General features: G+C 36.9%; 3 protein-coding genes across 11 annotated transcripts in view; 1 reads left to right on the top strand and 2 right to left on the bottom strand.

Moving 5' to 3' along the window:
* The window catches only part of ANKRD34B (ankyrin repeat domain 34B), a 15,912-nt gene extending 1,061 nt beyond the window's left edge, over positions 1-14,851 (top strand). Inside the window, exons 2-4 of one of the 2 annotated variants that reach the window (XM_029218713.1) lie at positions 1-100; positions 1,923-2,008; positions 12,627-14,193. The exon at positions 1-100 is cut by the window's left edge and continues 21 nt beyond it. In XM_029218713.1, the coding sequence (XP_029074546.1) occupies positions 12,649-14,193 (1,545 nt within the window). In that variant the 5' untranslated portion in view covers positions 1-100; positions 1,923-2,008; positions 12,627-12,648. Of the gene's footprint in view, positions 101-1,922; positions 2,009-4,593; positions 4,673-12,626 lie in introns of those variants that run through there. The other variant, XM_029218712.1, reaches the window with a different exon arrangement.
* A 10,687-nt stretch (positions 14,852-25,538) lies between these two features.
* Positions 25,539-59,615, bottom strand: FAM151B (family with sequence similarity 151 member B). Of its 2 annotated transcripts, XR_003792659.1 has the most exons (7): positions 59,396-59,615; positions 51,608-51,733; positions 45,840-46,005; positions 41,231-41,448; positions 38,987-39,122; positions 27,945-28,076; positions 27,396-27,569 (listed from the first exon to the last, which is right to left on the bottom strand). XR_003792659.1 is itself a non-coding variant. In XM_029216550.1 (6 exons), exons 1-6 carry the CDS (start codon positions 59,418-59,420, stop codon positions 27,410-27,412), a joined length of 831 nt encoding a protein of 276 aa, XP_029072383.1. In that variant the 5' UTR covers positions 59,421-59,615; the 3' UTR covers positions 25,539-27,409. The 2 variants fall into 2 exon arrangements, 1 of the variants encoding a protein (XP_029072383.1); XM_029216550.1 differs by lacking the exon at positions 27,945-28,076 and having other exon boundaries at positions 25,539-27,569.
* Positions 59,616-67,530: 7,915 nt separating this feature from the next.
* On the bottom strand, positions 67,531-123,003 carry ZFYVE16 (zinc finger FYVE-type containing 16). 7 transcript variants are annotated; one of them, XM_029216545.1, is made up of 19 exons: positions 122,481-123,003; positions 122,207-122,338; positions 107,117-107,225; positions 104,207-106,479; positions 102,565-102,661; positions 99,660-99,821; positions 97,394-97,536; positions 95,496-95,871; positions 94,148-94,270; positions 92,915-93,070; positions 91,664-91,888; positions 89,365-89,447; positions 88,137-88,241; positions 87,402-87,549; positions 85,664-85,744; positions 74,636-74,798; positions 73,603-73,708; positions 72,481-72,648; positions 67,531-69,290 (listed from the first exon to the last, which is right to left on the bottom strand). In XM_029216545.1, the coding sequence occupies exons 3-19, from the start codon at positions 107,184-107,186 to the stop codon at positions 69,129-69,131; spliced, it is 4,641 nt and encodes a 1,546-aa protein (XP_029072378.1). In that variant the 5' UTR covers positions 107,187-107,225; positions 122,207-122,338; positions 122,481-123,003; the 3' UTR covers positions 67,531-69,128. The 7 variants fall into 7 exon arrangements, 6 of the variants coding, with proteins under 6 accessions (XP_029072378.1, XP_029072379.1, XP_029072377.1 ...); XM_029216546.1 differs by lacking the exon at positions 122,207-122,338; XM_029216544.1 differs by lacking the exon at positions 122,481-123,003 and having other exon boundaries at positions 122,207-122,438.
* Between the last annotated feature and the right edge of the window lie 21,176 nt (positions 123,004-144,179).

Raw genomic sequence — 144,179 nt, 5'->3', positions numbered from 1 at the left:
CCGCTCTCAGGAAAAGCTGAGCCAGTGAGGACTGTGAAGACGCTGCCAGAATCCTCAGCAGGCTAGAAATCCCATCACCTTGGTTCCCTGAGACTTGGAGGTATAGGTTGGCGTGTCTTTATGTGTGTGCGCTGGGAAGGGGGGTGTGTGTCTCAGAGACATGCGGGAGTGCAGCTCCCCCAGGGCCCAGCCCCAGGGCCCTGGGGGACAGCTGAATTAACTAGAAGTAACCAGCCCTTTTGGGTACGTGTGGGAAAGACAGCAAACCTCACCAGCTACTCCTCCCTCTTGGGCAGTTTCTAAATATTTCTTTCAAGCTGGTGCCAGAGAACACTTTTCCTGGCAAGTCACTATGTTTCCTGGGACAGTCTCAGCTGCATCTTTTGTTCTGGCTCTGACCCTTTCCTTGCATGGGGAGAAGACATATATTTTGCTTGTGGCGGGCAGGCTTGCCTCGTTCCAGGTGCAGCTGGCCTCCGCGTCCTGGCCTGGGCTGCCCACTACAACTCTGGACTTTTCTCAGACCCGTCTGGGAAGGGTAGGACAGCAGACCTCCAGTACCTGACCTGTTCTAACTCAAGGCTGTACTCTTCTCTGAGCCTGTGGGCTCCCTTTGCCCCTCTCTAGGCGTGGCAGGCGTCTCTGCCCTTCACTCGTGTGCGGGAGAGTTGAGCATCAGGTGGCCTGGAGGTGATGACGGAGACAGCTTGGTGGGAGCCTGAGGCAGGGATTGATAGCTAATAGGTGGTGGGACTGGAATGAAGAATGAAGAGTTTGTCACAGATTCTTTCCGAGCATGCACGGGAGGCACCCCCTATTGGGAGTGGAGCCTGGAATCTTATTAACAAACTCACCGTGTGATCTTATGCCCACAGAAGGTGGAGAACCTGTTGGTATAGGCACATTAGCCCCCATTCTCAGACCCCATTAGCCCAGAGCATTCACGTTTAGTGATAATATGTTTAGAACCTGACATTGTTGAATTCCTAGCTGGCAAATATATTAGGATCTTCTAAAATCCTCACAGTCATCTTCAGTAAAGTAGGTATTATCCCCACTTTAAGAATGAGGAAACAGAAGCTCAAAGGAACAGCTTCTCAAGAGCTGGTAACTTGGGAGGAGACAGAGCCCCAGGCTTTGATACACAGTCTGCTGCCTCCTCTGGTCCCCTTGTGGGCAGCACAAAGACAGGGCATCCTGGGGCAAAGGTGAGGGGCTGAACTTTGAACTTGAAGCCCATTTGTTGATTTCCACCCCCTTGCTGCCCTGCCCCACCATGGCCAGATAAGTAAGTTTTTGGGAGGGAGCATACATCCTATCTGGAGGTGGAGTAAGAGGCTCAGAGGAAAATAAAATTTCTTTCTGAATGACAGGAAAACTGGGGGTGGCTTGGGGAGAAAAAGTCACAGGAAACACCAAGCCTATCATCTCCAAGATAGCTTTTAAAGCACCTCGGCCCACGTGGCACTGCCGTGTTAGATACCACACAAATTAGGTACTCAGAACAGAATCCTACTTTGTAAGAAGCAAGGAGACATAAGAGAAGGGACACAGGAACGTCTAGCTAAGTCCCGGCAACCAGGTGAGTAAGAGAAAGAGTACCTTTCCCTCCTCAGCCACCTCATCTGCACAGAGTGGGGCAGACCAGGTGAGTGCTGCAGCCTTACCAACCGCAGCAGTCCTTGCAGGGTAGACTTCTTCCTGCACACACACACACACCCCCCCCCACACTGGACTGCCGTGCACAGAATCCACTCCAGACACTTTGCAGAGTCATAATCAGTGAAATATGATTAACTGCACAAACACTGTGGGGATGTCTTTCTCAAGAAGGAATTAAAAAACTAGACTCCAAATGGGAGAGATGTGTGGAACAAATTATAGGTATTTATGTAGCTGTGATTAGCTTTGATTTCCTTCAGTAGGAACTGACAGCTGGCTGACAGAAAACTCGTCCAGGGAGAGAGAAGACATAAGTGAAGTATGAAATTTTGAATAATGTTTTCAGGTAACTTTCTATTTCCATGTAGAGTGGGTGTCTGGAGGGGTGAATGTAGTTATGGTTTGAATTGCTTCATTTATCGACAGATATTTTTAATAGGGTTCCTAATTCTAAGATCCAGTGCTTTTTACTTCTTTTTCCTGCCTTCCAGTCCCGTGGTAGCTAGGAATTTCACCAGTCAGCCTGTAGACTCACTTTCTCTTGTTTTCAGCACACGGCTTCCAAGGTTGGAGCCTACCTGATCCATCTGTTCAGAGAATGAATCTTTGTTTTCTTGCCTAAGAGAGTGGTTGTCTGCTTGGGGTGGGGTAAAGTTCTGGGGGTCCGGTTGTTCTATCCAACCATCCTGTCATGTTCAGCCCCGTGCCTCGTTGCCACTTTCGGTGTCGTTTGGAACCTCCATGTCCTAAGCTTCCAGGGTCCTGTGGGTAAGCTGGCTTCCTTCTCGTGGGGGCCACCTCCCGGGGGCTTTATCTTGTAGCCTCTGCTATGCTAAGGCAGTTTACCACACCACCACCCGCCTCTGTCTCCACAGCTTGCTTGAAATTGGTCATCTGATGATATCTCTCTTCCAGTTTTCTGTGTTCTTCAGAATAGATATCTTTTAAAAAAAATAACTAAACTGTAATTTTAGTGGGGCCTTGGGAGATGGAGAGAGGCACTAAAAGAGTAGAGCAATATGCCATGATGAATTACAAGCAAAGTTAAAGACATTCTAATTTTAAAATCAAAAGCAATTTATCCAGCTGTTTAATAATTAACATCTTATAATAATGCAGAAATTATTGTATTTGGAAATTATAAGGAAAATGCACTTAAAGGATATCTTTTTCCATAGTTCACTTATTAGGTTCCATTTATATTTACAAACCATTATTTACAGATTCTAAAAAAACATTTTAAATATTTTATGTTATTTAAATAGTCTGTGGATTAGAGACATGATAAAACTAAAAGATGGCTAAATTCTGAGATAAAAATTTTAAAAAGAAGGGCTTCCCTGGTGGCACAGTGGTTGAGAGTCCGCCTGCCGATGCAGGGGACACGGGTTCGTGCCCCGGTCCGGGAAGATCCCACATGCCGCGGAGCGGCTGGGCCCGTGAGCCATGACCGCTGAGCCTACGTGTCTGGAGCCTGTGCTCCGCAGCGGGAGAGGCCACAACAGTGAGAGGCCCGCGTACCGTAAAAAAAAAAAGAAAAAAAAAAAATTTAAAAAGAAGAACACAGTGAGTATGAAGGCACAACAGGAAAGTCTTTTTCTAGATGTTGTCTGATTTCATTACCAGCCCCCAAGGGATGAATGTTTCATGATTGTCTTCCACAGATGGGGAACTCAAGACTCAGAGGCTGAGAGATTTGACCAGGGCATACAGCTAGTAATTAGGAGAGTCAGGATGGAAATCTGGGTCTACCTGACTTTCACACTTTCTCCAGTTGAACTGCTCTCTGTCTGGAAGGTGTAACGGAACTGGGGAATCGTTTATAAGCTAGATTATGAGTCTGACTGAATGTTAACACAGTATTAGCACTAGGTGCCCAGTAAGGATGTTTCACAGGAGGACACAGAAGGCGGGCACATTTCTGAACTAGGATCATCGTAGGCTAGAGAGGTGGTTTTCATCCCAGGTGGGGCTTACCTCTATGAAGAGTAAATAAATCAACTTCAATATGGGCATTTTTGACGTGCGAATGGATGAGGTGAGATAAGAGAATGGACTGAAAGAGGGTGAAGGCATGAAGACAAGGGGATTATTCCAATAAAGTACCGATTACAAAATGAGACACCAGGAAACCTAACATGTATACACATGGAAGATAAAGTACCTGATAACGTTTTTTTCTGAAAAATTTAATGCTTAAACAATTCAAAATTGCTCTATTAAATGTGAACAATTTAAAAAGTGAGCCATCCAGTGGACCTTAGGTCTTTATAATGAGCAAAGCACAAGCCTGTGTTGTTTGTGCTTGACAGCCCTGCAGTACTAAGGGGCGAGGTCTGCCTACAGCCTCACGGTAGATATATTCGCTAGTTGCCACTGGCTAGTGGTGTCACTGCCCAGCTTCCCTGAGGCCCTGGAGCCCATAGCACCCTCCCTTTCCACAGGACCAGAGTGGGGCCACTGCCCCCCTCAGGCATCACAGCCAGCCCCCCTTTTTCTCCCAGAACCTCCTGATGCCGAGTGTGGGAGGGAAAGTTATGGCAGGAAGTGGCCGGGTTTAGCACTGTGGAGAAAGATCTTTACATGAGGATAAGTGAAAAGGTTTGAGTGTCTTTCCAAAAGATTCTTTTAAGACTTTTTTTTAAAACAACATTGGCCCGCATACTAGAAGCTATATGAAAGTTTAATATTGAAATCTGGTAACTGGCAACTGGCTCTCATTTGAATATCTGTTTATCAAATGGTACTTTTGGTCAAAGGTGCTTTTACGTGATTGATACTGTTATCTCTTCTTGAATGGCAGTTCTATATTTTATATTATGTTCCAGCTTGTTTCTATAAGTCTCTTTGCTTTATTAAACCTATTTGTATACGAAAAATGCTAAAAGAAGGTTTCTTTTGTGATCACTGTCTCATGTGAGCTCTTTGCAGATGTTTCGCATTCAGAATAAACCTCAGTTGGGACCCAATCTGTCAACCAACCCTAAATTCCTAGGTTGCTGAGTTGCAGGTATGTCTGGCTCTGGAATAGCTTTTTTAGAATGTTGCACGGGGGACAAAAACCATGTATTTCATGTGTTAACTTTTATTATGTTTATGGATGTATATATCTAGTGGTTGTTCTTTGCTTAACATCATGAATGAAACTAAAGTGGAAACGAATAAGTATATTCTTTTGAATACTGCTTATCAGGAGCTGACTAGCTGAAATTCCTTGAAAGTCTAGGCGTAAATACTATTGATAACACCACAAAAAGTGATTTATGTTGTGAAAACTAAGACTTACTATGGCTCTTTATAAATTTTAATTATGAAACATTCTTACATAAATGCTGTGTTCTTTTTTTCTGTACATGTCCCACTTTACAAAAGAGAATAGTAATATCATACAGGTGAGTACATGAAATATATACTCTTTGAAGAAGAAGAATAAAACGGACACCTATATACACACCACCCAGGTTGAGAAACAGAACATTACCTGAACCTTAAAAGCCTCTGTGTGTCCCTCCCAAATTGCATTGTTCTCCTTAACCCTCACCAAGAGGTAACTTAGTCTTGACTATTGTGTAAATCGTTCCTTTGCTTTTTTGTTTTCTGAGTTTCCCGCTTGCATGTGATCCTTAAGTAAATTAATTGTTTATTTTTGGAAAACTGGGTAGAAAGCACAAAATTAGATGAATAAAGAAAGATCAATATTAACAATATATGGCAAAAGTTCTCAGGAGAACGTAAGTTGAACAGTCTCTGGATCTGAGTTCAGCTCAGCATCCCTGAGCATTTACAAGAGCCCCTCTGGGCAAGGTCATGAGTGAGTCCTGGGAAACATGGGGCTTGCCATGATAGGGCTTCTGGCGGGCTGCAGTGTAGAGCAGATAGTGGCTATGCAAAGGCAATGGGTTTTGAGTCTTTCTCCTCCTAAGCTCACCATGACTTATCCCCAGATCTCAGAGCAGGTCAAAGTAGAACATTTGAGTAGGGCTGAAACGAGTGCCAGTGGCTGCCCCAGAAAGCAGGGTATGGAGGGGATAGCAGAGATGTGGTCAGGACAAAGCAAGTCATTTAAAGACCTGAGATCAGGCTTACCTGGGCATTTGGTCCTCAGTTAACAAGATGGTAAAATGGCAGTATGATCTCAGAGAGGATGTCTGTGCACATCCATTATCCTGGCATCTCCTCTCACCATCTTCTTGGGAATTTTCGGTGCCTTTCCTCTATGATGATCTCCAGATCTCGTTTCTTCTTTCTTGTTCCACCATTTCATCTTGATAGAATATATTCTTCAGTAGATTCTTGAGAGTGTATCCCAATTCTTGACGGATGGCTTGGCTAGATAGAGAATTCTAATCTGGGAATCATCTTTCCTTCAGATTTTAAAAAATATTCCTCCGTTGCCTAAATCTTCTCTGTTCTCAGTGTTCTGGAAATTTACAACCATGTGCCATGGTCAGGGTCTGTCTTCATCCATTGTGCTATGTTCTCTTTGGGCCCTTTCAATTTGGGAACTCATGTCCCTCATGTCTAAAAAATTTTCTTGATCTTATTCATCATTTCCTCTCCTGCTCACCCCTTTCTCCACCCCCACTATTGTCTCTTGCAAGAACTTCTATTAGTTGGATCTTGGATTTCCTGATCTAGTCCTCTAATTTTCTTGTTTTTTTTTCTCTTTATTCTTTTTGCTTGACTGTGTTAGAGATTTTTATCAATATTATTCAACCCTTCTATTGAGTTTTGGAGTTTGTATCATGTTTTTATCTTTTGAGAGCTTTTTATGATCTCTGAATATTCTTTTTAATAGACTCTTACCACTGTTTCATGGTTACAACATCTTCTTATCCCTTTGAGGATAATGAGTTTTTGAAGTTTTCATTTTTCGGACTAATATCTGTCTTCTCCAAGTTGATTTTTCTATTCTTCTCTCTGTCTTTAATGTAAGAGGCTTTTTGTTTTCATGCTCATGATTAAAGGGCTTGGATTAAAAACCTAATGTGAAGCTTTTTCACATGAGTGACCTTTTTTTTTTTTTTAATTTTTGGCTGTGTTGGGTCTTCGTTTCTGTGCGAGGGCTTTCTCTAGTTGCGGCAAGCGGGGGCCACTCTTCATCGCAGTGCGCGGGCCTCTCACTATCGCGGCCTCTCTTGTTGCGGAGCACAGGCTCCAGACGCGCAAGCTCAGTAGTTGTGACTCACGGGCCTAGTTGCTTCGTGGCATGTGGGATCTCCCCAGACCAGGGCTTGAACCCATGTCACCTGCATTGGCAGGCAGACTCTCAACCACTGCACCACCAGGGAAGCCCTATGAGTGACCTTTAAGCCACACTGTGGGATGATCTGGGTGGCATGTTGGGGAATCCCTGTGATCAGTACTCTTAAGTATTTTCTCCTTGGTAGGTCAGATTCTTGAGAGAAGAGTGTAGCAGTTTTCTTCTAAAGGATAAAGATATGGCTGCCATCATTCTTGGAGCTGAGTTGGGGTAGAAGGCTGTGAGTCCCTTCACTCAGTGGTCAGTAAACATACCATCACTTATTCTCCTATTTTCTTGTCCTCAAACATGCCTAGTGTTTCTCAGTCCAGAGACTCTCTGTTTCACCATTTCTGAAGAATAAACCACTGGACATCTTTTGAGGTGGGAGAGGGGCAGTCTTCTATCTCCTAGTGGCTTGGAGTGGAGGAGCACTTCTCAAACTTCAATGTGCATGCAAATCACCTGCGGATCTAGTTGAACTGTAGGCTCCGACTCAATAGATCTGGGATGGAGCCTGAGATTTTGCATATTTAACAAGTTTCAGGTGATGCTGCTTCTGCTGGTCCAAGGTAGGACCACGGCACTTCCCGGAGCAAGACGTAGGGATCCAACTGCCTCTCTAACAGCTTTTCTCCTAGCCCTCCTTATTTTTTTTTTTTTATTTTTATTTATTTATTTTTTTTCTAGCCCTCCTTATTTAGCTGTACTCTCCACCCCCTAGTTATAGAGCCTCCTACTGCCGCCTCTTTCAAGGATTTTGTAGCGTACACGGGCTTAGTTCTCAACTCTGCCACCGATGACTCGAGGCACAGCCTTTTCAGGTTGGCTCAGTCAGTTACCACTGGCCTATCTGCTTTCTGGCTTCCAAAATGTTGTTTGTCATCTCCTCTCCTTCTCCTGCTATCTTTGTGAGTTTATGTTTTTTTAAAAAAAAATCTTTACTTTTAGGGGATTTCAGGAAGGGACAAAATTAGATGTACGTGTTCTGCCACAGCACCGTAAGTATGATCACCTGCTAAAATATTTTCCTAAAGTTTGGTTGTGGTATATGGTGTAGAGCCTGATTTATGACAAATAACTGTGCTATTTTAAGCCTCTAGATCTTTGCACAACGAGTGTTCTCTACTTTTCCTTTCCTCCTTTTTCTGCCTGCCAAACTCTTTCGCAGTCTTCAAGGTTTAGCTCAAATGGCTGGCCTCTGTGAAGCCCCTTCCATCCTCAAACCATTAAAGTCTGTGTGTAAACTCATAACCAGCTGCTTATACAGTAACTCTTCCAAACAGCTATGTAACCTCTTCAGGGCTAAGGCCTATACCTTTGTAGCTCAGTGCCCAGCACATATGAGGAGCTTACAGCTGTTTAACAATTGAATTAATTTCTATGTGCATGTCTATCTTTCCCTTTTTTCTTCACTTTCTTTCTGCTCTCTTTATCTCTTCTTTCCTTTAAGAAGTCATTATATTTATTATCTATTCCAGCGGTTCCCAACCTTTTTGGCACCAGGGACCAGTTTCGTGGAAGACAATTTTTCCATGGACCCTGGTAGGTGGGGAATGGTTTCAGGATGATTCAAGTGCATTACATTTATTGTGCACTTTATTTCTATCATTATTACATTGTAATATATAATGAACTAATTATACAACTCACCATAATGCAGAATCAGTGGGAGCCCTGAGCTTGTTTTCCTGCAACTAAATGGTCCCATCCAGGGGTGATGGGAGACAGTGACACCCGAGGTGTGTTGCTTATGTCCAGTCTACTCGGTCATCTCATTTTGGTTGCTGTCACTGCAGAAGACCCTGCTTCACAAAGATAGGATGTTGGAAATGGAAGTGGGCTTTTCAGTGCTTTTGTGGCAATCTCAGGATATTCCTCCTTGACTTTAATCCAGAACGTATGGAGATTTGACATTGTCTCAAGCATACTTTTAAGGCCACCGTCACTTGCGATCTCAAGCAGTTGATCCTCTTGTAGCTTGGACAAAGTCGATTCACCTGGCTTATTGACAGTATGGGTGGCGGATCCATCCCTTCCCAGTTTGGGGGTCTTTTGTAGTTGGGAAGTAATGCTCAAACTCTTTTGAAAGCTGAGATGGGTGATCATGCACCAGCTGGGAGAAAGAAGGCCCTGGCTCAGTCTCTTTCAAAATCTCTGCTAATGTTTGAAACATGTCAAAAATCCTAATGTTCGCTTGTCACCCCCATAATTCCAGTTTGGCTTTGAATGTAGCTACTTTATCTGCCAACTTGAACACAGTTGTCATTCTCCCCTAAAGTGACAGAATGAGTTCGTTGAGCAGGTTGAATACGTCACACAAGTAAGCAAGTTTTTTTTTGTTTTTTTAAAATAAATTTATTTATTTTATTTATTTATTTTTTGGCTGTCTTGGGTCTTCGTTGCTGTGCGTGGGCTTTCTCTAGTCGCAGCGAGCGGGGGCTACTCTTTGTTGCGGTGCGAGGTTTTCTCATCACGGTGGCTTCTCTTTGTTTTGGAGCACGGGCTCTAGGCACGCTGGCTTCAGTAGTTGTGGCACGCGGGCTCAGTAGTTGTGGCACATGGGCTTAGTTGCTCTGCAGCTTGTGGGATTTTCCTGGACCTGGGCTCGAACCCGTGTCCCCTCCACTGGAAGGCAGATTCCCAACCACTGTGCCACTAGGGAAGCCCAAGTAAGCAAGTTTTGTGACCCATTCTGTGTCACTGAAATGTGCTGCCAGCGGTAGCTGTTTTTCTAAAAGAAATCTCCGGAGCGGCTCTCAGAACTCAAAAACTCTGGCCAGTGATCTACCTTTAGAAAGCCATCTCACTTCTGTGTATAAGAGAAGACGTGCGCTCTGCGTCCATCTCCTCATAGAGCTGTGCGAACAGACATATGAGTTAAGGGCATGTACCTTAATGTGGCTGATAATTTTAATCACATCCTGTGAAATGTTGTTAAGTTCAGGTGACATTTTTCGGCTAGCCAGCATTTCTCTAGGGATGACACAGTGCATAGACTCACATTCAGAAGCAACCTCTTTGACCTGAGTAGTGAAATCAGAAAGCCGTCCAGTCATGGCAGCCGCTCTGTCTGTACATATGCCAACACAAAATGACCAGTTCAGTTTTCCTGATATGCAATCATTCAAAGAGTTGAATAGTTCTGCAGCTGTGGTGTTGGTTGGCAAAAAAAGTACACATAACGTATCATGCACATCCTCCTGAAAAATATATCACACAAAAACAAGCATTGTTGCCTTGTTGTCAACATCGGTAGACTTGTCAACCTGGATTGCATACTACGGTGACTTATTAAGCCTAACAATTGTGCCTCAGTATCCTCTGCTATTTCATCAATTCGTCTAGTTATGGTGCTAGCCGAAAGAGGAACACATGCCACCTTTTGAACTGCAGCCTCTCCTAAAAGTTCATGACAAATGTCCTTAGCAGCAGGCAGGATCAACTCTTCCCTAGTAGTAAAGGGCTTCTTAGCTTTAACAATGCCGTTAACCACTAAGAATGACGCTTTCAGTGCAGACAAATTTGATGAAGTGGTGGCCTTCAAATGCTTCTGTTTTTCGTGTTAACGTTTTTTTCTTTTGAAAAGGTCCAAAGGCTTGTCTTCTAATGCAGGGTGCTTGGTCTCCATGTGGCAAAGTGGTTTTGAAGGTTTCATGGCTTCCTTGGATAGCCAGTCACATATTATACAGAGAGGGCTTGAAGAATGCGAATCACCTGTTGCAGTGAACCTGTAATTTAAGTAGGACTCTTGGTATTTTCTTTTAAATGCAGCTTTCTTTTTGTTGGCAGTCTTAAGAGTCTTCTGCTGTCTCATCATTGTGTCTTTTCCCCTCTTCAAAGAAGCTCTCCAGCAACGTTTGTTTTTTACTCAATTTGGCTAGGATTGGCTTGCGGGCTTACCAAAACTGCGACTGAGACAAGTGTGCAGTGCAGGAAAGAGGTGCGGACGGAAGTGGTAAATAAAATAATGGGTGGGCCACACATGGACTGAAATAAGTATCAGATTCTGACTTAAAGCCTGCCACCAGATGCAGCTGTACAATTGAAGTACATCAACTCACTTGCCACTATAAAGCCTGCCACCAGATGCAGCCTAATTGTCACTTGCCACTCACTGATAGGGTTTTGATATGAGTCTGCAAGCAATTGATTTATTATGGTCTCTGTGCAGTCAAACCTCTCTGCTAATGATAATCTGTATTTGCAGCCGCTCCCCTGCACTAGCATCACTGCCTCAGCTCCCCCTCAGATCATCAGGCATTAGATTCTCGTAAGGAGCATGCAACCTAGATCCCTCGCATGCACAGTTCAGAGTAAGGTTCACACTCCTATGAGAATCTAAAGCCGCCGCTCATCTGACAGGAGGCGGAGCTCAGGCGGTAACGTGAGCCATGGGGAGCTGCAGTAAGCATAGATGAAGCTTCGCTTGCTTGCCTGCCGCGCACCTCCTGCTGTGCGACCTGCTTCCTAACAGGCCACAGCACAGACTGGTACTGGTCCGTGGCCCGGGGATTGGGGATCCCTTATCTATTCTACTATACAATAGAAATCCGTGTCCCATATTCTTTATTTTAAAAGTAAATGAGTAGAGTAAATAATACTTCTTGATTTCTCAAAGCTACACAATTCAATGAAATAGATCTAAATGTTATACAAACTTCTATTTGATTTTTCTCCCCAGCTCTAAGGACTGTTACAAGACTAACATTTCCTTGGCTCTCGATAAAGACATAATTCTTATCACCTAATGAAATTATCTGTTGAATAAGTTTAAATCTAAATTTTTATTTATGTATTTATTTATTTATTGGCCATGCCGCATGACTTGTGGGATATTAGTTCCCCGACCAGGGATTGAACCCAGGCCCTCAGCAGTGAGAGCACAGAGCCCTAACCATTGGACTGCCAGGGAAATCCTGAATCTAAATTATTTAAATAAATTAAATATAAATAATTTTCAGTTTTAATGATAAAATGTTTTTAAAGTCTATATGTCTTCACTTGTTTCTAGCCTAGAAAACTTTTTTGGAGCAACTGTCAAAATTTAACTCAATAGTATGTTGCTAACCCCATAACCTAGTCAGTGGACAATTTAAGTAATGGAATCAAGAAAACTACATAATCTCATGCTCACCATTCCTATCTCAGTGTGAATTCCAGACATTATATCAGTTATTTTAACATCTTGTAGTCCAAATATTTTTCATCCTTTGAAAGAAACATCGAAATGCCTCTCAAATTGAAAATTTAGATCTTAATTGCATGATTTAACTGAAAAGCATGTTTACGTAATTAATACTAAGAAGTTTTTTGTACTAAGCTATCGTAAACATGCTCTATTTTAGTTGATTCAGTTGCAGTTACACAGAATTTTGGCTTTTTTGCTTAAATTTGCATTTTAATATTATTTTAAAAATATTTTTCACAGGTGGAAACTAAGTGGATTATTGTTTAATTGATGTGGGATTTAGAGAAGTACTAGGCTAGTGTTATGTCATAAATATTCAATGAAGATTTTGGGAAAGTAAATTTTAGTTCAAGCTTCCCTAAAGGTTGTTACTCTTCTAAATTTTTCAAATTTTTCTCTATATTAATAACACAATCTTATTTATGTCTTCTTTATACATATTTCAGACATTAATTGTGAATAACAACATGAATATAAATTGGGACATTGATTCAGGCTAATCTTTTGTTCTTCATCTTCTTTGCTAACCAGGTATTGATTCTGACTTTTGAAGATGGATGAAGGTATAGAAATTTCCAGTGATGGAAATTCCCTGATCAAAGCAGTCCATCAGAGCCGGCTTCGCCTTACAAGACTCTTGCTGGAAGGCGGAGCCTACATTAATGAGAGCAATGACCGAGGGGAAACACCTTTAATGATTGCTTGTAAGACCAAACATGTTGATCACCAGAGCGTCAGTAAAGCCAAAATGGTTAAATACCTATTAGAAAACAATGCTGATCCCAACATACAGGACAAATCTGGGAAAACTGCTTTGATGCATGCTTGCTTAGAAAAAGCTGGTCCTGAAGTTGTTTCTTTGCTCCTAGAGAGTGGGGCTGACCTCAGCTTGCAAGACCACTCTAGTTACTCGGCCCTTGTTTATGCTGTAAATTCAGAAGACAGAGAGACCCTGAAAGTCCTACTCAGTGCTTGCAAGGCAAAAGGGAAAGAAGTCATTATCATAACGACAGCAAAATCGCCCTGTGGCAGGCACACTACCAAACAGTACTTAAATATGCCTCCTGTGGATATGGATGAGTGTTATTCCCCAGCCACCTGTGCCACTCCTTCAGAAATAGACTTAAAAACAGCCTCATTGCCACGATCACATTCTTCTGAAACTGAAATGACACTTTTTGCCTTTAAAGATCTGGAACCCACAGGAAGCAGTGATGATATGGGGGACCCAAGCTCCCCCTTGAGGAAGCCTTGCGTGGCCCCTAATGGGCCGAAGCTACCTCAAGCTCCACACTGGATCAAGAGTCCCCCCTCATTAATGCACCAGAATAGAGTGGCCTCCTTACAAGAGGAGCTCCAGGATATTACTCCAGAGGAAGAATTATCCTACAAAACCAATGGGCTGGCACTTTCCAAGCGATTCATCACTAGGCACCAAAGTATTGATATAAAAGACACTGCACATTTGTTAAGAGCCTTTGACCAGGCCAGCTCAAGAAAGATGTCATATGAGGAAATAAATTATCAATCATTTTTTTCAGAAGGAAATCAGCAATGCATTGACATCACAGTTGACCGGGACCCAGACTCTAACCAGACAATATTTACTTCCACCTTAAGAAGTATAGTTCAAAAAAGAAACTCAGGAGCAAATCACTATAGCTCTGATTCCCAGCTCTCAGCTGGTCTCATCCCTGCAACTTTAGATGATGGCAAAACACTTACAGGAAAGAAAAAGATCCTCTCACCATCTTCTTCTTTGTTGTCAGGATCCAAAGAATTGTTGGAGAATATCCCACCAGGTCCCCTGAGCAGGAGAAATCATGCCCTTTTAGAAAGGCGTGGTTCGGGAGCTTTCCCTTTAGATCACAGCATTACACAAACCAGACCAGGATTTCTGCCACCCTTAAATGTGAATCCTCACCCTCCCATCTCAGATATCAATGTCAGCAACAAGATTTCCAGCCTTCTTTGTTGTGGTCAAAAAATGCTTATGCCAACAGTTCCTATTTTCCCCAAAGAATTCAAAAGTAAAAAAATGTTGTTAAGGAGACAATCATTGCAAACAGAACAAATTAAGCAATTAGTTAATTTTTAAGAGACGGCTAGAAAATACATTTTGTTCACATGTCTATACCAGAGAAATATGGAACTAGAGAAGAAAATTCAAACGTTCATCCTTTTAAATCTTTTAAGTGGTTAGTCCATAATAGTTAGGGGTATCAAAATGTACTGTGTATCATCATATTAGGCACTGTGGATATACAAATAATAGATAGCTTTTGCTAAGGGAATTCTCTCAAACAAAATTAAAACTTTTTTTCAAAACCTTCAATATTTAACAACCTTCATGTGGTCCAAGTTTTTAATTTAAACAAAAATAAGCAAAGAAAGAAGGTCACATATGTTGGAGATAACTTTAAAAATTTCAGATTTGCCAAATATTTTATTAGGAAACATTGTGTTCAAATCAATTTTTAAAAAGCATTTCATGATTGTAATTTTCTGTGATGCCAACAGCATAAAAGAAAACATAAACAGCTATAAAGTGTTCTATGATCAATAAGCCTAAGCTACAAAGAAAGAATGAACTAATTCTTGAAAAATGTTGACTGCAGGTAGGTGACAACCTAATTAACATTTTAAAAGGTCAGCCATTATAGTAGACGAGGCAGCTATATGTGTTGTCAGCTTAATAAGTGTCAAAAATGGCAGATCTGAGTTTTATAAGCTAGTAATAATCTGTACCAAGTGTTTCTGTGCTGTTTTTTGCTTTTCTTTGTTTTTTAATGTTATTTATGGAATTCTTCCTTCTCCATATCCTTTAATTCCTGTTATTGTTTTTTGAAGCTTATTCATAGGTTCCCAATAACAAGATAATACAAAATTTAAAAAGCATTTCTCATTTTCTTATAATCAAAGTGTTCTTGTCTTTTTAAAGACAACCAAAAAAAAAGTTTGGGATTTATCATAAATAGAAACTAAATGCTTGCTTTGGTTGTAAAAATGAAAAACTGATCATTAGATTATCTTAGGTTAGCTAAAATTAAGAAAGCCAGTAGAAATTTAATTACAAAATGTATTAAATATTCGGTCAATATTAAACAATATATTTTTTTCTGATATATAATTATTAGACATTTATATAATTAGAATAATTAGGATAATTTCCTTGTGTGACATTCCAATCATCTAGTATTTAGGACCTGTGAATAACTTCTAACAAAGTAAATGAATACCATGCTAGAACCAAAAAATATTATAAAATGACTATATTATCTATATGATTTCAAAGCATAGTGTTTATAGAGAGACCTTATTTCAATCTAGCAGTTTTACAACAAAGAATAAATCAAACTGTACAAAACCTGAGTGTATTAATTTGAGATCCTAGCACCTGGCATGATGCTTTTCTTCACAATTTGATATAAGCAAGTTGTTATGTACATAGTAATTATTTAATTTCTTGTGGCTTTTATTTGAAAAAGTAACTGTAAGTTTTCCATTTAATGTTTTGAAAAACATTAATATTAATTGCACTAGAAGTATTTTTTGATTCAGAACTTAGAATCGTACCTGATGTTTATAGGTAACCTTAACCCTTTTCGCAAGTTTTAATATTGAGAAAAGGTCTTGGCTTTACATTGTAAGGGTACAGTTTGGAAGAATATGTAGCTAGATTAGTTCATAAACAAAATGGTATCAATAAAGATTTAAATGCCATTTGGGGTATCAGTGATTTTTACTTACCTCAAATACTAATGATAAATATTTCAACATAATCTGAAGAGAAATTGTGCCACGTATGTTACTTTGAGTAAATAGAAAACTAAGAAAGAATAATATTTGTTGCTATTCTCATCCCAACATGAAAAGAATATTTAATAGGATTAAAACTTTGTTGGCCATATTTGGAAGAATTTTTAGTCTTGTGTCAATCCTAGGAATATTTTAGGGGCTGTGGTTGCTTGAGCCTACTTGTAAAGTCATCCTGTGGGACTCAGTTGAGATTAGACAGCTGACCTTAAGTACTGAAAGGACTGATGACTGACTTAGTCTGACTCCTCCAGATTAAGAAAAACTAGAACCAGAAATTTGAAGTTACAGAAATATTTCAACTCTTTTACCTACCAGAGCTGTCCATCTATGGAAAAGTCTATCCTAGGAAGATAAGAACCACTTTTGGAAATAGGCTGAGGATAGATGTTGATCAGAGATTTAACAAAAGAGATTCTTTTTATTGAATAATCTTTAAAGTCTTCAATTTTGAAGGTTGTTTGAGATAGGCTTTACTTATTAACAATTCTAGATTCATTGGGACAAGTTGAAAACTAATGATTGAAATTACATTTTTTAAAAACATCTTTATTGGAGTGTAATTGCTTTACAATGTTGTGTTAGTTTCTGCTGCATAACAAAGTGAATCAGCTATACATATACATATATCCCCATATCCCCTCCCTCTTGCCCCTCCCTCCCACTCTCCCGATCCCACCCCTCTAGGTGGTCACAAAGCACGGGAGCTGATCTCCTCGTAATATGCAGCTGCTTCCCAGTAGCTATCTGTTTTACATTTGGTATATGTCAATGCTACTCTCTCACTTTGTCCCAGCTTGCTCTTCACCCTCCCTGTGTCCTCAAGTCCATTTTCTACGTCTGCATCTTTATTCCTGTCCTGTCCCTAGGTTCATCAGAATCAATTGTTTTCTTTAGATTCCATATATATGTTAGCATACGGTATTTGTTTTTCTCTTTCTGACTTAACTTCACTCCATATGACAGACTCTAGGTCCACCCACCTCACTATAAATAGTTCAATTTCATTTCTTCTTATAGCTGAGTAATATTCCATTGTATATATATGCCACATGTTCTTTATCCATCCGTCAGTGGACACTTAGGTTGCTTCCGTGTCCTGGCTATTGTAAATAGTGCTGCAGTGAACATTGTGGTACATGTGTCTTTTTGAATTATGGTTTTCTCAGGGTATATGCCCAGCAGTGGGATTGCTAGGTCATATGGTAATTCTATTTTTCGATTTTTAAGGAACTTCCATACTGTTCTCCATAGGGGCTGTATCAATTTACATTCCCACCAACAGTGCAAGAGGGTTCCCTTTTCTCCACACCCTCTCCAACATTTATTGTTTGTAGATTTTTTGATGATGGCCATTCTGACCGGTGTGAGATGATATCTCATTGTAGTTTTGATTTGCATTTCTCTAATGTTTAGTGATGTTGAGCATCCTTTCATGTGTTTGTTGACAATCTGTATATCTTCTTTGGAGAAACGTCTATTCAGGTCTTCTGCCCATTTTTGGATTGGGTTGTTTTTTTGATGTTGAGCTGCATGAGATGCTTGTATATTTTGGAGATTAATCCTTTGTCCATTGCTTCATTTGCAAATATTTTCTCCCATTCTGAGGGTTGTTTTTTTGTCTTGTTTATGGTTTCCTTTGCTGTGCAAAAGGTTTTAAGTTTCATTAGGTCCCATTTGTTTATTTTTGTTTTTATTTCCATTTGTCTAGGAGGTGGGTCAACAAGGATCTTGCTGTGATTTATGTCATAGAGTGTTCTGCCTATGTTTTCCTCTAAGAGTTTTATAGTGTCTGGCCTTACATTTAGGTCTTTAATCCAGTTTGAGTTTATTTTTGTGTATGGTGTTAGGGAGTGTTCTAATTTCATTCTTTTACATGTCGCTGTCCAGTTTTCCCAGCACCACTTATTGAAAAGGCTGTCTTTTCTCCACTGTACATTCCTGCCTCCTTTATCAAAGATAAGGTGACCATATGTGCGTGGGTTTATCTCTGGGCTTTCTATCCTGTTCCATTGATCTATATTCCTGTTTTTGAGCCAGTACCACACTGTCTTGATTACTGTAGCTTTGTAGTATAGTCTGAAGTCAGGGAGCCTGATTCCTCCACCTCCGTTTTTCATTCTCAATATTGCTTTGGCTAGTTGGGGTCTTTTATGTTGCCATACAAATTGTGAAATTTTTTGTTCTAATTCTGTGAACAATGCCCTTGGTAGTTCAATAGGGATTGCACCAAATCTGTAGATTGTTTTGGATAGTATAGTCATTTTCACAACATTGATTTTTCCAATCCAAGAACATGGTATATCTCTCCCATCTGTTTGTATCATCTTTAATTTCTTTCATCAGTGTCTTACAGTTTTCTGAATACAAGTCATTTGTCTCCTTAGGTGGGTTTATTCCTAGGTATTTTATTCTTTTTGTTGCAGTGGTAAATGGGAGTGTTTCCTTAATTTCTCTTTCAGATTTTTCATCATTAGTGTATAGGAATGCAAGAGATTTCTGTGCATTAATTTTGTATCCTGCTACTTTACCAGATTCATTGATTAGCTCTAGTAGTTTTCTGGTAGCATCTTTAGGATTCTCTATGTATAGTATCATGTCATCTGCAAACAGTGACAGTTTTACTTCTTCTTTTCTGATTTGGATTCCTTTTATTTCTTTTTCTTCTCTGATTGCTGTGGCTAAAAATTCCAAAACTATGTTGAATAATAGTGGTGAGAGTGGGCAACCTTGTCTTGTTCCTGATCTTAGAGGAAATGGTTTCAGTTTTTCACCATTGAGAATGATGTTGGCTGTAGGTTTGTCATGTATGGCCTTTATTATTTTGAGGTAAGTTCCCTCGATGCCTACGTTGTGGAGGGTTTTTATCATAAACGGGTGTTGAATTTTGTCAAAAGCTTTTTCTGCATATATTGAGATTATCATATGGTTTTTATCCTTCAATTTGTTAATATGGTGTATCACATTGGAAATTACATTTTTGAATTTCAATCATCCACATGACTTCTTAGCTTTATTTTCACAATTATTAAGTGTTAGTTTTAGTGGTGCAAATTTAAATTTTGATTGTCAGGCAACACATTTCAAAAAGGATCTTCTCCATTTCCAAAAAAAAAAAATTGCTATATTATCCCTGCAGCTGTGGGTCCTATAAATATGAAGAATCTGACATCCAAGGGAAGAACAGTTTCACCAAGGGATTTTATCACTGTCTTCTGAAATGGAAACTGTGATAACCATCTAGTCATCCCAGGCTCCTTCATAAGAGAAAAAGGGGTCATGACGTTCATTGAAATAATTCTCAGTACTACAAATAGGAGCTAGAAGGAATATGGGTGGAATTTGAGTAATTCACTGGGGACTCCCTTGTATTATCATAGTCAGTGGTAAATATAGGTTACCACAATCCCACACAGGCAGAAGCATCAATGCCTCAGAATTCTCAAGAATGAAGAGATGGGAGTACACCACCAGGTACATTCTTGACATTTCTGCCCACAGCTGTTGGAAGGGACAGCCTAAGGTGTCATATGACACCTTAGTGTCCTGGTTCCCTTCCTCCCCAACAGTAAAGTGGACCAAGGATGGACAAGTGACTGAAAGGAACAAACTGGGATGAACCAATGGGGCTTTCTCTCAGTAATCTAAATTTGTTCTGTGGAGCACTGAAGTCCATGACCTCCCACTACTGAGGACCCTGTCTTAGTTCTTGCCTAGGACAGTGGTCTTAGTTCTTAGCCTTCCTGCAGTCTAGATGTTCAGGTTTTCCCTAAATTTTCTGGATATATCTCCTTATGGTAACTTCCTCCCTAGCCTCAGTTATTGGAGTTAATTTGAGTAGGATTCTATTATTGCATCCGAAATGTTTCCGACCAAGACAGTACCTAAAGCAGTATCAGTTGGATCAAAATGGAAAATATGGTCCAGAAATAAGATAATCATTATCAGAACAAGGACTGCATGGCTCACGCAATGAAAGTTCCAACTCATAGGGCAGCTTTGGCACCTAAGGATTCAGCTTTGAAGAGTATCAGGAGACAGTGTCTTCATCAGTGACCATAGCATGTCACATAGGCTCTTTAGAACAACGCCTGGCATATAGTATGCACTCCAAATTTTTGTTGCTTCTTATCATCATAAATATGAGGATAAAGAATTTTGAGAAACTAGAAAACTTTGGTAAATTGGTGAGACAAGGTTATAATTATTCTCTTTCCCCTACAAAGTTCCAAACAGGTCATTTATTTAATACATCCCTTTTAACTCAAAAAACAACTTAAATATACTTTTGTACTGTTTGAATTTTTAAAAACCACCTGCATATATATTTTTTCAATTTAAAGACTAATAGGGAATTCCCTGGCAGTCCAGTGGTTAGGACTCTGAGCTTTCACTGCTGAGGGCCTGGGTTCGATCCCTGGTTAGGGAACTAAGATCCCACAAGCTGTGCAGTGTGTCCAAGATGAAAAAATGTAAAAAAAAAAAGAGACTAATAAAACTTTTTCAATAACTGAATACATAGAGACGCAGAATATATTTAAATGTACTACACACGTTTTATAGCTTAAGCAATGCTAGAATGATTAAAGCAGAAATGGCATTAACCTTTTATCCATACATGCTGAACACCTAAAACATTTTGAGACATTCACACTTTTTGGTCTTAGAACTCCTTACAGTCTTTGGGACTTCCCTGGTGGTACAGTGGTTAAGACTCTGCGCTCCCAATGCAGGGGGCTCAAGTTCGATCTCTGGTAAGGGAACTAAAGATCCTGCATGCCGCAACTAAAGATCCCGCACGCTGCAATGAAGATCCCTGCAACAAAGATCCTGCGTGTGGCAACTAAGGCCCGGCACAGCCAAAAAAAAAAAAATAGTCCTTAACAGTCTTAAAAATCAGGACCTCAAGGGTTTTTGTTGTTGTTTTTTGCTTTTTTAAAAAAATCCAGGTTATGTGTATCAATGTTTACTACATTAAAATTTAAAACTGAGAAATTTTTAAAATATTGTTTTAAAGTGACAAACCCATTACATGTTAGCATAAGTATTTTATGAAAAATAACTACACTTTCCAAAATATATTTAGTGAGAAGAGTGGCAGTGTTTTGTTTTTGCAAATCTCTTTAATGTTTGGCTTAATAGAAAACAGCTGGATTCTCTTCTGTGTTTCTGCTTCAATCTGTTGTAATGTTTAGTTGAAGCATATGAAGAAAATATGGCTTCACACAGATATGCAGTTGAAAAAGGAAGAAATAATTTAATAGGTTTTTCAGATAATTGTAGTTTTCCTTGATACTATACTCAAACTTGGTAAGTGGTAGTTTCTTAGAAGGTTAGTTGTAATGTAGAATCTGAAACCACACCAAGAAACTTCCATTTTCTGTTACACTAAATTTCACTGCCCTGTCTCACACTTTGAATGGATTCCTTACCCAAGCAAGACCTTATAATATTGTGCATGACTCATTTGGAAAATATTGATTCCTTGAGTTATGCAGACCTTCCAAGTGTTGACACATTTCACTATATACCATAAAAAATAGTATTCATTAATATCACCACTGATATCAAAGTCTTTTAAGTATAGGGAATTGTCAAGCTCACAATGATGGATTCAAGTTTAGTCAAATTCTAATTTTTCATGTAAAAACTCAGGTTTCATCATTGGCAGCAGATACTGTCACTTGTTTTCCTTCAAGCGACAAGCTTGCTTTGTTCATTTTTGAGAAAATATCTGCCAAATACCCAAGACTAAGTAACTGGTCTGTCAGTTGTTCTTTCAAGTATAAATATTTTTTCCATGAAAAAAATGGCTAGTTCAGTTTGCAACAAGGACTTTTCTTTAATACAACCACTGAACTTCAGTATACAGCAGAATTGTACTATGCTTAACTCACATTCTGTCACAGGAAATATTAAAAAGATGTGTACTCTGGGTCAAGATTTACTAAAATTAATAGTTTTTGCTGAATCATTGATACTCCTATGTCTTTTTTGTTTTGTTTCTAGTGTGTGGGGCAGTGAAGAATATGATTGATAGTTGATGCCATGAACTTGATTCATACTAAGGCATCCACAATTTAACCTAACATTCTTTTTTCCATCATCACTGCAAGTGTCAACACAGTGAAACAGGCAATTTCACAAGTGGCTTTGACCTCATCCATCTTCTGAAAGCATCTCAGGGGAACTGAGGGGTTTGTGGGCCACACTATAAGAACAACTGGCCTAAGAGAATTATTGAGGTTTTGTGTCATCCATCCATCCATCATTTGTTAAAGGCCTATTCTGACCAGGTATCATAAAAAAATGAGTAATCTCTTCCCCCCAAAACAGCACAGTTGAGGGCAAAATACAAACACGTAAAATAATTATAATCTAGCGGAGGATGTATATCAGGAGAAAGCCCTGCGGAAGTCTTGAAAGACTCTTTATAGGAACCCTGACTTAGGCGCAGAGCTCAACAGGCTCTGTGAAGAGGTCATGCCCTTCAACTTTAATTCAGAATTTTTTGATTAGCTCTTGAATTCACAAAGTGGCAACAGACTCTCACAGCAAATACTTCAATTGAATTTTCTGAATTCTTACTACATTATGTGACCCCAAGAAAGGGATAAAGAAGAAAGGGACAATGACCAGCCTTCATGAAGATTCTTTAGCAACAACCAAACCTGGAACAACTCAGCTGCCAGATTTAGTCAGACTGGTCCCTTTCACAAGCAGAAGCATAGAAACAAAAGAGCCTCCCTAGAGGACAGGAGGTTGGGTGAGCCCCTTTCAAGGCCTGCCTGTTTTCTGTCTACTCTGATGGTTAGACTCGGGGGGTGGGGGTGGGTAGCCTTCATTGTTTAAAATTATGACATAATTAAAAATATGTAGTAAAGTAGCAATTACGGGGGAGGGGGGGCTGTAGTTCTTTAAGAAACTGATAGAATTAAAGAGCATCCTTTCTGAAGTCAGAGTGGGAGGTGAGTTCAGAGGCAGGAAGATGGGGTTTTCATTTTTCTTCCCAAATTGGTATAAAGTAGCAATGTCAACAAATCACTGAGAAATATCGCTATACCTGGCCTCTGTTCTATCCTGTTTGGGTCAGTAGCACCACCTGACGCTCTGTTACCCAAGCCCAAAATATGTATATTAGACTCGTCCTTCTCCCCCATACTTCCCATTCAACTAGTTTACAAACTCTTACAAGCTCTTCCTTCTTAACCTTTCCTCTATTTCTTGAGCCTTCCCATCCCCTTTTGTTACCACCTTAATTCAGGGCGTCATCTCCTTTCACTTCAAGAATTCTAAGGCTCCTTCTCATGCCACTGGAATCACCTTTGTAACACTCAAACCTGGTAACGCTTCCCTGCTTAAAATGGTGGGATGATTCCCACAGCCTGAAAGAAAAGGAGCAAACTTCTTAGCCTGGAAAGTGAATCTGGTCCCTGCCTAAATGTTCAGCTTCGAAATACAGTGCCTCCACAAACTTTTTTGAACAAGTGAGATCAGGCTCTTTCCCACTTAAGAGTTCCTTTGCTCACGTGCCTCTGTCTGAAAGGCCCTTTGCTCTCTCTACCTGGTGAATCTTACTTAACACAACCTAAGTATTCTCTCCCAATTAGAAAATACTGCTGTCTCTCACCACAACCTGGTATATAGTTCCATCACAGGAGTTACAGCAAATATCCAACTTACTGTTAACAAGTCTCTCTCCCCCTACTAGATGGTAAGATCCTTGAGGTAGGAATCATTTCTGAATTATTTGCACAACCTCAGCTTATCAGACATTAATTAGATGTCCCCTTCCCTCCCCCCCAGAGTTCCTATTGAGCCCTGAAGTCCTGTTACATGTCTCCCTCATGAAAGACACAAGTGACTGGACAAATTAAGGTCTTTGGACCAAAGGATGGCAGTCCAAAGGTACGAAGGAGAGAGAGGAGCAATCACAGTGAAGAGTAAGAGTGACACTCATGGGGGACACTGGAACAATGACCCTGAGTTCCTGCTGCTGGGGTGCCAAGAGCTGCTGGATCCCGCCCCACTTCTTCCAAGAGCTGGTTATCAGCTCTTCTTGGTTTCACTAATTCATTATACTCCCATTTTCTAGATTAAAAAGTACTTCAGCGCTACTATTCTCATCTCTCTTTTTAAACACACTATTTTCCTTGCATTGATTCATGAATTTATGATTGTAAGAAGATAGTAAGCTCATATTAGGCAGGCTCCCATCTTAAATTTCAAGATGAGGAATAGAGCATTTTTCTATATAGTCACTAGGTATTTAGTTTTTTAATTTAATTTATTTATTTGGTTGTGTTAGGTCTCCGTTGCTGTGCGCGGGCTCCCTCTAGCTGCGGCGAGCGGGGGCTACTCCTCGCTGTGGTGCGTGGGCCTCCCATTGCGGAGCACGGGCTCCAGGCACACAGGCTTCAGTAGCTGTGGCGCACGGGTTTCAGTAGTTGTGGCTCGCGGGCTCTAGAGCACAGGCTCAGTAGTTGAAGCCCAGTTTTTTTTAATTACAAGGAAAAATCCAAGACCCTAGCTCCAACAAACAAGCAAATAAACAACCTGTTCTGAATAACTTGCAACAGTTTTCAATTGGATAAATGAGTATGTTAGCAATCACATCACTCTTACAGGGCCATAAGCTACTGCACCTTTAAAAGCTCTGATTTTTTGAAAAATTGGATGTTGTACAAAAGTATCTTCTAGGACTAGGATTGCTCTGCAGACTTGGGAGACAGCAGTTGGATGCTGTGGGATTTTAACAGCAATAGATTAGACCTAAGAACCTGGAGAGAAAAAAATAGGTGGTACTAAAACATTTACTTATTTTCTGTCTGTGAACTTCTTCCCAAGTATTTAATAATATCTTACAATTTTATACGTCAATTGTATCTCAATAAAACTGAAATTTAAAAAAGGAAAGAAATAATTGCCTACTCCAAGTCATGAAAACATTCTCCTTTATTCTCTTCTAAATGCTTTATAGTTTTAGAGCTTTCACTTTTAGGCCTAAGATTCAACTGTAATTATTTTTTGTATATGGTGTGAAGCAGGGATCAATGTTTTCCTTTTTCCATAGGGACCAAAATCCATTAAAATTTTACTTTTGGGGACTTCCCTGGTGGTCCAGTGGTTAAGAATCCGCCTTCCAATGCAGGGGACATGGGTTCGATCCCTGGTCGGGGAACTAAGATCCCACGTACCACGGGGCAACTAAGCCCGTGCACTGCAACTACTGAGCCCACGCGCCACAACTAGAGAGCCTGTTTGCCACAACTAATGAGCCTGTGTTCTCTGGAGCCTGCACGCCACAACTAAAGAAGCCTGCGTGCTGCAACAAAGAGCCCACGCACCGTAACGAAAGATCCTGCATGCTGCAATGAAGATTCTGCATGCCGTAACTAAGACCCGGCGCAGCCAAATAAATAAATATTTTTTTAAAAATTTACTTTTCAACAGAATACATTTTATAATTCTCTTATGTAATTTTTATTCCTGAGAACACTTTAAAATATAGCTTTAAATCTTAATCTAAATGACACTTAGTTGATAAATTTCTCAATATAAAGGCATTTTGCCTTAAGACTAATACTTTAAAAAATATTATTAAGGATAAAGTAGTAAAGTTAATCTTCTGGACAAATGAATTTGATTTCAAACTTAATTAAAATGCAATTCATTTATAAATTCAGCTCTCTTTGTAAAAGCAAAGCATGGTCATTTTAGAATATTTATAATGTAAACATTACTTTTTACTATAATTTTAAGAGTTATTTGTTGCAATTATTAACATTTTATAATTATGAAATTGCATCTTTTGCTGTTGGCAAACAATCATAGAAAGTGAAGTTTTAGGTGTTGACAAATAGCACCACATTCAGTTGTAGCTAAAATTTTAAGTGGAAATATGATCATTTTCTTGAAGTATTTATATGTATACAATGTTCATGTTATATGTCTTACTGCTATCTATCTACAATGGATATGATCACATGATAAGTCTAAAAGAAGGGAACTATCTGTTGAGCGCTTGCTATGTGATGAGCATTGAGCTACAAGCTTCCATTGCATGAATCTCGCTTAACCTTCACAACAACCCTACAAGAGAAGCTTCATCCTCTGCGCCCCTCCCCCATTTTATAGATGAAGAAATCAAGACTCAATGAGGTTAAATATTTCCCCAAATCTATGGCTACTAAGGGACAGAGGTGGTGCTGTAAGGGAAGTCTATCTGAATTCAAAACCCAAGCTCTTTTCTCTACATCGCACTACTTTATTCACTGGGAGAAAATGGTTGATAAAAGATAAATTACATATCTTAGGACATTCATTGGTAAATTACTTTCAATAAATCAAAGAAGCAACATGTTTTTCTGAATATCTTGCTCAGGACTACGCCAGGCACTGTAAATACAATTAAGAGTGCTCTCTTACCATAAAGCACTTTATAATCTAGCTGAGGAGACATAACTACTATGTATGACACAACTAGTGAAAAATATTAGTTGAAATTAACTGTTAAAGTAAGATCTGGAGACTACAGATGGTGTAGCTGTTTTTGAAATGAAGGACTGTGTTGATGACACTGAATTAACTTTTAGAGTGGGACCACGTTAGGAAGGGTCTTGCAAGAATAAAATTCAATGAAGTTGAATTTAAGAATCCCCTAGAGATTTTTGATTTGACATAAAGGAAGAGGTGTTTTTTAAAAGATTTTTTTTTTCCAGCAGAAATATTCAGGGTATCTTTGAGAAGAGTATGAGGAATGAAGTCATGAGGAACCAGTTTTTGAAATTCTAGTAGTAGAACAAGGGCCTGAACCAAGGTGATGTTGGTGAGAAACTTGAAGATCAAATGATATATTACCAGGATTAAAATTCTGCTCTCCAATAGTATTTTGCTCACTCTAGATATTATGATCAAAATAAAGAATACAAAAAACATATACGGCTGTCGGCATACTCCCCCAAATATGGAAGTTCTAGATACATCTAATTTTAATCCGTATTGTTTTTGGTAAAGAGACTTGATCTTGTTATAAGAAAGCTGCTCATCCCTGTGAAAGTTAAAAACATTTTTAAAGCCCTCTTACTCTTCTGTAGTCTCTGAATAACTAGTTCTCCAGGAAAAAGGAAAGAGGATGGCATATTTTTATGAAATCTCTATAATGCTAGTGCCAACAAAATGTGATTTAATAGCTGTATGACATGTGGATTCTTTCAATTATCTTCAGTATACCAAAATTTTTTATAAAGAGTTTTAAAGATTCATTTTCCTAAAGTATTGTTATACTAGCCCAATGCAATCTCTTCTTTCCAAATCTTTTAGGTAAGTACAGTATTATAAGGACATAAGCCTAACAGAGTAAGCACTCAGTAAATGTTTTTTGACTGGATAAACTGGAACATAAATCAATCATCATAATTTATATGGTAACCAATTCAGACCAAAGCAAAGAAGGATTATGAAACCAAAACATGAAATAATTTAGCAGAATTTTCATCTTAGAGATTGATTTTGATTCCAATGGCTTGTTTAAATTCATGGTTTTGTGGTTCCAAGATGTCATAGAAAACTCTTTTTTTGTCAAAATGGCCTCTAATAAAAAGTAAATCTTCAGTGGAATAGCTATCGTTTTTTCCAGTCCAAACAGTCAGGCTGTACCTGCATTAAAATAAAACAGAATTATATAGTTAAAAGAGAAAGATAAGAAACAGTGATGAAGAATTCCAATAAGCCTAAAAACAGTTACTCTCATTTGTCTCTAACCCAAATTCACACAGAAGAAAAAATTAATTAGCACTGGTGGAACTATATTTTCCTGTTTCATTCCTTCATCAACATCAAAGGGACTAGAGAGAATAAAATTCACACTACTGTTGCCTAAATTAGGTCCCGCTGTATCTGAATTAATGTTAAATGGCTTTAGAAACCCAGACTGGTAGCACTGGAAATGCGCCCAATTTTGGACAAAAGAACTGAGGAGATTGTGTTGCTGATCAAGGAATCTGTTCCCTACACAAAAACCACAGCTCTAACCTGGTTTCTTCAGTAGCCAGGCCACAGTCGAAAGCACGACTGGAAGGGACAGTGAAGAGACACAAATGTCACTGACGTTCCCAACATTCATATTCACTTATAAGTGGCCCCGCTATCCCTTCCGGGGGTTTTCTGTATGAGATACAAGAATGCCAAGAGATGTCACTAAGAATACCAAACAGAATAAACCTAGATGTATTTCTGGAGTTAAAAAACAATAATAATATATGAAGATTTATTATGGATATAAGAATATGCTCAGAATTGTAATGTTAATTAAATCATATATTTTCATTTCTCCTGTGACATTACTATTACATTACTCTTAGTAGAGTTTAGAGAAATGCGAAGCTGTTAAGTATTTTCATATTTATTTTCCTCATAAACTTGTCAGAATCCAGGGAAAATCTCCAAAGCAGTTCTTCTGCTAATGATAAGAAACAGTCTAAACAATGTATATATTCTTGTTATACTGACACATTACTGTCCTTAAGGAAATTACTTTGGATTTTGTTCCATAGTAGTATTATGTGACAAACTAAAAAGAATTTTAAACTACAGTAGGGAACACAGAAAAAAAAAAGAGAATTACTTTAAAAACATATTTTTGCTAAAATGGCATTTTTATTACTTTATTGAGCACCACGGTGACAAACGTTATAAAAAGACAGATATGAATTTAGGTTAAAAGAAGTTATTCATTTTATTTCCAGTGTTATTTTGCCTCTTTTAATCCTCCCGCTACTGTATTTAAACTAAAAGTAGGAAAAATAAAATTGACTCAGGGTATTTTAAATGCATTCATTCAAATCAATTCTCAGATTTCATTTTTAAAGCTCTTTTCATTGTGATGTAACATGTATAGGAAAAGATGCATAAAACATAAATGTTTTAACAAATTATTATAAAATGAACTCCGGTGTAACAAAACACAAATCAAGAAAAAACACTGCCAGCACCTCAGGAGACACCTGTATATCACTGCCCCATCACAACCTCGCCTTTCCCCCAGAGTCCTCACAACCTTGTCTTTTGGGTTGCCATCTTCTTGCTTTATTTACCACCTGTATATCCATCCTAGACAATACAGTTTAATTTTTGCCTGTTAATGAATTTTACATAAATGGAATCATACAGGATATAATTTTTTTGGTCTTGCTTCTTCTGCTGAATATTGTTTGTGACATTTATCCAACTTAAAACAGGTAGCTGGTTTATGCATTTTCTTTGGGAAACAGTTTAGCAGTATCTACTAAAGCTGAAAGTATGAATATCCTATGACCTAGAAATTCTATTTCTAGAAATTCCTTTCTGATATAACCTTTATAAATGCAGGCACATTTGCACCAGGATGTGTGTGTGTGTGTGTGTTCACATTTATATATATGAATGTTCACAGCAGCAATCTTTGCAATAGCAAAAACCATGAAATAATCCAAATGTCATTCAATGATAGAATAAACTCTGAATGATGTTGAATGTTTTGCCTGTGTTCTCTTCTAGGAGATTTATGGTGTTATGTTTTATATTTAAGTCTTTAAGCCATTTTGAGTTTATTTTTGTGTATGGTGTGAGGGTGTATTCTAAATTCATTGATTTGCATGTGGCTGTCCAACTTTCCCAACACTGCTTGCTGAAGAGACTGTATTTTCCGTATTGTATATTCTTGCTTCCTTTGTCAAGGATTAACTGACCTTAGGCGTGTGGGTTTATTTCTGGGCTCTCTATTCTGTCCCAATGATCTGTATGTCTGTTTTTGTGCTAACACCACACTATTTTGACTACTGTAGCTTTGTAGTATTGTCTGAAGCCTGGGAGTGTTATGCCTCCTGCTTTGTTCTTTTTCCTCAGGATTTCTTTGGCAATTCTGGGTCTTTTAATTGTTCTAGTTCTGTGAAAAAATGCCATGGGTAATTTGATAGGAATTGTATTAAATCTGTAGATTGCTTTGGGTAGTATGGCCATTTTAATAATGTTAGTCCTTCTAATCCAAGAGCATGGGATATCTTTCCATTTCTTTGAATCATCTTCAATTTCCTTGATTAATGGTAAACAACAAAGCTTTAATGTAATATATTACTAGAGAAATTTTCATAACATTGGGGATGGGAAAGAATTCTTAAACAAGACACAAAAATCACTAGCCGTGAAGGATATGTTCGAGTAATTTGAACACATTAAAATTCAGAAATTCCTTCCATCAAAAGACACCATGAACACTCTTGCACTGCTGGTGGGAATGTGAATTGGTTCAGCCACTATGGAGAACAGTATGGAGGTTCCTTAAAAAACTACAAATAGAACTACCATATGACCCAGCAATCCCACTACTGGACATATACCCTGAGAAAACCAAAATTCAAAAAGAGTCATGTACCAAAATGTTCATTGCAGCTCTATTTACAATAGCCCAGAGATGGAAACAACCTAAGTGCCCATCTTCGGATGAATGGATAAAGAAGATGTGGCACATATATACAATGGAATATCACTCAGCCATAAAAGAAACGGAATTGAGCTATTTATGATGAGGTGGATAGACCTAGAGTCTGTCATACAAAGTGAAGTAAGTCAGAAAGAAAAAGACAAATACCGTATGCTAACACATATATATGGAATTTAAGAAGAAAAAAAATGTCATGAAGAACCTAGGGGTAAGACAGGAATAAAGACACAGACCTACTGGAGAACGGACTTGAGGATATGGGGAGGGGGAAGGGTGAGCTGTGACAGGGCGAGAGAGAGTCGTGGACATATACACACTAACAAACGTAAGGTAGATAGCTAGTGGGAAGCAGCCGCATGGCACAGGGACATCGGCTCGGTGCTTTGTGACAGCCTGGAGGGGTGGGATAGGGAGGGTGGGAGGGAGGGAGACGCAAGAGGGAAGAGATATGGGAACATATGTATATGTATAACTGATTCACTTTGTTATAAAGCAGAAACTAACACACCATTGTAAAGCAATTATACCCCAATAAAGATGTTAAAAATAAATTAAAAAAAAAAAAGAAAAAGACACCATGAAGAACATGAACAGGTTAGGCACAGAGTTGTGGAAGATTTTTGTAAATCAAAAGGGCTCTAATACAGAATTTATAATGAACTTACCTATGAAATAGAAACAGACTCACTGATATAGAGAACAGACTTGGCAGTTGCTAAGGGGGAGGGAGCATGGAAGAGGGATGGATTGGGAGTTTGGGATTAGCAGATGCAAACTATTATATACACAATGGATAAACAACAAGGTCCTACTGTATAGCACAGGGAACTATATTCAATCTCCTGTGATAAACCATAATGGAAAAGAATATGAAAAAGAATGTATATATGTGTATGTATGTATATATATATATATGTATAAATGAATCACTTTGCTGTACAGTAGAAATGAACACATTGTAAATCAACTATACTTCAATAAAATTTTTTTAAAAAGCTTTGTTGTTTACCTTTCATATTTAATAAAAGACTCTGAAAGAGATGAAGTTAAGAGAACCCCAAAATTAGGGACAGAGTTCCAAAACAAATCAACAATAACAAAAACAGGACTCCCCCCCCAAAAACAACAACAATAACAACAACAAGCTAGACAGAGAAGTAGAAGAATCCACTTAGTGCAATGCCATGGAGCCAAAGGACAAGGGAGTTTCAAACTGAAAAGGGAGACCAGCAGTACTCAAATGTTGCAGAGATTAAGAATTTGGCTTGAACGAAGTATGATCTTCAAATGAGAAATTTCAGGAGAGTAACTGACTACACAGAAGTGGAGGGTGAGGAAACTGAGGCAGTAAGTAATGAAAGAAATGGGATGACAGGATCATCCTATTTGAACATGGCAGCCTAAAGTCAGCACTGCCTCCTTTTTCTCCTAGAATCACCTTAAAGTAACAAAAAGAACAAAAGAATGAAAATAGAAACCCCATCTCCAATGAGAGCTGAAAGTGCAAATTACAAAACAGGTGAGAAGGTTTCTAACAGCAAGAGAAATTAAGGCCACATGTTAAGGAGGTGGAGAGAGTTTGCTCATGTATGCAGATTACAGAGAAGGCCTAAAAGAGACTCTTCTGGATGAGAGGCATATCCCACGGAAACACTTTGCACAGTGGGAATGGTGTCCTTGAACTACGAGTGGGAGCTTTCCTGGATTAGATTTGGTCTCAAAAAGCAGTGGAGACAAAGAAATAGAACAGGAAAGCCATAGTTGTAGGAATCAGACTGTTCCTGTGAAAACCCAAAAGTTTAAATTTAAGAGACACGTGAAAGATCTTACCTAGAGACACCACAACTGCTTATCTCCATTGACTGGGGAGAAGTTAAAGGCTAAACAAGTCATACGTAAGACTCTCTGGGTCATAAAGAGCATAGTCCTGATCCCTCTCCACTATGAACTTTAGGCAAGTAGCTGGTCTAAAAAACACCTCACTTTCTTTAAAGCAGATAATCAAAATAAATTTGGCAGAGATTTTATACAAAGAAAATATACAAGAAAATATAAGAAAAAACACATGGCAGATGGAGAAATAAAAACCTCATCATTAGAAAAAAACTATCAGATAGCTGAAACAGATATAAAACTACTTAAAAAAAAGGAAGCCACAAAACAGATGAAAGCCATAATCCACACATTTTTTAAATGATGCAGTTGCCTTTTTGAAGAGCACAAAGCAGATATACAAATTCATGGAAGAAGTTTCAAGACAACAGAAAAGAGAAGATAAAATATTAATTGGCAGATCTTAGGAAAGAAGTGGAAAATTAATACTATTACAGAAATATGGTGAAATCTGAAGGTATACTAGACTAGAGAGAACAGACATTGTTGAAAATATTGTAAGGGTCAGAGAAGACAAATTATAAAATACAGTAAAATAAAATGCAAACAAATAAAAAGGAAAGAAAGACTAAAGAGAAAACAATAGATACCAAAGACAGGCAAAGGAGATCTACATATTCATAACTGGAGTTTCTGAAAGAGAAAACATAGTGGTACAAAGGCAACAGAACAAGTATTTAATACAATTCAGAGAAACATTACAGGAAAGAAGAGCATTTAAATCTATATATCGAAAAAAACTCCATATTGCTGAAAAAACTGGTATAGAATGGTCCATACTGAGACATATTCTAGTAAAATTACTAGGCATCAAAGATAAAGAACCCTTTCTACATTCAGTTTCCCGCATTTCCCCCCTCCAAAATCAAGTCGCTTATAAGGGCAAACAAATAATCAGGCTGGCTTCACACTTTGCCACATCAATACTCACATTAGAAAGCAGAAGAGGTGCTTCCCTAGTGGCACAGTGGTTAAGAATCTGCCTGCCAATTCAGGGGACATGGGTTCAAGCCCTAGTCCGGGAAGATCCCACATGCCATGGAGCAACTAAGCCCGTGCGCCACAACTACTGAGCCTGAGCTCTAGAGCCTGCGAGCCACAACTACTGAGCCCACGTGCCACAACTACTGAAGCCTGCTGCCTAGAGCCCATGCTCTGCAACAAGACAAGCCACCGCAATGAGAAGCCCGTGCACCGCAATGAACAGTAGCCCCCACTCGCCACAACTAGAGAAAGCCTGCACACAGCAACGAAGACCCAATGCAGCCAAAAATAAATAAATAAAATAAATAAATAAATAAAAAGAAAGCAGAAGAGCAGGGCTTCCTTGGTGGTGCAGTGGTTAAGAATCCACCTGCCAATGCAGGGGACATGGGTTTGAACCCTGGTCTGGGAAGATCCCACATGCTGTGGAGCAACTAAGCCAGTGCGCCACAACTACTGAGTCTGCACTCTAGAGCCCACGAGCCACAACTACTGAGCTCGTGTGCCACAACTACTGAGCCTGCGTGCCACAACTACTGAAGCCTGCACACCTAGAGGCCGTGCTTCACAACAAGAGAAACCACCGCAATGAGAAGCCCAAGCACCGCAACAAAGAGTAGCCCCCGCTCGCTGCAACTAGAGAAAGCCCACGCACAGCCACGAAGACCCAATGTAGCCAAAAAAATAAATAAATTTATATTAAAAAAAAAAAGAAAGGAGAAGGGCAATGCCCTCAAAATTCAAAAGGCATTGTGAGCCAAGAATTTTACAGCCAGCCAATCTATCATTCAATATGAAGTACAAAGTTGGACATTAAGAGAGTACAGTCAACTCAAATTAGGTGAGAGGGGGGGTGAAGAAATACACTAATTTTATTATTGCTCATGGAAGTTAACGGGCACTTGTAAAGAAGTAAATTAAGCATATTTTATAAAGTAGCAGTAAGAAATAACCAATAGGAAAAAAAAACTAACTTACCAAATATTCAGAATTAAAAATACAAAAGAAAGAAAATAGCTACAGTGAAATGCTTTTTAAAGCTACAGAAATAGCAAATATGTTAGTTTTTCTTTTAAATGACAGAAACAAGACCAAATATATCTGTGTTATAAATAAATGTAAATAAGTTAAACTCTTCTTTTTAAAAGAAAGACTGTTAGATTAGATTAATGAGAGCTAGGTATCTAGGCATCTGATAAGGAATTTAACAACATGGAAAGAAAGAAGGCTAGAAAGAACCCTCAGGGGTTGGGTTGAAATTGGAAATATCAGTATGAACTCATGGGTTGGTTAAACACACACACACACACACACACACACACACACACACACACACAGAGAAATGTTTATGTATGTAAGTCTATATAGGTGTGTTTTTATATACATACATATATACATACACAGACCATAACTACACATATACATGCACATATATTTTCCAGCTCTGTCCACTAAGAGGTCCTGGGAGCACTGACACCCTAGGAGCAATGATTATACTAAAATCCCAGATTTTGCTTTCTAAATACCACCTGCTGCTATAATCAAGCAGGGATCCTTGAAGAAGTGACTGATTTGAGAACTGGGACAAGTACGTGATGAGCTTGCCAAGAATGCAAGACCTGAGGTCTGTCATGAGGAAATATTGAACTGACCGAGACTGTGGACATTTTTCATAATAAAAGGCCTGTAGTCTTGAAGACTGTCATGTGTACGAGAGGAAGGGAAAAACCGAGGAACTAACTATTTTGAAGGAGACTTATGCAAACTAAATGTAATGCACGTTCCTGGAGAGTTTCTTGGACCACAAGAAAATAAGAAGGATTGCTGGAATGGTTGATAAATTTGAATGGGGTCTGCAGACTGCATGGCAGTGTTGCCTCAATGCTGATTTCCTGGTTGGAAGGTTGCATACTAGTAATACAGGAGTGCATCTTTGTGTGGGGAAGTGTACACTGCAGTACTTAAGGATATGAGGCATCATGATAGAAAAAAAAACATAGAAAAAAAGAGAGAAAGAGAGGTGGGGGGAGAGAGAGGGATGGAGGGAGAGAGAATGGTTAAACAATTTGGAAATCTGGGTAAAGGAGATGTAGTAGTTTTATGCAACTTTTCTGTATGTTTAAAATTATTTTTTTAATGACAATAAATCAGCCTTAAAACAGTCAATGAAAAATAAAACTTTATAAATTTATTTTTCAAAGAAAAGATAAAGCAAATTTATTCAAGCCAAACAAAAAGACAATGTGAATTTAGGTAAAAAATATCATTAAACAAGACCAAGAAGGAGAACTTTTAATAATAAGGTATAATTCTTCATGAAGATAATAAAACCTATATGAATATGCCCCAAATAACATATCATGAGCATTTAATAAGCAAAAATTATAAAGGCAGAAGAGGAAGCAGACAAAAACACTTTAATAGTTGGAGACTTTAACTCTCTTAGTCCATAAGAGAGCAAGTAGCCAAAAAATTAAAGATGCCAAATATTTGCACACATGCAAAATGGCACACTCATAAGGTTATTCATTATAGCATTGTTTGTAATATCAAAGATTAAAAACATCCTTTATGTTCATCAATAGGGAGGCTGGTTAGATAAATTATAGTACATACATAAATACAATGCACCTAGAAAAGGAAAATGAGGAACTTTGAAAAAAGCTCCAAGATGTATTGCTAAGTTAAAAAAAAAAAAGCAAAGAACAGAACAGAAGCAAGGTATATAATATGATACCTTTTGTTTTAAAAAGGAGGGGAAAATAAGAATCTATACTTGTATTCACTTTTATATGCATAAAGAAACTACTAATGCGGTTGAACAAGAAACTGACAACTGTGCTTAGTGAGGCTGGGCAGGACTGGGTGAATGGGAGAAAGGCTTTTCACAGTATAACTCTGTTCATTGGTTTTTAAACCTTGTGATTATATTACTTATTCAAAGAATTACATTAAAAATATTTTTAAAAGCAAAGAGTAAGGCATGAAAGACTTAAATAACGTAACTAATAATGTATGTTATTAACCTGTCACAGTAGTTTTATTCTAATATCCAGTCTCCTTTCTGTCTTATAGCAATCCCCTGAATTCTAACTAGGCAAAAGACTGTACAGAATAATAGCTACATGTCCCAGCTTCCCCTGCAGCTAGGTATAGGCATACGACTAAGTTAAAGCCAATGAGTGTGTCCAGTGCCCTTGAAGAACAGACACAGGCCCTGAGCCTCTTTTTCCCTCCATCCTACCAACTGAAACTCAGACATGGCAGTAATCAATCTGACCATATAGATGAGGTCAATATCCTAAAGGAAAACAAGTACCAAGACAGAAGGATTTTGGGTCCCCGACACTGTGAAGGCATCAAATCTGCCCTGGCCTATTTATGCTTTTCCAGTTATGTGAGACAGAAACAAACTTAAGTTTAAGCTATTGTTAATTTAGGTTTCTGTTATAACAGCCAAACTATATCCTCATAAAATACATGAACTCATACAAATATCCATATATCAAACCATTAATAAAACCTTAATAAAGTCTACGAAGTAGAAATAATATAGACATTACCTGATTACTATACAATAAACCTAGAAAACTATTAACCAATCCAAAATAAAATAATTCTACTATCTCAGTGCCTAAAAAATTTTCTCTTAAAACAACTTTTGAGACAAAGGAGAACAAAACCACAATTGCAGAATATTTATAAATTAACAGTGATGAAAACCTACACATAAGATAAAATAAGATACAGCTACAGCACTGGTCAGAGAAAAAAGTATAGTCTTATATATTTATGTTAATAAATATAAATATATTAATAAATATTAAAAATGAAAATAAGCATCTAAGAAACTAGAAGAAACTACACGAATAGAATTTTAAAAGATAAAAAGCAGAAATTAGTAAATCATAAACCAGAAAAATACATAATCCAAGAGTTCATTTTCAAAAAAAAGAGAAATAAATCATTTTCTAGTTTAATCAAGACACAAAGGAGAAAACTCAGATAAACAAAATAAGGAAATTATTTTAGAGACACAGAAGAAACCAAAAGAAAACTATTTTAATCATCTGTGTGTAAATAAATCTTAAAACTTGGGTGAGATAAACAATTTTTTAGGAAAATACAATATATCAAAATTGGCTACCATACAGAAAATCAACCATTTACCATGTAAGAAATAGAAAAGACTGTATAAGTTAAGCTTTCCCCAAAGCACCAGGTTTAAATGGTTTCAATGTTGAGTTTATGAAAACTCAGGTACAGGCCTCATTTGAATGTTACTTTTAACATTCCCGAAAATGTAAAAAGAAAGAAAGGTCCCTAGTTTTCTAATGAAATATTCATGATATTGATACCTAAAACTGAGAAAGAAAAAAAAACTACAGACCAATCTCACTTTCAAATGCTGAAATCCTAACTAAAATATTAGCAATAAAATTCAGCAGTACATTAAAAGAATGATAAATTCTAATCAAGTGGGGTTTATTCTGTAAATGTGTGGATGGTTCAATATATAAGATATTAATAAAATTTATTTTATTAATAGATAAAGGGAGAAAATATTTATTTTCATAGAAACTGAAAAAAGCATTTAGTAAAAACTCAATACCCACAGGAATGTGGATACTTCTTTTATGTTTGAGTATATGCTTCCTTACTCTCTACAATATAGTGAATTATCAAACAGGGTCTTTTTCTGGATGATTTGTGATCATTCTTTATTTGTTAGAATTCTTTACAACTATTTGACATATGTGTTGAGGATGGTTTTACCAGAACCTATTTTTATGTATTCAAATGTATCAAACTTTCCTTTTATAGCTTCTGGGTTTTGTGCCTTACTAAGAAGGGTCTTCTCCATTCTGAAACTATATAAAAAAAGAATCATCACTTGTGGTTTTTTTATGCATTTAATGTTTGTTGTTCAAGTCTTTAATTCATCTGGAATTTATTTTGGAGGAAGGATTAAGGAAAGATGTTAACTTTGTTTTTCCTACAATGTTGGCCTGTTGTCCCAACACAAGTTATTGAACTTTTGCTCCAATGATCTGAAATACCAGATTTTTCCTGTTCTAAGTTCCATGATAGAGTTGGGTTTATTTCTGGACATTCCCTGCTGTTCTATTGACTAGTCTACTGAAAAGACAGTATCAAAACTATTTCAATATCTGTAGCTTTATAATATTTAATATATGGTCCAACCAATTTTTATTACATATTAAAATAATAAAATTTTGGGAATTCCCTGGAGGTCCAGTGGTAAGGGCTTGGTGCTTTCACTGCCGAGGGTCCAGGTTCAATTCCTGGTCAGGGAACTAAGATCCCACAAGCCGTGTGGCCAAAAAAAAAAAAATAATAATAATAAATAAATATAATTTTTATATGGGAAAGACTTCTGGAATTATGACAGAATTCAAAGGGAAATTATTTTACCCACTTATAACTTTTTGTGAATGTATAACATAATGAAAAAAATGACAAACATTTACTGGCACCTACTATGTGCAAAAGCTTTTGTGAGGAACAGAGGTGAAAGACATGATGTTGAGGTTCATCAAGGATCGTCATTCCAGTGAGGAAGTCCAAGCACTTACAGAATCAGTGTTCATTCTCCATCTCTTTCTCTCACACACGTTGTCTTTACATAATCAGTTTTCATTTTCTTTCTCTCACACACACTCACATGCACACACTATATTGTAAAACTTACACGTACCTGTTTGATTGCTTTAACAGCCAAAGTAACTGAGAACAAGACTGCCTGACTAATGCTGCTCTGACAGGAAATGTTACAAGCTGATTTAGTTCATTACATATATATTCCATCTCTTTCACCATTATCCAACTGTAACCTGAAATGAAAAGAAAGATATTTAACTTTTCTAACCAAAGTCCTACAAGTCAATTAAGTAAAAAACTCAATTACATATGAATAGGTAAATTCATAGGTAATTCATAAACATTTCCATTTGGATTCAGAGAAATTAAAATACCACTTAATGCAAGAAAAAATTTTGAGTGGAAAATGTAGATAAAAAATTAAATCTAAGTAATGTCACAAGTGACCTAGAGCAATAAACAAAAAATTAAAACATTAGAAAGGAATTTATTAATCTCTCAAGTACAAAAAAGGAAATTCTGACATTATATTTACTTTAAAGATTCTAAGGCTCTGCATCATTAATATTCTCGATAAACTTATATCTTCTGCTTGTTGTTAAGTTTTCTTTTCCGAGAGAAAGAAAGAGTATTTACTAGCTGTTTAAGTAATAATTAACTTCAATTTTTTTGGGGGGTGGGGGTCTAGTCCAAATTACTTACACATTTTATCTAAAATAGAAATAGTGTTAAAATTGACTTTTATATATGTGTTTTATGTTTTAAATCATGTTTAGACATTGCGGAAAACATATCTGCCTGTTTATAAACAGCTTCAGAAAAAAATCTATATTTTAAAAATAGCCCCTACACTCTATCAAAACTATCCATAGGTTGTAAAAAGTACTGGTCAGTAAAGGAACAATTTACAAAAAGCCTATGTGAATACATTAGTTTAGCAGCTAAATGCCTCATGAAAGAAGGGAAAGGTCTGCTTTCCTTTAAAATCTGGAAAATTATATATTTTTAATTAGAAAAAGGGGTTGCTAACAGAAGCTATACTTACATTACTTAAAAACTTATAAACTCTCTTTTCTAAATTTTGTAGCAGAAGAAGTAAGGGAGGATAAAACACATGTTGGTAATGACCAGAGGCCAGTGGGGGAAAAGCAGCCTGGAAACATTCAACACAAACAAAAGACCCAGATATGGTTTAACTCGGCTCAAGCCTGAGATTAAAGCCAGAGTTAGACTAAACCGTGACTAAAAGATTAGAATCAGTATGGAGGCTATTAAATTGTTTCTAGTTTACCTTCTTTAAACACTCTGAATTATATGCTACATTCTTTACTGAAACTAATAAAAATTAAAATGATTAGAAAATTAAAATAGAACAAATGTAAAGCATATTATTTTTTTCTCAATCATATCAGTTGTTGGTCCAGGGAGTTATAACCTAAATGTCACTACTCACCAGATAGCAGTTACTCTAATCTCATGTTAGATTTTAAAACTTTACATCTAAAAACAATAGTAGCAAATAAGTAAAAAGACTGCCCTGAACACAAGATAAAGGCTAACATCTCCACTGGCTCTAAATAACTTCTTGGTTAATTATTTTTACCATGCGTTCAGGTGTCCCAGAGCATCTGTTTGCTTAATGGCTGTTAACTGGAAAATCACTACCTAGGAATGTATGAATAAATAGAAAGATGAATCCAAATAGCATAATAAGTTTCAGCCAGGAGAAAGAAGCTGAATATCAGGTCCATCTGTAAGAGTACATAAAGGGAAAGAAGAAATCCAGCCTAGAGGAGAGTCTCATGGCCTCACATACCCCCTGTCTAGCCAAAGAGAGCTTACGGGCACCAAGGTTCCAGCAGCCTACATTTGGAGCTCCTTCTAATGTCTAGGGAACAGAATTTGTGCTGTTCAATTGTACACCCACCGACTTCTGGCCTCACATTACTTGAAAAGTTTTAATTACCACTTCTCTATCTTTCATCTGACATAGGGAGTTTGCTCCAAAGTAAAAGGAAAGAAGAAAAGAGTACAGAATACAAGTTCAAAGAGACCAATTCAGGATTCGTTTGTGTATGTAAAGAGGCAGCTTTGGTTATTCTAGACCTTGCAAATAAACATTTTCCACGGAAGCCTGGTGACAGAATGTCACCAATGAATGAGTATCTATCTGAAATAACAGAAGGAAGAGTCATACACACATCTCTAGGGCCAGACCTTTCTCTCCATTAGGCTCTTAGATTTTGCAGAATGTGTTTTTGGCTTTGTATTAAAGGTATTATTTTTATATTTGAGTATATTTTAATTTGACCAAAAAGGAATACATTTAGAAAATTATCACCTTCATTGACTTTCTCAGGATGCCATCCTGTTGTCCAACCTAGGGAAAATGTCACATCTGGAAAGAAGGATGTCACAGTGTCTATAAAAGGTTTTGCATCCACTACTCTGCTATTTCCATTTGGACCAGGAAGAATATCAGCATTAATCCACACTGGACGCTTCAGATGCCTCTTCACATTTTCCAAGAGCATCATGGATGGTTCTACAGCTGCCAGACTAAAAACAATTTGTTGTCAATGAGATATATTCCTAAAGTAAAAGTAAAAAGTTCTTTTAGACTGCTGGCTTTAATATTGTCAAATTCATAATAAAAGTATAATACCATAATGCCTGAATTAAACAAAATCACAGAGCAGATAGCACTAGAGGGGAAAGCTAACATGTGCCATATCTTAAAATGTTGATTTATACTTACTACTCATGAAGGTACCTAAAAGGGTCTATAAATGTATGAATAATGACACTACATGTAGACAGAGGTTTCAAAACTCTGTATTAGGATCACTCAGTATAAAAACAATTTATGAAAAGACACAAACATTCACTCATCAGAGAATGTATAAATAAGATTTAAAAATTAAATACACTCATAACCTGCAAATTCAAGTTTATGAAAATACCCAAAGTGCACTCAGGCCCCATGTCTCTAATACCAGCTCATGACCTTGGAGAAAAGGGCTTCTTTTCCTTCATGCATACTTGTGTGAGTCTGGACACATAAACACATTTCTAAAAATGATTGCCAAGTGTAAAATTATAACATTTCCTTAAAGCTTTTATAAACTTCATTTTTTCCTTTATTGTAAACACCTTTCCTGGAAACAAGAGACAACTATATTTTAGTTACTTTTAAACTAAAAAGCAGCTTCAGTCTTTTTACTTCCCTACATCTTTTCTAACGGACACATATATCTTGAAACAATAAGATTTTAATCAGCCTACATAATTTTTACTGATTAAAAATACACACACAAACTTTATTGGAAAGCTACGCTACTTATAATTCTGAATGTCTTCTGAACCTTTAAGGCCTATGTTCATTTCTAAGAAAATTAGCTTTTAGTGAATACAGCGATGGGAGGCTAAGAATCTGGGAGATGGATACTGGAAGCGAGAACATTCAGCACCTCTCCTCACCTTTCCATTTTTCTTCTTAATGGATTGGAGTCCTTCTGCCTATGCTTCTACCACTCTTCACCTCACTCCTTTTGGGCCTCCTATTTTAAGAGCAGAAACTGATAACTTCATTATTTATAGGGTCATATTTATTAGTGAGCAAGGATACTGTTCACTAAAACCAGAGGAAACCAGCCTCTCTTTCACTCTGCTCCCATGTAATAAACTGCTTTTTTCTCACTCTTATGCCCCTGAAATAGAGGCCCTAGATTTTAGTGGATTGATAAACTCTAATGCTAGACCTTACAGACTCTAATTTAGATGCTGTCATTTCTCTGTCTCAAATGCTTTCTGCCTTGAATGGTATCAATGCCATGTTAAAAACCACAATTCTGAGATCTGGCCAGCTGTACTTCCTACAAAATTCCCCCATTTTTAGTAGCAAACAACTTGTATCTATTACTCTAAAGCTTGCTTGTCTCCAAGTCCCACAGCAGCAGCCAAGTCCCCGTGGGGCTCTGCTCTTCATGGGTGGAGTGGGAGGTAACCTTGAACTAATCCACGCATGTCTCCTCTCCTTTTCCAGAAAGGATTCTTATTTCTTAAGAAATCTGGTGTCTGTGGAGGTTGGGTTAAACACTAATTTCCAGTTTACGTTTAGGAGGAAGCTTATGCTTTCTCAATTTAGTAAGCTGACATCAGGCTGTTTAACAATGGTTCGCCATCTGATAATATCTAGTCTCAGCATATTCTCTCCCAAACTGAAATTCCACCAGCATGTATTAAGTGTCTACTACATGCAAAACACTGCACAGTTAGACATACAGAGCTAAGACACAGAACATAATGAAATAAGAATTTAATGTACATATTCTGTTTTATATGTAAATATTTTAATTATCACTAATATAGACTATAGTAATGTCATTTTCCCTTACCAGAAACTTAAATAAGAAAAACAAAACCTATATTAAGAAAACCACAAAACTTTACTAAGAAGAAAACAACTTTTTGTTGTAGTTTTAATTTTCTGGAGCTTTACAAAATAATTAATAAAATTCCTCTGGAAGAGTAAATGTGGAGGAAAAGCCATAACATTTTTGGGAAAAAAAAAAAGACTGAGGATGAACTTTGCCCAAGAGCAAGATACAATGTTTACTACGAAGAATAACATACTATGTTCCTAGCCTGGAAGACTCAATATTATAAATATTGCAAAATTACACTTCGTTCCCAACTAATCTATAAATTCCATGTAATTCTAATTTAAAATATCCGTGGATATCATTCTCAATCCTTACATGTATTAGTATTAAGTTTCCCATAAAGAACTGACAAAAGGTCTGCCAAAATGATCATTTGAAGAGGAGGGTCCTGATCAGTATACTACCTAAAATTTCTTTTTGGTAGTACTTATTTAGGAAATTCCAGGGAAGATATAAACTTAGATCTTATAGATTTTTTTTCTAAAAAGTTACTTGGTAAGTCAAACTTCTCAGTACCTATTTTTCTATTAACTTTGTTTAGAAATTGGGGCTAACAAAATAAAAATCATACTTAAAATAATAAACCATTTAAAATTACATTCTAAGGTAAAATTCCAGATAAAAATTTTAAATCATCGTATATTACTTAGTTATTGCGTGTATACAAACAAAATAACTCAGAGGCACAAAACAAGAACTATTAAAATTTGACTATTAGGTCATTCAGCTACTCTTACAGACGTAGTGCAGAGTTCCGGTTCAGAGTGTGAACTCTTCAGCCAGGCTGGCAGCTCTCCTACCGATTACGTGACCACAAGCAGGCTACTTACCCCTCTCTGCCTCTGTTCCTTCATCTGGAAAATGAGAATAGGAATAACCTACTTCTTAGGATTGTTATGAAGACTAAATGAATTTACACATTTAATGCTCTTAGAACAGTGTCTGACACACAGTAAGTGCTTATATAATTGTTAGTTAAATTCATTCCCCTTCAAATATGTTATGACCAAAACTCTTTTTTTAATGGCACAGCCTTTCAGTGGTAGCTGCTAGCATTTAGGAATGAAGGAGCTGGTCTGACTGGTGAGGAGCCAAAGAATATATCACAGGGGCTTCGCTGGTGGCACAGTGGTTGGGAATCCATCTGCCAATGCAGGGGACATGGGTTTGAGCCCTGGTCCGGGAAGATCCCACATGCCGTGGAGCAACTAAGCCCATGCACCACAACTATTGAGCCCACGTGCTGCAACTACTGAAGCCTGTGTACCTAGAGCCAATGCTCCGCAACAAGAGAAGCCACCGCAATGAGAGGTCCATGCACTGCAGGGAAGAGTGGCCCCTGCTCACCACAGCTAGACAAAGTATGTGTGCAGCAACAAAGGCCCAACACAGCCAAAAATAAATAAAATAAATAAATTAAAAAAAAAAGAATATATTACAGAGAGCAAGTCTACGGGCAACAGTAAACATCAAAAAAAAAAAACAACTGAGCACATGAAAAGGCAAGGAGCTCTAAAATTCAGCTCACCAAGCACTAATGATTAAATGCTTTATTTCACAGTACAGAGAACACTGGACTGGCTCCAGGAAACCTGGGATCTGGTCCTAGCTCAGCTCTCAGGCTTAGCTATTGTCACTTAACCTCTCTAGGACTAAGTTTCTTTGTCAAGAAAATGGAGTTGGACCGTTCACCCCTCTAAAAGCTTTAAGATCTTGAAACAGCTTTCACTCACCAACAGTGTAAAGAGGTTGACTGGTACACTCAGGCCCGCAACAACTGATTACAGTAACCTTAAAAACCCTGTGAGTAAGAGCTCCAAATCCTTATTAATTTCTTGAGATAATTCAATTTTAAAATATTGTGCAAAGATAAGGCAGGATTACCACACATCCTAGATTTTCATAGCAGTTGCCTTCATGGGCCTTATGGTGAGCTTTTATGGTGTCACAATAAATTCCTGGCTTTCCCTATCATTTTTATACTGCCAAAATACCACAGAAGTAAAATTTTCCGTGATAGCCACAGGGAATGAAACAACACCTAATCTTGCTCTCTTCATTATCAGTGTTTCCAAAATATTATTTTTAAGAAACTCTTCAGTTATTAAAGAATTCTAGATAATTCCCCTTCCACAAATATAATAACACAAATCAAGTAGGAAATGCATTAACTACCCCAACTACTGCCAAATCTCTCTCTCGAACTACTTTTTAATGAAAGTGGTATTTTAAATTTACCATTCTACTATTACAATGGTCACTTAGGATAACTTCTTATATAAAAATTAACTTAATTTTAGCCTTAAAGGGTTCCCAAGAAACAATTTTAGCAAACAACTCAGTGTGTCTTTGGTCCATTCCTGAAACATATTAGTTTGCAATTCCATTTTCAGTTTAGATAAAGTATAAAGTTATTTAGTCAAGCACAGATATATGAAGTTATTGATTTTTTTCCATATTGTTATTCTATAACAACTAGGAGACTGAACATGTTTGTACAAATACCTCTTAAAATCCAGTTTGATGCCTTTATTGCTTTTTATAACTTCAGCCAGCCATTCCTGTAAAGTATTATCACTGTTTGTTTCAGGAGGATGAGCCATGATTGGTTGGCCATGTTCTGATCCAGCACTTGGAAAAATGACATCAGCCTCTATCATATGAGCAGTACCTGTCCAGATAAAAGAACTTACATTAATGCTAATAAAATAGAGACTGTAGGAGACGGCATATTCAGTATCCTTTTGAGGAAGATAAAAGGAAGGAAAGAAAATAAAATTTCCTGAGTAAAGACTAAGTGCCAGGTACTATGTCAAGCCTTACATGTTGCACTTATTTGTTACACGTGAGCAAATAGGCAGTGAGGAGTGCAATACCTTTGCCTAGGTCACACTCAAGCTGTTGTCCTAATATTTAATTTCTTCTTAGTATATGGCAAAGTGAGAATACAAAGGGAGGCTTAATAAGTATTTGTTGACTCTTCTGAGAACAAAAATAGTACTTTTATTTTCTCACTCCTCAAATGAGAAACTACAGATGTTTATTGTTTATGTTTGAAATTGTATGTTATAGATTCAGTTCCTTGACCTAAAGCTTGGCTACTATTGAAAAGCACACATCCCTGGAATGGGTAAAGAGCTTCACCAGTCACTTAGTGTGAGTGTGCGTAGCAGGCTCTGATAGACTAACTCCAAAGACGGCTGACAACAATTCCTCCCATATGTACGTGCCTCTCTCCTCATCTCTTTCTCCTCCCCTTGAGTCTGGGCTGGTTTTGTGCCTTGCTTTGACCAGTGGAAGGTAGTGGAAGTAAAACTCTCAGTTCTAAGCCAAGCCCTTAAAAGGCCTGGCAGCTTCTGCTATCATCCTCTTGAAAGCCAGCTACCACGTAAAGAAGTTCAGGTAAGACTACTGAAGACTCAGAAACCACATGGAGAGAGAGAAGCCTCATGGAAGAAAACTAAGACCTCCTGCCCGACAGACAGCATGAAGGTCTCTGACATGTGAGTGAGGCCATTTTAGAATTTCTAGGCCCAGCTGAGCTCCCAGCCAAATGCAGCAACATGAGTGCTCCCAATCTATACCACATGGAACAGAAGAACCATTAGCTGACCCACAAAATCATGAAAAATGATAAATCACTGTCATTTTAAGCCACAAAGTTTTGGGGGTAGTTTATTACACAGCAACAGAAAACAAACAGAAATAGCTACCTGGAAGTGGGGCCCTGCCATAACAAAAACCTGAAACCTGTGACACTGGTTTTGGGATCCAGCAGATTCTAGAAAGGCACTGTTAAAGCAAGTTAGAAGAGCAGTGAGGAAATTCTTTTCACGTAGTGGTGAAACTTTTGATAACGTTGGCACTTGTAGCAACTGGTGGAAGATAGAGAGGGTGCCTAGTCAATTTGTGGATTTGGCTAAGGAGGTTTCCAGGCAGAATGTTGAAAATGCCAACGGGGTTTCTTTTAGCTCCTATGATAAAGAATGGGAAGAAAGAGCTGAGTTAAATAATTAACTATTTACATTTTAAGCAGTATAGAGAGGAAATATTTCCAACTCAGGACTTGTGCTGAGTTAGAAAATAAAACCATTCTTTCCAGCTGGCAGGAGATTCTCAAAGTAGGAGAAAGCCTCAGGTCAAAAGTCAAATCCAGGATGCTGTTAGTAAACCACGGCCCGGGATCAAGACCAAACCAAGGATACAGCTACAAGACCCTTTATTAAGACTTCAGAAAGATGATGTCTTGGGTACCCACATAGCTAGACAAAAGAACATTATAGAATCTTAAGGGTGTTATCCCATAGCACCCTAACTAGCAGACCAAGTAGAGAGAGGCCTACCCCAAAGAGATCCAGCAATAAGGTTTTTGATTAAAGGGATGGTTTATAATTTGATATATAGAAAGACCAGTACATTTTTAATAGAGCTGTATCCACTTGGACCTGAAAAAAGAAAAAAAGAGAGAGACAGTTCAAAACGAAAAGAAGCCTATGAACTCTCAAATTTCTATAGGCAGGAAATAGGCTGAAAAAGCTACCCAGCTGCATATATAAGCCATTTTCCAATAAGCGTATGAAGAGATGCTCAACATCATTAACCTTCAGGGAAATGCAAATCTAAACTACAATGAGATACCAATTCACAAGTACTAGGAAGACTATAATGAAAAAGACAGTAACAAGTGTTGACAAGGACATGGGGAGATTAGAAACCTCATCCAGTCTGTTGGTGGGAATGTAAGAAGATGCAGCTGCTTCAGAAAAGCTTGCAGTTTCTCAAAAAAAGTTAAACAGAGTTATATTTGAGATGCAATAGGTCAAGCTTCTGTCTAATTTCATAAAAATTAAGCAAACATGACTTCTCAATAAAGTGGTACTTAGCACAATATATGTAGGCATTCCATCTTCTCTATCAATGCAGTTGTAAAGGAGCATATAGGCCTTGGAATTCCTTAACAGTAATAGTCAGTGTCTCTATTTATTAACTCCATTCATTTCCCATGAATAGAAAAAAAAATCACTAAATGGCAGTGACAAGGAGTCTCAGGTCCCATGTAAATTATGCTCCTGAAGGTCTCTTTTAAGAATAAGAATGGAAGCTAAGCAGTAGGGGTAAGAGATCATGGTGGCTTGAACTAGGATGATGACAACAGAGATGGACAGATGTGGACTAATTCAAAATATATTTTGGAACAGAATTATAATGTCTGGATAATAGAGCAGATGCAAGAAATAAAGAAAACAAAGAACAGATGATTCCCAGATTTCTGGCTTAAGAATATACGGGGAATTCCCTGGCATTCCAGTGGTTAGGACTTGGCACTTTCACTGCCGTGGGCCCTGGCCAAGGAACTAAGATCCCGTGAGATGCGTGGTGTGGCCAAAAACAAACAAACAAACAAACAAAAGAATCTATGTGGATTATGGTGCCATTTACTGAGATAGCAAAGATCATAGGAAGTACAGGTTAGTAGACATAATTAAGAATTTCATTTTGAATAATTTAAATCTGTGATGCATGAGAACTCTCTAAGTGAAAACACCAAATAAGCAGTTGGATAGACTAATACAGAAGAGAGGGAGGCCTGGCCTGGAGACATGTTTGTGAGCTGTCCAGCCTCTCTCCCTATTCTCCCACCCCTGGTCCTTGGGTAGAAGCCTTTTGAAGGTCAGGGAATGCTTCTACTTTGGGAGACTGCCTGGTCACCATATTTCCCAACTCAGGGAGAGCCAGATGAGGAAGTCTGCACATCAAGATTATCACTCCAACCACAGGAGCCCCAGCTTGTGACAAGAGCCAGACAGTAGAAAACAGCTTTGTTTTTTCTGATTTTCTGCACAAGAAAATCCCAAATAGTTGCTACTCACACTCAAAACAAAACTCAAAGAAATATGTTTATAGAAATGAAGTTAAACTTATCTATCTTGCCTATACTGTTTACATGCTCTAATGCAGCAATTTATTATATTTTTTAATACATTTAGTTGATGACTATAGTCACACTTTTCCTAAATATGTTACAAAGCCTTTTTTTAAAAACTACATTTTTTATTCTCAAAAAGACCTGATGATTTCAATTTTTTAACCAGCATTTCTTTTAATATATATTTTTTAAAAATCTACATGCAGAAATGTTATAACAAAAAAAATTACATTATATGTAATAACTTTTTTAAACAATTTTGACTATTCTGAGGTCGGATGTGTTGACAATGCAACACCAAATGACACTCTTACATTGTTCCTCCTGTACTTTGTTTTTTTAAAACATAGACATTGTTGAAAATCCAGTATCACATGTTAATCAAAATAGAAACAGCTTCATTAATAACAGTTGTACTAAATTTAAGTATTCTGGGAGAAATAAGATAAACCAATAAATACAAGTCTCCAGGAATCTGCTTTCTTTCCTTTGGACTAGAAAGAAATTGCAAGACTAGCCAGAGCTGAGAAAAGGGACTGGATGAAAAACATCCCCCAAACTATAAAACTTGGGGCTCTTGTTGCCAAAGAGAAGGTAAAGAGGATATTATCTGAAAACTAAGTAACCTATAAAAAATTCCCAGATCAACACCAGACTTCCAGCAATTGGAAATGACTTCCATAAGTCATTTTTAAAACTTGGCTAAAAGTAAATGATCCATAGTTAATTAAATTATTTCTAGGGATGAGACTTCTGCATTTACTATTACAAATTGTAAATTTTTAAGATTTTTCCCAAATTTTTAGTTGTTTTATAGAAATAAAATTTATTTTGCTTTGATTTTATACTGTCAAAAAAGACAGATTGTCTAAATTAACCTATGAATTATAATCATTTATCTGTAGAATCTTTTTGATTTACTATATACGCAACCATAATGTCTGTACATAACAGCTGTATTATTCCTATCTTTTTTCCATTTAAAAAAATTGATATATAATTCACATACTATAACATCATCCTTTTAAAGTGTACCATTCAGGGCTTTCCTGGTGGCACAGTGGTTAAGAATCCGCCTGCCAATGCAGTGGACACGCGTTCGAGCCCTGGTCCGGGAAGACCCCACATGCCACGAAGCAACTATGCCCGTGCGCCACAACTACTGAGCCTGTGCTCTAGAGCCCGTGAGCCACAACTACTGAAGCCCACGTGCCTAGAGCCCGTGATCCGCAACAAGAGAAGCCACCATAATGAGAAAGTCTGCAACTAGAGAAAGCTCATGTGCAGCAATGAAGACCCAATGCAAACAAATAAATAAATAAAATAAAGTGTACCATTCAACGGTTTGCAGAATATTCAGAAAGTTGTGCAACCATCACCACCACCAGCTAATTCCAGAAAAATTTTGTCACCCCAGAAAGAAACGCTGTACCCATTAGCATTTACTCTCTAGTCCCTATTCCTATCAGCTCCAGGCAGCCACTAATCAACATCTTCCTGAAGCATTGCTTTTGCTAAAATTTATTTATTAAATAATCACTGTTTGGTTACTATGTGGTAGGCACTGTTTTATGTATTAGGGATATTAGAAGACAAGGTTCTTCCCTTTGAGGAACGAAGAAAAGCAATTTAAAAGAGTATCTTTACAATAAAAGAAATACATATTTAGATACATTATCCAGATACATAACTAAGATGCAAAAAATGTGTAAATTTTTACAATAAAACACAAGGTTACAAGGAATTCTTCCTGTTGGAACAGGGCACTTCAAGCTGTGCCCTACCCCTCTGGTGATATGCTTTCATTCTCCTAAGCTGCTGCAGCCAACAGGGGTACTTCATAGCAAAAGGCTAACTAAACTGCTGTAGTAATCATCTGATTACAGATGGAGCTAGTAAACCAAAAGGCTTGGTTTCTAGCCTAGGCATAAATATTGCCCAAGGCATTATAAATTAGTATTCAGTGACTTCATTCAACAACTATTTATTGAGCTTCTCCATAGTACACTGTGAAAGACACAAAAATATGTATGTACGACATACAACCTGATCTTAAAAATTTTACCTAAATCACTACAATATGTAAGCAAATGTAATAACATATGAGAGTTTTAAATAAGGCATAGAAACGGTAAATCACTTCTGGAAAATGAGAAAATTCTTCCATTATGGAAACTTATTCATTTTGTAAATAAAATGAGATCTTTTACAAAAATGTTTATGTTAGCCAAGAATTTACACTTGAATCATCTAAGTCTCTGGCACCTGCAAATATGACCAGATATTTTTTTTAAAAGAGCTGACTTCATCTATAATCTAATGTAAATACAAGTAACTAATGACTTACTTCTCAGTGCCTCATTCACTTGCACCTTGTGGTTAGCCGCATGATACCAGATGATCTGGGCGCCATCTTCTGTTGTGATCTGGTTATTTCTGAGAAAATATTCCAGTATGTTTTCACTCCAAGATCCTAAAATAACAGCATTTATATTAAAAAGAAGTTTTTATAGGGTAAATTTTTTTAATAAAAAAAGGGCACAGCATATATTGATAGAGAAAAATTAATAAAACTGGGAAAATATAAGATTAAAAAAAATTAAGAACAAGTATTAAGATGTGGCAAGTATAAAAATATATATTTATATATAAATAGGCTATTTATGATGTAAGTAATAATTAGTAAACATATAGGATAGTCTGAACCTCAGAACTGTGAGGAAATATGTAGGAATAAAAAAAAAACTGGTAAGAGGCAGATATTTTAAAGCAGGAATTTTCACATGGTATCTTCTCCAATCCTGGCCCCATAAATAAGTAAAATGTATATAAAGCCAATTCTATGTTAAAAAAAACTTCTAAATTTTGTAGAACTTAATTGTCTTCTCCACCTGAGGCTCCATTCTATATTTATATTAACCATTTAGAATCTTAAATTACACATTTAAGCATATTCGCCTTCAAATTATAAATGTCAACAACACTTACATGAGTGACTAAGTAAATTCTGAGTTAGTATTTATAGATTTATCTAGCATGTACAAATATATGTAATTCCCATAACTATCGACTAGTTTTTGGCAGACCAGATTTTTTTCTTAATTAGGCATTAAAATGTGTGAGTTAACCAAGACTAAAATACTTGAGTCAGTTCTACTCCATATTATGCCATATCGCAATATAAGAAGGATAAAAGACTAAAAAACTGTGAAAGAGGTATCTATAATCTTACCTCGCCAATTCTTGTTCACTGGTTTAAACATTTAAGTGGCTACCAAATGGCTGCAAATTCCCTATGCATGAGATTATATCTTCCGTTTAATTATTTGTTTATTAATTTCACCTAACAACAGTTAAAAACCTAAAAATGGCCATCATAAACTGATGATAAGACATTGAGAGAAAGTAAAATTTGATAAGAGAATGGAGGGGCATATGAAAATAACTTCTAAGTAACATGCATGGAACTCAGTAACCACTCTGCATATTGGGCTACAGAATAAAGAAACTAAACAGTTAGCTGTAGCATCCACTATCCAAGCAGTCTCCTATACAAAACACATGCCCCTTTTTAGCATAGGCAAGAGAGTCACAGACCTTTCAGACTCAGATGAAAATACAAGGCCATCATTTTTTACATGTTTAACTTAGGCATCTTAAAAAGGTACAGTAACTACTGGCTAAAACAGAAATGTCCAACAATGGGAAAAAGTAAATCACAGTATATCCTCATGATAAAATATGTAATTGATGTGGCTGTTAAACATGAAGTTTTTGAGATATGCCAAAAATCTCACAGAAATGGTAATCATGCATGTTACCATAAAAAAACTAAATGTTAGTTAATAGCGCATGCTAGATGTATCCTTGACACCTTCCAACTAAACACACTGGATTCAAAATTTTTATAAGGGTAACTTGCAGATTAATAATAAAATACCATGATTCCAGAAATTAAAAACATTTGAAGCAAAAAGTTCTCCTTGCCCGGTTAATGGGTGAAACTGTACCTTACACTTAGCCACAACTGTATATATCTTTTCATATACACAGAATTTCAGACTCTAATTACCTATAATCTAGGGTATTACCACTATTTTAAGTAAACTGTTATTCTGAAAATAGGGCCAGGAGAAAGGCAAAATTACTTGTAATTTTAAAAAATTAAGACTTTTAGTGGGAGCAATTTCAGGTTTATAGAAAAAACTGAGCAAAAAGTAGAGAGTTCCTATATGTGACCTCCCCTAATTTTTACATCTTTCTATGGTGATGAAATTGCTCTGAAATTGATTGTGGTGATGGTTACACAGCTCTGAATATACTAAAAACCAATGAATTCTATGCCTGAAATGAGTGAATTGTATGGTATACAAACTATATCTCGATAAAGATTTTTAAAAAGTTAAAATAAAGTAAAGAAAAAGAAAAATACATCCTCCCTTTGACCCAGAAATTCCACTTTCATAAACTTATCCCATTGACAGATATGTTTGTAATATGTAGGAAATGACACATTTGATATAAGGATATTTATTGCAGCATTGTTTGTAACAGCAAAAGAGTGAAAATAACCTAAATATTCAGAAACGGTGAATTCACTAAATAAATTATGGTATATCCATGCAATGGAACACAATGCAGCCATTAGTAAGAATGAGGCAGATCCATATGTGTAATATAGAATAATCTCAAAGATATGTTAAGCGAGAAAAAAGCAAGGTGGAGAACAATATGTATAGGTACTGCAGTAGGAAGAATAATGATCCCTCCCCCCACAACAATGTCTATATCCTAATCTGTGAACTGTGAATATGTTGTTACACAGCAAGGGCGAAATAAAGTTACATGTGCAATTAAAGTTGCTAATCAGTTGACGCTGATCTTGGATTATCCAGGTGAGCCTAATTTAATCACATTAAGCATCTTATAAGATCCCTGTAAGTGAAAGGGAAGGCAGGAGAGTCAGTGTCGGTGTGATGCAATGTGAGAAAGACTTGACCAGCAACTGCTGGCTTTGAAAATGGAGGATGAGACCATGAGCCAAGGAATTCAAGCAGTCTCTAGAGGATAGTAAAAGGCAAGGACACTGATTCTCCCCTAGAGCCTCTAGAAGGAATGCAGCCATGCTGACACTGATTTTTAGCTAGACCCATTTCAGACTTCGGTCCGCCTGAATTATAACATAATAAATTTGTGTTGTTCTAAGCCACTAAAAACTAATGCTCTAAAAAACTAGTTTGTATGTTTAAAAACAAAGTGGGAGAAGAACAAAAATGAGAAGACAGTATATGGTAGCATGTATACTACAATCTTAACTATATGGGTTTTTTATTTTTGGCCATGTCACACAGCTTATGGGATCTTAGTTCCCCCACCAGGGATCAAACCCAGGCTTCCTGCAGGGGAAGTGCAGAGTCCTAATCCCTGGACCGCCAGGGAATTCCCTATATTTTCTTAAAAGTCAGAATTGTCAGAAAATATACCAAAAAGTTAACTAATGGTACCTCTGAATATGGGCACTATGTATTGTTTTCATATTTCAATATACTTTACTGTATAAATGTTCTATAATGAGCACGTATTATGTTTACAATCAGGAAAAAATTTAAACTGAAAAAAGAATGTATTACCAAAACTGTCTGATGTGACTACTTATGTTTATGTAAAAGATACTGTAACCTTCTGGAGTAGAACTGCCTGGCTTAAAACCCCTCTAACTGTTTTGCACAGCAAAGGAAACCATAACAAAAAAGTGAAAAGACAACCCACAGAATGGGAGAAAATATTTGCAAATGATGCGACTGACAAGGGCTTAATATCCAAAATATACAAAAAGTTCATACAACTCAACAACAACAAAACGAACAACCCAATCAAAAAATGGGCAGAAGACGTTAATAGACATTTCTCCAAAGAAGACATACAGATTGCCAGTACTTACATGAAAAGATGCTCAACGTTACTAATTATTAGAGAAATGCAAATCAAAACTACAATGAGGTACCACCTCACACCAGTCAGAATGGCCATCATTAAAAGTCTAGAGATAACAAGTGCTGGAGAGGGTATAGAGAAAAGGGAACCCTCTTACACTGTTGGTGGGAATATAAGTTGGTGCAGCAGTATGGAGGTTCCTCAGAAAACTAAGAACAGAATTACTACATGATCCAGCAATCCCACTCCTGGGCATATACCCAGACAAAACTATAACTCAAAAAGATACATGCACACCTATGTTCATAGCAGCACTATTCACAATAGCCAAGACATGGAAACAACCTAAATGTCCATTGACAAATGAATGGATAAAGATGTGGTACATGTATACAATGGAATACTACTCAGCCATAAAAAAGAACGAAATAGGGCTTCCCTGGTGGCGCAGTGGTTAAGAATCTGCCTGCCAATGCACGGGACATGGGTTCGAGCCCTGGTCCGGGAAGATCCCACATGCCGTGGAGCAACTAAGCCCGTGTGCCACAACTACTGAGCCTGTGCTCTAGGGCCTGTGAGCCACAACTACTGGGCCTTTGTACCACAACTACTAAAGCCCATGCGCCTGGAGCCCATGCTCCACAGCAGGAGAACCCACTGCACTGAGAAGCCCGTGCACTGCAACAAAGAGTGGCCCCTGCTGGTCGCAACTAGAGAAAGCCTGTGTGCAGCAGCAAAGACCAACGCAGCCAAAAATAAAATAAAATTAAAAATAAATAAATTTATTTTTTTAAAAAAGAATGAAATAATGCCATTTGCAGCAACATGGATGCAACTAGAGATTACCATACTAAATGAAGTAAGTCAGAAAGAGAAAGACAAATACCATATGACATCACTTATACATGGAATCTAAAATATGGCACAAATGAACCTATCTACAAAACAGAAACAGACTCAGACATAGAGATCAGACTTGTGGTTGCCAAGGGGGAAGCAGGGAGGGAGAGGGATGGACTGGGAGTTTGGGGTTGGTAGATGCAAACTATTACATTTAGAATGGATAAACAACAAGGTCCTACTGCATAGCACAGGGAACTATATGCAATCTCCTGGGATAAACCATGGTGGAAAAGAATATAAAAAAAGAATGTATATATGTGTATAAATGAGTCACTTTGCCATGCAGCAAAGATTGGCACAACACCGTAATCAACTATACTTCAATTTTTAAAAAGTGAAAGAAAAAAACACCTCTAATTCTGGGGTCAAACAACAGAGACACACTAATTACCAGCTTCTAAAGGCTGCATAAAAAAAAGCTGGAATAATGCTTGGCCACATCACTTTGTCTACATCTCCTATCCTCATCCTCACCCAATTGCCAAAGAGGAATAGAACTGCTCAAACTATTCCTCATTTCATCTGCTGAAATTATGGGTCAGGTAAATGTCACATTCCTTTCATTTCAACCAAGATCTCAAAAAGTAATACTCCTCCCTCCTCGCCACTCCTTTTCAACATTATACTGGAAGTACCAGCTAATGCACTAAGACAACAAAAAGAAATAAAAGGTGTACATACTGGGAAGAAGAAATGAACTGCTTTGTTCACAAAGATATGGTTGTCTATGCAGATAATCCAAAAGAATCAACACAAAAACTCCTGGAATTAACAAGTGATTATAGCAAGGTTGAAGGATTCAAGTTTAATACACAAGAGTCAACTGCTTTCCTATTTACCAGCAATGAACGTGAAATTTGAAATGAAAACACAATACCATTTACATTAAACCCACAAAACCAAAATACTTAGGTATAAACCTAACAAAATATGTACAAGATCAACATGGGGACAACTACTCTGATGAATGAGATCAAAGAACTAAATAAATGGAGAGAGAGTCCATGTTCATGGATAGGAAGACTCAATATTGTCAAGATGTTAGTTCTTCCCAACTTGATCTATAGATTCAAGCAATCCCAATCAAAATCCCACCAAGTTATTTTGTGGATATCGACTAACTGATTCTAAAGTGTATGTGGAGGGCAAAAAACCCAGAATAGTCAACATAATATTGAAGAAGAATGAAGCGATGACTCTATCCAACATCAAAACTTACTATAAAGCTACAGTAATTAAGACAGTGTGGTTTTGGTGAAAGAATAGACAAATAGATCAATGGAACAGAACAGAGAGTCTCAAAATAGATCCACATAAATAGAGTTAACTGATCTTTGATGAAGGAACAAAGGCAATACAGTGGAACAAAGACAGCTTTTTCAACAAATGGTGCTGGAGCAACTGGACGTTCACATGCAGAAAAGGAATCTAGACACAGATGTCATACTTTCACAAAAATTAACTCAATATGGATCATAGACCTAAGTGTAAAATACAAAACGATAAAACTCCTAGAAGATAATATAGGAGAAAATCTACATGACCTTCGTAGATTTTTGTATCTACGGTCACGTCACAGCAATGACCTTTTAGATACACACCAAAGGCACCATCCATGAAAGAAATAATGGACAAGCTGGACTTCATTAAAATGAAAAACTTCTGCTCTGCAAAAGGTAACATCAAGAGAATAAAAAGACAAGCCACAGACTGGGAGAAAATATTTGCAAAAGACACATATGATAAAGGACTATTATCCTAAATATATAAAGAACTCTTAAAACTCAACAATAAGAAAACAACCCCATTAAAAAATGGACCAAAGACCTTAACAGACACCTTACCAAGGAAGACAGACGGATGGCAAGTATATGAAAAGGTGCTCCATATCCATGCCATCAGAAAAACACACATTAAAACAACAGGGTGTAACTACACACCTATTAAAATGGCCAAAATCCGGAACACTGATATATCAAATGCTGGTGAGGATGTGGAGTAACAGGAATTCTCATTCATTGTGGGTGGGAATGCAAAATGGTACAGCCACTTTTTTTTTTTTTTGCGGTACGCAGGCCTCTCACTGTTGTGGCCTCTCCCGTTGCGGAGCACAGGCTCCGGACGCGCAGGCTCAGCGACCATGGCTCACGGGCCCAGCCGCTCCGCGGCACGTGGGCTCCTCCCGGACCGGGGCACGAACCCGTGTCCCCTGCATCGGCAGGCGGACTTTCAACCACTGCGCCACCAGTGAAGCCTAATGGTACAGCCACTTTAAAAGAGAGCTTGGCAGTTCCTTACAAAATTAAACATACTCCTACCATACAATCCGGCAATCATACACCTTGATATTTACTCAAAGGAGTTGAAAACTTATGTCCATACAAAAACCTGCACACTTACGTTTATAGCAGCTTTATTTATAATTGTTGAAACTTGTAAGCAACCAAGATATCCTTCAGTAGGTGAATGGATAAACCGTGGTACACCAAGACAACAGAATATTATTGCTCTCTAAAACGGAATGAGCTCTCAAGCCATGAAAAGACACGAGGAAAGCTTAAACGCATATTAACTAAGTGAAAAAGAGCCAATATGAAAAGGCTACATACTGTTTAATTCCAACTACATGACATTCCGCAAAAGACAACACTATGGAGACAGTAAAAAGATCAGTGGTTGTCAGGGGTTGGGGTGAGGAGGATAAGTCGGTGGAGCACAAAGGATTTTTAGGATGGTGAAACTATTTTGTATGACACCCTACCATGGAACGTGTCATTCATTATACATTTGTCTAAACCCACAGACCGTACACCACCAAGAGTGAACCCTAATGTAAAGTATGGACTTTGGGTAATTACGATGCATCAGTGTAGGCTCACAATTGTAACAAAAGTACCACATTGGTGGGGAAGGCTGATATGGGGAAGTTATGCGTATGTCAGGTATGGGTATATGGAGAATCACCGTGTCTTCCGCTCAATATTCCCAGGAACCTAAAACTGCTCTTAAAACAAACAAACAAAAAAACTTCTTTACAAAATGTCAGAATATTCTTGCCATTCTTTGCCACACCAAAAGCTTTTCTTTACCGCCCACGCCGGGAACCAAGGCTCTAGGCCGCTTGATTCTGGGAGAACGTAGAGAACGCGGATCACGAGATCCAGAAAAGGAAGGAGTGCCGCCAGAGGAGTCTCTCAAAGGGCCCCCAACTACCGGCAGCGGGCCGGAGAAAACGTCCACTGCAAGCCCACTGTGTGGAGCACCGTCCCAGACCCGAAGCCTGGGGAGCCCCGCTTACCAGGGGCCCCGGCGGTCGCTGTCATGGTGACCGTGGTCCTCAGTCTGCGCAGGCGCTGAGCGGTGGGCGCCGCCGAAGACCCGTAACAGATGGCGAGAAAACCCGACTCTACAGAGAAGAGACCTTGCCGTGGCCTCCGACGGCCGCCTAGGAGGAGCTTCCGAGGCGGAGGCGGAAGGGGCCGAGGAGCGGTGCGCACGCGCAGAGGCGGCGGCTCGAGTTTCGCCAGCGCGCCGTCTTCCCGGATGGTTTTCGCGTCCTAGTGTCGCGCGCGTCGCTCCTTTGAAAGGTAGTCAGGAAATAGGCAGTAATGAAGAACGCGGCGTCAGGGAAAACAGAAGCTGGGTTGAGACGCCAAGTTGCTGCTGTGGGGTACGAATTTCCAAATTGGATATATTTTCTCTTTTTAATTTTAGTAGCATCCTAAAAAATGACATGAAATCCTATCTCCATAAAAGTGAGCGTTTCTGCATAAGGAGACTGAAGTGATAAGTTGGAAGTTTTCTGTTCCCCTCTAGACTTCTCTACCGGTTTTCACTCAGAAACACTCCTAGCAGCTGGATTCTCCCACCCACTGCCTTCTTTGCCCTCCTTAACTCCTTTCCACAGCCAAGCTGGGACTGGAAAAAGCGCCAGTGGAGTCAGACTGACGTGAATTAGCAATGCAGCACTGCCATATTCTGGTTCTGTAACTCTACCACTCAATCCGTCAGTTGTAAAATTAGGATAACAATACATCACCTCACACACAGCACAAATGGCAGCCCTTCTTGCCCAACTCTTCATATTTTAATATACGTAAGTCTTTCCAGACGAGTTGTAATTATTTCAATATGTCATCAATAAGGCTTCCGTATTCTGTGGAGTTTCTCAAGCTCAATCGAAAAGATTTCTTGAGTTTCAGAAAGCACTAAATTTTAATGACTTCATTGACCTTAAAAAAAAATCTTTCTTGAGATATACAATTGATTGGCTTGAATTTGATCTGCATTTCCTAATGATACGAAATGTTATACATTTAAAGGGTACAATTCAGTGTAGTCACAGAATTGTGCAACCAGCACACCATCAATTTTAGAACATTTTCATCATCCAAAGCAGTCACTCCCCTTTCTCCCCAGCCTTAAGGAACCACTAATCCACTTTCTGTCTCTATGGATTTGCCCATTCTGGACATTTCATTTAAATGGGATCATAGAGTATACAGTGTTTTGTGACTGGCTTCTTTCACTTAGCATAATGTTTGCAAGGTTCATATTGTAGCATGTATCAGTACTTTATTAAATTTTTTTGTGGCCAAATTTCCATTGCATATACCACATTTATTTGTCTATTCATCAATGGATGGACTGTTGCATTGTTTCCATTTTTTGGCAACTAATGAATTTTGGCTGCTATAAACATTCTTGTACAAATTCTGTGTGGAATTATGCAGATGTATTTCTCTTGGGTATATACATAGGAGTGGAATTGCTGGTTCATATGGTAACTCTATGTTTAACTTTTTGAAGAAGTGTCAAACAGTTTTGCAAAGCAGCTACATACAACATTTTACATTCCCACCAGCAATGTATGAGGGTTCCAATTTCTCCACATCCTCACCAATACTTGTTATTATCTGTTTATTTGTTTAATTATAGCCATCCAAATGGATATGAAGCAACATCTCATTGTGGTCGTTATTTGTATATCGCTAGTGACTAATAATGTTGAACATATTTTCAAGTGCTTATTGGCTTTTTATATATTTTCTTTGGAGAAGTGTCTATTCAAATTATTTGCACATTTTTAAAATTAGGTTATTTGTGGAGGTTTTGTTGAATTGTAAAAATTCTTTATAAAGTCTGACTACAAGTCCCTTAACAGATATATGATTTACAAATATTTTCTTCCATTTTTGCAGGTTGTCTTTTCACGTTCTAGATCGTATCAGTTGCAGTACAAAAGTTCCTATGGCCTATTGATAACCGTATTAGGTCAATATTTTCATAGATTTTACAGTAACTGGCTCAATTAAAATTACTCTTCACTATCCATTTTTTAGAACTACATAGTGGAATATGTGGCATGAGATAATGATGTCTAAGATTTGCTTGAAAATACTCCAGCAAAGAAATCAAGAGATAGATGAAGCAAAAGTGGAAAATCTTGATAATTGTTGAATCTGAGGAGTGTTATAGGTTGGGTATGTGGAGTTTCATCATACCATTTTCTCTACTTTTGAGTGTTTGGAAAATTTTACAGCAAATATGTGTCTAATTACTTTTAATCTTTTTGCACAAAGGAAGGGTTTCATGTGTTAAGGGTATATGGTACACTGAAGAAAGATGTACAGAGCCTTATGAAGATCAGAATGTGAAAAATGGGCATTGACCTGATAGTTTGGAGCTGCTTTTGATGACATATTTAAAGAGGAATTAATGGTATAATATTAGCTCTGATTAACCCAGTCTGGGTAGAGGTGGTGAGATTATGTGTATTAGAGGAGTGGAATAAGATGAAGTCATCTGTGGGTGACCTTTGATTCAGTACATACAATTCACTCTTGAATAAGAGTGTAGCTAGCCTTAGGATTTACTTTCCACTTAGCACTTAAATATATATATTAAATGTATATATTTTATAGTTTTCTGGCTTCTGTTTTGTTATTGACAAGTTTTCTGCTAGCCCAGTTGCAAATTCCCATAATTATAAAGCAGTCAGTTTTTACTCTCTGGTTGCCTCAAATTTCTTTTTAAATATGCCTACATTGATAGCTTCCACTTACTTTGATTCCTGTCCTGGATTTATTCTGCAGTTCAGCAGACAAAAGATGTTTAAATGTCATCTGCCAAATTGGGAGTCTCTGCACTGGATTCCTACTTCCACATAATTTAATGCTAAAACGGGATCCTACTAACTCCCTAAATTGTGATTAAAAACAAACAAAAGGGCTTCCCTGGTGGCGCTGTGGTTGAGAGTCCGCCTGCCGATGCAGGGGATACGGGTTCGTGCCCCGGTACGGGAAGATCCCACATTCCGCGGAACGGCTGCGCCCGTGAGCCATGGCCGCTGGGCCTGCGCGTCCGGAGCCTGTGCTCCGCAACGAGAGAGGCCATGGCAGTGAGAGGCCCGCGTACCGCAAAACAAAAAAACAAAAAGAACAAAAAAAACAAAAAACTAATTTAATTCAATGAATTTTAAATGGCCCTCAGGCCTGAAGTTAAAGGGTTTTTGAGAATTGAGAATTTAATTACTTTATATCTTGGTTCCTTTAGCTGCTTAAATATTTTCTTTTTTAAGTTAACAAATCTGTCAGGCATTATTGCCACTCATCCAATTAGCTGTGTTTACTTACAGGGTTGAGTGAATCATGAAAACCCAGACTCATGGGATTTTGGAAGTTTTCAGCTAGCTTCTATGACACAAATATTAGACTTTTTGATATTGTCCTATATGTCCTCGAAGCTCTTCATTTTTTTCCACTTTTTTTTCTCATTGTTATTCAGACAGGATAGTTTCTACTCATGTATCTTCAAATTCACTGACTCTTCCATCCATCATCTCCAGTAATTTTTTTTACTGTATTCTTCAGTTCTAAAATTTCCATTTGGTTCTTTTTATAGCTTTGATTTCTTTGGTGAAGACTTCTATCTTTCCATTCATTTCAATAATGTTTACCTTTGCTTTGTAGAACCTGATTAAATTAATTCTTTTTGTCTTCTTCTGATAATTCCAACATTTGGGTTACCTCAGAATTGGTTTTTGTTCATTGTCTTTTCCCTTGAGAGATACTTAAGATTTCCCTAGTGTTTTGTATCTTGAATAATTTTCGATTATTTCCTGGATATTTTGAATATTATGAAATTCTCAGTCCTGTTTAAATCTTCAGAAGAGTGTTTTTGTTTTGTCTTGTTTTAGCTGGCAGTCAATCCAGTTAGTTCACACCACACATCCTGGCCTGCTTTCTGTGGGCTATTGTTCCAAAAATTTAGTTCTCAGTGACTTTGCACTACCATTCTAATCTGCCCAAATTGTGCACCACCCAGTGGCTAGTCTGAAACCTGGATAGTGAGCTATACTGTACATCAGTTTTCAAAACCTTTGGCTGCTTCTGGTCAATTTCACACATGCACAGTGTGGAGGTGATCTCAGGATTTTATATACAAATTTAGAGGTTCCCTTTCTTCAATTCCCTCCTATCAATGATCTTCCTCACACTCTCTGGTTCTAACATCACCCCTTCTTGGTGTTCTGGCTAGAAGGCAGAGCTTTAGCTTCCCCACAACATTGCTAGTGTTCTGCCCTGCACTGACTGCCACCATTGCACAGTGGGTAGAGAGGGGGGTGCTGCCTTTTTGCTGTCTCTAGATTAGGTAGGGCAGGGAAAGTCCACATTGCCCCATAGGGTTTACATATGGTAGGGAGGGAGGGGTGCTGCTGTTTTTCTGCAGCTCTCCTGGAATAAGGTAAGTAAATTCAAAAGGATTCTGTCTCATAGTCCCCCAACCCCCTTCTCTGTCCTCTGACTAGAGAGAGCAGACTGTTCCTTGGACTCTGTGCCAGCTGGCAGTTCCTATTTTAAAGTGCCTATGTGTAGATCCCTTTTTATTTATTCTGTTTGGAATTTGTTTAACTTCTTGAATCTGTAGAGTCATGTCTGTCGTCAATTTTTAAAAGTCTACATTATATCTAAAAATATTTGTTCTGTTCTACCCTCCCCTCTCCTTCTGCAGCTAATTAAGCAGATGTTGGGAATTCTCACTGTATCCTCTATATGTTTCCTGATTTTTCCATCTTTTTGTTTCTCCATGCTGCATTCTGGATAATTTCTCCTGATTTATATTCTAGTTTATAAATCCTTCCAATTGGTTATATCCTGTTCTGCCTTTAAACCTATTTACTGAGTTTTAAATTTCAGTTTTTATATATTCTTGCAACATTTGTATTTAGTTACTTCCCAAATTAGTTCCATCACTTTTTAGTTTCCAGTTCTCTACAGGTATTTGACACTTGACTTTATTTCTTTAAACACAGAAAGCATAAATGTAATACCTAAGACTATATGAATTTAACTGTTTCTACTAATTCTTGCCTCTGGAATCTAGTTTGCTTATGTGCCTGCTTTTTTTGTTTGTTTTGGTTTGTGTGTGGAGGGGGGACCACCTTAAAGCAAGATAAATGCTTAAGAGTCTTTGGGTGATGTAGGCAATTCTAAACTTGGCTACAATTTTACATAATTTATATTTCTGATTCATCCTCATCTAAAGGCTGAAACCCTTTGAGGGAGTCTCAGCCTACTGTGGGGAAGTTCTTCTGTTAGATTCACAATTCCTGTTAGATTCACCATCTTGTGTGGGCCTTGAACTTTGATATCTGTCCCCCTTACCCCATTAGGCTGTCATATTAGGGCCCCATGCTCACTTCTCTTTTTCTCTTTACTTTTGGACTGGGTGTTCCATACTGTCTTAAAAATCTCTTTGATGTTTTAAGATGCTTTTTGTATTTTAATCAGCTTTGGTTGTTTTTATCAATGGCATAGCTCTAAATATCCTAACATGCAATTTCCAGAAACAGGAAGTTTCCCACAATTGCATCTTTGTTCCTACATGGCCAAACCCTACTCTTTCTCTTGGTATTCTCTGTACTTAGCACGTACTACTTGTGGAATGGAATCCATAAATGTTGATAAGAACTATGCTTAATTTTGTCAGAGCAATTAATCTTATTTTTTTTTAGAAATTTGTAGTTATAGCTGCTCTAAGATATAGGTATCTTGTTTTAGTTAGCTAATATTAGTTGCTTCATGTAATAAACCACCAGAAAATTTAGCAGCTTAAAACAACAGACATTTATATCTGAGATTCAGAAATCTGAGAAAGGCTTAGGTGGGTGATTCTCATGAGGCTACAGTCAAACTGTGGCTGGGGCTGCAGTCTGAAGGCTTGACTGGGTTGGAGGATCCCCTTCCACTTGCCTGGCAGCTGGCTTCCCCAAGAATGAGTGACTCAATAGAAAGAGAAGGAGAAAGAGAAGGAGACAGGCAGGCAGGGAGGGAGAGGTGGGGAGAGAGGGATGAAATGAAGAGAGTGAGTGGGGAGACATACACCAAAGATGGCAGCCATAGAACTTTTTATAACATAATATTGGAAATGGCATCCCATCCCTTCTTCCATATTCTGTTGGTCACAAAGTGGTACAGTGTGGGAGGTGACTACACAAGGGTGTGAATAACCAAGAGGCAGGGATCGTTGTGGGCTATCTTGGAAGCTGGCGAGCACCTTATTTTACCAAAAGAACAAAAAAAGAAAGAAAAAAAAAACTTTACTATATTCGGAGGTTTGTAATAAAGCTCTTGAATTAGACCTATTTCTTCATTTGTAAAAAGCATGAAAATATGGCTGTAATTTTTATCAATGCAAATTCAGAAAATGTTTCCCAAAAGGTGTTAAATATTAAATTGTGTATCATTCCAAGCTAAATCTAAAACACAGAATATAAAGAGAAGATTTAAAACTACTAAAAATCTGATGTAAAAAAACAAAACAAAAAGAACACCAATGTCAATTAAGTGGTAAAAGATGAATTTAGATGGTGAGGCTTAGTGTTGGGTAGGAAAAAAAATAAAGGTTTTAAATATAGCTCAAATAAAAAATAACATTCCAAGTATTTTCATAAAAAATTGTTATGAGAAAAACAGTCCTCCTATGGAAACATATGGTCATAATTCCAGTAATGGATTTTCTTCTTGCTTTTCTGCCATTAAGATTGCTTTTATCAATTACACAGTGGTTGGAGAAGAGTGAAAAATTTAAGATTCTAGATAGAAGCCACATAAATCAAAGTAATTGAGGAGATGACACTGTGTTCTTCAGTGTAAACAGCACACTACATTTTGTATAAAAAATGAGGGGAGATAATAAAAATATATTTGCTGCTACTGCACCTAAACCTTGGAAAGATACACAATAATAAAAATCACTTCTTATTGAGATTGGAGAGTGAGAAGAACAAGGTAGATGCATACAAGGTGGGCAGTAAGACTTATATTAAGTTTTTAACCTTTCTTTCTGATTTTTGAATGTTTATATATTACACATATGAAGCATTTTTTTTAATCACAAAGAAAAAAATTAAAACCTAGGACTGTTTAGAGGTTTCTGGTTTATTTCAAGATATTTTCTTTTTAAAATTTGAGTCAAGTTATCAAAGTTATATTACTATTAAAAAAAAGAAGAGTTGTATTCTTTACTTATAAAACAATATTTAAGTCTAGGCTGTTATAAACTTAGGCAATTGAGACACCATAGTCAGGCTACTACTTTTATGATTAAATTATGATTTTTATGATTATGACTTTTATGATTAAATAAGGTAAGATATTCCCACAACACAGAAGACTCTTTAAAGTAAATTGCCTTAAAAGGGAAAGCTGAATGTTTTCACGTATTACTGACTCTTCAGATTTTCAGCTCTTGCCTAGACAAGTTTAACGCCCACACCTTCTCATTATTGGTATGGCTATCCTCCTGAATTGTTTTCCAACCAGCTACTCAGAAGTCATATCTCTATTTTAGCAATTACTTTTACTTTGTTAATTATCTGCTTCACACATTTATCTCCAAGAGGGAAAGAACTATTTTATTCATCTTTCAATCAATGAAGCCTACTAAAGTGCTCTGCATATAGCAAGCATATATGCATATACTAAGTCTGCTGGATTGCTGCAAAAGCAAATGGGCTAAATTTTACTTAATATTTCAAAATTCTGGAAAAACAGTATTCTTAAAAGGCATCGACCAAAAATAGATCATTGCAGACTAAGTACAAAGAACCATTCTATTTCTTCACCTTTAAAAAAATTAAAATTTTAAATTATCAATGGGAAGAACATGACCAAATGCATTCAGAAACATATTGTACATCTACAAAGAATACTTTAAAATGTGCCTCCAAAGGCACAGTAACTCCAATTTTCATTAAATGTAGAGACTTTAGGGAAACAAATCCAAAGCTATCCCATCATGGGAAAAGTCCTCTACCTTCTGGTTATTTTAAAGTAACTTCAGTATTCATAGATTGTGCCCTTAACTTATACTGCAAAATAAACAAAAATATAAAGAAAACAAATTGAGTTAGATATGCAATTGCTTATGATGTCAACAAATTTCACAAGTTATTACATCATGTTGCTTAATTTTATTTAATGTCTGCAACACTTTACATTGTTTATGAAGTAGTTACTTCCAAAAGAATGATATTCTCCTCCATGCTGTGTCTTTGGCTAGAACTACAGATGTGATTCAGTAGGAATCATATGACCAAACTGATTCAAATTCTCAGTTTTTTCCTAGCCTGAGACCTAAGAACCTGAGTTATAACCCTGACTTCATCTTCAGGTTGAGATGCTTCATAAATACTTTCTTAAAACAGGGCTATTTAGTGTAGTTTCTTTTTCTTGAGACACAGGAGTGTTTTTGATACAAAAACATATATATTCCACATTAGAATAAAAAAAGCATTGAAATAATGATTACTATTTTAAATAACTTAAATGACAGGATTAACTAAAATATGACCATTACTTTTTTTAACACAACGTACTTTAAAAATTTTTTTCTATTTGAAGTAAAGAAGAAAGTTATGTAACAGTTTCAAATACATAGAATTTAACTTATGTTAATATCCTGTTATAAAAAATAACTACCATATAAAGAATTTAAAATATGCAAAAGTAAGTAGTTCATTAAAATTTATACTTAATACATTGGTGTCAATGAAAATATGTAGACTTGCCAAGAAACTTCTAAGGTTTAAAGGAGAAGTTAAAAAAACACCTGTTTCAGGCATCATTTATTGCTACATAATGACTACTTCAAGGGTCATCTGGCCTGTCGTCAATCACTCTTAGAAGTGGTATATACAGTGGTATACTTTGGAAGGAAAGGAGGAAAAATAATGCACTGCAATACAAAAATATTACCTATTTATAAATTATTAAAGATTTATAAAACACATACCAAATCACATGTTCTTGCTATAAAAACAATATACTTAATTATAGAAGCACAAAATCCTGAAGCACCCACAGTTACTTTAAGAATACCCATTTAATAAAGAGAAAACCATATATGTATATATAAAATAATAATTTGAAAAGAAAAAAGGCAAAATTCTGATTTTAATGCAAACAATCAGTTTATCTAATCATGGAGGTAGGTCTCCACTCCAATTATACAAATAAGTTATCTGCCTTATTCAAAGAATTACCATATAAGTCTAAGATCTGGAAACTGGTCTGTGCCATTGAAATACATTTTTAACAGACTTTAGAAACCAGTAATTTAACTGGCATATAAACAAAAAAGGTAGTTCCTTCATAAGCTTACATCTGAAAAGAGCCTTCATTAAAATCATTCTTGGCATAAAGAGGTATACCTAAGTGCAGGTACTTTGGCTTAGCATTTAAATAACACAGTTAAATGCTACAAATTTTTTAAAGACAGAAGAAATCCTTGTCTTTTTCAGTACTTGTAAAGTGTAAAGCTTCAAAAACTGTGGATCTCTTAAATTTTTGGAGATTTAAATATTGTGCTAATGATTTTTAAAAGATCATTCCTGCCTAAAAAGCAAAGCTTACATGTTTCAAACATCAAACATATTTACTTTTAGTGTCTGTGGCATTTCAGCTTTAGTGCTGGAGTTAGTTTTAACAAATCAGTTTGCAATATATAATATGACTCACGTCCTTTCACTAAAAAAGATTTTCAATAATAAAAAATACTAATTCTATTTCTAATGGTAAACTAGTAGAGTTGGAGGTCCCACCGTGGATCACAGGGATGAGAGCACTATCAAGATCATTTAGATAATGCTGAGGAAGAAGCTGGCCTTCAGATCCTGCCTGAAATTCAACCTGGAAAAAAAAAATCTTGATGAGTCAACCCTAGAAAGTGAGCAATCTTGTTTAGTTCAGCAGATGAATATAAAATAAACTATTTAAGAATATCATTCAATTTAAGCACGTTAAGAAAATACTTGATATTTTTTTCATAAAATAATGTTTTACATTCTCCTTTATTTCTTCTATCTACTACATAAATTATAATTGTCCCTTCCACAGATACTATGAAAATAAAATTGCCACTACTTCATACTTCAGGTTTCTTCTCAATGAACATGTAAACACATTGGCAGACCAAGGTTTTGAATAATTGTCAACATGACTTAAATAAACACCCCATGGTATTTAAAAAAAGATCTACTTAAAAATATTTTGAATTTATCATAAAATAATACTTGAATTTAATTTTGCTGGTGAAAATTACATTTTAATACATATGACTAAAATAATTAACAATGCTTACTCAAATAATTATCAGGTGCTTCCTTGAAAAAGGAACTTTTAATAGTGAGATAAAAATGTAAGTTCTTTTTTCCAATAAGAACTGTAACACATCCTGCCTGAAGAAGAGCAAACCGTCAACATATGAAATTGTTCATGTTAAGATTAACCATTCTGGGACTTCCCCGGTGGTCCAGAGGTTAAGACTCCGTGCTTCCATTGCAGGGGGCGTGAGTTCAATCCCTGGTCGGGGAACTAAGATCCCACATGCAGCGTGGCGCCGCCAAAAAAAAAAAAGATTGACCATTCTAATGAACAACCTGGACTGAAATCTATTATACTGGATGTCAGAAACAGTTAAAAAGGCACATTAAAATACTACTGGATTGGAACTTCCCTGGTGGTGCAGTGGTTAACACTCCATGCTCCCAAGGCAGGGGGCCCAGGTTTGATCCCTGGTCAGGGAACTAGATCCCACATGCCGCAACTGAGTTCACATGCCACAACTAAGGCGCCCACGTGCCACAACTAAGGAGCATGCCTGCCACAATTAAGGAGCTCATGGGCTGCAACTAAGACCTGGCACAACCAAATAAATAAATATTTTAAAAAAATACTAGTGGAGTACCACTTTTCACCTATCAAATCGGCAAAGCTCAAAAGTTTGATTATATACTGCTTTGATAAGGATGTGAGAGAAAGAACACTCTCATAAATTGTGGTAGAAATATAAATTGTCATAACCTCTATTTGAGACAATATGGTAATATCTATTGAGTACATACTTGGACCCGGCAATTCTACATCTAGGAATATTTCTTATATACTCACACTTATGCAAAAGCAAACTATTGTGGATACCTTAAATATCAACCAGGACATACCAAACATGGATAAGCACTAAATAAATTATGGTACATTTATATAATCAACTACTACTGTGCAACTTTAAAAACAATATGTAATTAAATGAAATATCTCTAAGATATATTAAGTTAAAGAAGCACTGTTAAAAAAAAAGTGAGAAGAGAACAAAAAGGACGTACAAACTTAATTGCTCATACATGCAAAAAATTACAAAGAATACATAGAAATGGATAACATTTGACTGCCTGACCAAGAAGGGAGGATGAGGGGGAGTATGGAAGTGGACTGAAGGGTTAGGAGTCAAGGGTAGGAAGGCGATCTTTCCAGGGCTATTACCTGATGCAACTCTACTGGGAACCATTTACATTGTAGTCTGGAGTTAATATCTCCAGAGGTCACCAATTAAATAGAGTACTGTGTGAATACTGCTCTCTAGCATGTTTAATGAGGTGGTCCCGGTATATATATATTTGTGAGATAATAGAAAATATATATTGGTCTCTGACCCCAATTCCTGGCATAAAGCTCCTAAAACACTTGTCATTTCCTAAGTGATAAGAATACCAGTAACATCTCTTATTCTAATATTTATCTTTGATCCCATCCCTGACACAGGGCTCCTAAAAATGTTGTAAATTCCTGAGTGATAAGAGACAGAGGAGCATCTTTTGTTCTTTTGAGTCAACTCTGGATGGGCTCCTAGATAGGGGCTGGTCACCAGAAAGACCAAGCCCATGATTAGAAGTTTTAAATTTCCAGCCCTACCCCTCATTCTCCAGAGAGGGGAGAGGGGCTAAAAACTGAGTTAATAATTGATCATGCCTACATGAGGAAACCTCCATAAAATCTCAGTAGAAGTGGGTTGAGAGAGCTTTCAGGCTGGTGAATTACATCCACACTGGGAGGGTGACGCACCCAACTCCGTGGAGACAGAAACTCCTGCTCAGGACTCTACCAGACCTTGCCCTATGTATCTCTTCATCTGGCTGTTCATCTGTATAGCCTTTAATGAACTGACAGACATAAGCAAATGTTCCCCTGAGTTCTGTGAGCCGCTCAAGCAAGTTAATTGAACCCAAGGAGGAGGGGGTCATTGGAAGCTCTGATCCATAACTGGTTGGTCAGAAGCACAGGTGATAACTGACTGGTATATGAAGTGGGGGAGGAGGCAGTCTTGTAAGAGCTGTAGGATCTGATGCTATCTCCAGGTAGATCAAGTCAGAATTAAGTTGAATTCTTAGACACCCTGCTTGTGCCTGAGAATTGCTTGCTGGGGTGGGGGAAAGCCTCCACACATCTGGTGAGCAGAAGTGTTTTCAGTGAGTAGTGAAAGAGACACACAGGAAAGACATAGAAGGGAAGAAATCGGTTTTTCCCTACATGGGAGGAAAAAACTGAAAATTTCCCTTTTTTAACATTTTTAGACTTTTGTAATTTTAAGTCACATGAATATAGAATTTAGTCAGCATAATTAAAAAACCTACTTATCAAGCAGGAATGTTGTGGAGCAGGGGTCAGCAAACTATGGCCTGTGGGCCAATGTGGCCCACCAACTGTTTTTGTCAACAAAGTTTCACTGGAACACAGCTAAGCTGTTTAGTTTACATACTGTCTACAGCTGCTTTCACACTATAATGGCACAGTTAAGTAGTAGTGAAAGAAATCTGACAGACCGCAATGCCTAAATTATTTACTGTCTGACCAAAAAAAGTTTGCTGGCCCCTGCTGTGGACAGTAAAGGAGATAATGTACAGGAAGTGTGTACCGAACATTAACGTTCAACAAACTTTAGTTCTCTTCAGTGATCTCAAAGTAAAAGGTTAAAGAAAAACTTTGGATTATTTTAATATAAGATATATTCATTTCAAAAAGACATCACAAAAACATGCCTCACCATATCAGTGTCAATGGAAACTCTGAGGCCAATTTTATTTATCCCATTACTCTTTAGAGTTTTCAGGTGAGGGCACAGTGCAGCACTACAAGCCATGGCTATTTCTTTTGCAAACTGATAACGAGTTGCTGAAATAGATAAATCCTGGTCCTTTAGAAAGTAGAACACCTGAAATGTATTTAATTAGGGAACAAGTCATGATTAAGATTAGAAGTAGCTTTAAAAATGCAAAAATTGCTACCTTCAATTCAACTTTATGAATAAAATTCCAATGTTAGTGCCATGAAATTCACTAGTTAGGAACATTATATATATAGTGTGTATATATATATATATATACACACACACACTATATAGCCTGATCTATAGTATAAGTAAAACCTTAAAACCAGAGATTAGGGAATATGGGAATGACTCAGCTATTTTTGCCTAAAGTTAACTTGTAGCAACAAAAGCTTTGTTAACTTGGTTTAAAGAAGGGTACTAATGAGCCCACCCTATAAGATCACCATCCCATAAGGACATCTTAATGAAGTTAAGATCAAACAAAGAAATAATGTTCTATAATTTCTATACCCTCTATAGTTTCTATCTTCTACATGTGTAAAATCACAAAGAATACCTAAGAAATCAGTAACATTGATTGTCTGACCCAGGAGGCAGAGTGAGGGGGAGAATGGAGGTAGACTAAGGGGCTGTGAGGCTACAGTTTCATATTCTCTTATTTTTAAAAAACTGGAACATGCAAAACTAACTTTCATATGTGAGTGCTGATTATAAACTGATATCTATAAAATATTTTACTTTTTGTAAAATAAGAGAAAAATGAAAACACCATGGTCAAATAACATGTTATTGTACAAACAAAGATGGCAATGCCGTGAAAACTTAACTGAGCTGACAGGCAGTACCACCATACAATAACCTGAAATGATCCTATGGAAATGCAAATCTGGTGTATATAAGGCAGTCTGGGGTGGAGATATGTGTGTCTCAAGGTGTAATGAAAGTGTAATACGCTGCACTTAAACATTCAGAGGTTGAGTACTGCGAAATCTCCAAATTAACAAGAACATATCCAAACACAGCATGTAAATGGAAGGAAACGTCTTTCTAAGTTACCTCAGTACACTTTACAATCTTCTCATCAGTTTCAAAGTCTGCTTCCAGTTTTATTTTTTCACTTGGAAATCCTTGTAATGATATTCCATCCACTGAACTAATAACACTGCAGAATAAAATATAATAGAACAGATTTATTTAATACCAAAGTACTTTCTATGAAGTAAATTATTAGACTTGGACAAATGGAATAAGGATAAAAATTATGAAAGCTATAAATTTAAAGCAGCAGTAAGACATCTCAATTATACAAAAAATAATTAAAACTTAGCTCATATTCGTTTACCAAGATTTCTTGATTGTGTAGCAAATTATATCTACTTTTTCATATGCCCAATTCAGACCTGAGGTTTAAAATACCTTAGTCTCCTAACAGAAAAGCTGTCTCATGAATTGCAAAACTCTATTTTGGAATCCTTCAGCATTAGCCCTTCTCTTCCTTTTTTGCTCCAGATCTCTTAGCCAGTCTCCAAAAAAGAAAGAAAATGGGTAACTAAAGAGAGGAGGGAATAGCAGTAATATTCTGTAAGGCCTCTAATGTACATATTATTGAATTCAGTTGTCTGCATTTACAGTGGATCAATATAATACAGAATAAACACCCAAAGGGAATCCATTACTTATTTGATAAAAATAATCCTAAGATATTCCATGAAAATACATATCTGGTATATAAAAGGCAGTCTGGGGGGGAAATATGTGTGTGCCTCAATGTATCATATAACAGACAAAGTATCTTGTCTTTCTCAGACCTGGCATCAAGCCTACACTGCTACACAAGGCATATCATTTGCCCCCTCCCAAACTGACCACCCTTTAATAGTTTACAGCATCCTGGCTAAGAAAACACACATGATGCTGGTTAGGTACATTTCTGAAAAACCCAGACTGCATTTATTAATTAAAGTATATGCATTTAAATTAATGGTATAATTCTATATTTATTTATAAAATATTTAATTTTGTTAACAGGATGTTTTTATCCTTTCTCCTCCATCAAATCAATTACATTTTGGTAACAAAAAATTCCTACCCTTTGTTTCCTTTTTCTTCAGAATCTACCCAGCAGATGTCCACATATTCTCTCATGTCTACAGCATCAACTTTCCCACATGTAATTTTAAAGTCTTTTTGTTCTCGTAGAGCTAGCCGTAAGCCATCCATGGTCTCTGGAGTTATTTGTACCATTAAGCCATCTAAAAATGAGAGTTATGTTTCACATTTCTTTTACTGAATATAAATTTATATGTCTAAGCCATAAATTTTGCTATCAAAATATGTTCCATGCAAGTTTTAGACCATCTATTAAATCATCTTGATGGTTGTTTTCTGTTAGGGAATATGAAAAATATTTCACAATGTTAAGGATTCTTTTTTTTTTTTAATGGTTAAACAAATAAAGGTGAGAACTTCCACTTCTGGCTATGATGAAATAATGATGCCAAACTGCCCTTTCATTATGGTAACCAACCATAAAGCTAGACAAAATGTATGAGGCAATTGTTTTCAGGTTCTGGACAACAGGAAGTACAATACCATGGTCCCTACAGGAAAACTCAATAGGTGAGCCCATAACTGCCCAGGCTCTCTGCTTGGGGACAATTTCTGCATGGTGACCAGTAAGCCTACAATTGCTCTACTGGGCTGAGAAGTCAGAGATAAGAATTTAGGGAAACCTGAAATCTGTGGTCAAGACACTAAAAAGGGGAGCATCAGGAGACTGTGTTCAAGGACTTTTTGAGTCCTTGGACCATAACTGAGAACATATTAATAGAGTGACCCTAGATGAGGCATAACAGAAAATGGCTATTATATGGTTGGGAACAGAACAGAAATAATAGAAGTCAAGCAATGTTGGGGGATATTGGTAGTCTAGACCAACCAAAATAGACATTAGCACCTCATTAACCTGAACTGTGCAATGCCAAATCAAAGCTCTTACAAAATCTACAGGCAAAACAGATTTGGAGAATGAGTCCTGCCAGACTGTAAACACCTTAGGATATCCATAGATCCATCTGTTAAAAAAAACAAAAAGACTACACAAGCTCAGGGTAAGCAGACATAAAATGCCTGCTTAAACATAAATAAGCCTTCTTCAGCAAAAAAATCCCTTTAAAAAAAGCTAAAAGAATCTAAAGTCTCTAAAGCATATCAATAATGACAGTACAAAATAAAAAATTACCAAAGACAGGAAAATGTGAGCCCCTATAAAACTGAAACTAACCATGAGATGGCCAAGACATTGGATTAAACACAAAAACACTTTAATATATCTATTCTAAAATATATTCAAGGACCTAAAGGAAAACACATTTAAAGAATGAAAAGCAAATACTGGCTAAATGTATAAACAGATTTTCAAAAATCTGAACAGAGAAATAAAACTGGAAACGCCCCCCCCAAATTCTATAACTGAAAAGTATAATCCAACTAAAATAGAAACCTTAATGGATAGGCTTAATAGTAGATTGAAGATGGCAAAAGAATCAGAGAACATAAAGAAAGATCAACAAAAGTGATCAAATCTGAAGAACCCAGAGAAAAATGAAGAAATATAAAAAGGGCATCAAAGACCCTTGGGATGGTATAAAACAGTCTAATACAGATATGGATTACATATACATAGATAGACTATCTCCCAGAAGGAGAAGAAAGATCAGGACATTTAAAAAAATGGTAAGAAATTCCCCAAATCTGATGAAAAATATTGACACACACATCCAAGGAGTTCAATAAATGCCAAATAGGATAAATACAAAAAAAACCACATTGAGGCACACCACTGTAAAACTGGTGAAAACCAAAGATAAAGAGGCTATCTTGAAAACGGACTGAGGAAAAGGGCACATTAAATACAAGGAAACAAATATAAAAACTATTTCTGACTCTTCACTAGAAATAATGAGGGCCAAAAGACAATGAAATGACATCTTTAAAGAAAATAAAGACTTTCAAAGCAGAATTTTATATCTAGCAAAAATACCCATAAAAAATGAGAATGAAATAAAGACAGCTTCAGAAAAATGAAAAGCAAGACAACATTAGATAAATGAAAGCCAGCCAACCTGTATTACAAAAAATACTAATGACTTCTTGGTGTCTGCTCCATGTAAAGAGCTTGGAACTTGTCACTTCCATCCTCACAACAAGAAAAAAGCTGAACAATAAAATACCTAGGAATAAACCTAACTTCTATTCAACATAGTACTGGAAGTCCTAGCCACAGCAATCGTACAAGGAAAAGAAGAAAAGGTATTGAAATTGGAAGGAAAGAGGTAAAATTGTCATTATATGCAGATGACATGATACTCTATATAGAAAACTCTAAAGACTCCACACAAAAACTATGAGAACTGATAAACGAATTCAGCAAGGTAGCAGGCTACAATATTTACAGAAATATTTTGCATTACTTTAAACAAACAAATATCAGAAAGTAAAAAAAAAAAAAAAAAAAAAAACCCTTTAAAAATTGTATAAGAAAAATACCTAGGAATAAACCTGACCAAGGAGGTGAAAGACTTATACGCTGAGAACCATAAAACATTGATAAAGGAAACTGAAGATGATTCAAAGAAATGGAAAGATATCCCATGCTCTTGGACTGGAAGAATTAATATTGTTAAAATGGTCATAGTATCCAAGGAAATCTACAGATTTAATGTGATCCCTATCAAATTACCCATCACATTTTTCACAGAACTAGAACAAATAATCCTAAAATTTATATAGAACCACAGAAGACCCAGAATTGCCAAAGCAATCCTCACAAAAGAACAAAGCTGGAGACATAAGCCTCCCAGACTTAAGGTAATACTACAAAGCTACAATAATCAAAACAGCGTGGTATTGGCACAGAAACAGACATATGGATCAATGGAACAAAAGACAGAACCCAGAAATAAACCCACACACCAACAGTCAATTAATCTTTGACAAAGGAGGCAAGAACATACAATGGAGAAAAGACAGTCTCTTCAACAAGTGGTGTTGGGAAAGCTGGACAATCTCATGTAAATCGATGAAATTAGAACACTTCCTCACACCATATAAAAAGATAAGCTCAAAGTGGATCGAAGATCTAAATATAAGACATGACACCATAAAACTCCTAGGAGAGAACATAGGCAAAACATTCTTGGATGTAAATCATAGCAATATTTTCTTAGGTCAGTCTGCCAAGGCAAAAGAAACAAAAGCAAAAATTAACAAATGGGACCTAATCAAACTCAAAAGCTTTTGCACAGCAGGGAAGCCATAAACAAAATGAAAAGACAATCTACAGAATGGGTGAAAATATTTGCAAATGATGCAACGAAGGGTTAATTTCAGAACTATCCAAACAGTTCATACACCTCACTTTCAAACAAACAACCCAATCAAAAAATGGGCAGAAGACCTAAATAGACATTTTTCCAAAGAAGACATACAGATGGCCAACAGTCACGTGAAAAGATGCTCAGTATCACTAATTATTAGAGAAATGCAAATCAAAACTACAATGAGATCACCTCACAGCAGTCAGAATGGTTATCATCAAAAAGTTTACAAATAATAAATGCTGGAGAGGGTGTGGAGAAAAGGGAACCCTCCTAAACTGTTGGTAGGCATGTAAATTGGTACAGCCACTATGGAAAACAGTCTGGAGGTTCCTTAAAAAACTAAAAGTAGAGCTACCATATGATCCAGCAATCCCACTCCTAGGCATATATCCAGAAAAGATGAAAACTCTAATTCAAAAAGTTCTATGTACCCCAATGTCCATAGCAGCAGTTTATAATAGCCAAGACATGGAAGCAATCTAAGTATCCATCAGATGAATGCATAAAGAAGATGTGGGGTGTGTGTGTGTGTATACACACACACAATGGAATATTACTCAGCCATAAAAAGAATGCAATATTGCCATTTGCAGCAACATGGATGGACCTAGAGATTATCATACTAAGTGAAGTCAGAGACAAATATATGATATCACTTATATGTAGAATCTAAAAAATAATACAAATGAATTTATTTACAAAACAGAAAGAGACTCACAGACATAGAAAATAAACTTATGGTTACCAAAAGGGAAAGGGAGGAGAGGGATAAATTAGGAGTATGGGATTAACAGATACACACTAATATAAATAAAACAGATAAAATAACATGGATTTACTATATAACACAGGGAAATATATTCAATATCTTTTAATAACCTATAGTGAAAAAGAATCTAAAAAATATATATATATACACATATGAAAAACTGAATCACTTTGCTGTACACCTGAAACTAATACATTATTGTAAATCAACTATAATTCAGTAAAATTTTTAAAAATAAATTAAAAAAAATAAAAAGCTGAACAAACATAAAATGAACAACTCTTAGATCTATCAAAGAATTGATGTCCCAGGGCAAACTGCTGCCCTGAAAAAAGGAGCAAAATCAAAACCTACCACAACAACCCAACAAAAATAAAACATATTTCTCCTTACTTCTTATCACATATAATGTGATATAAGAAATATAATTGAATGTATCACATTCCATCATCAGAAGACATATGGCACACAAAATGGAATCATAAACCTCACTTACTTTTAAAAGGTATTACTGAAAAATATGGATCTAGACAAGAACATTTACAATCACTGCTTCCACTGGAAGTACTAGCCAATAAACAAAAAAAATAAATTAAAAAGCCATAATGGCCGTAAAGAAAGAAGCAAAACTATCATTATTAATAAACTATCATTATTTATAGTTATAAAAAAGCTCTAAAAGAGTCTATAGAAAATTATTTTAAATAATGTAAGCTTAGCAATATAGCTGGTTATAAGATAAAAATAGAGAAATCAATTAATTTCTATTTTCCAGCAACAAAAGATAAAAGTTTTAATTTAAAAAGATATCCAAGAATACACTAAAAGGATCAGATACCATGACTAAGTGGGATTTGTCCCAGGAATGCAAGGATTTTTCGGTATCTGCAAATCAATCAATGAAACACACAACATTAACAAACTGAAGAATAAAAACCGTATGATCATCTCAATAGAGGCACAAAAAGCTTCTCACAAAATTCAAGATCCATCTATAATAAAAACTCTTCAGAATGTGGGCATAGAGGAAACATACCTCAACATAATAAAGATGCCACCAGAAAACTACTAGAGCTCATGAATGAATTTGATAAAGTTGCAGGATACAAAATTAATATACAAAAATCTCTTGCATTTCTAGGCACTAACAACAAACTATCAGAAAGAGAAATTAAGGAAATAATCCCATTTACGACTGCATCAGAAAGAATAAAATACCTAGGAATAAACCTACCTAAGAAAGTAAAAGACCTGTACTTGGAAAACTGTAAGACACTGATAAAAGAAATTGAAGATAACACAAACAGATGGAACACAGACAGACTGTGTTCATGGACTGGAAGAATTAATATTGTTAAAATGAACATACAACCCAAAGCAATCTACAGATTCAATGTAATCCCTATCAAAATACCAAGGGCATTTTTCACAGAACTAGAACAAATAAGTTTTTAATTTGTATGGAAACACAAAAGACCCCAAAGAGCCAAAACTATTTTGAGAAAGAAAAACAGAACTGGATGAATCATGTTCCCTGACTTCAGACTATATTACAAACCTACAGTAATCAAAACAGTATGGTTCTGACACAAAAACAGAACCATAGATCAATGGAATAGAATACAGCTCAGAAATAAACCCATGCACTTATGATCAACTAATCTACAACAAAACAGGCAAGAATATTCAGTGGAGCAAAGACGCTCTCTTCAATAAGTGGTGCTAGGAAAGAATGTAATTAGAACATTCTCTCACACCATGTACAAAAAAATAAAAAACTCAAAATGGATTAATGACCTAAATGTAAGATCAGAAACCATAAAACTCCTAGAAGAAAACACAGGCTGAACACTCTTTGACATAAACTGCAGCAATATTTTTTTGGATCTGTCTCCTAAAGCAAAGGAAATACAAGCAAAAATAAACAAATGGGAACTAATTAAACTTAAAAGCTTCTGCATAGTAAAGAAAACCATCAGCACAACAAAAAGACAACCTACCAAGTGGGAGAAAACATTTGCAAATGATATGACCAATAACGAGGTAATATCCAAATATATAAACAGCTCATACAACTCAACGTCAAAAAAAAAAAAACCTGATTAAACAACAGGGAGAACGGCTTCCCTGGTGGCGCAGTGGTTGAGAATCTGCCTGCTAATGCAGGGGACACGGGTTCGAGCCCTGGTCTGGGAGGATCCCACATGCCGCGGAGCAACTAGGCCCGTGAGCCACAACTACTGAGCCTGCGCGTCTGGAGCCTGTGCTCCCCAACAAGAGACGCTGTGATAGTGAGAGGCCCGCGCACCGCGATGAAGAGTGGCCCCCACTTGCCACAACTAGAGAAAGCCCTCGCACAGAAACGAAGACCCAACACAGCAAAAATAAATAAATTAATAAACTCCTACCCCCAACATCTTCTTAAAAAAAAAAAAAAATGGGCAGAAGACCTGAATAGATGTTTTTCCAAAGAAGACACAGTATGGCCAATAGGCATGTGAAAAGATGCTCAACACTGTTAATCAGAGAAATGGAAATTAAATCCACATTGAGATATCACCTCACACCTGTCAGAATGGCTATCATCGAAAAGAACAGAAATAACAAATGCTGGAAAGGATGTGGAGAAAAGGGAACCCTCCTACAATGTTGGTGGGAATGTAAATAGATGCAGCCACTATGGAAAACAAAATGGGGATTTCTCAAAAAACTAAAAACAGAACTACTATATGACGTAGCAATTTCACTCCTGCGTATTTATCCAAAAAAAACCCAAAACCACTAATTCAAAAAGATACATGCACCCCAATGTTCATAGCAGCATTATTTACAGTTGCCAAGCAACCTAAGTGTCCAACAACAGATGAATGGATAAAGAAAATGTGGTGTGTATATATATGTATATATATATATATATATATATATACACACACACACAATGGAATACTACTTAGCCATAAAAAAGAATGATTTTGCGATTTACAACAACATGAATGGACTTGGAGGGTATCATGCCAAGTGAAATAAGTCAGACAGAGAAAGACAAATACTGTATCATACCACTTATATGTGGAATCTAAGAAATAAAACTAGTGAATATAACAAAAACTAAACTGACTCACAGATATAGAGAACAAACTAGGGGTTACCAGTGGGGAGAGGTAAGCAGGGAGGGGTGACATAGGGGTAGGGGATTAAAAAGTACAACCTAGTACGTAAAATGTGAGTAAGATACAAGGATATAGTGTACAGCACAGGGAATATAGCCAATATTTTATAATAACTATACATGAGTATAACCTTTAAAACTTGTGAATCACTTTGTTGTATACCTGAAGTTTACATATTTTATATCAACTATACTCAATAAAAAATAAATTTAAAAATTTATAATGGCATTTACATTACACTAAAATTGTAATAAGTAAATAAATAGATACCATTTACACTAGCAATAAAATCTATGAGGTACAGGAATAAATAAGAAATGATATTCAAAACCTATAAAATTTTATTGGAAATGAATATTATTAAATATTATGTAAATAAATTGAAGGTAGCCAATGTACATGGATAGAAACAATGAAAATATAAAATATGCCAATTTTCTCATAATTAAACTGGCAATATAATGCAATTCCAATAAAAAGTCCAATGGACCTTTTAGAATCTGACAAGTTGATCCTAAAATTAACATGATAAAACAAAGGGCTTAGACTGGCCAGAGCACTACTAAAATGAGGAATAAGGCATGTGTGTGGCATCAGAGATGGGAGGACTTCCTATAAAGCTATGTAACTGAGATAGTATGGAGGATGATATTAGTGAAAATGCAGACTAAGAACTTCCGAAAATACTCTACTCCATAAAAACAACAAGGAAACTGATAAAATGTCAGAAGAAACTTTTTCGAAACTGGAAATTAACCAAAGGCCTGCAGCAATCTGGGGAGTATTTATAAAAAAAAACAGCAGGAGAGAAGCAAGGAGAATTACAATCCTGCAGTCTGTGGAACAAAAACCACATTCACAGAAACACAGACAAGATGAAAAGGGAGAGGGCTATGTACCAGATGAAGGAACAAGATAAAACCCCAGAAAAACAACTAAATGAAGTGGAGATAGGAAACCTTGCAGAAAAAGAATTCAGAATAATGATAGTGAAGATGATCCAGGACCTCGGAAAAAGAATGGAGGCAAAGATCGAGAAAAGGCAAGAAATGTTTAACAAAGACCTAGAAGAATTAAATAACAAACACCTAGAGGAATTAAAGAATAAACAGAGATGAACAATACAATAACTGAAAGGAAAAATACACTAGAAGGAATCAATAGCAGAATAACTGAGGCAGAAGAATGGATAAGTGACCTGAAGACAGAATGGTGGAATTCACTACCGCAGAACAGAATAAAGAAAAAAGGAATGAAAAGAAATGAAGACAGCCTAAGAGACCTCTGGGACAACATTAAACGCAACAACATTAGCATTATAGGGGTCCCAGAAGGAAAAGAGAGAGAGAAAGGACCCAAGAAAATATTTGAAGAGATTATAGTCAAAAACTTCCCTAACATGGGAAAGGAAATAGCCACCCAAGTCCAGGAAGTGCAGAGAGTCCCAGGCAGGATAAACCCAAGGAGAAACACGCCGAGACACACAGTAATCAAACTGACAAAAATTAAAGACAAAGAAAAATTACTGAAAGCAACAAGGGAAAAACGACAAATAACATACAAGGGAACTCTCATAAGGTTAACAGCTGATTTCTCAGCGGAAACTCTACAAGCCAGAAGGGAGTGGCATGATATATTCAAAGTGATGAAAGGGAAGAACCTACAACCAAGAGTACTCTACCCAGAGTCTCATTCAAAGAGGATCTCATTCAGATTCGATGGATCTCATTCAGATTCGATGGAGAAATTAAAACCTCTACAGACAAGCAAAAGCTAAGAGAATTCAGCACCACCAAACCAGCTCTACAGCAAATGCTAAAGGAACTTCTCTAAGTGGGAAACACAAGAGAAGAAAAGGACCTACAAAAACAAACCCAAAACAATTAAGAAAATGGTCATAGGAACATACATTATCGATAATTACCTTAAACGTGAACGGATTAAATGCTCCAACCAAAAGACACAGGCTCGCTGAATGGAAACAAAAACAAGACCCATATATATGCTGTCTACAAGAGACCCACTTCAGACCTAGGGACACATACAGACTGAAAGTGAGGGGATGGAAAAAGATATTCCATGCAAATGGAAATCAAAAGAAAGCTGGAGCAGCAATACTCATATCAGATAAAATAGACTTTAAAATAAAGAATGTTACAGGAGACAAGGAAGGGCACTACATAATGATCAAAGGATCAATCCAAAAAGAAGATATAACAATTATAAATATATATGCACCCAACATAGGAGCATCTCAATACATAAGGCAACTGCTAACAGCTATAAAAGAGGAAATCGACAGTAACACAATAATAGTGGGGGACTTTAACACCTCACTTACACCAATGGACAGATCATCCAAACAGAAAATTAATAAGGAAACACAAGCTTTATATGACATAATAGACCAGCTAGATTTAATTGATATTTATAGGACATTCCATCCAAAAACAGCAGATTACACTTCCTTCTCAAGTGCACATGGAACATTCTACAGGACAGATCACATCTTGGGTCATAAATCAAGCCTCAGTAAATTTAAGAAAATTGAAATCATATCAAGCATCTTTTCTGACCACAATGCTATGAGATTAGAAATCAATTACAGGGAAAAGAAGGTAGAAAACACAAACACATGGAGGATAAACAATACGTTATTAAATAACCAAGAGATCACTGAAGAAATCAAAGAGGAAATCAAAAAATACCTAGAGACAAATTACAACGGAAACACGACGATCCAAAACCTATGGGATGCAGCAAAAGCAGTTCTAAGAGGGAAGTTTATAGCAATACAAGCCTACCTCAAGAAACAAGAAAAATCTCAAATAAACAATCTAACCTTACACTTAAAGGAACTAGAGAAAGAAGAACAAACAAAACCCAAAGTTAGCAGAAGGAAAGAAATCATAAAGATCAGAGCAGAAGTAAATGAAATAGAAACAAAGAAAACAATAGCAAAGATCAATAAAACTAAAAGCTGGTTCTTTTAAAAAAAAACAAAAAAAAAGGCAGGAACTTGATTAAAAACAGCAAGTTTTGTGTCATTTTAACTTTCCTATTCCCATCCCCTCCTCTCCAGCATAGCAGAAGCCTTAAAACCAGCAGCCTGCAATCATAGTAAAAACCATCAGCTTGGTATCCACTGGAGAAGGCAAATGGGGCTGGAACTCCTTCAAAACCTCATTACTGGAGAACTGTCATTTTTTGACTTGTCAGGGGGTTCCTGGGAAGACTCCACGTACAATGTCTTTATTTGACCAGACTCTAAGCTTACCCAGTGAAAAAAGTCTTTTCTCAGGGAGCATTTGTGAAAAACAATTAGAGGCCAGTGATCAACATCATAGCTGCCTGTGGCAGCAGATACTAGTAGAGACAAACGATAGGCCAACCAAACACTTAAAGGAAAAGTTGGGGAATAAGATGTCCATAAGGGCTTTGAAAGGCACTAACATATATCTGGGAATTTAGAAGGCCCCATGCATGTGCAATAATGTGTCCACGCTCAGGATGTGTGCATGCTAAGGAAAGACCTGGGAAGACCCTAAGCTCTCACCTCAGACTAACCTTTAGGCTATGCACAAGCAGGAAATGCAGGCTAAGGCAGAGTTGTCAAGCTTGAGGTAGGCCCAAATGTTAGTCATGTTCTAGTTCTTGGCTGAGTGATGATTTCACATAAGTTTGTTGTATTATGCTTTGTAACTTACATATATTCTTTTTTTAAGTATCAAATACATTTTTAAAAGGAGATGGAAAACATCTTTACATTAAACAAATCTTAAAGATGAAACTCATACCTTCAACTATGCTGGACTTAGCAAGAAATCCTGAAGATGCTTTTAGAGCTCCATTGAATACCACAAAACTTGCACCTGTCACTAATTTAAAAAATACAATAATTATGTTTTAAACTGCTCTTTTTATGCTATATGATATTTGTTAAATGCATAATGTGGAGCATAGCATATTTTAAGTACCTGATAAACGCCATGCCCATACCACTTATATTAGAACAAAAAATACCAAACAAAATAAAGTTACGATAAAATATTTCATAAAGGTTATTTAATGTTTGTATCTAATAATTGATGGCTGTTGTACTATTTACAGTGTTTGTATCAAGTGAGGGTGTGGAAAGTCAAACATCCACTACTGTTGAGAGCATAAATCAGAACAATCTCTATGGAGGACAACTTGATAAATTGCTATTAAAATTACAAACACATTTATACTTTGACATACAAATTCCATTTCTAGGAATTAATGTTGGCACATATACAAGGTTATTCATAGTGCATTTTTATAAACAGCCAAGGATTGGTAGCAACTGTCCATTAATAAGGGACAATTAAATGATGTTCACATATAAAGTGGAAAGTTACGTGCAATGTGAAAGTTCTTTATATACTAACAAAGAATAATCTCCAAAAGAAAAAACAAGGTGCAGAATGGAACAAATGTTATGACTTGTTTAAAAAAGTGGAAGAAAGGTGTATGTGTGTGTATGTGTGTGGTGGGGTGGTGTTTGCTTACATATACATACAAGCAAGAAATCCCTGAAAGGATATACCAGAAACTGATATCACTGGCTTGGTTGCCTGTGGGGAGGGGAAGAGGGTAGTTTGAGGGTCTAGGGAGGAAAGGAGATTTTACAGTGTGAATATTTATACCTTTTGAATTTTATACTACGTAAATATTCATCAAATAAATATTAAATAGCTGTAAAATTTTAATGACAAAAATGTCAATAGCATGTTAAGTTAAAAAAGCACAATATAAAAGTAAATATCCAGTATAAAATCATCTATTTAACATATATATCAATATAAGAAGGAAATATATTAAAATGTCAACAAAGGCCATATCTTGGCACTTTTTTTCCTTTTATTACTTCTTCAAACATATTTTCCAAGCTTATTACAAATGAGTATACATACTTTTATAATCAGAGGAAAAATTTTTATTAGCAGCCAGAATGTCTGACTATTTTAAATGTATTATTTTACAATAATGTATTAAGTTTTTGGAATACTTACTTAACTTTCAATTTGTTAGGCTCTCTAATGCAAGGATTTGGTAATCACAGCAGTCACTGAGGCCATTCAGCCGAGTAATGTCATTCACATCACCATCTTTATCATTTTTATATTCCCAGCCACTTAACAGTTTTATAAATCATTCTTCATCCTTATCTACCCTGCGCTCCCCACTAAGAGGAGTTGGAGCAGAGAGCAAACAAAGGCAAAAAATACCTCACTCCAGAGACACCCACCATATGGGACACACTAAGCCTGAAGACATCAAAATAAATACTGTATTCCAAGTTTTTAAACCTAATGTTGCCCACGATAAACACAAATATTAGAAGCAATTTTTTTGCTTGTATAGCTAAAAATTTAAAGCATACTGTTTCATCACCATCAATTCAGCAAATAAGTAGGATATCTACATTACTTATTTAGGTATATTCCTCTTTGAAAGGAATTCTACTTTTTGAGATGGTTTTATGGATTGACACTAGGAACCAATACTCACCTTTTCTAGGATGGCCAGTAGCACTGTTGGCCTGTGTTTGATAAACTCCATCATTCTGTATACAGACTAGATGAGAATCTGCTTCTGTACTAAAACTAGCGCCAATGCTAATGACATGCTCATTAGAAGAATTTATTACTTTCATTACCTGGAAAAAAACAATATGCATTTAGAAACATTTTTAACATTTTGTGCCTTTATTAGTTATAATAATTCCAAGAGTCACATTTCTGACCACCTTTATCAAGCTTTAATGTGGACAACTCCCTGAGAATGTGATAGAAACAAATGATTTAAAATAAAATCACCTCAATTAAAAGACAGATAAAAGAGTAAGAAAAAAAATGAAAAAATAGGATTAAACAAATCCTCTATTAGGAAACAAATCTAAAATTTCAAAAATAAGTGTTTTTTGGGGGTTTTTTGCGGTACGCGGGCCTCTCACTGTTGTGGCCTCTCAGGTTGCGGAGCACAGGCTCCGGACGTGCAGGCTCAGCGGCCATGGCTCACGGGCCTAGCCACTCCGCGGCAGGTGGGATCCTCCCGGACCGGGGCACGAACCTGCATCCCCTGCATCGGCAGGTGGACTCTCAACCACTGCGCCACCAGGGAAGCCCAAAAATAAGTTTTTTTGTCATTATGTATTAGTCCAATTCAAAACAAATTTAACACACTTCTAAAGAAATCTAATGTTCAATAATTATCTCAAGACTTGAATAAAGCAATTATACTTACATCATTGTATTTTTTCCGAGGTATTTTTATGCAGCTTTTCCCCATTTCCATATGAATCAGTAGCTGATCTATATTATGCAAGGTATACTGGTAATTTCGAAGGTCCTACATAAAATAATGATAGTTCCATAAACCTTAAACTACTATCCATGAACATTTACCCATTCATTAAATCCTTTTTTAAGAGTATCCATCATTTTAAAACTTGTGATACATAACTATCAAAACACCATCCAGAAAGCAATAGCAACTTCAAAAACCAGCTAATTCTTCCAGCTACTCCACAATAATAATAAAGATTATCATTCTCAGGAAGAACTCTGTAGTATTTGAGGGTGATCTCTTTCTAGTTACAGATCTTCCAAAACAATAGATTTTCAAACCGAACATGGATAAATAAAAGCAAGTTGGGCTTCCCTGGTGGCGCAGTGGTTGAGAATCTGCCTGCCAATAGAGGGGACACAGATTCGAGCCCTGGTCTGGGAAGATCCCACATGCCGCGGAGCAACTAAGCCCATGCACCACAACTACTGAGCCTGCTCTCTAGAGCCTGCGAGCCACAACTACTGAGCCCACGTGCTTCAACTACTGAAGCCTGCATGCCTAGAGCCCGTGCTCCGCAACAGGAGAAGCCACCGCAATGAGAAGCCCGCGCACCGCAACGAAGAGGAGGCCCCGCTCGCCGCAACTAGAGAAAGCCCACGTGCAGCAACGAAGACTCAATGCAGCCAAAAATAAAATTAATTAATTAAAAGAAAAAGAAAGCAAGTCCACTGAAATACATTTCTATAATAAGAGGTAAACACAAAATTACAGAAATTAGAGGTGGAAGGGAACCTGAGATCATCTAAACCAATACTTCCTATTAAAAATGAGGTGACTTGGGCCACAGTTTGCTCAAAATCATCAAATTGATTGACTTTACTAACACTTTTACTAAAGCTTCAACAACTGTGTGGATCTCACATTACCTAAATGTGTAAGCACTGCAGCAGAATGAATCAAAAGGCAATTTGAATCAGGTATACATAAATTAGGACGTGTTCTAAAAAGCACTTCATCAAAACCAGACGCCATTTATGTTAAATGAATTAGGATTTATTATAAATGAACTTTCATTATACCAAATGTCAAATTAAAATAGAAAAATATAAGTATGTAAAATTTGCTTAATGAATTGTTAAAGTAACAATATAAGAACACTTAATAAAACAGTTCAATTACTCACAACAAGTAAGTTCATAATAGTGTGTCCTATTTCTCCAAAAAGAGGTTTTCGGCCTCTGATACTTGTTAAAGGAGCAGGATATGCTATACACAAGAATAGAAAACTGGTTACCATCAACAAAAAACAAAAAAATCTTAAATTTATTACCTTTAATTTTCATTTGTCAAACATTACGGATAAATACCACTCAATCAGTTCTCTGGAGAAAGTAAGAAATGACATTAACCCATACCATGTATCTACCAGATGCTACATTGAACTGGGACCTTTACAAACATTATCCTAATTAAACCCTATAACAACCCAATGAGGCAAGTATGTCTATCCCTACTTTACAAATGGGGAAGTAGAGACACAGATTAATAACCCTGCCTATGGTTTCTAAGTTAATAACTGGTGAAACAGATATGAAACTAGGCTTGGCCTGATTCCAAAGCATTTAATCTTTCATCATACATGTTGTTTCCAAACATTATGATGGCCATAACTGTTTAGACCTACATAAAGTTCTCATAATTTAAAAAGAAATATTCTGATAATTTAAAGCAAAATATGAAGAATTCAAGATTTTTAAGGCATTTGTAATTAATGTTCAATTGTGTGAATTTATGGGTGATAGTAAACTTTTATAGTTCTTGGGTCAGCATGATAAAAGGAACACATAGAATCAGAGAAGTCAATGCAGAGAAGAAGTGATATGGACTCTGTCACCTAACTACTTTTCTGTTTCTTTAGGACACTATAAATATTGCACACCAAAAAGGAAAAGTACCTTGGTGGCAATGCAGCAGGAATTCTGGAAGAAAAGGAAAGTGAAAAAAGGAAGGTAAGACTATTTCTATGATGATAAAAATCGGACACATTTTTAACCCAAGAATTAACCTGAGAATTTCAGTTCTCAGCTTAGGTTAAGCAAAGAAACCTCTCTAATACATATTATACAAATATACCTCCTTAAAAGTCTAAGAAAACACACATGACATTATCTATTTAAAAAAAATAAGTCAGGGCAACTCATATCTTTGCTATTACAAGCATATATTTTAGTTTTAAAAAGGACAACTAAGTTATTTGGATGACAGAGAGTACAGAAAGAAACATAAATTAGTGGTAAAACACATTAAAATGATAAACAATATGATTAAGGTAAATGCTGACTTTTTACTTCATCTTTTATGAATAAGAGAGCATCCTTTGCAACTTGATAGAGGTAATTTTATCTAAAACAGTAATTTTCAAGAGGTTATGGCTTAGAATGACATCTGTCAGAGTTACAAACGGACCTCATAAATCATCTAATCCAACATGTAATGGTGTTGCAAATAGTCTCAACATAAAAGCGTAGGTAATCCTCATTTGACTAAGATTAGCTAAGTATTTTGATCTAACCTTCCATAAAAATAGCATTCAAATATTAGTATCAGAGACAAAACGTTAGGCTGAATGGATGAAACACTTGGCTCAGAATGAAGTCTCTTAAGCTCTTTGGTTCACACAGTACAAAACCTGAGATGAAAGTTAATTTTTACTTCTTGCACCACAATTTAATAGTATCCCATATTTAAATCTTAAATGGTAAGGACCAACCCCTCAGAACAGAGAGTTTAATAAATTTGCCAAATAGATTTAAATGAGTATCTCTTTCACTGAATTTGTCCATTTTGAAATAGTAATGGTAACTTTTATAACTTCTCTACATTTAATTTTCCTCCAAGAAAATAACTATTAAATTATACAAGAATCAAATGCCTAAATTTTCCTTAGATGTGATGTACTTCACATGCAACAAATAAATTATTCTTTAAAAAAGTGAGGGATAAAGAAAGGGTACGAATTCAAAGACAGTTGAACACAGAAATGATTTCAACTCAGAAATAACCATACACGTAAGACTGGACCACTATTTCACAACCATTTATGTTTGGCTTTATGGTGTACACAAGTGGGGCGGGGGGGCATTTACCTTCTTAATATGTAGGCAACATAACAAAATGAATTCCCTATAGCAAATACTTTTAAGAAAACTTTTCAAGGTTTTCTATGTTTTTTTCTGAAATTCAAAAAAAATTTTAAGGTAAGTTAATTATAATAATTATGAATATCTAGAAACTCAGGACATAGCAAGGTTGTCTAGACTAATTTGGTAGTAGAGGAGGGCTGTTTTAGAATTTTATAAGTACATCAAAACAAAAGTAGTCCCATTAATCCATTAAAAATTTATTTTAATGATATCTGAAATTCTTATTTACATTCAGTATATTTGAACCTATGTAATTTAGCTTACTATTCTAAAACTTACCTTTATATTCTGCACCCAATCTCAACATTAAACGCATAGGAAAAACCTTTGCCCAGGGAATCTCTAGCTTCTGGATAAGAATTCCACAAAGAAAAGGATTGCCTGGTAACAGGAGATCATCAAGTTTCTGAAAAGTAGGTGTAATAAATAGAAATCCTCCATGATCCTTGCTGCTGAGAAAACTCTCAGTAAAGGTAATACTGTCCAAGTTTCCTATGTATTTTCCTAGAAATAAAATCATTTATAAAAAGATTTTAAGTTGTTTTGAAGCAGCATTATGAGTTTGAATGTCCCAGTATAAACTTAAATAAAAGCAATGTAAAATATCTTTTATTTATTTCCACTCTTGAAGAAGCACTGAATACCTTGTGTGCACAAAGTTCAGTTATTCCTGAAGACTGGGAATTGTGAACAAAAATTTGAGAATGTTTCTAACCGTTAAGTGTTTTAAAATTTTTCTCCTTACTTCATGGTCAAGTGAAAAGTCATCACCATGTCCCCCAAATCTTATACAGACAGAAAAGTATACGGTGGTCCCCCCTTATCCACAGTTTTGCTTTCCATGGTTTTAGTTACCCCTGGTCAACTGTAGTTCAAAAATATTAAATGGAAAATTCAATAAACAGCAAATTTTAAATCTCTCGCTATCCTGCTCTGCCCCATTGGGATGTGAGCCACACCGTGAATCACTTGTCCAGCTTATCCACGCTGTATATGCTACCATCCATTAGTCACTCAGTAGCTGTCTCAGTTATGATCAACTGTTGCAGTATCACTGTGCTTGTGTTCATGTAACCCTTATTTTTCTTAATAATGGCCCCAAGGTGCAAGAGAAGTGTTGTTGGCAATTCGGATGTTCTCGTACTGTGCCTAATTTATAAATTAAGCTTTATCACAGGTATGTATGTATAGAAAAAACAGTGTACATAGGGTTCAGTACCATTCGTGGTTTCAGGCAGCTAGTGGGGTCTTTGAACTTATCCCCCGCAGATAAGGGGGGATTATTGTGTAGACACGTAAACAGACCAAGAAGGTAAATATATTTTCACTATTAAAATTAAAAAAACTATAAAGACACTAATTACATAAAATGCTAAATTTAAGGAGACTGAAAATGATGACAGAGCTCTTTTAAGTAATCAGCAATCTCTTCACAAAATAAATCTTTAGTACAGTTAGCATAGCCCAAAGCAAAAATGCCCTTAATTTATCCATCCCCTGGTCTGAACAGTTCAAAATAAAATGGTATACCTTTCAGAGCATCCTTATAAATGGTGATAAAGAGTCTGAAGATGTCCTTAGGAATAGTATCTTCACTTGGCAAACATAACAATAGAATAATAATTTCTGCCTGTCCCAAGCCGTGCAATCCATTGGTTGAGAAGTACCAATATTTGTCTGAGGAATCTTAAGTGACAAAAGTGTACAACTATAAATGTCAACTTCTATTAAACAAAATAATTAAATATAATTGTCCTTTGCATGAAGCACAACTTTTTAAACTCCTTAATTTCCCAACATTCTCCTCACAAAAACTTTAAATTGAATTGTATGAGATTAATATAAAAAAGAGAAAGGATGAAAAATTATCTGATGGAGTCAATTAATAAACAACAGTAGGGCTTCCCTGGTGGCACAGTGGTTGAGAGTCCGCCTGCCGATGCAGGGGACACGGGTTCGTGCCCCGGTCTGGGAAGATCCGCAGAGCGGCTGGGCCCTTGAGCCATGGCCGCTGAGCCTGCACATCCGGAGCCTGTGCTCCGCAACGGGAGAGGCCACAACAGTGAGAGGCCTGCATACCGCAAAATAAAAAATAAAAAATAAATACACAACAGTAAAATAAAAGATGCACTAACAAGCTGAAATGTAGTGGGTAAGAATCAGGTTAGTTTCAAAGAGAATGAAAAGCTAAGAGATGCATTATTGAGTATTGAGGACTATTTATTACTGAGAAATATTTACTTCCTTACTTTTAATTAAGTCTAGTGTCATTTACTTTAAAACTGTCTTTATTGTTACTAAATCAGGATTCTTGCTTATCTCAATTAGCAAATTCAATTTACCTAAAAGCTATATGAAATATGGTCAGCTGGGGAGATTGGGATTGACATATATACACTAATACGTATAAAATGGATAACTAATAAGAACCTGCTGTATAAAAAAATAAATTAAATAAAATTCCAAAATTCAAAAAAAAAATATATGGTCAGCTGTATCATGAGCATCAAAATACAGCTTGTTATAAGCCCATGGCCTTAACCTAGGACTGAATGAAGGACACTAGTAAAAATCTTTAAGCTATTACTTCAAGTCCCACTGCATATAAAACTGCAAAATTTATTTATATTAATATTTGGCTACAAAAACCAATATCCAATACTGCTTATTTTTCACCATTGCCAGTCTAAATTTAACCAATGTGATTAATTATTCAGAAATCCTGCTTACCAATTAGGCAAAGAAAGATGAATCATTACTTACAAAATGCTAACTTGACATTCACAAGTAGATTAGCATTTAGGACAAACGTAACAGGACAAAAACCTTCGCCTTCAAGAAGCAAAATGATCTGCTCGTGAGATGGGTGTTCTTCTATTACAGGCACTAAAACATGAAAATAATATATTAATTAGAATAAACATGTCTTCCTGTTAAATATGCCTATAATGAAAAAAACATTTATAAATCCACCAATGGCTTAATCACATTTAAAAGCAAAAGCAAACACGTTTTATAAAATCAATCAACACCTGGACAACTGTTATATTCTAATTTTTACTTTTCAATTTATGTAAAGATATTAATATTATAATACATATAAATCCTGATCAATTATATTATATATAGTCTATGCACAAATATGTTGATTAAACAGCATATTGATACAATTTTAGTACCTTTAAAGTTTTAAAACAAATGTTTTTGTAAAGTGGACTCCTATCTGCCAGCCACTCCAATTATAAATTCTGAAATTTACAGCTGTGAAAGTAGTCTAGACCCAAGTTATACATGCTTGTACATATGGCTTGCTGCCATATGCCTTATGTCAGTGACAAGTGGTGAAAAAAGAACTTGACAACTAACAGGAAAATATACATGGCATGCAAAGAACAGGGCTTAAGATATTTTTGCCACTATCAATAGGATCATGAAATGGCTCCTACTTTCAGAACGGAGATCCTAGGCTTCATTCCCCTACATTATCATGCACAGAACATAATCATTTCATGTAAGATTCAGCATAATGCCTGGGGTAACAAGAATATATCCCTAGGGAACTACTCCAAGGTGGGAGATAGCCACAGAATCTCCAGATTAGAAAGGACCTTAAAGACCACCTAAGTTCTCTTCTTTTACAAAGGAAACTGAGGCCCAAGAGATTAAATTGCATGCTTCAAGTCATACGTGTATTAAGTAGCAGATGAGGAACTAGAATTCCTAGCTTTGTCATCCAATCCAATATTCTTTTCTTTAGGCACTATGTTCCTTAAAAAAAAAAAATGATATGGAGTCAAAACTAATACAGGACTAAAAGTCTATGAATTTCCCTGTTGTATTGGACTTTTGCCTTATTTTAAATTAGGGACCCAGATGAGATAAGTGAATCACATTCAAATCAACTCAAAAGGTCAGATCTTTTTAGAATTTGTTTTTATACAGTAAGACTTTTTGTAAACTAGAGTTCCATGCCATCGTACATATTTCAACCACACTGTCTAAATTTTAAAAAATACATTTTATATATCACAGACAAAATTCATCAATATATTCTCCTTTAAAAAAAAAAAAAAAACACCTCCTTTTTAAATTTAAATAACTGCTATCCTACCTGATCCCTTTTCTCCAGATGCAACCAGAAGAGGAGGCAAGCTGTCCTCATCATCAGGTAGAAGACTAATCTTATTGCAAACATTCTTGTCAATACCACACAATAACCTATAATCTGAAATACTAGCAACAGGTAAATTACTGTTAACCAAGACACCAGTAGGACTTGATAGGTCCTCAATTTCTGTAAAAACATCATCATCTAGTGTAAAAGAGCCAGAAGTAGGCAACCCCTCAGTCCCTGTGTTTGTAGGCAGTTTTTCCACAGATGGAACCTGAGAAATAGGACTTCGAATTATCTCATTTCTTATATCGCCTGCCTCACTGTTTGGTTTTTCCACTGTAGTAGAATGGGCATGATCCACTGTGTTTATCATCTGTAAAATATGGAAAACAAAAACCCAAATCAGTTCATAGTTTCTTTCTTCAGAAGCCAAATTTCCCAAGAAATAGTACCATTTTGGTTCTTTAAATTCAAGAGCACAGGTTTAGCTTTACTCTATGCTCAGGTAGGTATTTATGACTAACTTTATAGACTGGAAAAAGGAGGCAAGGAGAACTTCAGGATCCTATACCATACCACAAAGTGAGCACACTTAGTTCAACTCAAGGCACTCCTCCTAACAGACAAAAAAGCCTGGCTGGGGGGTGGCAAGGGAGAGGAAAAAGGGAGAAGGCAGGGAGGGGAGTGGTTAGGAAGCAAAATGGCAGACATACTCCACAACAGTAACCACCTAGAATAAACTACACCTCAAGTCTGCTTCAAGTAAGCCCCTTTCTTTTTGGACAGGCCAAACCTAAGTCGATAGAGAATTGTTTATGAACTCAAGTAATACTAGCCTCTATAGAAATTCCATTTTGTTAAAATATTGATTGAGGGTATGTGCTAGCTAAGAAACATACTTCTGGTAATTAGAGCTACTTGTAAAACCTAGCTCATGAACTCTTACTGACAAACAACATAAGTTTATATGATACGTGAACTTGAAGAGAGCAGGATACATATCCATCTTGTCTGATGTATCTTTACCCAAGATAAACCAGGTAACTGGCTCAGAGGAGATGCTCAATATATATTTGTTTAATGAATAAAAAAGCATTCCTACTTCATGTGTTAATACTTGCTTTTATGAGTATTTTGCTACTTTACAATGAGAGTTATTAGTGGGCTGGGATTCTATATTATGTATCTTCTATTTAACACCTAGCACATTTGTATAAACATAAATACTACCATCAGGTACTTTACTGAATATTTGAAAATCATTAAACAAATTAGTCTAAATTAACTTACTAAATCTCAGTTCTATTTCCCCATACCAGTGGTTCTCAAAATGTGGTCCAGGGATCTCTGGGGTCCCCAAGACCCTTTCAGGAAGTCCTAGGATTTTCTTCATATAATTTAACTAAAACATATCACAACAGACTGACTTTAGAAGTAGATGTGAGAATCTATCTTCTATTAAGCCAGACGTTAAAGAAATTCACAAAAATGTAAAACAATGTTATTCCTCTCACTAAACTTTTGTTTCAAAAACTTTTCATTAAAAATATTATTTCTATTAATTTAATGAGTTTATTTTTTAATTAATTTTTTAAATGTTTGTCAATTTTATATCAGTAATTATCAATAAACATAACCCACATAACCTATAGTTCTTTGGGGTTCTCAATAACTTTTAAGAGCATAAAGGGTCCTTAGATCAAAAAGTTTAAGAATCACTGCCTTAAACTGACGTTAAAAAAGGGTAAAATCTAAAATATATTCATACATCATATGTTTCTCATTTACAAAGCTCAAAGCATTTAAAAGAAAAAAGTACTCTAAAAAATCACACAAGGAATTACTTACAAAATAAAATTTTATTAAATTAACAAGTCATTCTTTAGATTCCTTACCAGTGGCACATCAGGTAAGAGAGGACTAAAGTCTTCAGAACATCTTTTACTTCCAGATGATAATTTTGTTGTATCTGCAACTTCGCCATTGGGCAATACACCATCTGCAAACCATACTCTCTTCTGTTCTTTGGAGCATAATCCTAGAATCAGTTTAAAAAGTAAAGCATTTTAATTTGATAATATTGCAATGATTTAATACTAAATGGGTCAGGAAACATTTTCAAAAGCTTTTTGCTAACCATTGGCAAGCCCTGCATTCTCAGGGTTTCAAGGCCTAGAGAAATGGCCTTTTGTGATTCATCTACCCAGAGCTGAAGTTTTTTTCTAATTCATACAAAGGCAGGGCTGGCCCTAGGAATCCCGTACACAGAAAAAGAGTGGACAGGAGAGGTTATACCTTAAAGACATTGAAGGCAGATTTAAAGCCTATATTATTAAGGCTAACTTTGTGAGTGTGGAATAAAATTTAGGGACTAAGGCACAGGGAGGGAAAATGGAACAGACCAGAGCATGGTAAACAAGCAAAGGGAAAAAAGTATGAATAACAAAAGAAAGAAGCATAAAAAGTCTTAAGAAAGAAACAGAATCACTTGTGCATCAGAGGTCATTTCCTACTTTTAACTTACTTAACAAGAGAAGCATAACATGCTTTGTTCTTATAATGTTGATATTGAAATTTATTAATATTTTCCTTTCAAATTTGGAGGAAATAACTAGATGTCAGCATAAATATTTGTTCTCTTTTATTAAAAAGCATCCACGGAGGAAGGTTATGAAAATTCCTGCCAGATGATTCTAGAACATATAAACATCAAAAGGACCAACATCTACCTTCCATATCATAATACAGATAACACTGAAAAAATTGGAATCATATATGTATAATTTTTGCAACATGGGTGGACATATTAAATAAGGTTATCTTTCTTGTATTTGCAATACTTTATAATTTAATGATTTAAAAAGTCAATATAAGAGAATAAATATTTTTAAAAGCAGATTCATTCATCTTTAGAGCTATAATATACAGCCATATATGCTGAAACTCATTATTTAAGTCATAATGATAAACAGAAAATAGCTATTAAGTGAGATCAAAAATAGTTGACAGAAATACTTGAATTTGTCTCTAACTGACAATTACAGTTATTTTCTAGCATGTTACAGACTAACAGTTTATTTTTAAGAGTGTACACAGGCTTACTGAATAGCACAGGGAACTATCCTCAATATCTTGTAATAACCTATAAGGGAAAAGAATCTGAAAAAGGATAGATATATATATATGTATATGTATAACCAAATCACTGAGCTGTATACCTGAAACTAACACAACATTGTAAATCAACTATACTTCAATTTTAAACATTAAAAAAATAAATAAAAAGTCTACACAGGCTTTACTCAAGATCCTAAACTACAATAGACTGTAAAAAAACAGAGAGCCCAAAGATTTTTTAAATCTTTAGAAGTTTGTTAAAAGATTTAAGAAACATTTTTTATTGTGGTAAAATATACATTTAAAAATAGATTTTTAAGGAAAGGGAGACATGCCAGTTATTTACCTATTGTCTCTCAAACCCAAGCCCACCCTTCCACATGGTGCTCTTTGATGCCAGGCTGGAAGTCTGGAAAGTGCAACTCCCAGACCCCCTTGCTAGTTGGTTCTGGTCACATTCCAGCAATGACAGGCTCTGGTTGGAGACTGGAAGGTGGGAACAGAAGGAATTTTTTCTGTTTCTAGTTCCTGCCAGGACTTACACAGCAGCGGCACCACCAGATATACCCACATGTCCTGTGATCTTTAGTACTCCTTACATCAAGCCTGGGACACTCCTTCTGTTATCTGAACACCAACCCTGTTAGGCTCCTTGATGGTCCCAGCATTTGCCACTTGGTGTTCCTCTAGAAGTCACAGTACCAGTCATGTGACATGGTAACCTAATCCCTGAATACTAGGTCTGAGAACCAAGCATCTCTTGGTGTTCCTGCACGGGGTTCTAGTAATACTGCCTCTCCCTTTGCATTCTCCCAACCCTAGGGATGGTGGTTGCTTCCTGTACTTACTAATCTCTGAGTCACTTGAGCATGCCCTTTTTGTTCTTCTACCCTTCTAATGTACATGTATAACCAGTTCCCTGTATTAAATTCCTTCTGGTAGCTAGTCTGGTTTCTCTTTTCTCACTAGATCCTGTCAATACTAGAAAACTTCTACTTTGATAATTTATCTTTAATATTAGACACAACATTTTCTTCAAGTTACCTTCAACACTTGGTTGTTTAAGTGCTGAGATTGGTAAAGTTGTAGGTGAAGATATACTGAATGTTTGAGTCTCCTGAAGAGGCTGGATGGTGGCACATTCATCAGAATGATTAGATTTAAGATTAGAACCAGTTGGACTCATCATCCTTTCAAATGCCTGAGCTATAAAGGGAAAAAAAACTTGATCTCAGGTGTTTTTGACCTTCAAAGTAAATCATGATAAATATTCTATTTTTCAAATTGTAAGGAGAAAGAAATTAATGGCTAAGAAGTGGCACTTGGCAAAGATAATATCCTTACTTTTAGTTGGCAGCACTCCACTTCAGTATAAGCTACCAATTAGCTATTTCAATATAATTTTAGCATATATTTGATATCTACTAAAGAAAATCATTGTTATTTAATATGACCATCTGATTTTGCCCTTGTACTCCTATAGTCTATTTCCAATATAGTTCCTAGTGATTCTTTTAAGACATAAATCATATCACATCATTCTTCTGTTTAAAATCCTTTAATGGCTTCCAAAGTAGAATGAAAATTTAAGTTGTTACAATGGCCCACAAGACCCTATATAGTCTGCATTTCTACCTCCCCTGCTTTCCCAGTTAGCTGTCTGACATCATTTCTCACTAAAATCCTACTTGCTCATTAGAATCCAGCCATTGAGGCCTCCTTGTTCTTCAACAAGGGAAGCAAGCACTGTTCTAGCTTCGGGTCTTTGCTCTTACTATTCTTTCTGCCTGGAAAGTTCTTCCACGTGGCTTTATTCTCTCACTTCCTTCAGGTCTCTGCTTACACATCATACTATCATAAACCCTTATTCTGACCACCATTTAAAATTTCTACCTCTTGCCACCAGTCTGTTACTATCTGTCCCTCTTATACTCTTTTATTTTCATTTAGAATATTATCACCATCTGATATTCTCTTTGCTTTCTGTCCACATCTCCTCACATTCATAAGGTCCATGAGATCAAAAGCTCCATAAGAACAGGGAATATATTTTGTTCTCAGCTGGAGCTCCAAAGCACAGAACACTGCCTGAATACTGCTGAATGATTTTTTCATCCAAATAACACGGAACAGCACTGGTACCTCTCCCTTCAGCACTTCTCCAAACTGATCTGCTATAAATGCTGCCACTGTTACAATAACTTTCCTCAAGTGCCAATGAATTAGCACCCTCATGCAATGGCTTCCGCTAACCAAGTAAAATCCAAACACAGTACTTTGAGTTTCAAAGTAATTTCCAACTTCCTCTAAGTTTATGTAATGGCACTCACACGCATGCTTCTTTAAAACTTATACAGTCTCAGCACAACTTCCTCATTATCCACAATCTCTAATGAAACTATCTTTTCTCCTTTGTGGAATTTGTCTTATAACCCTTGAGCCACCTTTCTCCTCTTATTAGTAACATTATTTTAAATGATCATGTCTACTGTTTTCAACCCTAAAGTTGGAGTTAAAATAACTTTTATTTACGTTTTCCTGTGGTGTATAAATTAATGATAAACAGAGCCATAAATGAAATTGCATGCTATAAGATATCAAAACAGAATAAATAAAACAGATAACTAAATAAATCCATTCCAAATATTTTCTTTGATAAACCAATGCTTGATCTCACTAAGAGACTACTAAGTCTCTTCAGTGACTAAATCTTCTCCTCTCCTGGATCCTTACGGTCAATATGTTTTAATGTTCACCTAAAAATCTGACCTGTCAACTCAAATAATGTTTCAAATCTTCATGGCTGTTTTATTTTTTAAATGGGGAGACAGAATTATGTGGGAGCTTGCTCTAAGATTTCTTAACTCTAGCAGGTTGCTTGGCTAACGGCACCAGCAGTAGTCTTAAAGGCTACTGAAATAGCATAAGCAAAAAACAACACAGCTACAAGCACTTAAATTCTTCATAAACACTGGTGGCAATATGGAAATACAAGAAGATTTACACTCTATTATCTTCCAGAGCAGAGGTCAACAGCAGGGAGTAAAGCAGCTTACCTCAGGCTAACAGACTCACATCAGAGCTTTTTGAAGAATTGCTGAAAAAATTTATCTTCATTCAAAAGAGAAAAACAAATTATTATCAGGTATTTATTCTCCTGGCTAACAGGAAGCAGCACCTGGGCTAGCGCACAGGCCTGGTCTTAAAAGTCCCAAGTAATATTTGCTGGGAATTAAACTGTCAACAAATCTTTGAAAATGCCAAGAAGTACTCAAAAGAACAAACGTGTATTTGAAGAAAAACACACACACACACACACACACACAAAACTGTGAGAACTCAAGTAAGATTATTGCTGATAACAGTAAGCTAGCTAGGGAGCCAGAGAAACAATGGGAAACACAAACAAAATTCTAAAACTGAGAAGGGAAAAAAATATATAAAAGACAAAAATGTGCAAATAGTGTGACAGTCCTATGAATTTATATAAAAATTATAAATATTATACTTTATCTTTTATTCCCACTTTAGGTTGTAATTTTCTATAAGGTGGGAACTATTATCTTGCCTTATGCTATTAATATGTAAGACTGTATACTATTTATTGGTAGATATTCTATAAATGTTTAGATTAAGATGATGAGGATGACAATGATGGTGACAAAAACAAATAGGCAGATGAAATGCAGCATTTAGGGACTTGGTACCTGTTAAAAGTTAATGAACTGCCACTCCAGAAGCTGAATGCTTCCTTTCCACACTGGTAGTAATAATTGTGAGAGTAGAACAAAAAGAAGAGAAACCAAGCCTTGGGATGTCCCACCTAAGCCAGATAAGTCAACACTAGGTCCCTGCCTTAAGAAAATAAAGAAGTTTATCTTTGTCACAATCCAGTTGTTTTTAAGATATATTCAATTACTGGAAGAAGATATGTCAGAGTAATACTCACCTTTACTAATAGTCTCATAGCAGACTACACATACTCTTGCTTCCTTTTCTAGATACTGCAGTTTACACTTCCTATTACAACAGACACCGCAAAATACCTATAAAGGACAAAATATCAAATTTGATTTTGTTTCAAGCATGTTTATACCAACTGGAGGCAGGGGGAGGAGAGACCCGAACTCTAACCAAAAACCATTTTTCTGATTACATAAACAAGTTTTCTAATCACCATAATCATAGGTAATTATTAAATGATTCTTTTTATTTTTATTATTTTACTTAAATGAGGTTTCTGTAATTTAAAATTGTATCTCTGATGAGAATTCCTTTAAATCAATTACGTTAATTGGAAGGGAACAAAAACTTTCTTAATGAATAAGTTCATAACTTAAAAAGCTTTCTGTGGTCCTTTACAACTTTTTTTTTTTAACTTTTTGGCCGTGCTACACTGCATGCGGGATCTTATTAGTTCCCCGACCAGGGATCGAACCTGTGCCCCCTGCAGTGGAAGCACAAAGTCTTAACCACTGGACCGCCAGGGAAGTCCCCCTCCTTTACAACTTTTAAAAGGAGAATGTTATTCAAAAAAGAAACAGACTCACAGATATAGAGAACAAACTAGTGGTTACCATCGGGAGGAGGAAAGTGGGGAAGGGCAAGATAGGGCTAGAGGATTAAAGGGTACAAACTACTAAATATAAAATAAATAAGCTACAAGGATATATTGTACAGCACAGGGAATATAGCCAGTATTTTATAAGAACTACAAATGGAGTATAATCTTTAAAAAGTGTGAATCACTATGTTCGATACCTGAAACTTTCATAATATTGTAAATCAACTATACTCAATTAAAAAAAAAAAAAAGAGGGGCTTCCCTGGTGGCGCAGTGGTTGAGAGTCCGCCTGTCGATGCAGGGGACACAGGTTCGTGCCGGTCCGGGAAGATCCCACATGCCGCGGAGCGGCTAGGCCCGTGAGCCATGGCCACTGCGCCTGCGCGTTCGGAGCCTGTGCTCCGCAACGGGAGAGGCCACAACAGTGAAAGGCCCGCATACCGCAAAAAAGAAAAAAGAAAAACAAGTAGAATGTTATTTTTCTAAAAGAGAGTAGGGTTGATCTGAGACTAACATATTACTGGAAAATGCTGAAAAAAACGCAATGTTACTTCTAGAGGCAACTCTTGAGTCCATAGACTATTAAGATAGTCAGAACACAAATGAGGTCACAGCTTCAGTGTTCTGAACCTTGTGCAAGCCAATCTGCTTTTTTTCTCAGTGTTTATCTCAAGTATCAAGCATAACACTAGCTGCAGAGTAGTCTTGAAATTAAGTATTCAAGGATAAACTGGAAGCTGACTGAATTCCGTGCATCTGACGTGTTCATGTTAGAGAGAGAATGAAACGTATTCTTAGATTTCACAAAAATTAGTGTTCCTCATTTCCCAGTATGTAATACCCATGAAAATGTGACATTTATTCAAACCTCAAGCAATCTGTAAAATGACAGTGCTTTACACACTTCCACGTAGGTGAAAAACGATGATTTTAAACTAACTGAATCTTGTAATCATCTCTTTATCAGCATTTTTGTCACATTAAATTTCATTTAAAAGAATAAAAGACAAAGATTTTTATAGCTTACTTTTCCACATGCTCTGCAGTGATGTCGCCGTTTCGTAAAAGTAAATTTGACTTGGCAGTTCATACAATTTGGAGCTTCTGAATCAGGAACCCAAGTAGGTTGTTTCTGGCCCAAAACAAGGCCTTCTTTGCAAGTGTTTGCAGGCAGAGATTCTTCATTTGCAGTTACAAAACTGGATCCACCTTCAAAATTACTTTCTATATCAATGTAATTAGAATTGAAGCTAACCTGAGGATCAGTCACAGAATCTGTAGCACAGGTGGTTGGAACAATGGTATTCGCTATTCTGGGTTCACTTTCAGGCATATTTGGAACATCCAGCTTATTTGGTTCCTTTGAATTCCTTGTTCTTGATGGAACACTAAACAGTTGCTTAGGTCTGGCACCTCCAACATGAACAGATTGACTGTTACTATCAGAGACTGATAATTCATTTGTAATCTCAGACTTACTGCTAGATAACACTTGTTCAACTGGAATTGCACTTTTTTCCCCTAAAGAAAGGCTACCATTTTCTGTTGTATTCTGTTTATCAACCGTTTCGCAAATCATATTAATACCAGGACTTTCCCCAGTAGCTCCTGCTTCAGCATTGAAATATATATTATCGACATTTCCATCATCTGGGCCTTTCATATCTATCTGATTCATCTGAGATTTTGAGTCATTTACATTTTCTTCAAATGGTTTTATGTTACTAGGCTGAAGATACTGTTCAGTTAGAAAGGCATCAAGTTCAGCATCACTAACTGGTGCACCACTTTTCATGCCTTCATCAATATTAAAGTAATCCAGATCTTGTCCACTGATATCATTGCTTGAAAAAGTGAAACCTTCACAACCATCAGGAGATTCTGGGGCATTAGCACCAGAAAGCTCTATTTGAGATTCTGCAGCTGTAGAAGAACTGGTGTTATCAGGGTAATCCAAAGACTCAACTCTAACTACCATCTGGTTAGAATCTGCCTTTCTATCTCCCATCTTTTCAATTAATGGCTGATGAGGTATGTTTTTACATTTTTCCTGTTTCAAAAGATCAGTCTCCTTCAAAGGTTCCCCACCTGAAGTCATATTCTTCTGTATTTCTTCATGCACAGTCACTGCATCTTTTATATTATCTTTATATTCATTCTGGGGTAAACTATCACCATGAGCTTTATTTTCAATTAATGATCCACACAAAGACCCAGGTACTGGAAGACAGGACAATGAGGAATATGTATTTTCACTTGAAACATGTAAAGTTGAAGCAGAATCTTGGTTTTCATCCTTATTATCTTTAAGATCTAAATTTCTTGAGTCTTCTTTTGCAGATTGTTTTATAAATATAGCAGTCCTATCTTCCTGAAAGGAAAAGTCAGGTAACTTGAAATTTTCATCTCTTAAATTTGAATCATTTAAGCATAAACCTCCATTTTTTGGAAGACTGCAAGACAAAGCACTTGTGCTGCCTCCTTCTTTTAAACATTCTGGGGCAGCTATGACTGGCACATCTACCTCCTCTTTTACCAAACAGCCATCAGCTTTTACTAATTCACATGGCTGGTTCTTGTACTGTAGGTGGTCTTTGGCATCAAACATTTTGGAACTTTGTTGAGTCAAAGCAGATGGCATGTTGAAATCAACAACTGGTTCTAACTGATTAGAGATCTTTTTATCCTCTAAATTTTCTTTTCCGCTGTAATTACACGAATCTGAAAGTGTCGTATCTACTTTTATACCAAATTCTTTAGTTCCACTGATTTCTCTGTTTTGTAATTCAGAACTGACATCATTCTGTTCCTCTCTGACTGTATTATTACCATGGTCTGTTGAAGAAATACAGAAAGTTTCTGACACTGAAGATAAATCCAATCCAATCAAGGAATCTGCACTAGACTTAAAATCATCTGGCAATAATTTTTTAATATCTTCTTCACTATTAGTTACATGAACTAAGTTACCCATGTCACTTATCAGATCACAGACAGGTTTACTACATCGTCCCATATATAGAGGCTGGATTTCATCTGAAGTGCCACCATCCACGGAAGAAAGGAGATCAAGTCCTGTTACATTTTTTTCATTTTGTATAGAAGTTTGTCCCTCAAGTGTTTTTTCATTCAGGGCAATTTGATTTGTTTCATAGCCTGTTTCTGATGAGGCACAACAATTAATGCATTGTTGATCCTTTGGAAGCAGTGAAGTTAGCTGTGAGGAAGCCAACTCTGAAGAGACTGAATAGTGGTTAGAATCATACGAATTTTGTGCATCTTGGAGATAATCTTGTTCATCTAATTAAAATAGAAATATAATGTTAGTCAGGAGACCCAAATCAAAATTATTACAAAGACATTATGGTTTCTACGACTTCTAAACTTTTTTTTAGACCAGAAATATATTACTCTCCTGCAAAATAGTACTAACCTCCAAAATTATTTTCACTTGGATTTAAACTACTTGGGGTTTTTACTTTTTAATGTAGATGTCATAATATGATAGAAATTCTACTCAAAATAACTCAGTTGCACTATAAAAACCAGACGAAGGAAGAGCTGAAAAACAATCTAACTTCTTTGTTCTGCCCTCCAGTTTCCTAGTCTTCATCCTAAGATGAGGAAAATACTATCTTTCATAGTAATGAAATACCAATTAATATAGAACTTTCAGGTTGCTTTCAGCTGGTTCGTATGTTGTTTTTAAAGGTCTTTCTTTTACCTAAACGTGTATCTGGAGAGAAACTTCTACCTTTCTTACTTCTATTTCTGGCTATTGGTTCTATTCAGTATAAGAATACACTACTTCATTATAATAAGTGAATGTTTTACAGAAGATAACCATGTGACCAAAATTGAAACCAAGTTTTGCTAAGAGTACTAATTACGGACATTTTAAAATTACATTAATGGTAAAAATGAAAAACTGACAAACCTGGATTCTGTTCAAAATCATCGAGGAGTTTATCCAAGTCACTGACTGCTGCTTTAAAATAACTGTCCATCCTACTTGTAGACTTACTCAGAATTTAATTCTTGTGTGCCTAGAAAATACGAAGTATGATAGTTCATTTAATTCTCTGACATATAAATATTATACCATGTACTGCATGCCAAGAAACAGAGCCAGGGAATAGACACAAATAAAATGTAAGAGTATTGCTTTGAAGAATCTGTAATTTAGTTGGGGAAATTCCTCTATATATACAAAAATGACATGAAAACAAACTCTAACAACATAACATGCATACATAAACTATTTAAAATTTAAAACACTTATCTAAATAACTCATCGGTCAAAGGATGCATAGTTGAAAGTATAAATAGTTGTAAGTACCACGTATCAAATAATATAAAATATACTACACACAAATAAAAATACTGCATGTAAAAACTTGCGAGATTCAGCAAAAGTGAATACTTAAAGACAGATACCTAGAGACTTAGATGCTTATACTAGAAAAAAAAGAATGAAAACAAATAAGCTAACAGCAGAAATTAAAGAAATAGAAAACAAGCATATGAGAGAGGTACAAGAAAACTAAAAGTTAGTTTTATGAATAAAGTAGAAGAACCTCTGATCTGTGGCAGGAGCTCCATCAAATAAGCCTGAGACACCTTGAAGGAATCTATCAATGACTAATGGGACAATATAAAAAGGACACAGGAGCTAAGTATCACTGGCTTAAATGGGACAAATGAACCTCAAATAAATGAAGACTACAAAGGACTGACCACAAAGCAAATGGATTAAAAAAAACAAACAAACCAAGAGATCATAATGATACTAAAAACAAAACCAAAAACCACCACTCATTAGAGAGTTGCTAGGGCAGTAACCCTTTACTCTGAAAATTGATATACTAAGAGAAAAGAACTAAGAATTTATCCTGCCCTTTATTTACAAAATGTACTTTAGGATAAGAAAACAGTTGCTGAGGAAGAATTCTTTAGATAAGAATTCCAGTTGATAAATGCAGAAAGATATTAAAATTTTTTAAATCATTTCTTCATAGTCCCTAAAACAATAAATGGACTACGCAATGGCTATCAATGGATGTTAAAACTGTTAGATGAAAGGTTGAGGGGAACTTTATAATGGTGGGATCAGGCCAACACATCTAAATCCAGTGACCAACTTCACCATCAATTAATGTGGAAGACATAGAATCACATACAAAATATTCCTGCCCAAAAAAACAAACAAAAAAACCCACAAAAAAACAAAAAAAACCTGAATCCAAATCTAATCAAGTTTTTAGCACTAACTGCATATTTACAGGAAATTCAAGGATAGAGGGACAAGTTAAATGATATCAAAAGAAAGCAATTGGCTAAATCCAGAAGGGGGAACACTTTTCAGCAATGTTCCTCAAACAGTTGATAGTGAATGACTTTTTTTAAACTTCCAGTCTGTTACAAACTGTTACTTTTGTAAAACACAATAAAACAATACAAATTTTGCAATAATATACAAACAAAAAGATATAGATTATTAAACACATTTGAATGGTGCCCTGAGTAAGGAATAGGAGTGGGAAATGAAGGATAAAAGACAATAAACTACTGAAAGGGCTTTACTAGAGCCACTTATGATGGTCACCATGAACTGAGGACACATGAGGCTCAGAAAAAATGAGAGATACTTTAAAGATGGGTTAAAAAAGATTATATAGAGCTTAAGAGAAATGAACAAACAGGAAGACCTATCTGAAGAAATAACCTAAAATGTAGCCCAGAGAGATGAGGAAGAAGAAAATATGAAAAAAGAAGTTAAAAAACATGGATGACAGAATGAGAATGGAGCCCCGTAAGGAGAACAGAGCATGGAACAAGTATGCTTGAAAAGATAACGCCAGGAACTCCAGAACTGATGAAAAACACAACAGATATAGGTAACCCATTACCAAGCAGTATAAATACAGTTGACCCTTGAACTACATGGCTTTGAACTGCACAGCTCACTTATCTGCAGATTTTTTTCAATAGTAAATACTGCAATACTCCACAGAGTTGGATGAATCATGGATATGGAGGAACCATGGATACGGAGGGATGACTATAGGTTATATGTGAATTTTTGACTTGCAGAGAATCGGCACCCCAACCCTCACATGGTTCAATAGTCGACTGTAAAGAGAAGTCCACAGTTAGATACTCTACAGTGAAACTTTTGAACTCCAAGATAGAATAGCCAGAGAGAAAATGTCATCTTCAAAGAAACAATAATTACGCTAGCACAAGGTAAACTTCAGAACAATTCTCATTAACAATGGTATGCCATCCTATTCATTAAAGCATATTATTCTTTTATTTCCATTTTTAAATTTTATTTATACCATACATATACAAAAGTACATGAAAACACATAGGCACCAAAACAAATAAAAGGAACTTGGAGGAAGAGACAATATAGGGAGAAGAAAACTTCAAAGAAACTAATATTCTCAGAAAAAAAAACCAATGCGACTATGAAACAGCAACAGGAAGCCATACGTAAAGAATATGTGAAGAAAAAAGATCATGAAAATTGATAACACAAATCTTAAAATTCAAGTGAGGCTTACAGAATGTAGTAACAGCAGTGCTTAAAGGGGCACTTATAGCATTAAGTGCATATATTAAAAAAGAAAGATCTAAGAATCCATAATCTAAGCTTCCACCTTGGGAAATTAGAAAAAGAACAACTTAAGCCCAAAGTAGGTAGAAGGAAAGGTAACAAAGATCAGAGCAGAAATCAATGAAATTAAAAACAGGAAAATAGAGAAATGGAGAAAAACCACTGAAACCAAAAACTCTTTCTTTGAAAAAAGTAAAATTGATAAACTAGGCTAATTAAAAAAAGAGAGAGATACAAATAACCAATATCAGAAGTGAAAGAGGGGTCATAACTATTGATACCATGGACACTTAAAGGAAAATAAAGCAATATTATGAACAATTCTATGCCCCCAAACTTGATCATTTTGATGAAATGGACTAATTCCTTGAAAAACACAAACTACCAAAATTCACACAAGGAAAAACAGACAACCTGAACAGTCCTATATATATTAACAAAACTGAATCAATAATTAATAACCTTCCACAAAAAAAGTCATCAGGTCTAGATAGCTTCACTGGTAAATTTTACCAAATATTTAATGAAGAAATGATCCAAATCTTCCACAGTCTCCTCCAGAAAAAAAGAAGCACAGGGAACACTTCCTAACTCAACTCTATAAGACCAGCATTACTCCAATACCAAAATCAGATAAAGACATTACAAGAAAGAAAAACTACAGACCAATGTAACTTATGAACACAGAAGTAAAAACCCACAACAAAATATTAGCAAATCAAATCCAGTGATGTATAAACAAAATTATACACAACAACCAAGTGGGATTTATTCAGGTATGCAAGGCGGGTTCAACATTTGAAGATTAATCAATGTAATATACCACATCAACAGACTAAAGAAAAATGATCATATAATCATATGAACTGATGCAAAAGAAAAAGCATTTGACAAGACCCAATACTTACTCATGATAAAAGCTCTCAGCAAATTATGAGTAGAGAACTTCTTCAGTTTGATGAAGAATATCCACAAAATACCTACAGCTACCATTACACAATATATTTAGTGATGAGAAGCTAGATGCCCTACCCCCAAAGACTGGGATCAAGGAAAGGATGTCTTCTCTCACCACTCCTATTGCACATAGTACGGAAACCCTCACTAGTGTAATAAGAAAAGGAAATAAAAGGTACACTGTTTGGAAAGGAAGAAATAAAAATGTCTTTATTTGTGATGACATGATTTTCAATGTAGAAAATCTCCCCAAACTGACCCCCCAATATGCAAAAGTGAGTGTAATAGCAAGGATGCAGGATACAAGGTTAATATACAAAAGTCAAATGCTTCCTATATGAGCAAGGAACAGTTGGAATTTGAAATTTTAAAAAACAGCTTTTACAATATACCTCAAAAATTAAATGCCTAGATATAAGTATAAAATATATACAGGACCTGTATGTGGAAAACTACAAAATGCTGACAAAAAATCAAAGAAGATCTAAATAAATGGAGATATAGTCCATGTTCATGGACAAGGAGACAATACTGTTAAGATGTTAGTTCTTCCAACCTGATCTGTAGATTCAGTGCAATCCCAATCAAAATCCCAGTAAACTATTTTGTAGAACTCACGAAACTGATTCTAAAGTGTATATGGAAAGGCAAAGGACCTATAACAGTCAACACGATACAGGGATACCTTGAAGATATTGTAGATTTGGTTCCAGGCCAGTGAATATCACAATAAAGTGAGTTGCACAAATTTCTTGGTTTCCCAGTGCACATAAAAGTTATATGGCATTTGTCCAAATGATTTAAAGATTTACACTATACTGTAGTTTATTGTGTGCAATACTATTATGTATAAGAAAACCAATGTACACACCTCAATTAAAAAATTCTTCATGCTAAAAATGCTAATTGTCATCTAGGCCCTCAGCAAGTTATAGTAGTAACATCAAAGATCACTGATCCCAGATCACCATAATAATAATGAAAAGTATGAAATACTGCAAGAATTACACCTTACATAAGAATGTATTTTAAATGGATAATAGAGGGGGAGTGGCTAAGACAGAGGAATAGGAAGACCTTGAGCTCACCTCCTCCCATGGGCACACCAAAATTACTACTTAAAGAGAAACTATTGATGAGAACTAGCAGAAATGATCTTCTACAACTTAATATAAAGAAGGAACCCCAACAAGATGGGTAGGAGAGGTGGAAACATGGTACAGTCAAGACACATACCCTTGGGTGGGTGATCCGTAAGCAGCAGGATAATTACAACTGCAGAGGTTCTCCCCAAGGAACAAGGGGCCTGAGTTCCATATCAGGTTCCCCAGCCTGGGGGTCCTACACCAGGAGAATGAGCCTCCTAAAACATTAGGCTTTGGGCTTACATTCAGGATAGCCAGAGGGCTGGGGGAAATAGAGCCTTCACTCTTAAAAGTGTGCACACCAAATCACACATGCTCTGAGATCCAGGGCAGAAGCAGTAATTTGAAAGGAGATTTGGTCAGACCCACTTGCTGATCTTAGAGAGACTCCTGGAGAGGCAGGAGGCAACTGGAACTTACCCTGGGGACATAGATGCTGGCAGCAGTCATTTTGGGGAGCTCATTCTACCATAAGGACACTGGTGACGAGAAGTGCCATTTTGGAATCCTCCCTCTGGCTTATCAGCCATGGGATCTGGACCTAACCAACAGCAGGCCAGCATCAGCTCCAGGACATCCCAGACCTCACAGCCAACCATGTCAGGAACCAGCCCTGCCCACCAACAGGCCAACACCAGCCTCAGGACCAGGCTCCGCCCACTAATGGCCAGCACTAGTCCTGGCCCAAGCACCTCATGACCCAGCCCTGCCCACCAGCAGTCTAGCATCAGGACTGGGACACCAGGCCATGCAGCCAGCCACGTCAGGACCTGGCCCTGCCACCAGCAGCCAGCAGTCTTCACACTACTCAGGGCATGGCAACCAAACCAGACAAGGGGTCAGCCACACCCACCAGGACGCCCACAGCAGTCACCCCAACAAAATAGAAGGGCCCATGCAGTCCACCTAGAGGGCACTCCCTAGAGCAGATAGGCCCGGGGATGAGAGGGGAGTATGCTGCTGGGCATCATAGGACGTCTTCTACATAAGGTCATTTCTCCAAGATCAGGAAGCATACCCAACCTACCAAATACACAGAAATAAAGACAGAGAATTAGGCAAATGAGGCAACAGAGGAATATGTTCCAAATGAAGGAACGAGATAAAACCCCAGAAGAAGAACTAAGTGGAGATAAGTAATCCACTTGATAAAGAGTTCAAGGTAATGATAATAAAAATGCTCAAAGAACTCAGGAAAAGAATGGATGCGCACAGTGAGAAGTTGGAGGTTTCCAACAAAGAATTAGAAAATATAAAGAACCAAACAGAGTTGAAGAATACAATAACTGAAAGAAAAAAAATACTCCAGAAGGAATCAGCAGTAGACTAGATGATACAGAGGAACAGATCAGTGAACTAGAAGACAGAGTAGTAGAAATCATTCAAGCTGAACAGGAAAAGAAAAAACGAATTAAAAAAAAAAAAAGGACAGCTTAAGAGACCTCTAAGACAACATCAAGTGTACTAACTTTGCATTATAGGAGTTCCAAAAGGAGAAGAGAGAGAGAAAGGGGCAGAGAACATATTTGAAGACATAATAGCTGAAAACTTCCTTAACCTGGGAAAGGAAACAGACATTCAGAACCCACAGAATCAAGGAATCACAGAGAGTCCCAAACAAGATCAACCCAAAGAGAACAAAGACATATGGAAATAAAATGGCAAAACTGCCATCTGTAACAACATGGATGGAACTAGAGGGTATTATGCTAAGTGAAATAAGTCAAACAGAGAAAGACAATTACTATATGATTTCACTTATATGTACAATCTGAAAAACAAATGAACAAACACAACAAAAGAGAAAGAGTCATATATATGAAGAACAAATCCCCCTTGCCAGAGGGAAGGGTGATGGGGGGAGGAGAGAACTAGATGAGGGAGACTAAGAGGTACAAACTTCCAGTTACAAAATAAATAAGTCATGGGTATGAAATGTACAGGGTGGGGAATACAGTCAATAATTATTTAATATCTTTGTATGGTGACAGATGGTAACTAGAGTTATTGTGGTGATCATTTTGAAATGTATAGAAATATCAAATCACTATGTTATGTACCAGGAACTAACATAGTATTGTAGATCATTTATACTTCAAAAGCAAACAAACAAACTCAGAAAAAAAAGATCAGATTTGTGGTTACCAGAGGCAGGGGGTGAAGGGAGGGGGAACTGGATGAAGGTAGCAAAAAGGTACAAACATCAGTTATAGGATAAATAAGTACTAGGGATGTAATGTACAGCATGATAAATACAATTAACATTGCTGTATGTTATATATGAAAGTTGTTGACAGTAAACCCTAAGAGTTCTCATAACAAGGAAAAGAATTTTTTTCTATTTCTTTAATTTTGTATCTATATGAGATAAAGGATGTTCACGAAACTTACTCTGGTAATCATTTCATGATGTATGTAAGTCAAATCATTATGCTGTACATCTTAAACTTACATAGTGCTGTATGTCAGTTTTATCTCAATGAAACAGGAAGAAGAAATAAAAATAAAATGGATGAGACTAAATGTAAAATGCAATATTCTAAAAACTTCTTGAAAAAGCATAAGAGAAAATCTATATAACCTTGGGTTGGTGATGAATTTTTTTTTTTTTTTTTTACGGTGTGCGGGCCTCTCACTGCTGTGGCCTCTCCCGTTGTGGAGCACAGGCTCCGGACGCAAAGGCTCAGTGGCCATGGCTCACGGGCCCAGCTGCTCCACGGCATGTGGGATCCTCCCGGACCGTGGCACGAGCCCGTGTCCCCTGCATCGGCAGGCGGACTCTCAACCACTGTGCCACCAGGGAAGCCCCGGTGATGAATTTTTAAATATAACACCAATGGCATGAGACATGAAAGAAAAAAATTGATAAGTTGGACATTATTGAAGTTAAAAAAAAAATCTGCTCTGAAAAAGACACTGTTAAGAAAATGAGAAGACAAGCCACAGAGTGGGAGATAATATTTGCAAAACACATAACTGATAAAGGACTTGTGTCCGAAGTCCTCAAAAAACTCTTAAAATTCAATAATTAGATAACAAACAATCCAATTAAACAATGGGCAAAAGTTCTGAACAGATACCTCTCCAAAAAAGATATAAAGTTTGCCCAACAAGGACCTACTGTATAGCATAGGGAACTCTGCTCAATACTCTATAATAACCTAAATGGGAAAAGAATTTTAAAAAGAATGGATACATGTATATGTATAACTGAATCACTCTGCTGTACACCTGAAACTAACACAAGATTGGTAATCAACTATACTCTAAAATAAAAATTTAAAAAGATATAAAATTTGCAAATAAGCATATGATAAAATGATCAATATCATTTATCTTTAGAGAACTACAGATTTAAATAATGAGATACCACTTCATATCTATTACAATGGCTGAAATCCAAAAAACTGACAATACCAAATGCCCCAAGGATGCCAAACAGCAGGAACTCTCATTTATTGCTGATAGGAATGCAACATGGTACAGCCACTTTGGAAAACACCTTGGCAGTCTCTCACAAAACTAAACATAGTCTTACCATATGAACCAGCAATCATAATACTGGGTATTTGCCCAACTGATTAAAGATTTATGTCCACATAAGAACTGAGATGTGAATGTTTATAGCAGCTTTATTCATAACTGCCAAAATGTGGAAGCATCCAAGATGTCCTTCAGTAAGTGAATGGCTAAATAAACTCTGGTACATCCATGCAATGGAACATTATTCAGTGATATAAAGAAATGTACCATCAAGCCACAAAAAGATGGATGAATCTTAAATGGGTATTGCTAAGTGAAAGAAGGCAGTCTAAAAAATCTCTATACTATACAATTCTAATTTTATGACATTCTGGAATGGGTAAAACTAGAGTGACAGTACACACATCAGTGATTGCCAGTGCTCTGGAGTAGGGGAGGACAGAACAGGTAAAGCAAAGTGGATCTTTTAGGGTGGTGAAACTATTCAGTATAATACTATAATGGTGAATACAAGACATTAAGCATTTGTCAGTACCCATACAACTTTATAACACAAAGAATAACCTCAATGTATGCAAATTTTTAAAAATGTTTAGAAGGTTGGGGGACTCAGATGGAATGCAGAATGTGAAAAAAAAAGTCTAAATGCATTACGAATGTATAAAACAACCATGCTGAAGGGGGTGGAGAAATAAAGTTCTACCTTTGGAAATAAGTGGAGTCTAAAGGCAACACAAGCATTGTACTCTAGTTGATAAAGTTGTTTCTCCTGGGGGTATGGGTTAATTCTGAAACCATCATACACATATGCTGGAAATGAAATTAAATAAATGGATGGCTGATGGTGGGAGTGAGGTTTCCACTTTTGGAGGGGAAGGTTATATATAAGCAAGGGGAGGAAGCTAGAATGATCCATGTGGTAATGAATTTGAGTTGGAGACATCAGTATAAATTCATGTTTAGCTTAATATGGACACAGATGGTTACACATTTGTAATAAATTTTTGTTTGAAATATTTATAGATATTAGCATAAACCATATCTCTTGCTCCATCAGCTGAAAGGGCCTAAAAGCAAGACGTCTTAGTGGCAACAAGCACACTAGTGCCCAGATCTTGGTTTCTCCAACAAAAGGAACCAAGGCTCCTTGGAGAAATCGCTGATTGTTAAGGCTGGGACAGGAAATATACAAGATGAGCATGGAGTATCTTATAATGCTGGAAAGTAAGGAAATGCATGTGCACATACATGCACACACATAATGAAGGAGGTATGTCAAAATTTGCCTCCCATTCAGTCTTTCTCAGGAAACTACTAGAAGATGTACTTTGCCAACATGAAGGCGACACCAAGAAAGAAAAAAGACCTGACATCCTGGAAACAGGTTATCCCACACAGGGGAGAGAAAAATGAAATTCACAGATGAGCATAAAAGGACACTGCAGGAAGATAGCTGTACAACAGGCCTAGAGAGCAACCCATCAAGATGGAGGCAGGGTGACAGACAATTACAGGAAAGATGTTGCAAAATAAACAAACAGATGATCTGATGTGTGTGAATCTACCAACAGGAGATTTACACATCTTGCCTGAAAGGTTGTTAATAGATTAAGTAAAAGATATGAAAAGATATATTAAAAAACCAAGATGATTATTAACTCTAGGAAGAACACAGAATTATATAAGAAAGGAAGTATCATCACAATATACTACCTGGCTCAGCTGTACACAATATTTACATAAATGATGCAAACACTAAATAATAATTTAACTAAAAATTAACATACAACTAATTTGCAAATATAAAGGAGGGGAGAAGTGCAGTATTTAAATGTGGAGGCTGGTGTAACAAACATAAATTCCCGGGCTTCCCTGGTGGTGCAGTGGTTGAGAGTCCGCCTGCCAATACAGGGGACACGGGCTCGTGCCCTGGTCCGGGAAGATCCTACATGCCGCAGAGCGGCTGGGCCCGTGAGCCATGGCCGCTGAGCCTGCACGTCCACAGCCTGTGCTCCGCAACGGGAAAGGCCGCAACGGTGAGAGGCCCGTGTAGCGCAAAACAAAAACAAAACCAAAAACATAAATTTCCATCTTCTATAATAGGAAGTTGGTAAATCACGTCTAAAACTATGGTAGGATGGGGGTAGGGAGGAGAAACAGCTGTATATGAGAGCAGGTTATTTAAAAACCTAGAGGTGAAAGAGTTGAATAGTCACTGACTGTGGGGCAGCCTTTCTCAGTAAGAGTTCTGTGAGAGATTAAGCCTTAATGCCCCTAAGGCATCCACTTTACGTAATGAATTAACATCTCTCCTGTGCATCTGAAGTGTTACTGCAGTTGACCCTTGAACAATGGGGTTTGGGTGCTGACACTTCACGAAGTCCGATATAACTTACAGTCAGCCCTCTGTATCCACAGTTCCTCAGTATGTGAGATTCCTGTCTGTATCCATGGATTCAACCAAGCAGGATGGTGTAGTACTGTAGTATTTATTTACTACTGGAAAAAATCTGCGTATAAGTGGACCTGCAGTTCAAACTCGTGTTGTACAAGGGTCTGCTGTAGTTATAAATCACCCTTGGGGGAACTGAGAAAACAGTTACTCAAGTTATTTTCTGTGTTTGTGATTCCAAAGAGGAACAATTAGAAAAGCTGCTTCTGTAGAGTGGGATTCAGGGAGAGAAGGATGAGGGCAGAGGGCTATTGTTTTTCACTGTAAGTCTTGTAGGATTATTTGACTCTTTAAATTACGTACAGGTATCCCTTTGATAAACATAAATATTACCTTAAGATAAATATAATAGCAAAAAGTAATAAAGGAACTATGAATACAAAATGTATTTTTAAAAAATAAAGCACAGAACTCAAAGGTGTAGAAACAGTTCTCATTAGAAAAAGCCCAATAATTTTTCTTAAAAATTATAGAATTTATTACATAATATCTACTTAAAAAGTATTTCTATCTAAATAGCAATGTACTACTAAGTATTATGTTCTTTGAGTCACCTAAAAGATACAAAACAAGGTAGGATAATTAAATAATAATATAATCTAACAATTTGTAAAAGGTATGACATTGAAATCTTTTGACATGAAATCTTATTAAACTGCACATACTTCCCATTTCAATCAAGATTTACTTATTGTGCCAGTAATCTACCCTTGTACAGAAGACACAAAAGAAATACAAGATATATTCCCTATTCTAAGGAAGTTTATTTATGTGTGCATATGATAACTTGTTTTAGGTAGTATCTTTACTCACTTGGCCATTTATGTATTCATAATTTTATAAACAAATATTTACAATATTTACTCTGCAAAAATGATTTTTAAAAATCTCTTCATGAGTAAAACCAAATTGGCAACAACATGGAAGATTTGTCAGAAAACAACAAAACCAATAGTAAGGAGACTCCTAAAATGGTTAAGGTGAGAGATGATGAGGGCCTGAACTGAGACAGGGCAGATGGAAAGGAAACAGATATAAAAGCGGCTAAAGGTTCTTCCCTGGTGGCGCAGTGGTTGAGAGTCCGCCTGCCGATGCAGGGGACACGGGCTCGTGCCCCGGTCCGGGAAGATCCCACATGCCGCGGAGCGGCTGGGCCCGTGAGCCATGGCCGCTGAGCCTGCGCGTTCGGAGCCTGTGCTCCGCAACGGGAGAGGCCACAACAGTGAGAGGCCCGCGTACCGCAAAAAAAAAAAAAAAAAGGGCTAAAGAATGGGAACTTTTGGGGAGTGAAAGCAAGGGAGAAAGCTAGGATTACTGCCAGGTTGCCATCGCAAGTGACTGGGTAGACGGAGGTAGCACTGACCATAACAGGCAATACAAAGAGGAGCAGGACTGAGGGAAAACACGAGTTCACGTTTGGACTGGTGTTTGAAGTACCTTGAGAACATTCTGGGGGAGATGTCCGATAGGCTGTTGAATATAAGGATCTGGATGCAGGAGAGAAGTCTGAGATAGATAAAGATTTGGGAATTGGCAGCACATAGCTGTTAATAGATGAAATCACCTAGGAAGAGAATATAGAAGAGGATAGGAGCCTGACATCAGATAACTAAAGGTCACAATTGGTGTTCTTAAAGCCACTCTGAAAAAACTTTGCCCATAGTTCTATGTACTTCCATGAAAAAATATCCAATATATAATGCTAAAAGACAAAAAAATCAAATTGTAAAACTTCATGCGTAGTACAAATCCATTTTTACAAATAAGATGTAAAAAAAAATTATAGTATTAGCAAAGTCACAAGAAAAAAAAATACAGAGGAGAAAACACCAAACTTTTCACAACGGTGTCTGAGATTATGTAAGCATAACATCTATATTACACGTTCTTATAGTATTTTTTTAACAAAAATATACTATTCTATAAACAGGAAAAAAGATAATTTTGTTCCTTTCCTTCAAAAAAAAATGATAGCATGTATCCTTATAATGTAAAAAGATAATACAAATCTGTTAGAAAAACACTTGGACACTGGACCATAAATGGGCAAACAATATGAACAGATAACTAGTCAGATTATGAAAAAACATTCAATGTACAACCTGCATTACCGAAGTAACACAAATCAGAATACATACCATTCACTGCCTACTAGATCAGAATATGATCTTTTTAATAATAAAAGTACTCAATGTTGGTAAGTGTTTGATAAAAAGAGCATCTCAGACACGGCTGATAGGAAATAAACTGGTATACTCACTCAGGGGAACAATGTGATAATATGCATCAATCGATTCAAAAAGATTCCTAACATTTGATCTAACGATTCTCATTTCATAAGTTCAAGAAAATAATCCAAAACAACTGAAAATATGCAAAGATATTTTGCAAAATCATTAATTGAAACAATCTAAACACCGGTATTAGGACACAGAAAATTATGTAGGCATCATAAGTGATGTTTATGTCTATCAAAACCTTTTTTTTAAAGTATATACTCTATGGCCTAGCAATTCCACTTCTAGAGAAACACTAGTACTTAGGCTCAAGAACACATTATAAAGAACTTTCAATGTTGCAATGTTTGTAATAGTGAAAATTGCAAAGAACCTAACAGCTCATCAATACAAGAATGATTAAATCAGCTTTTTAAAACTGTGGTCTGAGGAACCCTAAAGACCCCAAGAGCTTTCGGCAGGTGAGGGCCTTCCTGTTCCAAATACCGATCTGTGCAAGGATGGATTTTCTTAATATGCTTCAGTTTAAACAAGGTAGCGCACCAGACTGAAGGGCAAAGCAAATATGAGAATCTAGCCGTCTCCTATAAAGCCAGACATTAAAGTGACCTACTAAAAATGTAAAACAATGCCATCTTTCTCACTAAATTTTTTTAAAAAATATAGTTACTTTAAACAATATAATTTAATTCAATATATAATGGGTTACTGTTATTTTTAAATGAATAAGTAAAATTTTTTTAATTTTCTGAGTTTTAATTTCTAAAATGGTATATATATACTGCATTAGAAAACAAAAACTCTTCTAGTCCTCGATAATTTTTAAGTGTATAAAGGGCTCCTGAGACCCACTGGATTAAATAAACTGTGATACCATCATATTATGTAATATTATAACTGGGGATGATAATTAAAAGGGAATTTATATTTATCTGTAATGTAACTGTTTCAAAAGACACTTTGCTCATGTATCAGTTGTGTAATCAAAAATCATAAAGTCATGTCTGTGAAGCTTTTTAAAAACATGCGGAAATGCTTAAAATATAATTTTAAGCAAGAAAAGCAGGCAAACCAACTGTATATAAAATCTCATTATTTCAATTAAGAAATGCCACGGGAGAAAAAGACTCAGGTGAAAACTCAAAATTAACTATTGTTGATTACCTTTAAATGTGGAATTAAAGTTGATTATTTTTCCTTATTCTTTATTATATTTAATTTTTTTTACACTAAACATGCGGTTTAATATCCAGAGGAGAAAAAAGGGAAGAAATTAGGTGAAAAATTATATATAGTTCTACTAGATCAAACCACTGAACTTGTGCCAATTCAAAAGACAAGCTCAAAATAATAAATTAAGGAACCTAATTCGATCAACAAACTGCCTATTTTATTAAAGGAAAAATATTAAGTTATCAAATGTATGGACTGGTTTCCACACGAGTCAAACTAACAAGAACTCCCTTAGTCTGGAATATATATCATGCAGTCACGGTAGTACAAATAAGTTTATAGTTTAAAAGTTAGATCATGTTTTATCATTTTTCAAAGGTACTAAAGAAAAGGTAGACCAAGGGACACTAGCGCGTCCTTCTGGTCTAAAACGACGAGAAAATGCATCGGTGCGAGAATGGGCTTTGCTAGAGCACGGGCGGCGGTGACAGATTCCTCTGCGGGGGCAGAGGCATTTCAGCGCAGAGGCTACCACTCACTCCTCGGGAGCGACAGCCCCTCCTGCAGGTTCAGCCCCTTCCCTGGAGGGACAGGCGGCCCTGGGGGCTCTTCTCCCTTCATCCGCTGCAGCCTGGGGGCTGTTCCCCCAGCAGCGCCCAGCACTCCGGGAGGCCCGGGTGGGTGGCACCCGGCAAACAGCGGCCGTGATTGCCATCCTGGCCTGGTCCGGCCCAACAGGCTCTACCGAGGAGCCGCGAGGTTTGAGAGTCCTTATTTCCGAGCCAGCTCAGGGGTGCTCGGAAAAGGAATGGGTCCGGGGCTCAAGGCTCGGCCCCTGGAGGAACAGGAGGGCCAGACCCAGCGCCTAGGGCAGCGCGACCAGCGGTCACCCCGCCCCCCTCCCCGAGGGCAGCAGGGGTGAGGAGAGGCCAAGACGCCTGTTCCAGGGGGCTCTTACCTCCCCACACCCCTGCGGAGCTCTGTGAGGCTTGACGAGACGCCGCGTTAAGGAGTGAAGAGCGACCCCGGCCGGGAATCCAGGGTGTGCGCGATGTCGGCTCAAGGTTTCTTGCCCCCCTACCCCCGCGACCTAGGGAGAGCAGACAGCGCAGGCGCAGAGAAGGCTTTCTGTGCCTCACACGCCCCCTCCTCCTGCGTCCGCGGCCTCCCCGCTCACGAGGCGCCTGCGCGCTGCCATGCCGGTTCTAAGCGCAGGGCGCCGCGCTTCTTACCGGAAAGGCCTGAGGAGGTTCTGGGGTGACTGGGGTGACTGGGACACCTGAAGATCGGCCGTAGGTCGGGACTCGGTTTCCCACTAGAAGCCTTGGAGCCGGGATCAAAGACGACTGCGTCCGTGTCCGGCTTCCTCTGCCCTTCGCTGACCTAGACGCAGCTTCCCCCGCCCCCAGCCTCCTGCGGCCTGCGGCCTGTACTGGACACACCCGCCTGCTGGGCAGCCAACGCGGCCTGCTCCCCCCAGCGCTGCTGTCTTCCCGGAAAAAACCTCACTTTTTTTGCTTCGGGCTGGTTTTGCAACCACCCGCAGCCCCCTTCCCCCTCACACCCTGGCAGCAACCAAAATGCTCCTACCCCCCTGCCAAGCCTTAAGCCCTCCAGCCGACTGGCCATTCCCAAGGGCTCTGCCTTTGCCTCTCCTTGCTTTAGTTCTGCTTTTCTGACAGTGGCCGCGAGAACAGCTGCCTCCCCGGTCTGAAAACAAAAGCTAACTCATCCGGAGAAGTAAATGTCAATCATGTGATGTATATTTGTGCTTGTTTGAGCTTTACTGTGTTCACCACAAGTTTCCTATAAATTTAAATAAGGGAAGAAGAGACATCTGTGTGAGGTCAGGGTATTACAGACTGGGGAAAAGAATCCGTCGGTTGCCAAAAGGTTTTACCGGTTCAGAATTCATACTGGTCTTTCAAAAATTTCAAGAGTTTTAGTATCTCAGGAATATGTAAGTCTGATGTAATTTGCGGTGAAAGATTTGAGAATCAGCGTTGAAATCCCAAATATGCAAATTGGACAAGCATGGTTACTGATCTTTCAAACATACTTCGTCTTGATTTTCCCAAATTCTGAAATGAAATGGTGTGGCTTTAGTTCAATGATGAAACTTGTATTGATTGCTTAAAATAATTTATTGAGCATCTGCTATGTGACAGACACTGTGTTAAATGCTTTGCTTAGGTCATCTCATTTAATCCTAAGAATAATCCTACGAAGAACAGCATGCATTTTCTCTACTATGTGTCCGGTGTTGCTCACAGATAAGTAAAATGGGGTCATTACCCTTATAGAAACACAGTCTTACAGCAAAGATGCATGTATACAAGTACATATTTGAGATAGAAGTACTTATATTGCACAGTGTGAGGACAAAGACTAGAAATAGGAAACACTAAGACCTTAAACAGGTAAATGGGAAAAATATATACATGAACAGTCAATTCACAAAATAAGGAATTTAAATGCCTACTGCATATTTTACTAATGTTCAAACTCATTAATAATGAAAAGAAGACAAAAGAGGTATTATTTCCCATGGGTCTAATTAGTTTGTTTACATTGTGAATAGACTCCATTGGTAAGGGTAGAATGAAATGAGCTCTCATACCCTGTTGGGTATGAATTAAGTTGGGGATATGAATTAAGACAAAGATTTTGGAAAGTTACTTGTCAAATCATATCAAGAAATGTTCACATGACCTAATTCAGTACCTTCTGTTTTGGAAATTATAAGGAGATATTTCAGAATACAAAGATTTAGATGAGTAACAATAAGGAAAATAAACAAGGTACCAAAACCCAATTACCTTTCACATATAAATTGTACTTTGTATCACATTTATTTTTTATGGGTGTTTCCTCTATACAGTGCATTATGCTAGGAGTTGTAAGGACTGTAACGATGGATAATTTATGATATTTGCCGGGAGGAAGTTCACAATCCACTGTGTCATTTATTTATTAACGTAAATAGCTGAGAGATTGCTGCAGTATAGTAAAATTACAAGAGCTTTGTATAGATTCTTGGTCCAATTTTCTGTGATTTCCTTTGTTGGTTGAAATAAAGAAGAAAGCTACACATCAAATGCAATGTCAGATAAAATATTAAGGAAAAAGAGTCCTTGGCAAAAGTTGAGTAATATTACTGAAATACTCAATGTATCATCTTCTACCTAAAGATTTTATTTATAACTAAATGTTTTCTGGACTTGGGGAAAGTCATCATCCTAGTTATAACATACTTGGTCAGTTTACTTCTTAGACTAACTAGTCATCACTTGGATCATCAGCAGTTTTTATTATTTTGAAAGGTAACCAGGATCCTGATGATTTTAAGAGGCTTAAATTCCATTGTAATATGAACTTCCAAAGCTGTTCCCTTTTCATAAGTAAACTGGGTGGAGAAAATACCAGAAGCAAATGAAAATAACTATTACAATTATTCATTTGTTTCATGGCTGGTCTGAGACTAACAAGCAGTTTTAGAACTAAGGATTCATTGCTCCAAAATACAGAATGTGACATGCAACTGTTAATTACCCATCTGCATTTAAGTGATATATAACCACGCTAAAACACCCATGTTACAAGGAAAAGAGCTGAAACAGCTTTTTTGAAAATTGTCTGCTGGTCTAGGGCCAATTGGATCAGCTGTTTGGAACAAAGTCACCAATGAAGAAATGGTTATAGTTTTGGTGACCGTGCGAACTAGTTTTTAAAAATGCATAGAAAAAGTTTGGAAGGAATTCCACTAAAATATTAACTCTATTTTTGGAAGATGAAATTATGAGTGATTTCTCCCTCTTCTTTCGAGTGTTCCATATTTTCCAGGTTTTTTTGTAATGAGAACATATTACTTTAATAATCCAAGAGGAAAAATGGAATGATTCCTTTTTAAAAGTATTGCTGAATTCATAATTGAGCCAACCAATTACCTTATATTCATTATGCAATCTCTGCATACAATATATTGCATGACTGTGAGTCATCAGAGAGAAATATACCCGAAAGGATTGATGAGCACTTGTGTCTGGATACTGTCTTAGAGGTGGTGCAAGGTACAGTGATTCCCAGGGCAGATGTTTTGTTTTGTTTTTAACACATTTATTTATGTATTTTTGGCTGCGTTGGATCTTCATTGCTGCTCGGGCTTTCTCTAGTTGTGGCGAACGGGGGCTACTCTTCGTTGCGGTGTGCGGGCTTCTCATTGCGGTGGCTTCTCTTGGAGCGGAACACGGGCTGTAGGTGCACGGGCTTCAGTAGTTGTGGCGCACTGGCTCAGTAGTTGTAGCGCACGGGCTTAGTTGCTCCGCAGCATGTGGGATCTTCCCGGACCAGGGCTCGAACTCTTGTCCCCTGCGTTGGCAGGTGGATTCTTAACCACTACGCCACCAGGGAAGTCCCCGGGGCTCAGGTTTGATACAGGTTCAACATCATGACATGGGTTCTCTTGTTGAGGGGGGTCAGATTTCTTTGCCAAATATTTCTAGTTCTCTCTTCTGGGCACGTGATGGCGGGGTATCTTCTGGCCCCCTTGTGGTTGAATAGGGCCACGTGACTGATTGAGGCAAATGAACTGTGAGAAGTGACACGTGTCTTTCTAGACTGGATATTTTACTTACCAATGTGAGGCTCTCCAGAGCCTCCTTTCCCTCTGGCACAGCAATAGACCAGACTTGATACTGTGGCCACTCCATTCGTGTGAGTACTTGAGGGATTCCAGAGCACTTCTAGAACAAGAAATAAACCTTGTTGTTATATGCCACTGAGATTTGGGGTAATTTGTTACTGCAACATAGCTTACTTAGCCTGTCACGGCAGATAAACTTTGTTTTATGTCTCTGAGATTTGGGCGTGGCTATTCTGAACCATATACCAGGGTGGTGTCTCAATGACAGCTATTTACGGCAGCATCGTTTCCCAATGTTTTGCCTTCACAAATAAATTATTCTATACTTACAATTATTATGATTTACCAAGTAAATACATTTTGTTGTAAACACATGCTTAACCTCTACTACTACTAAGAATGATAGTGAATATTTTTTACTTTTTTTTAAATGAAAAACATCAATCACATAAAAGTACAGAGACTAGTGCAATAGAACTCTCAGATTCAAAATCAACTCATGGTCACAGATCTTATTTTACCTATAAACTCACACACTCTATCCCTCACCCCACAACTGAATTATTTTCAGGAGAATCTCATTTATCTTTTCTTTTTGCGGTACGTGGGCCTCTCACTGTGGTGGCCTCTCCTGTTGCGGAGCACAGGCTCTGGACGCGCAGGTTCAGCGGCCATGGCTCACGGGCCCAGCCGCTCCGTGGCATGTGGGATCCTCCCGGACTGGGGCACGAACCCGTGTCACCTGCATCGGCAGGCGGACTCTCAACCACTGTGCCACCAGGGAAGCCCTCTTTTTTTTTTTTTTTAACATCTTTATTGGAGTATAATTGCTTTACAATGGTGTGTTAGTTTCTGCTGTATAACAAAGTGAATCAGCTATACATATACATACATCCCCATACCTCCTCCCTCTTGTGTCTCCCTCCCATCTTCCCTATCCCACCCTTCTAGGTGGTCGCAAAGCACCGAGCTGATCTCATGTGCTATGCGTCTGCTTCCCACTAGCTATCTATTTTACATTTGGTAGTGTATATAAGTCCAGGCCACTCTCTCACTTCGTCCCAGCTTACACTTCCCCCTCCCTGTGTCCTCAAGTCCATTCTCTACATCTGTGTCTTTATTCCTGTCCTGCCCGTAGGTTCTTCAGCACCTTTTTTTTTTTTTTTAGATTCCATATATATGTGTTAGCATACGGTATTTGTTTTTCTCTTTCTGACTTACTTCACTCTGTATGACAGTCTCTAGTTCCATCCACCTCACTACAAATAACTCAATTTCCTTTCTTTTTATGGCTGAGTAATATTCCATTGTATATATGTGCCACATCTTCTTTATCCATTCATCTGTCGATGGACACTTAGGTTGCTTCCATGTCCTGGCTATTGTAAATAGAGCTGCAATGAACATTGTGGTACATGACTCCTTTTCAATTATGGTTTTCTCAGGGTATATGCCCAGTAATGGGATTGCTAGGTCGTATGGTAGTTCTATTTTTAATTTTTTAAGGAACCTCCATACTGTTCTCCATAGTGGCTGTATCAATTTACATTCCCACCAACAGTGCAAGTGGGTTGCCTTTTTTCCACACCCTCTCCAGCATTTATTGTTTCTAGAATTTTTGATGATGGCCATTCTGACCGGTGTGAGGTGATAACATCATTGTAGTTTTGATTTGCATATCTCTAATGATTCGTGATGTTGAGCATTCTTTCATGTGTTTGTTGACAATCTGTATATCTTCTTTGGAGAAATGTCTATTTAGGTCTTCTGCCCATTTTTGGATTGGGTCATTTGTTTTTTTGATATTGAGCTGCATGAGCTGCTTGTAAATTTTGGAGATTAATCCTTTGTCAGTTGCTTCAATTGCAAATATTTTCTCCCATTCTGAGGGTTGTCTTTTCATCTCATTTAGGTTTCCTTTGCTGTGCAAAATCTTTTAAGTTTCATTAGATCCCATTTGTTTATTTTTGGTTTTATTTCCCTTTTCTAGGAGGTGGGTCAAAAAGGATCTTGCTGTGATTTATGTCATAGAGTGTTCTGCCTGTGTTTTCCTCTAAGAGTTTTATAGTGTCTGGCCTTACATTTAGGTCTTTAATCCATTTAGGAAGTGCTCTAATTTCATTCTTTTACATGTGGCTATCCAGCTTTCCCAGCACCACTTATTGAAGAGGCTGTCTTTTCTCCATTGTATATTCTTGCCTCCTTTATCAAAAATAAGGTGACCATATGTGCGTGGGTTTATCTCTGGGCTTTTTATCCTGTTCCATTGATCTATATTTCTGTCTTTGTGCCAGTACCATACTGTCTTCATTACTGTAGCTTTGTAGTATAGTCTGAAGTCCCAGAGCCTGATTCCTCCAGCTCCGTTTTTCTTTCTCAAGATTGCTTTGGCTATTTGGGGTCTTTTGTGTTGCCATACAAATTGTGAAATTTTTTGTTCTAGTTCTGTGAAAAATGCCATGGGTAGTTTGATAGGGATTGCACTGAATCTGTAGATTGCTTTGCGTAGTAGAGTCATTTTCACAATGTTGATTCTTCCAATGCAAGAACATGGTATATCTCTCCATCTGTTTGTACTGTCTTTAATTTCTTTCATCAGTGTCTTATAGTTTTCTGAATACAAGTCTTTTGTCTCCTTAGGTGGGTTTATTCTTAGGTGTTTTATTCTTTTTGTTGCAATGGTAAATGCGAGTGCTTCCTTAATTTCTTTCAGATTTTTCGTCATTAGTGTATAGGAATGCCAGAGATTGCTGTGCATTAATTTTGTATCCTGCTATTTTACCAAATTCATTGATTAGCTCTAGTAGTTTTCTGGTAGCATCTTTAGGATTCTCCACATATAGTATCATGTCATCTGCAAATAAAGTAAAACTGAAGTGACAGTTTTACTTCTTCTTTTCTGATTTGGATTCCTTTTATTTCTTTTTCTTCTGTGATTGCCATGGCTAAAAATTCCAAAACTGTATTGAATAATAGCGGTGAGAGTGGGCAGCCTTGTCTTGTTCCTGAGCTTAGAGGAAATGGTTTCAGGTTTTCACCACTGAGAACGATGTTGGCTGTGGGTTTGTCATGTATGGCCTTTATTATGAGGTAAGTTGAGGTAGCTTCCCTCTATGCTGACTTTCTGGAGAGTTTTTATCATAAATGGGTGTTGAACTTTGTCGAAAGCTTTTTCTGCATCTCTTCAGATGATCATGTGGGTTTTCTCCTTCAATTTGTTAATCAGGTTTATCACATCGATTGATTTGTGTATACTGAAGCATCTTTGCATTCCTGGGATAAACCCCACTTGATCATGGTGTGTGATCCTTTTAATGTGCTGTTGGATTCTGTTTGCTAGTATTTTGTTGAGGATTTTTGCATATATGTTCATCAGTGATATTGGCCTGTAGTTTTCTTTTTTTGTGACATCTTTGTCTGGTTTTGGTATCAGGGTGATGGTGGCCTCATAGAATGTGTTTGGGAGTGTTCCTCCCTCTGCTATATTTATCATATCTTTACATCTCTAAATTTTTTCAACACGTATATTTAAAAGATAAGCACTTTACAAAGTAGAAATAATAATGCAATGAAATCCTTTTCTATCCAATATTAGTATCTTAATTCAATATGAATAACTTTGTTTTATCTATAGCCTTACCCAACCTTATTTTGAAGAAAACCTCACATCATATCATTTCATTCATAAATATTTCAGTATGTATTTCTAAAATAAAATAGGTCTTCACCAAAATATATTAATAATACCATTATTACACCTGAAAAATTTAACAGTAATTCTTCAATAATGTCAAATATTTAAGCATTGCTGTCTATATTTCCAGTTGTTTCATAAATGTCATCATTTTTAAATAGCTTGTGTGAATCAAAATCCAAATAAGGTCAACAAATTGAGATTGGTTGATGTCTAATAAAGTTCCCCCTTTCTTTTTTGTTCCTGGCAATTTGTTTTTTTAAAAAGCCATGTCTTTTATCCTATAAAATTTTCAGTATCTGGACTTTTCTGCACCTCCCTCCGCATAGTATCTTTTAACACATGTCTCTTGCCTCTGGGTTTCCTGTAAACTTGTAGCTAGATCTAGAGGCTTGGTTTGATACAGTTCAGTTTCTTTGGCAAGGCTACTTCATAGATGGTGTGTACTTCCATCAGGAGACACATAATACCTTGTTGACTCTCTTTCAGTAATGTTAGCAACCATTGATAATCACTACTTGGATTCATCCTTTGATTTGGAGTTTGCAAAATGGTGACATTCTAATCTATCATTTCTTTTTTTTTTTTTTTTGCAGTACGCAGGCCCCCCACTGTTGTGGCCTCTCCCGTTGCGGAGCACAGGCTCCGGACGCGCAGGCTGAGCGGCCATGGCTCACAGGCCCAGCCGCTCCGCTGCATGTGGGATCTTCCCGGACCAGGGCACGGACCCGTGTCCCCTGCATCGGCAGGTGGACTCTCAACCACTGCGCCTATCATTTCTTTTTTATTTATTGGCTGGAATTTTTCTAGGGAAAGAAAAATGTCCCTCAATAACAATTTAGTTTTCCTGAAATAAAGTTCATACAGGAAAGAGAAGTTAAATATTCAACCTTTTACTTTACTGACCATTTTCAGAAGAATGAGTTGGTTTCCTTGTACCCTCTAAAGGAGACTAATAGTGTGTGTGTGTGTGGGGGGGGGTAATATATGTAAGTTAAATGTATGTATGTATATGATACTACATATCATATACTACATATATATAATACTAAACCAGTTCTCTAGTTTTAATAAACACATTTCAGCATTTTCACCATTGTACATCCCAATGTTTAATACTATAATAAACACGTCATATCCATTGCCAAAATCATGATACTAAAAATATTATTAAAATGGTCCAAGGAATTAAATTTAAATCAGATTAGTATATACTTATAACTCTAATGTTAGATTTCTACTTTTTTCTGTAAAGTCATAAAACAAGTCAATAAGAAAAGGTTATCAAAGCTATTAGGTGCTTCTATACTATATCTAAGGATAGTCACAGTTGAATTCATCTACAAAAATTTCAAAGATATAGGCATATCATATTAGTACACAGTTATACCAATTTTATGTTTAGGAAGCTGGCATAAGGAAATTCACCAAAGCTCAAATATGTTAAGATGCAGTTGACAATATCAGGCAATTTATAGAGAGAAGAAACAACTGTTAGTGATCTAATTCCACTGCCAGTTAGCATGTAAACTGGAGCCAGAAAGAGAACTGAAATTCAAATCAGAGAAGTGAAATTAATTATTCTACTTTTTAGTCACTTAACTAATTATATTTTTGTGAGAACAAGCTCAAAACAAAGGTTGACATACTTTCTGAGTTACATAAGTTTAACATTGTGTATAATTAGGAGAAAAAATGAACTGGGGTTACCAGCTCCTTTCATTATGTATATTCGAGAAAAGGGATCACATTTCCAAACATTGGGAGAGCATTAACTTTCTACAGCTGGAGAGAAGACAAGGAACCCACCACTGGATGGCAGAGACCAAGCCTTGTAGGCATGCAGTGACCTCAGAAACTTGGCAGTGAGAGGCACAGTCTGAAGTCAGTGGAAAGATCCCTTGTAAGATGTATCTCTGGGCCTGCCTGATCTTCAGTGCCCAAGACGCAGCTCCAGTGCTGTATAGCAGCGTCCTGCAGTCAACAGAGCAACAGCAAATATGGCAACCACACAGAGCAAAGGACAGCTCAACCTCCTGATTTTGACATTACTAGGATTGTTGCGGGACCCCATCAAGAAAGAGAAGGGAATCCCAAAAATGATTGGTTGAATTTTCCCTCCAACCTCAGAACAGATTACATTTGATTTAGGAAATAAGGAAATGTGATATACCTTGTATCCTGGCATTGTGGAATAAAATTCATGCCCACTATATGTAGTTTTATAATGGTGATCTCTCAATAAAAATAGAATGGAAATCCTGTTCCTCTATTATGAGAGATGATGATGTTTTTATTAGTTTTTTTTGGTAACAGATTTGATAGTTCAAAAGTGAATTTTCTCATTTAAAATATTTTTGAGTTACTCCTTCAGATCAAGAAGGAGAGATAACCAGAAGAAACTTTTCTGCACACTTTACAATTTTCCTTAATGTTAAAAAGAAACCAATGGACTCATATGGACTCTGAGACTTTTACAACTCATATTAAACTATATATGTATATATATACACGCACATATATTTATACATCTGAGATAGATAGAAAGATAGATATACAGTCAAGCAGGTTAAACAAGTTAAAATATATATACAGTTAAACAGGTTAAAAGAAAGTATGAAAGTATACACTAAACAGCAAAAGGGAATCATCATCTACCTCACTTTTTCTCTTGAAGTAAGACTTTGCAAGAGTGTCTGCTGTGATTGACCAGTGATATACAAGGAGACTGGATAATATGGGACCACATTTCCTCATGTGACATTTTCTTCCTATTATGGTCATTTTCCTGCCTATTTCCTTTTTTTTTTTTTTTTTTTTTTTTTTTTAGTTTATCCCTTCCCCTTTCTCCTTTGGTAACCATAAGTTTGTTTTCCATGTCTGTAAGTCTATTTATATTTTGTAAATAAGTTCATTTGTATCATTTTTTTTAGATTCCACATATAAGTGATATCTTGTGACGTTTGACTTTCTCTGTCTGACTTACTTCACTTAGTATGAAAATCTCTTAGGTCCATCCATGTTGCTGCAAATGGCAATATTTCATTCTTTTTAATGGCTGAGTTATATTCTTTCTTTTTTTTTTGCGGTACGTGGGCCTCTCACTGTTGTGGCCTCTCCCGTTGCGGAGCACAGGCTGTGGACGTGCAGGCTCAGTGGCCATGGCTCACGGGACTAGCCGCTCCGCAGCATGTGGGATCTTCCCAGACTGGGGCACAAACCCATGTCCCCTGCATCGGCAGGCGGACTCTCAACCACTGCGCCACCAGGGAAGCCCTGAGTAATATTCTTTATCCATTCATCTGTCGACGAGCATTTAGGTTGCTTCCATGTCTTGGCTATTGTAAATAGTTCTGCTACAAACATCAGGGTGTATGTATCCTTTTGAATTAGAGTTTTTGTCTTTTCTGGATATATGCCCAGGAATGGGATTGCTGGATCATATGGTAACTCTACTTTTAGTTTTTTAAGGAACCTCCATACTGTTCTCCATAGTGGCTTCATCAATTTACGTTCCCACCAACAGTCTAGGAGGGTTCCCTTTTCTCCACAGCCTCTCCAGCATTTGTTATTTGTAGACTTTTTAATGATGGCCATTCTGACTGGTGTGAAGTGGTACCTCATTGTAGTTTTCATTTGCATTTCTCTAATAATTTTGTGACGTTGAGCATCTTTTCAGGTGCCTATTGGCCATCTGTATATCTTCTCTAGAGAAATGTCTATTTAGGTCTTCTGCCCATTTTTTGTTTTCTGGATATTGAGCTGTATGAACTGTTTGAATATTTTGGAAATTAATCCCTTGCCAGTTTCATTGTTTGCAAATATTTTCTCCCATTCCATAGGTTGTCTTTTTGTTTTGCTTATGGTTTCCTTTGTGGAGCAAAAGCTTTTAAGTTTAATTGGGTTCCATTTGTTTATTTTTGCTTTTATTTCCATTACTCTAGGAGACAGATGCAAAATAATATTGCTGTAATTTATGTCAAAGAGTGTTCTGCCTATGTTTTCCTCTAGGAGTTTTATAGTATCTGGTCTTACATTTAGATCTTTAATCCATTTTGAGTTTATTTTTGTATATGGCTTTAAAATTTTTTTTTAATTTATTTTATTAAAATTTTTTTCGTATGATTTTATTTTTTTTAGAAAAAATTAAGTTACACTCCATTTACAGTTATTTCAAAATATTGGCTATATTCCCCGTGTTGTACAATACATCCTTGTAGCCTGTCTTACACCCAACAGTTTGTGCCTTTCACTCCCCCACCCTTATGTTGCCCCCTCCCCCCCTCCCCACTGGTAACCACTAGTTTGTTCTCTATATTTGTGTCTGCTTCTTTTTTGTAATATTCACTAGTTTGTTGTATATTTTAGATTCCACATAAAGGTGATACAATACAGTATTTGTCTTTCTCTGTCTGACTTATTTCACTTAGCATAATGACCTCCAAGTTCATCCATGTTGCTGCAAATGGCAAAATTTCATTCTCCATTTCCTTCTTGACATCGACTCCCGGACAATATCCATGGTCTTAAATTAACACTATTATTTTTCCTAAATAGAATTTTCTTCAATGACTTTTTTTTTTTTTTTTGCGGTACGCGGGCCTCTCACTGTTGTTGTGGCCTCTCCTGTTGCGGAGCACAGGCTCCGGGTGCGCAGGCTCAGCAGCCATGGCTTACGGGCCCAGCCGCTCCGCAGCATGTGGGATCCTCCCGGACCGGGGCAGGAACCCATGTCCCCTGCATCGACAGACAGACTCTCAGCCACTGCGCCACCAGGGAAGCCCCAATAACTTTTTTTAAAAAATAAATTTATTTATTTATTTATTTATTTTTGGCTATGTTGGGTCTCCGTGCTGTTTGCAATCTTTCTTTAGTTGTGGCAAGTGGGGCTACTCCTCATTGTGGTGCACGGGCTTCTCATTGCGGTGGCTTCTTTTGTTGTGGAGCATGGGCTCTAGGTGCATGGGCTTCAGTAGTTTTGAGACGCAGGCTTCACTAGTTGTGGCACGCGGGCTTAGTTGCTCTGCGGCATGTGGGATCTTCCCGGACCAGGGCTCAAACCTGTGTCCCCTGCATTGGCAGGCAGATTCTTAACCACTGCGCCACCAAGGAAGTCCCTCTTCAATGACTTTTAATCTGTTTTCATTTCAATGATGACTTGTCAATTTTATTACAGTCTGCACTTTTCTTGCTGTCCTTCTATATATTAGTTAGATTTAGATTTGACTAAGGGTATTAGTAGCCTCCAAAATATCAGAGGCTTAAACTAGATGCTTATTTTCCTTTTGCCTTAACATCCAGATACAGATGGTCTAGGGCTTCCATAGAACTCTGTTCTATGAAGTCAACACATACTTAGGATTCTTCTAGGTTTTTACTCTATCAACTGTGGCCTCTATTCTCACCTCATGGTCCAAGATGGCTCTTCAGCTCCATCTATCATGTCCATATTTCAATTAGCTAGGAAGAGGAAAGTGACATAATGGGTCAAAGGGTTCATGTAAGCTGTTCCTTAAGGAAGGTTCTCTGAAGCTGCTGCAGGATACTCTTGCATATATATCTGCATTGTTTAGGACTTATTCCCCTGGCCATATATAATTACAAGGAAGACTGGGGAATTATTTTATTTTGGGAGGCCCTGTATGTCTTTATTTTGGAGGGCCCTGTGCCTCGCTGAAAATTCTAATGGGAGAATGGATATTGGGAAGAAATAGCAATTTCTGCCATACTCTAACTGAACCATGGTACCATTGGGAGCTCCCTTGTTGCAAGAACACAGATTCATCAAATGGCATGGATCTGAACGGGCTCTGCATGATACTTGCAACTCCAGAATAAAGGCTGACCTCTCAATCACACTGGGACACACTATTAATGATCGCATTGTCAATGCAATCAAAAACAAAACTGTCCCTCCACCCCTCACTGTCTTTCTTCCCCTCATCACATTTTTAGAAGGAGTGTTTGCTCTCACTTCCCCACCTCCTTTATTTATCTTCAACCTTCTCTAGGATGGACTGTCCCTGAATACTCCACTGCTCTTGCAAATACTAACAGTGACCCCATGAAACTAAATTAATTGGGTGTTTTCTGTTGTCTTCCTTGGCTTCTCAGCATCTGGCAAAGCTGACACTTCCTCTTTCTTGAAACCCTCTCTTCTGTTGGATTCTATGACACAACACTGTTCCAGAAGCTCCGTGTAAATTCCCTTTGTGAGCTTCTCCTCTATCAGAACACAAAATAGTGGATCTCCTAAGAGCTCAGTTCTAAGTCCTTCTTTCCACCACTACACATAGTTGAACTCATCTACTGCAGGCTTCAATTATCACATGTGCTGAGAATCCCCAAAACTACATCTGTAATTTGATCTTTATTCTGCTTTGCAGTATCTTCCTTTTCTTTCAGTGTCTGAGCAAACAACTAACTTGTCTTTGATTAGCCAAAGCTGGTTTTTTATTATCCATCTGAATGCACAGAAATTTTAAAAAACATGTGAGCTTGTCAGCAAACCATAGACTGTATGCCATATTAAGAGAAAAAATTATTATAGCTTATCATCATAGTATTTAGTCTTTCATTCCTTAAACTGTCAACCAATATAAATAATTACATATCTGCTCTTTCTCAGACACATTCCCTACATATTATTGAGGATTTAAGAATAGAAACTAAAGACAATGTTTCTTTTATAGAGAATTTTTAAATATAGTTGAGAACAAATATATGCATTATATGTATACTGATACACATTCAGTATTGGCTAAATAGATAGATATATTCAATTGTGGGTTTTATCAATATTATCAATATTATTTCTTTCTGGGGATTCTCTTTAAATCATCTACATCTTTCGTTAATTTTTTTCCACTAAATCTGGTATTGTTTACATGAGACAATAGAGTATAAAGCAGTAATTCTGCTGTTAATTTGAAAAGATGATTTCATTATTACAATAGGTCATTGGCAGCTCTAACCTCCAATGACCTCCTTTGTTATTCTGTTCATAGATACTGCATGGTTAAATGGGATCACAAGTGTAAGTGAAACATAATTATAGCATTGCTTACACTGAGCATGACTGAAATAAATGTATTTATGTTTAACAATAAAAATATAAAAATTATACTTGGTCATTGTTATTAAAATAATATTTTAACATTCCTTTTAAGGTGCCTCTAATTTATCTTTTCTGATTTTCTTTCAGTACCTTTCGTCCATTTGTGCCAATTTTAGTGCCTGGTTCTTTTTCTTGATCAATTGTTGGTCAAAGGCAATGTGGAGAACATCTGCCATTATACAATAGTAACTCCCCTTTTCTTCAGAAGTTCCAAGTACTTTCTTTTTCCCAACTTTTTTTTTTAAACATCTTAGCCATTTTAAAGTGAACTGTTCAGTGGTATTAAATACATTCACATTGTTGTGCAAGCATCACTACCACCCATCCCCATAACACTTTTCATCTTGTGAAACTGAAACTCTATACCCACTAAATTCTAATTCCCATTCTCCCTTTCCCCCAACCCCTGGCAACCACCATTATACTTTCTGTCTTTATGATTCTGACTAGTCTAAGTACCTTGTTTAAATGGAATTATACAATATTTGTCTTTTGTTACTGGTTTATTTCACTTAACATGATGTCCTCAAGGTTCATCCATATTGTAGCATATGTCAACATTTCCTTCCTTTTTAAGCCTAAATAATATTCCGTTGCATGTATGTACCACATTTTGCTTATCCATTCACCCACTGATGGACACTGGGTTGCTTCCATGTTTTAGCTATTGTGAATAACACTGCTATGAACATGCATGTATTCAATGTTTTTGAAAGAATGTTTACCAGATGTCATAGACAAACCCAGAATAATTCTTGCCTGAATTCTGAGACTGATGAGCAGGTTTGGTCTCCTGGCCTTGAGTCTCTCACAGGGCCTAACATTGTGCCTAGGGTAAGTCTGCTGACCTTTGACTGTCCATTGGTGTATGTGTTGAATTAACAACATGATGGAAGTGTGCATGGTCAGAGCCTGGGGATTTATAAGGAATTACTTTGGAGTCACTGTGGATTCAGATATTCCTATGGGAAATCCTTAATTACTGGTATCTACAGGGATTTCCTCTTGAGCGAGCCAATTACCCCAAAGACTAATATAACAATCTCATGGGGTTGGGGGAAGAGTTGGGGGACAGGGTGTGGGTAAACCTTGTCTGCCAGCTTTCTCAGAATCAAAGAAGATAGAAAGATGAGGTTTCACCATTAGATGTATAGACTTCCACTTAATAATTTCCCTGGTTTCAGTACTGAGCCTCCTGCATTATGTTTAAAAAAAAAATCACAAAAAGGGCAGTTTTTAAAAGAAACTTTTGAAAACAAAAGGTTCTAAAATTCAGCATATCAAAAGTCAAACTCTTGCTATCCTCCCCAAACCTTCTCTTCTCACAGTTTGCTCACCTTGATAAACGGCAGTTTTATCCTCCTGGCTCAGAATAAACTTGGCCATCGTTCTTCACTCCTCTTTTTTTTTCCTCCCTTCACACTTATATTTATCAATCAATAATCCTCTTGGCTCCGCCCCCAAAATATATCCATTTCTCACGATCTGGGGTGAGCTACCGTGATCTTTAGTCTATTGCAGATTGTTCTACTAACATTGACTTTTGATTTGTTGCCAACAATGAATCTAGTTTATCGGCTTGGACTAATAAGCCCTACTTGCCTTTGTTTTTTCTTGCCATAGCCTTCTGCTCTGGGTATGACCCCAGCTACTCTGACTTGTGGTACCTGTGAGCCTCTTTCTGGTCTAATCACAGTTTTGGATTTCACTACCTTAGACCTTCCCTACACCAAATCCAGGCAGGGAGGGTACTGATGGCAAGGAAAGGAAAAATGCAAAAGCAGTAGACTATCTGCCTTGCAATTCTGTCCCAGGCCATGCAAACAATTCTTCAGAAAATAACTGTGAATGTCCCTGTGCTGGCTATCTGTTTATTTGTCCTCAGATCTATTCCCTGCCCTTCCCCTGTTTTGCTCTGTATTGCGGGACCCTCACCGCTGCAAACTGCATTTTGCAAGCTCTTTGACAACTGATTTCTATTAGGATGGACCACTGAGGAGACAATGACTGGAGGTTGAAAGGTGAGAAGTAGGAAAACCAAGGTACTTCTCTTTTCTCTCTCTGCTTTGTGTAACACGTCAGACAGGTTCCATCTCTCTCCAGGCTTCCTCAGCTCTGGTTCCACCACCTCCTCCCTTTGTCCCTCTGGCTGTGGGAGCAATAGCGGTTTCCTGCCATTGGTAACTTTGTGGTACCTCACTAACCTCTGATCGCCTTCTCAGCTCTCCCATCACTTTTGTGACTAGTTTTCCACATTAAATTTTCTCTATTAAAGTATCTCAGTTCTGTTTTTCTGCCTAGAACCTGACTGATGCTGCCACCTTTCAAAGTCCTGCCAGATGCTTCTAATACCTGCTCTAGTTTTATGCTCATAACCAGACTTTCCCCCTGCATTGCTAATATTTGTTTGCTTTCATATCTACTCTGAAAGTTTAAAGGAAAATTGTCCACCTTCTATAAAAGTGAAACATTTTTAGAATCATAGTCTAAATGATTTATTTCTCAAGACCAGAGATAGCAGCTTCCAGTTTAGTGAATTCCTATCAAGTGTTGGATACTGAGCTAGCTAGACACTTTGAAAATATTTTCTCGAATCCTTACAGTAATGTGCAAGGTAGTTACTACTCCCTACTTATCAGAGGAGAGAACTGAGGAACAGAGAAATGAAGTAACTTGACCAAGATTACATAGCTCATAGGTGGTGAGGTTCAGTTTCACACGTATCTGTCTGATATGACCATTTTCCACTGCCCCACTCCACCTTTCTAACATGCCTACCTTCACGTTAATCATTGTTTGCTCATCCTTGTGATTTAAATAAGCACTAATAGGTTTTATTATATACTTTCATAGTAATTTTATGGCCACATGAAAGATACATGAATTTAGGAAATATGAAGTACCAACATAGGGAACCAACTGTGTCTTGATTAGATCAACATTTGTACATGGCTTCAACTGTCATTCCAACTACTATTTGTACACTTGAGCTATGGAAACAAAATCTAATTAATGAGTTGATCCTATCATGTAAAACCAATCATATGTTTCAATATCCGTTGAGCTCCACAATGAAGTTAACCCAAAACAGATACTTCCATTCATTCTACAAAAAATGGAGAAGCAAAACCAAAGTAGCTGTTTTACCTAATTACTGAACCTCTGTTCTGAATGCAGGAGGCTACTTCCTAAGAGAAGCTGCCATTTTTAGCAAAGAAACAGGGCCTGTAATAGAGGCAGTTCTCAAGCACTGCAAGATTTCAATCCAAAAAGTACCTTATTTTCTCACAAAGATGAGAGTGTGCACACACAAGTTTGTATATTATTTATCAAGCACCGTGTCCACAGAAACTAGAAAGGAAAGTATGAACCAAAGAAGTGTTGAGGCCAGGATCTCAAGTGGGAATTAACAAAAATTGAGGAAAGAATAGATTTCACTCAAAATAGAAAGTGAAACATGATCCTAACTTTCCCCTTTTGGCTGTCAAATCCCTGAACCCCAGCATTGGCCTTCAATAGTTACAAATCCTCAGAAGGAATATGGTCTAATTTCACAGATGACACTCAAGTATATCCATAAGTAGATCTGTGGATTTTCCTGTGACAAATTGGCATTCCATATTGGTTTCTCATTGATGCCTGGCATTCACTGTTGCCAATTCCTTCCAATATTGGCTGCTATATGTTAAAAAATGACAAATAGAATGGACTTGAGGATATGGGGAGGGGGAAGGGTAAGCTGGGACAAAGTGAGAGAGTGGCATGGACATATGTACGCTACCAAACATAAAATAGATAGCTAGTGGGAAGCAGCCGCATAGCACAGGGAGATCAGCTCGGTGCTTTGTGACTGCCTGGAGGGGTGGGATAGGGAGGGTGGGAGGGAGGGAGACGCAAGAGGGAGGAGATATGGGAACATATGTATATGTATAACTGATTCACTTTGTTATAAAGCAGAAGCTAATGCACCATTGTAAAGCAATTATACTCCAATAAAGATGTTAAAAAAAAAAAAGACAAATGGCTTATACTATATAGCTGAGTAAAACACAAGTGTCCTGTGATCCCATTCACCTGAAAAACAAACAAACAAAACCACCTCACGATGCACAATCTCATTATACATTTTTAAGACAAATGGAATGCCTGTGCCCCTGATCCCTTATGTTAGCACAGATGATCAGAAGTTAATTCTATATCATTCTTTATCCCAATGCAAGGTAAAGGTACATAGAGTTTAGTTCTGATTAACTCACCAAAGATGTGATAAAAATAAAAAATTCTACGTTTGTTACTGATTTTGAAAACAAAAAATAAATTTTTATTTTTCAAAAAAATCTGATTTCTACCATTTAATGGGGGCATTCTGTTTACTGTTTTAGGCCAGGCCTTTCAAATGCTTTCATGTGGAACTTATTATAAAATTATTTTCTAGACGTCCACTGACCATAAACTATGTTCATTACTGTCGACGTAAAAAAACTGCACAATGTGAGAGCTGTGAGTTAAGTTTTATTTGGGGCAAAATAAGGACCATAGCCTGGGGGACAGCATTTCAGATAGCTTTGAGAAACTGCTTCAAAGAGGTAGGGGGGAAGGTCAGTATATGTGTAATTTTGGTGAAGGGGGAGTACATGCAATCAAGTACATATATATATATATTTTAAACATCTTTATTGGAGTATAATTACTTTACAGTGGTGTGTTAGTTTCTGTTTTATGACAAAGTGAATCAGCTGAGTAATATTCCATTGTATATATGTGCCACATCATCTTTATCCATTCATCTGTTGATGGACGCTTAGGTTGCTTCCATGTCCTGGCTATTGTAAATAGAGCTGCAATGAACATTGTGGTACATGACTCCTTTTCAATTATGGTTTTCTCAGGGTATATGCCCAGTAGTGGGATTGCTAGGTCGTATGGTAGTTCTATTTTTAGTTTTTTAAGGAACCTCCATACTGTTCTCCGTAGTGGCTGTATCAATCTACATTCCCACCAACGGTGCAAGAGGGTTCCCTTTTCTCCACACCCTCTCTAGCATTTACTGTTTGTAGACTTTTTGATGATGGCCATTCTGACCGGTGTGATATGATATCTCATTGTAGTTTTGATTTGCATTTCTCTAATGATTAGTGATGTTGAGCATTCTTTCATGTGTTTGTTGGCAATCTGTATATCTTTGGAGAAATGTCTGTTTAGGTCTTCTGCCCATTTTGGGGTTGGGTTGTTTGTTTTCTTGATATTGAGCTGCATGAGCTGCTTGTAAATTTTGGAGATTAATCCTTTGTCTGTTGCTTCATTTGCAAATATTTTCTGAGGGTTGTCTTTTCGTCTTGTTTATGGTTTCCTTTGCTGGGCAAAAGCTTTTAAGTTTCATTAGGTCTCATTTGTTTATTTTTGGTTTTATTTCCATTTCTCTAGGAGGTGGGTCAAAAAGAATTTTGCTGTGATTTATGTCACAGAGTGTTCTGCCTATGTTTTCCTCTAAGAGTTTTATAGTGTCTGGTCTTACATTTAGGTCTTTAATCCATTTTGAGATTATTTTTGTGTATGGTGTTAGGGAGTGTTCTAATTTCGTTCTTTTACGTGTCGCTGTCCAGTTTTCCCAGCACCACTTATTGAAGAGGCTGTCTTTTCTCCACTGTGTATTCTAACCTCCTTTATCAAAGATAAGGTGACCATATGTGTGTGGGCTTATCTCTGGGCTTTCTATCCTGTTCCATTGATCTATATTTCTGTTTTTGAAGCACCATATTTTTTTGTAGAAGGTTTCTGCTAGTCACAATGAGCAGACATCACCATGAAAGATTTTAGTGCTTTTACAGATATGAGGAGATACAAGAATTGGGGTCATAAAATCAGCTCCTGAAAGTATCTATCTGAAGACCTGTTCCACCAGTTTTCCCCAGAGCACAGAGGGCCTCATTTCTGCTCTCCACTCTGAGCTCCTTTCAGGGGGTGTTGAAAGTCAGCAGCTGCAGCACATGATTTAATCCTTGTAGAGGTAGACGGCAAGTGCCAATGGCAGGTGCCAATTTATAGTTGACATTACAAAACATATGGGCGTATTTTATAATCTTATTTTTAGAGACTTCTAGGGAAGACTTTTTCATAACCTCTCATGATTGAGTGCTGCCTCTAGGAGAACAGCTAATCCTCTTCTATTTACCCCAGGACACTTTTTGCTGAGATTTACTTTCTTTTCAAAAACACCATAGTGCTAAGGCATTTAGCATTCCAGGCAGGAGTTAACAATGCATCCTTTAAAGATCTAGCATTTAGTCAGCAGTCAGCAGATCTGGTTTAAGACCCGTCTCCACCACTAACTAAGCTATGGCATCTTGAGAAAGTGCTTTAACTTCTCTAAGTTTCCACATCTGTACAATGGGGTGATAACTACAGCTACATGTCATTCACAGGGTTCATGTGAAATAATGAAATGTATTTAGGGAATCTGCCCATTCTTTAAAGCTTGAGAACTTTATGCATGGCTGACATGGTGACAGCAAAGTGGGAAGTACTCACCTCTACTCTCAGTCCCAAATTTCTAAGGTTTTCTACACTTCAACAATTTGACAAAAAAGTCAAAAGAGGAAGAACAAGAAAATTTTTTAAAAAATTTATATTTAACTCAGATACTTCAAGATCTGTTACCTGTGCAAAGGCAATCTTACAAACATCTAAATGTCTCCTAAATATTCTTCTCCCCCCACTTCCTCCTCCTGCTCCTTCTTCTTTTTTAAGTCAAATGATGCAAGGAACTCCAAATGCTCTTGATTCAAAACAAAAAGTGAAGGATTAGAAAGAATTAGTTAAGAAGTTCTAACTGGTGTTACATATGCTAACAAAGAATAATAATTTCTTATAAGCAATGTATACAACATTCGTCATCAACAAGATCTGGCAGCCCAGAATTCCATCTTAAAAGTTGCATCAAATGAAATAAAAAAGTAAATAAATGAAATGCTATAATTTGACATTATAAATTAAATTTACACTATAAAACAGCTCATTATAAGATTTTGGATGGGAAAAAAGCAAATGGTCCCATGGCTAAAAGTGAATGGAGAATGCTTCTCTTAGATGAACTGTAGAAATGTATTTAAGATAGTAAACACAGGGAAGTCCATTCTATAGGTAGAAATTTTTCATTGAGAAAAAAAGGATGAGAATGAGCACTAACAGGAAAACATGAGTTGATAAAATGGAGAAAAATAAGAAATTAATAAAATTTACAGTTAGATGATGTAGGACAAATGTCTACAGGTACAACTGACTGACTGTGTGTGTGTGTGTATGAAATAGACTTACAAATAAAAAATATGAAATGATAACATTCAAATCTGTCTTATATGGGGTTCAAGGCTCCTCTGTTTTTATTTTTTTATTTTTAAAAATTTATTTATTTATTTTTGGCCGCATTGGGTCTTCGCTGCTGCGTGCGAGCTTTCTCTAGTTGCAGCTAGCAGGAGCTA

This window comes from Monodon monoceros, unplaced genomic scaffold (assembly GCF_005190385.1).
Source record: "Monodon monoceros isolate NGI ecotype Baffin Bay Population unplaced genomic scaffold, NGI_Narwhal_1 Super_Scaffold_12, whole genome shotgun sequence".
In the NCBI taxonomy this organism is placed as follows: domain Eukaryota; kingdom Metazoa; phylum Chordata; class Mammalia; order Artiodactyla; family Monodontidae; genus Monodon; species Monodon monoceros.
Note: the sequence above shows the minus strand (reverse complement) of the source record. Positions and strands in the feature narration are given on the sequence as shown.

Bases quoted from the DNA above. Each gene is read 5' to 3' on its own strand.
- FAM151B (XM_029216550.1), bottom strand. From the start codon at position 59,420: ATGACAGCGACCGCCGGGGCCCCTG. The intron at 51,734-59,395 runs GTAAGCGGGGCT...CTGTTATTTTAG, and splicing joins AGCGACCGCCGGGGCCCCTG to GATCTTGGAGTGAAAACATA. The intron at 27,570-38,986 runs GTACGTGTAAGT...ATTTTAATGCAG, and splicing joins CTGTTAAAGCAATCAAACAG to GTACAGCCTGACTGTTTGGA.
- ZFYVE16 (XM_029216545.1), bottom strand. From the start codon at position 107,186: ATGGACAGTTATTTTAAAGCAGCAGTCAGTGACTTGGATAAACTCCTC. The intron at 102,662-104,206 runs GTAAGCTATAAA...TGTCCTTTATAG, and splicing joins ACTGCAGAGCATGTGGAAAA to GTATTTTGCGGTGTCTGTTG. The intron at 85,745-87,401 runs GTGAGTATTGGT...TTTTTAAATTAG, and splicing joins TACTGGCCATCCTAGAAAAG to TGACAGGTGCAAGTTTTGTG.